Source organism: Enoplosus armatus, chromosome 9, assembly GCF_043641665.1.
Source record: "Enoplosus armatus isolate fEnoArm2 chromosome 9, fEnoArm2.hap1, whole genome shotgun sequence".
NCBI lineage: Eukaryota > Metazoa > Chordata > Actinopteri > Centrarchiformes > Enoplosidae > Enoplosus > Enoplosus armatus.
In genome coordinates, this window is record NC_092188.1 from 10160919 (window position 1) to 10298764 (window position 137846).

The following is a 137846-nucleotide window of genomic DNA, read 5'->3' on the forward strand; positions in this document are numbered from 1 at the left end:
GAAAGAGGCATATCTCACCTGATGTGAAGACAAATATAGGCCTATACTTAACTGCAAAGTCCTAATCATGCAAGCTGTAGTGGAAAATAACTGTCCTTTAATTAACTTTGATGAAAAAGCTGAGTACAGCCCAGTAACATAACAGTGTTGTTACATGCACGAGTAAGTGTGTGGTCAGGCCATTTTCACCTTGTGAAAGCTGTATTTTTACTGGTGACACTCCTTGGTCATCATCAGGTTGTTTCTTCATGACTGCCAAAGAGCAGACACCTGTTAGCTGGGCCTCTACCCGCCTGATCTGTGGCTATTATTGTTGTCAGGAAACAGATGTGAGTTCACGCACTGGAAAGAAAGTCTGTTTGTGACTGTGGTCATGTGTGTCTGCACGGTATGGCTGTGTGTGAGTGTTTGTGTGCGCGTGTGCAGGGTGTGGGCGGGTGGGTTTCGGAAAGTATGACTTGGCATTTCCTACACCCGGTTTCTGCCCCTGACTACGGGTTAAATGCAGAGCCATGTCTGGCCATACTGTACTACTCCACCACACACACACACACAGACAGTCCAAGAGAGTGGTGGTAGTGCATGTGAGCGTTCATGTGTGACTGAGATGACCTTGGTCAACTGTGGTCAAACCCAGAGAGCTGGGTGGGAAGTGGTTACATATAGTTTGGCATGTGATCAGCCTCTTGAAGTCCAGAAAAGACACATGCACACAAGATCAAATGTGCAGAGACATTAGGCTTTGTGCACCGTCAGAGTAATGCAATATGATGTGAGGTCGCCCAGAGCATGCAGACGCACATACACATGAATCACTCTAAATATTTTGGGGCACCACACAATCATAGGATATATTAGATAAATTTGTTCCAGATGATGTATAACATATAGACTGTGTTAATGACATGCTCATACAGTACAGATGGTTAACACAAGCTTGCGCACATGCACACACAGATGAACTCCAAAAACAGCCACCCTGGGAAACGGTGAATTCCCCAAACCACAGAGTGCATGAGAGGGTGAGGGGAGTCATGGGAAAGCAGGATGCCTGCATGCAGTGCCACTGAGTGAGCAGGCTGGGCCAGAGCTAAAACAGACAGAGCAAAGAAAAGACGAGAGCAAAATAATACATATCCTGATTTGGCAAGGACGGATGACAGCATCTAATGGTTCAAAGGCTTATGAGTGAGATTTATCCACACACTGTGGTCGGTCAGCTGGCTGGCCATTCAAGCACACGCGTAGGGTGAGGGAGGTCGATTACAGTTCTGCTCCCAGCCTGACACAGTTTGGGAAAACCCAGATCAGAGGACGAAGTAGGTGTCAGGGCCTCCGAGGTCTGGGAACGCCTATGGCTCCACCAAATCTTGGGGCCCCTGAGAAGGTGGGGGGACTAGCTAGGTGGAAAGGCTGAATAGCAGGAGGGGTCGATGGCGATCCCACTGTGGATCAAGGTGAGAATCTCTTGAGTATCTGGAAGTTGTTATTAAATAATCCGGGAAAAGCAAAGTGGAGGGGCCAGTGACTGGATGAGTCTTAAGTGTTTGGAAAGTTCCAGCCAGTTGGCTCAGTTTACTGACGTCTGTGAAAAACTCCCAAGGTTACAAATCACGACAAACACTCCTCCTCTCATTTGTGGTCACTCATTACTATTTTGTAAGATCTGTGTTGTGTAATCTGCCTCCCCAATAAGATTTCTTTATTGCCTTGTACCAAAAGAATGGTTCGACTTTGATCATTATGTGAGCTAATGTTAAAATGTTCAAAACTCATAAAAACCATGATGCCCTTAAAAAGAATTTGGCACATGAGTAATTCATTTATAGCTTTCATTGTTTTGCAGCAAGACAATACAATCCATCCATTTCTTTTGTTTCACGCACCCTGAACCTACTTTGAAAAATCTTTCGGTCCAACCAGAAGCTGCCTCTGTTGTATGCAGGATGTTTATGTTTAGAGGTATATGTTCTCAGTTCCCTCCCTTTAACCCCCCAACACACACACACACACACACACTTTCGCTCTTTCTCATTTACCTTCATTTATTACCCACGCCCGCCGAGAGACAAAGCAAGGCGCGTCTTTCAAAATGATTACAAAGCTAGACAGGTGAGCAAAATGGATACATTCTATTTATATGTTGTATATGTCTCTCTGTTTGACACATATTTGTACAGATTACACATGCATACTATTAAATGGGGAAAAAAAGATATTCTGTTTGTAAGAATTCTGTACCACCTTTGAGCACAACCAATTGAGATTTTAGTGTTAATGAGTGATGAACAACTGTACCAGTTTCGCTAAAAGTTGTGAAACTGAGAGTGAGTGAATGTTAGTTGTCTTCTGAGTGTCCATCACTCACATTTGGTTAACCACAGATTTTACATGACTTTAATGTGCTAATTTATTGGATTAAAACTTGAATTCATTCATGAGTCATCTGTATAATAATAAGTGAAAACAGTTTTAATTAGTTCCTTAACAGACTTTGTCACGGACTTTCCCGGTATAAAGTGACTGTCTTTGCTGAATACTACTGAGATTATCTGTCACCAAAGATGTTGCTTTACTGGATGGATCTAGTCATTAAAAGACATGTTAAATATTCTTTAGGTAAGCTGCACTGTGCCCACTGTAGTGGGTTCTCTGTTCTACCTGCACCACGTTAGCTAATAAAAAGGGCACCTCTTCTCTCTTTGTCTCAGCGTGCTTTTGCCCCGAAAAAAGTTCATCTACCATTACAAGAACATGCGCTGGGCAAGGGGCCGGTGTGAGACATACCTCTGCTTTGTAGTGAAGAGAAGAGTGGGGCCAGACTCCTTATCCTTTGACTTTGGACACCTCCGCAATCGCAATGGCTGCCATGTAGAGGTAAGTAATGTGGGTCAAGATGGGGGAAGGGCCTGTTCGGGGGAGAGGAAAAAAATAACAATTGAAAGTATAGGATGAATTTATCCCTCTTGTTTTCTCTGTTCCCCTATTCCTCCATAGCTGCTGTTCCTGCGCTACCTGGGAGCCTTGTGCCCTGGTTTGTGGGGGTGTGGAGGTACTGGAGAGAGGAGGCTCAGTTACTCCATCACCTGGTTCTGCTCCTGGTCTCCCTGTGCCAACTGCTCCATCAGACTGTGTCAGTTCCTCAGCCAGACGCCCAACCTTCGCCTCAGGATCTTCGTCTCTCGCCTTTACTTCTGTGACATGGAGGACAGCCGTGAAAGAGAGGGCCTAAGAATGCTGAAAAAAGCCGGCGTGCAGATCACAGTCATGAGTTACAAAGGTGGAGGCATAAACTGATGTACATGTGGTAGAGATATAAAGAGAGAGCAGGCTTAAGAAAGCCAAATTCCACCTAAAAGGCCATTGTTTTTCTTATCATGATTGCTCTCTGAATGTCCTCTCTCTTCAGACTTCTTCTATTGCTGGCAGACCTTTGTAGCTCGTAAGCAGAGCAAATTTAAGGCCTGGGATGAGCTGCACAGAAACTCTGTTCGCCTTGCCAGAAAACTCGACCGCATCCTCCAGGTAGAGGTTTTACCACAAGGCATGTTTTAGGTCAAACCAATAATGATTTGTTTAAAATTCTAATAATGACATGTTGTCTTCCTTTCTTTCTCAGCCCTGTGACACAGAAGATTTAAGAGATGCCTTCAAGCTTCTTGGACTGTGAAACATACCTGTGACTTCCTCTGGTGTTACCCCTAAGTCTGTCATTAAGTCTATAGAGAAATGGACATGTTGGTGTTGGTCCATCACTACAACTGCTAAACTGAGAATTAGAAAAACTGAGAAAAAAAGCTTTCAAGTTATGGCAAGGCTTGTAACGTTACGTAGCTGCTGCTTGCTGTTTCTGTAGCAATATGGTCGTGTGAAATAAAATAATATACAATGAGATATTGTCTTGTGTTGTTGATGTTAACTAATGTTATGGACTTGCAGTGATGTTAGCTCTCAAGTAGTTAGCCTAGCTTACATTACCTTTTCAAAAAATATTCAAGGACTATTGAGCTAACTACTGGTAGTAAGAGCATTTCTAAGAACTGACATTAAAGGGGACAAATTAAAGAGGTATAATCAAAGGTGATAAATGATTGCACTTTCATAAAGTTGGGGGAGAGACATTGACGTCAAAAGGGTTAGTCAAACTGCAACCCTTTTTGTTACCCTACCTGTCTGGTAGCTAAATGCTCACATTTTCCTCACACCCCAGTTTGTAATGCAGGTTTTCTGGAAATTTGTAGTCTCCGAGCTCAAGCCAAAACTACTGAAGTGATGTCACTTGAGTATTTTACTTGAAACAGGCTTAAAAGTAAACTGACCCTTGTGTGTAAAATTAGCGTAATGCCCCTTTAAGGGCATCACTGAAACGGTAGCAGTGAAGCAGGGTTGCCAGTTTGTGCGCAAATACACCGTCTATTACGGTCACGTAGCCGTTAACGCTGCACGGACACACCACTCACCGTCACCACCACCACCACCACCACCGGCGTGCACCGACCGAGTAAAAATCAAGATGGCGACCGAGGGTCAGTCCGAGTACGAGTCGGTGCTCTGTGTCAAACCTGAAGTCAACGTTTACCGAATCCCACCGAGAGCATCCAACCGGGCTATCAGGTGAGGGGGGAGAGCGGCCTGACGGCGAGTTTTCTGACAGAGCATCCACGAGCTGCAGCGGTTAGGAGCCGTTGCCTCGGCGACCTACCTACCGAGCTCATCCCCTAATCACGCAGCCTCAAGTCACAGCGGCCGTAGTTCCTGTGCTAGCTGTTTTTGCTGTGTGTTTACAAGGTCATTATGGAAGTACGCAACTAACGGTGGCGTATTTACCTGCACTGCGTTAGCCCACTTAACAGGCACTGGATGGGATTGGCTAAATACCTGCCAGTGACCGTGTGTTTATATGGCAGAAATAATGCTTACACTGCTTATAAGTCAAACTGATTTCATAGGACATCTAGCTCGGTAGTGATGCTTTATTTTGCTCCAGAGATTCTCATTTTGCTTGTCTAATCTTTTAAGTAGTAGGTAGTATTGCAGAACAGCATGCCTAGAGCTGTAAAGAAGTCAGTATCTTGCTCAAGGACACTTCAGCAGGGTGGATGCTGTTTGATGACAGGGGCTTTAACACCAGTGACCATGCAGGAGAGCTGTTGTGTTGTTAACCAGGTTGACATTGAATTGTTTACCCCATTTTTCATTGGCTGGTGCATCACAGCTGCATCTGAGTGGACATTACTCCGACCAAACAGTAGCACAGGCCTTAGTCCCATGAGACACATGATTGGTTAACCAGTGACCATATGTATAGTGAGTAAGAGTTATGATGTAATATTTCAGCCTTAGGTCTCAGTGAAATGCCCGTCTGATGCTTTAGACATGTTCTGTTCTCATAGAAAATAGCCAGCATAGAGCTGCAGTGTGTCTGAGTGTTGGACGAGTCATAACAATAACACACACTAACCGACTCATGCACACAAAACACTCTGTTGCAACATCAGTCACAATTAACTGCTGTCGCCACTTCACCTACATCACTCCCTGACTGCCTGTTTGTTTGTGTCCCAGGGCTGCCGATTGGAAGCTGGATGCTCCTGACTGGACGGGACGCATGCGCGTGACGGCTCGGGGCAAAGTGGCCTACGTGAAATTGGAAGACAAAATCTCTGGTGAGAGAGAAGCAGACATTGTTTACTGGCACTGTCGCTGTTGTAAATCATTTCACTGTGTAGTGTCCTGTTCGCCATCCCCCTCTCTGTTACTCATCTATTCCAAGGTGACCCGGCCCACGTCCAAGCAAGCAAGCAGTTTGTTTTGAAACAAACAGGCTGATAATCTCTTCTTGTCTCTATCAGTGCGTTTAATGTATTGGCCTGCTTGTTGTCCTCAAATTATATCTTACAGAGTCCTGTATTTTATATGATCTTAATACTAGAAGGTGGATCCATCTTCCATATTTTTTCTTACACATAAAAACATTTAATTTCTGTCCTATTTTAAATCTAAAGGTTCCTTAGCTGAGGTTTGGCTTAGTAAATGTGACTCTTCACGATCCAAATTGCCACTGGACCGTTTTGCCAAATACATAATGAACATATTTCTTTTGTTCTAACCTACAGGGGAGCTGTTTGCCCAAGCACCAGTGGACGAGTACCCTGGCATCACAGTGGAAACAGTTAGTGACTCAAGCCGTTACTTTGTTCTCCGCATCCAGGATGACAACGGTGGGTATACTGTTTGTTGCTAAGCCATAAATATTTTGTAAATGTGCTCAGAATTTAGGGAATAACACTTTTGAACAGGACGATCCACAGCAGAGATACACTATTTATTTTTTTTTACACTAAATCTTCTTATTGTAGTCTACAGATTATTGTGAGAAACTGTCAGGTTTAGTATGTTTTTTTGTGTGTGTGTACTACCTCACAAATCCCTTACTAAACTCTAACCCTTGTTTGTTGTGTTCATTTCTCTCATAGGCCGCAGTGCGTTCATAGGCATTGGGTTTGGAGACCGAGGCGATGCCTTTGACTTCAATGTTGCACTTCAGGACCACTTCAAGTATGCAGCTGCTTCACAATGTGTCTTGAATCATAACTACGTCAGTAGGGAATTTGTTCATTCCAGTTGAATAAACTATCTTTAACCCTTTTGCATCTCCGTCTCCCTCCCTCGTCTGCTCCAGGTGGGTGAAACAGGAAGATGAATTTACCAAGCAGGCGCAGGCTCCAGACACCACTCCTAAACTGGACCTGGGCTTCAAAGAAGGACAGACCATTACTCTCAATATTGGGGTAACCTTATTTTCATTAGATTTGATGGTTATAAGGTTGGAACATAAATGGAAGAGCAGAATTACTTTCAGAGTCTTTTGAAAGGAATGTAATGCTGTAGAGTGTTTGTAGAACTCAAGTGGGTTGAATATAGCTCTGATTGTCTGTGAAGAATTTTGCTTTTGCTTTTTCACAAATGAAAGCATGCTAAGTGACATTTGACAATTAATTCACAATTATGATTTAACTTTGAGTCTAACACCCAGGCTAACTATCTGCTTTGATACGTTTTCTCTGCAGTCTTGACAAGCAATCTGTGAACTTGCATAAACACACACACACTCACCCAGTTTTGGTTTCTGCCAATTTTACCTTTTCCAGCAATCAAAAAAGAAGGACAGGTCTCGTCCACAGAGTTCAGGTGGCTTTGGGCTTCTTCCACCTCCTCCTGGGGGCAAGTTAGCCCCACCCCCTTCGTCCAGATCTACCAATCATAACACACAACCGTCTGCAGGAGGAAGTGACACTGGTAGGTAATTGTGACCCCACAGTACGGAAAGCTGGAGAGGTCATGCACCTACTGTAATTATAGCCTGTCTTGTGTTTTGCTTTCATGTTTATCATGACCTTGACATAAGAAGCTCTGTTATCCTATAATCACAAAATAATTATTCCATGATCAGTTTGATAGGTTGTTATAACAAGATCCCACAATAATAATATATTAATGTCAAGATTACAAAAAGTAGAAAAAAAGGTTTTGTCATTATTTTGTCATCTTAAAAAACAAAATTAGGAGACAAATTGTTGTTCCTTTGGCCAATATACTGTATCTATGGGTAAGTATAGCATTGTACTCACCGCTGTTACTGTAGAGGTAGTGCTCTACTGGAAACAGGTCAGCCCAATCTCAACTAAAATATAGTTTAGAAGTCCAAACGAAGGTAAATGTTAAACATTATTAATCCAACAATCCATTGTATTGCAACCTGCAGGTTGTTCTAGATCAGTGCAGCTGTTTCATTTACAGTGGGATGTAGACTGTGAGCTGGCTATGGCACCTCAGAAAGTTCATGTGAATGGTCAATATAAAGCAGTTATTTCGTTGTTGAAAGCTTATATTTCCTTGGCCGCATTGGGGTCTGTTGTAAAGCTGTTTCCACAGTCTTTACAATGAAAGTGATGAGTGCAATGTTACGCTGACTTATAGGAACACTAGCCAAACTATGACAGATAGACTCCAGTTGTAAAATAATGAGATTTTCCTTTAAAAAGTGATTTTGTCCTGTCTGGCCCTCCTGTAGTGCTTTTACACTGCAAATCACATCAATTTATCTCACAAAACTAAAAAGTGTCTTATTTTTCCACGTACTTCTCAGTTTCAAATGTAACTTTTCGCAGCGCAAATGAATTTCCGTTCACTTCCATTGTGTTTGATTGGAGGCAGAAGTTTCAGAGTTCGATATCTCAAAACCGCAGCATGTGATATTGAAAGTATCTGCATGGTTAGGTACCACTAGGGTAGGTGGGACAATACTGTATGTTCATTTGTCATTTGGGTGAACAGACTGTTTTGCAAAATACAATTTTCACACATCATAGTAGGTGAAATGACTTATAGAGATTTTCTTGCCGTTTATTAGCAGAGTTTACAATACATTTCTTGAAATTCTGCCTAAAATTACTGAATTATTCGACTACAAAGATTACAAATAATCAATAATCAACATTTTTCAGAGGTCCATTATGTTTCTGTTTTGTTTTATTTTTTTAACCACCAGGTTGTTTGCTAGACCTGGACGCCAGTAACTCCAACTCAGCGGCTCCATTCAACCCAACCGCCACAGCCAGCTCAGACCTGTGGGGAGACTTTGACTCTGTATCCCCGAAGTGAGGAGAGATCCACTTTGTTTTTCTCCCTCTTATCTCTCTGTAAATTTATGCAGCACTTTTTGCAACTTTGTTTTTCCCGTTATGGGGTCCCGTATCTCTCCCTGCCAAGCAGGGTAGCTCCCTGTTCTAGTTTGTTTTATTTCAGCTCAGTTCCTCATGCCTTTTGTTCTTAGCCAGAGATACACCCAGACCTCACAGTCCAGTCTTAATTGGAAAGATGTAGAACTGTAGGCCATTTCCGCCAACTCGTCACACTCTCCATCCCCATCCTGCTTGGGGATCCTCTTCTCTCTCTTCTTCTATATATCCTCTCTCTCTAGTTTCCATTCTCCTGTTTGAATTCTGCCATTGCCCTTTTTCTCCTCCTTTCCTCTGTTTTATTTGCTCATTTCTACAGTAGAGTATACATAATAGAAATATAATCAAGGGAGACATCAGAACCATCTGATGATGAAATCTATTAAATATAATAATGAATGAATTTTATGTACAGAGAATATTTATTTTAAATGTATATATTGTCAGTAGTTTGTAATTATTGTCATTGGTGTTGTATGTACTGTAGCTTACTTTTCTCCAAGTCCCCAGCAGTGGGACTGACTATATGCACTGACTGGCAGTCTAGTCTGTCTATGTAGTTAGTAATGCATAAAGTCTGCATTTAACGCAGGGATTGTTCAAATCTTAGACTTAAGTTATAGTGAAGTTTACCACAAAAGGATTTTACTTGAAAGAAACCTGTTAAGCTGTAGCTGATTTACAGAATAGCAGTGCTCTCTAGCACTCTCTAGTGGGCTCTTGTGGCTCTACAGCATTATTTTGAGAGCTATGTGAAATTGAGCTGCAGCTGTTGAACACATATTTCAGTGGGGTTGGGTCCTGGGCACTGTGTGCATAGTTTTAACTATAAATCAGTACAAAGAGAAAGGGAAGTTGGATGTGATAGGGTGTTAGCAAAAGAAAGAGAAGCAACAAGTGCTTTTATCTTTGCCTCAAGGGGAAACAGATGATTTAGTCCATGTTATGTCATCTTTACTCAGGACAGCTGTTAAAGCTGTGACTGGTGAGTCATTTAGGTCATGACCTCTCTCTCTGCTCAATGAATAGGTCTGTGTTTCCGCACTGTCCCGTCTGGGGAGAGCTTCATCTCCTTAATTCTTTATGAGAAGGTGATCAAGTCGCAGCATGTCGTACTGTACAAATGAGTTTTAACTGTGAACTTCAATTCCATGTTAAGATGTAATGTTATTAATGGTATTCTGATGCAGACAAATGCAGCGTGGGACCAAGCTAGTCTGTGTTTGAAGCAGTGTTTTGTTGTGATATTGTTATATACCGAGAGATGGATTTTGTTGCACTGATATCACGTGTTGTGACAGATGACAGTGACAAGTGGTGTGATGATGGATGTTGATTGGAACACACAGAGATTGTGTGAGTGTAAAGCCCTAACAATGTTTGTCAGTGTTTGTTTACTGTTAAAATTATATGCATCTTTCCCAAATGTTACTTGTTATTCAAACTGTATATGTATATGGAAATGAATATGCAAAGAAAAACATAAAGATATCACTCAGTGACCATAACTTTCATTTGTTGTTTTTGTTCTCCTGAATAAACAGAGTGAAAAAGAACAAATCAATAAACAAATAACTCATGAACAAACATAGTTATATATATATATATTGGATACAATAGTGCACATAATACTGGATTGTCAATGAGTACCTTACAATCCACAACAGAGTGGGTCTTTCTTTGTACAATGAAATGACTCAGTGCTGCTATAGGCCCATTACTACAGTACCTTAAATGGCTCGTAAACCATGAAAGACATGATCTGTGTCCAGCAACACACATGAAATGAGCACACCTTCAGTATTCACACACAAAAGACTAATACATAAACATAGATATGACTCAGCACACTTGTGTGTATTTGTGAAAGAGACCCCCAGGTGTTGAGTGGTGGATTTATGGTGTTATGAGCTGTTTTTATGACAACGCCCCTGGTTTGCGCCTCTAAGGGGGCTCCATCCTCACCGGTGGTCACATCACCATCCTGGGCCCATCAGACCTTGTTTGCCCAGGTTTTGGGGTTGCTACGGCGATTGAGACAGCGTTTCCTATTAGATGACCTCTCAACACGCCTGGGCCACCCGGACAACTCTCTGCACAGTTCAGCTGTAATGTGCAAAAGACACAGATATTTCTGTAAAGGCATGATTACGTACCCAATATCATGCTTTTCTTCACTTACAGAGTGTCTCACCTTTCAGATACTCATCCTGTTGGCACACTGTCCTCATACAGATCTCCTTGTTGATCACATAGACACGAGGCAGGCTGCATCAGAAACAGGATAGAATTAAAAATTCCGTCTTTCTGCGACTTTATACTTTTGCTCCACCACATTTATCTGATGTCTGTAGTTGTTACTTTTACACACAAACCATTATCAGCTTTTGATGAACAGTAAATAAAGTAGTGAAAATTAGCTCCACCTAGACCAGCTACAACATTAAAACGCTGCTTACAAATTGATGCATCAGTAATATGAATCCAATAATAACACTTGCAATATCAAAACACTGACAGGGGCTATTCTGCTGCATAATGAGTACTTTTACGTATGCTAATATGCTTTGACTTAAAGGCCCCTGGAATTATTTATTCAATCAGCTTCTTGTTATGAGCAGTAGAGTCTGAAGTTTTGGTTGTTTCACATGAGAGATTTCTGTATTTCTGCTTTTGTCTCTGCTCCTCTCGCGGTTTCTAAGTGGGCGAGGGCTCAGTTGGTAAAATGTGTTGTCACATACTTTTGTGCACCAATCAGAGTTCAGCAAACGTTTGAATCAAACTGTGATGACAGTTGAGGGTTGCATACTGACGGTGACAGGCAACATTTGATCAAATCAGACTCACACAGTCCTGATGAAGCAGATTAGTGTTAAATTCTTAAGAAATAAAAACTGAGGTGTTTTTTTCTGAACTTTAACTTCCATTGTTGCTCATTTACTTTAATGCCACAGAGAAATACTTGAGATGTGAAACCAAGTTTTCAGGTACTTTAAATGAAATTATGAAGGCAGGATTTTGTGCTGTCACTACTTTTACTTTAGTAGAGGGTCTGGGTACTTATTCCACTTCTGATTTCTGCAATATGTGTGTTCAAGCAACAGTCATGGATGAGGCTATGCACTAAGACCTTCACTGCTAACTTCTAAAAGTCATCCTGCAGGCAAATAGCTAAATTAGACGATCACCTGTAGAGACAAAGACCGCCAATACATCTCCTGATGGGCCGGTGAACCGAGTACATCCTGGTGCAAGGATACATCTCCTCCCTACAGTCTGCAGAGGCAGAAGATACACAACATGCTGAAATTGTATCAATCACACACAGTTCATGGGGCCTCCTGAGAGGCAGTTCAGAGGTCATCTTCAATCTGCTGTCACTCACTGGCTGGCAAGGTGCCTCCAGGTGCCTCAGTGCTCTCTAGAAATGAGGAGAGAAAACACGATAAGATTGGGAAAACATCTTACCAGTGACCCACTGCAGTGACTCAGACTGACAGATGTCATGCAACATAACTCGTGCTGATCTAAAGTGTGACTTGTGAGGAGAAGAGCATTACCAGCCTGCTGGGTTTGGGCTACAGCTGTGAACGCTGTGGAACAGAAACCACATGAGGGGAGTGTTTCGCAGCATAAAAACAAACACACAGCGACTCAACCATAATTAAACAAGATGATTTGTGTGTTCTGTTTGGCAGCGTTACCGTGGAAACTGCAGAGGAGCAGGACCACTGGAAGGCTGCCCATTCCTTCAACTTGTAAGAGGTAAACTTTACGAGCTGGAGGAAACCGAAGAGGAAAAGAGTCAGGGTGATTTCACAGAGTGGGAACTGTTCAATATCCTCGCTCAACATTTTTGTGCTGTTTATGTTTCCTTTAATCTGCTTGCATATAAATGCTCCAGGTCACGGTAATGTTTTCCCTAAAGCTTTGCTCCAGCTAAAAACACAGTAGTGCTATGTTTTGGATAACAGACAAGTTGTCATCGTTATAGAAGAGTGGCTGATGTCATTTTGCTGTGGAACTACAGTATATTCTTGTTTACTTTGGACTACTTGTAAACATCCAGATAAAGCAGCAGTGGAGCAACTATATAAAAACAGTTTTAAACGACACTTTCTACCTTTGAAAATGTGTTTTTCCTCATCCCCTAACTCCTTTTCTTACTCTTTCTCCTTCCCTCTCTTCTCTCCCGCCCCGCATCATTCCTCTCGTGATGTGTCAGTGTAACTTTGGAGTCCAAGACGTGAGTTCTCTCAAAAGAATGTGTTTTTTTTGTGCCCTATTTGAGCACCCCTCCACCCCTCCTCTGGTACAGTCGCATTCTTTTCCAGCTTTCTTTTCATAGAGCATATCACTGCTTTCCAACTGCACGATCATCACCAGCTCCTCTGAGCATGACAGTTTTGTCACAAGTTGTGTCTTATTCTGCTCCGAGAATCCGAGAACTGCAGAGTCATACATTTGCAATTACTGAGTGAAAACTTGTCCTGGTTTTGCTCATTGCATGCCTCTGTTGATCTGTTTGTGAGAGTGACATCTTTTCCACTGCTTGTACTTACTGAACTCTGTATGCAACCACACATCACAACTATAAAATATCAATTTTGAAGTGAATCAGTTAATCAGCCAAGCATTCACTCTTTACATTTCATGTTTACATCTAATCAACAGGGAATATCCTCCCATTAATATCTTTGGATGTGAGATATAAATCAGGTGAAAAAGAAGCATAATTAACTCGTACTCACAACTTTTGCTGTCGTCCAGAACTGCTTTAGTTTTATGAATCTTTTGTCTTCTCTTCTTTCTCCTCCTTCCCTCTCCTTCTCCCTCCTCCTTCTCCTCCTCCTCCTCCTCCTCCTCCTAACCATCAGAATTTTCTTGCTTCTCACTTTGGTTTCTGCCACAATCTGGTAAGAAATTTAGCATGCGGCTACAATCTGATGTACTTCATGTGAAGGGTTTTTCCCATTGGCTCACTTCACACACACCTTTTTATTGGTCATCTTGAGCAGAAACTTTATGAGACCAATATACAGTTCCCATGTCTCAGTGTCTTATCACCACACAAAGCAAAACATTCAGACTGTCATCACCCACAAAAAGTAGGGCAGCTGCTGTTGTTCATTAAATGGGCTGCATTCAATTTGTAAAGTCACACAAGTGGCAGAGAACATTTTAAATACCCTTTTCTTCAAATAATACTCAAAGACTTTGTAAACACATATGTAAAGATAACATTAACTGTATCTATTTAAGATAATACGATCACAGATGCAGTCTCTCTCTCTATGTATAATTTCTAATCTTGTTGTAAGAGCATGTAGATTTTTCTGAGCCTCAGCAAGTCACGTTTCTCCTGGACTCCGTTTGGATTAGTTGTCATACTGAAGGAGAAAATGAAATAATTAAACTGAAAGACAGAAATGAACAGAGGCATCCAACCACAGAGGGCCTCAAATTTGACTTTTGCATTACTGAAGATAACCAGCAGGCGGCGCAGTGCACATAGAGTATGGTCTTTGGCCTCTACACACAATCAGGGGTCATTCAAAAAAAGTTACAGAAGTTAATACTACACTTAATAACTAACAGTTAATACTATCAGGGCCTGTCTTTGGTTTTCTCGTAGACTAATATGAGTTAAACAGAAGTGACTCATCACCAAAGTCATCTCTGTGGTAACAATCAGTGACAGTCTCATGTTTTAAACATGTGTTTCGCCTCCCCGAGTCACGTGTTGCACATCCTGAACATGCATGATTTTAACTCTCCACGGCAACCGCAGTTTGTTTGTTTAATTTAGTGCTGAAACCATGCGTTGATTAATCAATTAGTCGATCAATAGAAAATTCCTAAAAATGTTAATAATCTGATCAGTTTTATATCATTGTAAACTGAATATCTTTGGGTTCTGAACTGTTGGTTGGACAAAAAGAGACATTTGAAGAGGTCACATTGGGCCTGAGGACATTGTGATAGGCATGTTTTACTATTTTCTGACATTTTATGAAGTAAACAATTAAGTAGTACAAATATATTAATTGATGAAGTAAATTCTAGTTTAAACTAGTTTAACCCTTTCATGCATGAATTATGACAGCCTCAGTCAGGATTTTGACGAAGTGTTTTTATTTCTCTTTAGGCATGAAAAAAAATGTTTAACTTAATTTTTTTCAAATGTTCATTTCACACAAAGTTCTTCACATGCATGGACAGCATGCGTTTGAGTTTTCAACTGAAGAAATATGTATTTAACACACCAATGAATAAAATGGAAATTTTAACAATTGTATTACTCCTTAGTTGTTACTTGATGTTACCAAATTTTATTTACTATTTATTATAAATTATAAATTTATTTAGGGTCTCCTACTATAGAAGGATTGGCAAGGTATTCCTGAGCTGCTCAGCGTTTCTGGCCTTCCGTTGGCCATCTTGGTTTTGAGACATTTGTGTTGCGCTTACAATGGCTGGCCAGTGGGTGGCAGTGTATGGGATGACGCACTAGCGTCCACTGTGGTGGTTGATGTGCAACTACACCATTAAAACCCATGCATATACAAGAAAACAGCTTTTGAATAGCTGTCCACTGTAGTGACCACTATGCGTGAAAGGGTTAAATGTATTGCCACAGGAATAAATCTTGCTTGGTTTGCTCTCATTTTGAGATTGCATATCTCCAAGGGACTTAGTTAAAACACCATTTAAAGAAGATGAAATGTCTTTGAGGAGCCATGTCGCCCTTAACAAACTCCACTGAAAAGAGACATTCCTTTATTCTTTATTTATTCCTGTGAGTGGTTTTGGAATATTGCACATTATGATGCTTTCATTAAGATATTTGTAAAATAAGCACAAAACTAAGTTCTAACTTTACAAGTGTACATTTGTCTACAAATGCTCATCTGGCCTAATTAGAAGAAAACGGCATCAACATGTGGAGCTCAAGAAAGTTTGTCATCCATGATAAGAAGCCAAGGTATTCTGTCATCAGCTCAGTCTGCTAGCAATTACTTGCAAAATGACAACTGCACAATTTAACAAAATGATGAACCTTGTGAATATATAATATATAGGATTTTAACACATTTTGTAGACAGTTTATGCTTGCATATATGTATAATTGAAATGTGTCATCTGTTACCCACAATTCCTTAATTATCAGTTTACATAAGCTATCCTTCAAATATCCCAAGTGGTTATCTGTGTAAAGATAAAAGTGACCATCAGAGCTATAGTTCCTGACGTTTTGTCTCAGGGGCTCTTTGTGCTAAAAAGATTCTTTTCATTGGGACCATTACAGCTGCATTGGGAGGGAAACTTGACTCCGCATTGGCTTTCATGGACTTGACTCATATAAATATTGCTACACATACCTCTGAAGTCACAGACAACAAAACTCTCACTGGCTCTCACTCTATGGTAAGCCTAGTCAGTTTAAGAGGGAGACACTCATCATCCCCTTGACATATCGGGGCTACAGGGACTCCAGGGTGGGTGCCTGTGGGGTGGCCCTAACAAGGTCGACTGGGCGAGGCCGATGACAGCTTGACAGATGGAGGCAGTGTAAGCAAAAGAGAGGAGGAGTGGAGCCAAGAGGGACGCTCAATCCTTTGAACACATCAGCCTGACACTCTGCTCACGCTGCTCCAGCGTGAGGGGAAAATAGAACTGAGGGGGGCAGAGATGTAGAAAGAGAGGAAACGTAAGAGAGGAGTAGAGGAGGCAGGTGGCGGAGGAGGCAGAAAGTAACGCAGAATGGTTAAGGCAAACATGCCTGATAGTAAACACATGATAATCTGTCGACTTGTTTATTAGTTGGACGGCATTGCATGAGGCATGCCAGCTCTGTAATACATACTCTCTCACCGACCTCCTTTTCACCCCAACACACTCCTCCCTCACTCTTCTTCTCTCTTACTGTCTCTGCATTTCAACCAACTGATACATTTTCATGTACTGCTGTGTTTCCTATGCAAGAACACACACATATTTTGTCTTTCTATACTTGCGGGGGACCCTCCCTTGCCGGTCCTCGCAAAGATAGCAGTAAAAGCACACACACACACACACACACACTCAGGGCAGCAAATGAACTCCACCATTAGCACATTGCAATTCTCAGTAAATGCTCACTCAGGACATACTATAAACTCGATCCAGTGTTGCTCCTCAGTGCTTCTCGATCTCTGCGGTGATAATTTGAGGCTCTCTAGTGAATCAATATCATCACTCTCAATCCTGTTCAAGCAATTACAGTAGTTGACCCTTAACAAGCAGCCAGGTGACAGAGAAAGTTGGGGGTGCAGGTGGAAAATTAGGCCATGATGACCAAAGTGTTTTGCCTCACTGTGGGGATACATTTCAGATATTTGGCCATATGAACTCTTTATCTGCTCCACTCTGGCCATCAATCTGGCTCTTATATCGGTGTCTGTTTTTGCAGCAATCATTCTCACGACATGTGACATCTTTTATCAGAGATCTATCTAAATATCTGTTACATCTAAGATCATTTTCCAGCTGGTTGTCTCCGTATCCGTCATCCATCCGGCCTGTGGGCATCTGCGTTAAAAGATAAACATTTGTATTAAAGGACAGAAACAAGGCAATGTATGTAAGATATAAAATATAAATTTCGAAAATGCTTTATGGACAGAGAATGTGACACCATGCAGACCTTCACAAAGTTTACATTTTTGTGCAAAAGTGAGCTTCATTCAATACTGGTAGCATGAAATCTGAATCTTGCTGATATTACAAATCTTAATCCGATGTTCTTGGGTTTCTAGATTTGGAAGTGTGTTTTTCATCTTCACAAACGTTTAAAGGTCTGTCATGACATGGAAGTACAAACATGATTTAAGAAGTAAAATGAGCTGCACCTCTCTGACACATGAATAGCTGTCCTTGTTTCCCCCATTTTCATCATCCCTGCTATCTGTCCTGATGGACCTCGAAAAGATTTGCACCTCGATCAGCACCTTTGTGTTGGCACTCTATTGTTTCTGTAGTCCGCACCATGTGTTTCTATTTGTCAGGCTGTGGTCCTTCATTAACACCCAACCAGAGTGTCACATGAGCCTTGTTCCTCTGTTTCCCAGAAAATAATGCATCCCAAACAGCCATTACTAAAGGAGAAGTGTTTTAATGTAAACATACTGTACTATGGGACGCAGCAAAAGAAGCAGCTCTTGGTTCATGTTACGGGTGACCTGAGAAGAGAAAGGTCCAGGGAGGGAGTGATTGAAAGGGAGCCACCCACCAAACGTTGCACAAAGTAGTTGTGACAACAGAAGCAAAGATGAAAGGTAAAAGACAAGGCCAAGACAAGTGGCATGAGAGGAGAAACGAAAGGGAAAAGAAATCTGCAAGAGATAAAAAAGAGAGCAGCGACGAGGGACTTAACAGGAAAGATGGGTCACAGTGTTCGATCAGATTGTGCTGTTACAGGCCTGCGGGCGCCAAGGCAGCCTGACTTTTGCATTTGGAGGGCTGTAGTGTGCAGATAGTCAGAGGGAGGTGATGATGTGCATGGTGTGTAAATAGATGGGTCTGGGGTCTATTTATAAATCCATCTGGAGTGGCCCTTAGCAGGGGTTAGCACAGGCCCTACTGACATACACACACACCCGCACTGCACATTAGCAGCTTGCTACCAACAGGGATCCACTCCAAATTGAAACTGAGATATTGTGCAAACTGCAATGTGAAAGTTAAAAGTGTGCATTACATTTTCTGTGATGCATTTTTCCATTTACTTATTGCAGTGGAAGTAAACCCAACTCTATCTATTGTGAGTTAAAGTTAATTCTGAAGGTGTATTTTATTGATTTTTTGATGCTAAGTTCTTTGTATCTCTTGTGGTAGACCATTGGTAACATCATAGCATGATTCAGTGGTAGCAAACGTGTACAAAGTGGCTATAAGCGATACCAAAGCATTCTTCTGGGGGCAGTCTAACAGGAATGCAGGTGATTTTTCAACCAGTTACTGTCCTCTGTGACAGATGTAGGACAACTACCCCCACGAACAGTATGGAGGTCAACATGTGTGTAGATTTCACGTGAGGTTTGTTTCACTGTCAACTCGTCAATCAATCATGTATCCAAGTACAGCATAATATATTAAAGGACATTTTAGCTTCAAAATAATTGGCAGTGTGAATAAATATCATGCCTCTCCTGCTGCAGGTAGTATGCCTGAGGTTTGCATCACACAAACTTGGAAGAAGATCACGCTGGTATCAATATCAGGTTGTATTGTTCAGTCCAATTTTAGATGTGCTTCTTGTGCACCTGTTGCTTCACTACGTCAGAGATGTCACTTCTTTCCATAGGCATACTTTACTCTTAAAAAGGTTTCATTAGTTGAAATGATTATTTTTGTATCATTATTTACACATAACTAAGAAGTAATTATGTATTTTTTAAGTTGGATGCCTGATTTAAAGCTCACATTAAAGTTATATATGCTGATACATAATCAGTAAAGAGTCATTTGCTTTTCATGTCACAGTTTTACTCAATTAAAATAGTTTGAGTCATTGATAAATGTTTCTGGGCTGCATCGTCTGGAAGTGTTGAATAAAAACACAAAGCAGGTAATGTTGGAGGAGAACATACCGTACACCAACCAAATGTGTCTGATTTATATGTCCTTTCAAGCAAATAAATTATCAAATTAAAATTATTAAAGCATAACTCAATAATTTATTTACTCTGTTTTTTGTATGTTATTAAGTTTATTATTACATGTATTTTTAAGCTACCTCATTACTAACAATTTATAAACCCTTCATGCGTTTAGGATTTTTATTTTTCTTAAGCTTTGAACGATTGAAATGTCTCCTGATCCGCTCCCTGCTTCAGAAACACTGATATTTTAGTCAAGAAAGATCAGGGACACTGAGGTCAGGTTGGGTGGGGGCTGGAAGCAGTGGAGGGGGTGGCAGAGGGGGTTGTTCCTTACAGTACAGTGTTTTGGTATTTTTAGAAGTTCAACAATTTACTTTAAATAAAACTGACTTGACTTGATATAACACTGCATGTGTAACTCATGAACTGTATCTCATGAGAAGTTAAGGTAAACAAGGAGTTTATTTTGTTTAGACAACAATTCCAACAATAAATCCAATACAGATTTTTAAAGGCACTATGATACAGCTTGTAGTTTCAAACATCAAACTTTTCTTGTATTATTTATACACTCTTTTCATTAAGACACACATACATACACATATATACACACTCACACTGGAATATATACAACAATGACAGTGGTAACTTTAGTAATGATATTTATAAAAAAATATATGAAAAATACAGCACCTTAGAGTGTATACATTTGTATTAGATTTAAATCTATAATCATACAGAAAAATACATTGCAGAATAATGTCAAACATGTTCATTCATTGAAACAGTTTTATAAAGACAAAGCTTATCTCTCCCCTCTTCCTTCTCTCACCAGCTCTTCTGCTACCCCTCCTCCTTCTCTTATTTTTCTGGCCTCCCTCTCTGCCTCCTCTGCCTTCCTCTTCTCCTCTCTCTCCGTCTCCATCAGCCATGGCCCTCCCAGGTAGCTCAGGATCTCCTCTGGGCTCCCTCTGTGTTTGGGCTCCGGGTGGAGCAGCTCCTTGAAAAGAGTCATCACTAGTGGGCTGAGGCCCTCAAACTGGGAAGGCGGAGGGTTGTTCCTTTGGTTTTCCTTCATGATTGTGTAACTGTCTATTTCCTCCTCATCCCTCCACTCACCATCCCTGATCTTGTCCTCCTTTTCAGCCTCACGCTCAAACCACTCCTTGTATCTACGGTAGCCACGGTCGTCATGGGTGCTCTCCTCCCAGGGGAAGCAGCCAGTTAAGAGGCAGTAGACGAGTACACCGAGGGCCCAGCTGTCAATACAGGGCTCCACTGTCACCCAAATGTCCTCCATCTCCTCTTCAGTCCCTTCACACTCCCTCCTCTGCCATTCCTTCTCAGCCTCCTTGACAGGTTCCACCTCAGGAGTACAGAAGGGCGACTCGTACCAGACAGCTCGGACAGTGGAGCCGATGGCCCGGGAGAGGCCGAAGTCTCCCAGTTTGACCCAGCGACAGGAACTGTCACATAGGAAGATGTTCTCAGGTTTGATGTCACGGTGGACGAAGCCCAGGGAGTGGAGATGTGTGACGGCACCACTCAGCTGGGCCATCACCCTCTGGACACACTCTTCATCCACCCCGGCCTGAAACAGAGAGACAATATCAGAAAACATACCCTCCATAACTTACTACATTTTGTGTTAGATGAAAGGTGAAAATTAGTCTGGTTAGAACACAACATCAAAGACAAACAAAATCTGCGTCACCAAAATGGTTGGTGACGCTCTTGGCAACCCCTGCTTTATTTCATGTACTCCCACTTCATTCAGTGAGAGCAGGATGCCCTGATTCTTATCTGTACTCTATTATGTTACTGGCAGTGACACAGACACAGAAGAGGGCGAGCTGGAGGCCTTTATCAAGCATGTCTCAAAAGTACGTGGTCAGCAGTTATATATTCCATGAAATCCCTGTGAGAAAGCCACACTGCTGACATTAAATACGAGCCTTTTCAACTGTTGCAGCAGTTGCATTTGATTCAGATTGTCTTCTTGAAATTACATTTATATGCTTCTAATTTGTTTTGCTGCCTGGATTATGTTCACAGGCAACATTTTTTCCAGTGAAGGAAGTGCTATGGTTACAGTTAGGGAAAGATTGTGGTTTCGATTAAATGCTGATCAACTAAACAGGTTCCCTCTCCTCTTGGCTTTTTCAACAAAACCAAGAACACAATCTTTCCCTAACTTTAACCAAGCGCTGCGAGTGCCTGACTATAACCGTAATAAAGCTTCATCACATTTGTGTTGCTACGAGAGGATATTATATTGTGGATATTGTAGGGAAAACAAATTAAATACATTGTCAGTAAACATTTTGCAGATACACTTGGTATCAACATTTCGTGGCTTGCAAGATACTGCATTACGTGTGTTTTCTGTTCCAAATTAGTAGGATATATATGTAATTTGTAGGAGACAACTTAACATTCGTGCAAGTTTTTGTTCTGCTGAGATTAGTAAAGTAAACTGGTTACTATAGTTAGTAAGTATGTTAGGCTGGACATACCATGCAGGGTATTAACAGTACAATTCATCCCGCAAAGCAGCCAAACTGACCTCTGACACTATCACACTGTAGAGGTCACCGTATAGACCAGCTTGCTGGGCAAAGACATAGTAGGACGGCGTGGAAAAGAAGATGCCAAGGGCCCGTGTCAGAGAAGGATGGGTGCAGTAAGAAAGGGAGAGATTGTATTCTCGCAGGAAAGAGGTGAGTGAGGTAGACTGACGAGGGAAGAACTTCAGAGCCATAGGGGTTCCTGAAGGGAGTGAAGCGAGACAACATGTGTTGAATATTACAACATCTAATCAGCTTCAGTCAGATGTTGTCAATAAGCTGTCATCATTGATGGAATGTGAGTGTTGTCCATCATTGACACTGTGAACAAATATAACTTCCCCTTTGGGACGACTCTGTTACACGGCTACACCCCAGTTGCGGCAACTCTATCTCAGAGAATGTACCAAAGCACTTCATTACAGTGGCAGAAGCTCAAAAGGTTAAGTGAACACTATCAAAAGACAGATCTGTCCTCGCGTTGCTGCAGCGCTGACTCCACCTGACATGTGTAGTTTCTTCATTAGAAAGAAACCCAAGCCTGAGATAAATGTGCTGCGGTGGAGATAAACCATTTCACCCATTTCAGATTACACAGTAGGAGTTTAAAAGCATAATCAAAACTCTTAATTATATATATATTAGCATTAGGACATTAAAATGTGAATTTCATACAACGTAGATGTAGCAGTCTCAGGCTGTCATGACCTTTAACCTCGAGTCTTGCACTAACCTCTCTTTCTGTGTACGGCTAACATGACCTTTCCGTAGGATCCCTCTCCCAGGAGCTTTACCACCTGGAAGTGTTCGGATACCTTCAGACTGGGCATGGACTGCGCCGACAGGAAACATCGCTCGTCAAGTTCCTGAGCTGCTGCAGCCTGGGAACATACACACAAATCCATATTCAGTGTCACTGCATGATGCCTGCAGATGATTGGTTCAGTGTCGTCAAGAGAAAGGAGATCCACAGCTTGACCGGCATGTGTTGATGTTAGTGACAGGTAACTTCACAGAATGAAGTCTGAATCTGAGGGCGAACATTATGACGTGATACCCGAACCTGCTACTTCAAAAAGGAGGTTGCAACTTTAAATCTCATATATCCCATTAGTTGCAATACCAATATGTTACTAATACTATTCTCACAATACAAGGAGGTTTTTCTGAAAGTTCATTCATTCAAATTAGTGAAACACTTTGTGTTATGTAATCACTTGTCCTATAGGCGGAATAAACTCCACCCTGATAAGACGTCAACGTGACGTTGTATCAGAGCGATCAGAACATTTGGCGCTGTCATTCAGTTTCACTGTTTTCATGAAGTCAAATCCATAATGACTTCTTTTGAAGTAGATCCCCCACCACATACCCCAGCCAATTAGGAAGGCTGAGAACAGTTACCTCACACAGCTTAACACAAAAGATGGTAGGATAACATATTTTTACTTTTGACCTTCCACGTGTTGCGTAACTGAGCTTAGTGGGCAACAAATTAATTTTAATTAGATTACACCGGTTATGTCATTACAAACAAATGTAACATTTCTGGTGGTTATTGTGCTAATATCAGTCGATTTTTGTGATTTGGATTAAGATAATGAGCCTGATTATAATCAGTGAAATTTTCCAATAAATCTCTGATGTTGATAAGAGATGAAACGGTGCCATATGACACTTGACAAGATTTATTTTTGAGGTATGCCATGACCGCATCTTAAAAAATGGATGGGTCTCAGTTATGAATTTCTGCTTGGCAAGCAAATGCATCTGATGTGTAGCCAAAAATAAGACTGCAGGTTTCAGCCAGTCCGAGAGTGCTGCTTGGCACAGATGTTGCCAAGACAGCTCATCTCATGATGGGCTGCTTCAAGATCAATGGTGTATAGATTGATGCTTCTCTACAGGTGCACCAATAGGCTCCAGTTTGTGTCTCCAGAACGTCAACTTTTCAGACATTGATAGAACTCACAGGCTGATAAAATGATGCATTTGAGACAATTTCTAAATGCAAGTAAAGTAAAATGAAAACATCATGTTTCTACATGAAACCCTATGGTAAACAGTAATGTATAGACTTTTATGCATATAACTATAACATGGGAAAATAGAAAGATATATTGTCTGTTTATTCGTCTATGCCTTTTCACAGTTTTGAAGTCAAAGCACAGTGTTAAATTCCTGAATTCAAATCTCAGTTGGGTTCCGTTCACAGAGTTGTTAACACATGTTTGGGTTATCACATCATTACATTCTTCGGCTGCTCCTCATTCTACTAGTGCCAAAGTGGAAGGAATATAATTCATTACGTTCTGAGAATCGCTTGAGTTTTTTCCAAGTCACAGTTTGACTCTGTGATTTAGTGGCTCTGATGCATTAATCATCACAGATGCATGTAAAACATTTGTTGCATCCTGATATTTGTCCTTGTAAACTGAGGCGATTATTAATCAACCCCCTATTAGTAAATGGCGCTTGGCATAAAACGACAAGTGATCTGAGATTTTAATAAGGGCGCTGCATGAGCTAACTTCATTAACAAATTTGAAGTTCTGTGCAAGTGCTCAACATTACAAGCTGAAAATCCTCTCAATGACATTGCCTATCAACCCTTTTCAGCCTCAGAGTATTTTTGCAATAAAAAGCCAGCAATGCATTTGTACCATGCCTGCATGTCATCTCGTCATATAGTTGCAAAAACATATTTGGAATATGACATATAAAACCTCCCAATCATTTGCACATACAGGAAATAATTGCATATAATTGCAATATGCATGTTTTTGTTGCCACTGTTTTTGTTTTTTGCAGCACAATATGATGATTTCATGAATATCACTTTACTCATAAGTATGCATGTAACATTTTGGTGCTGGATTTGTCTTCACGGGAATAAAGTGCAATACTTACTGTCATTTTCTGTTCGGTTGGTTGATCTCTGTTCACTTTGTCTCGACTCTTTTCAGCATCTAAAGACTTAAACTCCTGCCAAGCTACTGTTCTCTGCTGGAGCTCAACTGTTTGTCCTCGGCTGGAGCGATAATTCAACTTGGAATTGAAGCTGAGATTTTTTGCCTTTGCTCCGTGGTTCCATGCAGTAGCTCAGCAGCTTTATAGAGGAGGCTCTTAGATGTTTACTGGAGACCTGGATATTGACTGTGTGCTTCTCCCCAGGAGACACACACACTGAACTTTCTCCCTCCCTTTTCCTACTCTTGTGCCAGCTCTCTCTCTCTCTCTCTTTGACTCCCCTCTGTAATGCTGGCAAATACGCGTGAACCAGCTACAAGGCATGTCAAACCTCTCCCTCTCTCCCTAGCCCCCCCCCCCCCCCCCCTACACAGCAGTGTTAATATTCCACTGTTTCCAATCTGTCAGTCAGCCTGACCACATTAACCCATCGCTCTACTGCCTCCCATCTCCTCAGCTGTCACTCACTTTCTGCTCAAATACACCCCCCCCCTTCTCTTTCCATGTCTCTGTCTCTTTCTCACCCTCTCAGTCAGTCTGAGTCGGTGAATTCCCCCCACAGTGTAGGATTCCACATTTAATCAACAGCTATGCTGGAATGATCGGAATAGGCCAACAAGCTGTACCCATGATCCCTGAATCTTACTGGGATTACAGGGTACAGTTAAGCATGCCACTTGTGGATCCTTATATTGACCAATATCACTGTCCTTTCTTTCTGTGCTGCCCTTCATCCATGTCTAACTCTGCAGGGGGCATACTAATATAGTTTGAAATACATAAAATCAATTTAATTTCCCCATCACTTCCTCCAACCTCTTGACTCTGAAGAACATCTTCAAGGTTTTGCTATTTTTGTCATCATCAGTCAAACGTTTCCCCCTCATCTCACTCTTCCACTCTCTTGTCATGAAACCCATCTCCGTTTATCTCTTCCCAGGTGCATATTATGGCCGACCATCACAGACTGACATAGCTAACAGCTGAAACCCTGCCTTGCAAAACACCTTCACTCTGTACTTTGCTGTCTACATGCCAGCTCTGTTTCCTACTTAGCGCCAGCTGCAGGTCAGGCCTCTTCTCCAGCTCCCATGGCCTCGACACCCTACTCCTCTTTCTGTCCACTCAGATAGATTTCCCTTGATACTACATACTACAAGACTATTATTGCCACTGGCTTGATGGCTGTTCGTTATGTAACGCAAACACTGGCTGCTATCACAACGGCTTGCTCCCTGCTCAGGTTACAACCACCGCTGTGCTGTGGACGGCCATAGACCAATGACTAATATGTACTTCCATGTTTGTGCTGGTACCATAGGGTCCTTTGTGCCTCTGCTGTGACAACCTCCGCCACTCCACCACCAAAATACATTGCTTTCACTATGTTGATGCCAAGAGAGAGTCACTTTCATTCACAAATACAGGATGTAAAACACACACACACACATGCAATGAATGTGGATCTCGCACACATGCACAAGATCACACACGCAGGACAGCTTTCTGACAGTTACTGGCAAGTTACATAATGTACGTCTTTGCTATTTGGTTACACTTCTATATTTTTGACTACTAAAAAAGGAAATTGTTTATGCTTAACCGAGAGATGAGATGGTGTTCTCTTTCAGCTCTTGCATTTTAGATATACTGCAGATATTGGTGTACAATAAACATGATATATTGACTGAGAAATGCAAGATGATTTTCTTCCCTTTTTTCTTGTTTAAAAAAGAAACATGACATACATTTGACGTAATATATGATTCCAGGAAGTCATACTTATTTGTCATTAACTAAATATATTAGTACTTTAGTTGTACAGGTCACATAATGTTTCAATTTCCTGGTACGTGTTGTGAGAATGGTGCAATGAAATAAGAAATAACAGATTTCAAAAGAGGATGAAGCATTTCACAACTCCAACAGTTTGGAAATTATGAGAAAAAAAAGACTTCAAACTATGGGAATGTGTATCAATAACTATATTCTAGTGTTTTTCTTCTTATGCATTTCATAACATAGACTAAAATGAATGTCTCCAATACAACTTCAAGGTAAATAGCAATTAGATCCAACCCACAGTCTCTCATCCTCAGTGAACATAACATCACAAAAAAGCACTCTTCTGAATAAAAAGAAAATGGAGGCACAAGGAGTATCATGTGGTGGGTGTTGTTTTAGTTTTAAGATGATAAATGAGCATAATCTTGACCAGATTTGAGAGATGAATTAGACCAAAAAAAAACCTGAAGATCGAAATGATTGAAGTAACTGACATTGATTTTCCTAGAGATTTAGAAGTTTTATTTGATATGACAATGCAAATCATTGAGTTTGTGTTCGTGTGACATCAAACGCCAACTATCCCATTTATCAAGCTTGTTTGATGCTTTTAATTACTTTTACAGCTGGCTTTTTTCAGGTTAATTGTGATACTTTCCTTGTTTTGATATTCATGAATGATATTGTCTCAAACCACTCTCTCAGTGAGCGTAAAGGAAATGCTGTATAAAGTTTCTCTGGGGACATAACAGTGGAACAACACATGTCAAAATAGCTTTAATGCTTGTTATAATCGCCTGCACTTCTTTGTTTGTCTTCATGAGATTAGTGTTTCCAAAGCAGTGCAACAGTTTGCTTGAGTCATGCTGCAATGTTTCCTCCGGTCCCCTCCTCCCTGAGAGAACGCAAAGATAAAAGGATAAAGAGATGCAGGATAAAAGGGGCGCTTGTAACGCACATGCATGCCAGCTGTTACTGTGTTGCTATGATCTATGAAGCTTACCATGTATTATTTATGGTTCTAATGACAGTCGACTCTGAGAGAAGCTGTCTGGTTTCACTTGATGCCAGAGTTAGTTCAACGATGCCTCTTTGTGGATGGTGTGTGTTATTGCATTACTGAGGAGAAACCACACACAGTGTCATGCATTACATTACATGACAAGTTTAGAGAGTGATTTTGGATTCTACATCGGCCTTACTTTAATTAAGGCTCTGCAAGCTTAAACTTAAAGGTCAAATACAAGTCTCTACATGATTTGACTTGTTGAAGACTTTTGTTTCATGAACAGTCATATTGAGAGCAAGACGAAAAGGTATTCAAATTTTGTAACCTCCATCTCCATTGCCTGGAAGGCAAACATGTATAAAAAATAGCCAATTTTCCCGTTTAGTTATTACACATTAATAGTCAATAAAGAATTAATTAAGACATCTTAATGATGTCTCTGTGTCTTCTCATCTGTCTCAATCTGCACCTTTTTTTATTTCCACATGCAAAACCAAGGTTATCATTTTAATTCTGATAGGCCTGTTGGAGGATACAAAACATTAAAAAAAATAACTAAACTAAAAATACACAGGAGCATGAAAGAGGATGTGATTTCTTCCCCTACATAGTGGGTGGTATTTTAATAAATAGGGGAATTGAGCCTAACAGCCAATCAAAAGTTACGTCCCTATCTCTCCTCGGAAGGCTTTAAACATCTATAAAACGGCGTTTTGTACATCTTTCCCTTTTGGGATTTTAATTTTGACTGTTAAAAAGTCTATTAATTATTCATGAGTCTTCCACTACCATCCCGGCAAAACAAAGCTACAGGGGGTGCGGTCTTTCCTGTAGTCGAGAACGGAAGCGGAAATTCGGCCATCTCCTCATACACTCAAGCTACAACAGGGTCAGTACACACTTGATTTGGATATTTATTGTGGTGTCTTGTCAATATTTTTTTGACATTTCGGCTTGTAATTTAAGCGTGTATATTCAACATTGTCCTGAAGCGGGACGTGCCTTTGCTAAAGCCTGTACGGTCTAGCAGTCCTGTTGCCACTTGCGAACTAACTAGCAGGAGCTAGCTAACGTTAGCTAACTGCTACCTTGCTAGCTGGCTAATCTTTCCTAGCAGCAGCAACAGAGTAGCAAGTGATTTCTTCTATCAGTCAAACTGGCAGGTAACCTTAACGTCCGTTTCTAGTCTGGTATGATTCAGTGTTGAGACGAGAGCATCACCTTTGGTTTGACGTTAGTTTGTCTGCCAGTTCGTACCCAGCTACACCCTTCTGTACCCCTGTTTATACTTTACCCAGACTTTACCCAAACCCTGATGGCAAAGTGCTAGCCAACTGTTTCGATTAGCTTAGGTGAGAATGGGGGAGTTGCTTGCTAACTGGCTAATGGAAGCTAACAGTACCAACTAGTGACAGCTAACGTTAGTTGGCTTGTTGGCTTTACTAAACCTCGTAACTTGTCTTTCGCATACAGACTTTGTCACACAGATATGCTCGTTTTTCGATACTCTTGTGAACACTGTTGTATAATGTTAGGGTACCCATTAACTGTGTCTGGACACCTTACTCTACGCGGTCCAACACCCAGTGTAAGTTAACAGTTGCTGATTAGCTAGCATAACGTCAGTAGACTGTTTGGTTGCTAAGATTACGTTGGCTAGCTGACTAACTTGGTAGGTGTGACAGGGAAAGCTGCAGTTTTCTGGATGTGTAACGATTGTTAACGTTATCTATGTGCAAGCTAAGTGGGTGGGGGTAACTTCTTCGTGGGGCTGTGCAACGTCAACTGCATGCAAGTGATAGGAGAAATAAGTTAGTTAGTTAGTTTTAATGCCAACTCTGGTAGTCTATGTAAAGCTATCTTATCGATAGAAGAAACTGTCAGTTGCTGATACTCAATCACTTGCCTACAACAGGTCATTCATATTCAGTCTTTAGCTTGTCCTAGCTAGCTGATGTATAAGGCGTCTGTCTGTCACAGTTCACGATAAAGTGATATTGTGCAACATTACTTTCTTTCTCTCAGAAGTGTCAGAGATTGTGGAGATATTTGAGACTAAAGCCTGAGATACAAAGGGCATATTATGTCTCTTATCAAAGATTTGTTGCCGTGTCTGAACTTTGGTACCGAGCCTCAGGAGTCTCTGAACTGGCTTTTGCAATAGTTGCCTTATGTTCAGTTATGTAACATGGTCTCATATTTGTCTGACCTACAAATCTAAACCCATGTGCCCCGCTGTATGTGTCAAAAGTATATAGTACAGCTGTGTCTTTAGTATAGCATGTTTGTCATATTACTGGTTTGTCAAAGTAGATTTAAAACCTGAACAGTCGTGTCCGAATTCATATATACTTTAAAATGTATTATTCTTGTCATTAAATTTTATTTCATTCTGATTGTTGAAAACAGTCCATAGACAAAGAGCAATTTAGAGTTTATTTAAGACCGTAAGATACATGTCTAAAGTACATTCTTCAAGAAAAACCTGTAAAAGTCTAAAAATAGTTTAAAATAATCTCACATTTTTCATACCTATCGGAGTACATGGTGTAGAGGTCAGTCTGTGTACTTCCTTGTCACTGTTATTAAGTCTGAGTGCAGTATGCTGGACTAGGACTGCTGGAGGCCTGGGGAATGGAGAGAGCAGCATTGTTTCTCAGTTGGTTGGAGAGAACGGTCATACAGTGGGTGGGATAAATTTATCTTCTTCTTTAGCAAAGAGACTGTGCCTTAGCTCCCTTCATTCATTAAGAGATGGCAGTTGAGGGAGTGGTCAAGCACTGTGTGAAGCTGATCTTAAATGCCCTTTGTTGAACTTGCTCAAACTTCTCTTTGCTTCAGGGTATCTAAACTCAAGCAATGATCTAATTAGGGTTCAGTCTAATTAAGAGGCAGAACTGGATAGTGACTGGGTGTTTTGTATTTTTTAAAGGAAGGGTTAGGTTTAAGTTTAGCTCTTAAAAACATTTGTGGAGTGCTTTTAAATATACCAACAACAGAATTAGGTCTTTAGTTGAATTGGTTACTTCTGATGTCAGTTTCAGAAAGTTTTTGGTTTATTGCCTACCTCAGTTGTTTTGTGACATGGGATGTCTATTTGGTGTGAAAATGCAGATTGTGGCAGTGAAAGGATGCATCTGGTCAGCAACAATGTTTTAGTCTGCTGTGTAAGCAATCAAATACAAACAATGCTCAGTAGGTACTGAGGGATCCAATATTGTGCCAAAAAATCATTCTCCGCATTCCATTACACCACCACCAGCAGCAGCAGCAGCAGCCATGATGTGTATGTCAAATACAGGCCCTGCTGTAGCTTTTATTCCCACCTGTCAGTCTTCCAGTTTTTGCTAATAACATGCTCACTATTGTTAATAGCTGACAGGAGTAAAACTTTGCATGGTTTTTCACTCCTGTATGCCATTTACTTCAAGGCTTGACAACTGTATGTTCTGAGATGCACACAGTGTCTTATTAAAGCATATAACTAATATTTTGTGTCCCTGACTGTAAGCCATGTGTGGCTCAGCAACAAACCATGTGATTTTGCTGCTGAATATCTGCTTTGTCCTTATTTTATAATGGTTACTTTGGAAATAGACCTAGCATGAAGTTTTAGATTTTAGTTAGTTTGTTGTGATTTAGCAGTAACCTATCAGTGAGTATGGTTTTATTTTTTATGTTAATCTAAATCTTGCTCCACAGTTTTCATCTCCCTACGCCTGTGGTTTTGGGACCCAATGTTGCCACAGGAAGAAACAGACAAACTGAGACATAGCACTCCGTGAATGAGTGGCTCACAAGCCAGAAAAACGAAGAGATACCAAGAGGAGAGACCCTTATTCTGCATCATTCTTGTGTAACAGGTGTGCATGAGCAGTCACATGATTTAAGATTGATCTCTGTTATAGACACCATCTTTCACACTCTGATCGTTCTTCTCAAGGTGTTCTAGTCTTTCATCCAGACTCTTGTTCTTGCATATGTCTTTTGAACTCTTTAGGTTCCTGCACTCTTTTTTTTTTTTTTTAGTATCTTTCACTTGTCGCTGTTTGTGTTGTATTAACTATATTTTACAACCCTTCTTCTCCATCTGCTGTTCAGATTGCAACAGAACTTGACGGCCAGACCGTTGCCATGTCGACCTCATCGCTACGGCGACAAGTAAAGAACATCGTCCACAACTATTCAGAGGCTGAAATCAAGGTTGTGTATCCCTCTGCTTATCTGGCTTTTCTTCTTCTCTCTTTTTTTTTTTTTTTACACCCACATTCCCCATATGTCCATGGCTCAAGTGTAGCCCATGTATCTCTGCAGCACAGATGACAGAAAGTAGCTTCTGATAATCTAATATTTCTTTGAACCAACCCCCTCACTCTTTCCCCTCGTTATACACAATATGAACTAATCTAATCATATCATCCATTCATTATTTTGCCTTGCTCCCGCTTGTGTCGTGATTGAGTTTGCATTGCTACTCAGAACACTGTGGACCATTTTAAATTGTCACACAGTATTGGCCCAAAATTATTCTTCTCACGGACTGTTAGGATAGAGGATGATTCAAGTTTATCCCTTGATGTGTTGTTGTCCAGGTTAGAGAGGCGACGTCCAATGACCCATGGGGCCCCAGCAGCTCTCTGATGTCAGAGATTGCTGATCTGACCTACAATGTTGTGGCCTTCTCGGAAATCATGAGCATGGTGTGGAAGCGCCTCAATGACCATGGCAAGAACTGGAGACATGTGTACAAGGTTTGTGTCTGTGTTGGAGTTTAGAACAATACAATATATCACAATACATATTCTTGCGATACATAATACAATGTACTTGTACAACAATACGTTGTCTAGCTATGCATTGATGCACTGGTACCAATATTACAGTATTGTGTTTGCAGTGTTGTAATGTATTCTGACAACAGGATGTGTCCAAAATCACTCCATATTTACAGTATATTGCACTACATTTATCGTCTTCCATATTCTTTCTAGAGTGTGAAAGTTGTATACTATATAATGCCTTCAAATATTCCCAGAATGGAATAAAAGTAGTGTACTTAACTTTGTACTAACAATCCCACTATGCCATTCATCTAGTTTTATAGAGGCAAAAATTACAGTTGTTGCACACTACACTTGTCAGTGATGATGCATGAATGACATGCATGTTTCAGTGTCTTAAATCTCACCACAGAGCAAACTATTGAGTGTTTATTATGTAGGAGTAGTCAATGAGAAAGCGAGGGAGTGATTTTCAGACACAGCCCAAATATAGCTGGTGTTATGTATGAATCACAGATTTTTCATTGTAATATTCATGATTTTGTAGTAATTCGTTTTTTGAGTGACTTATTTTAGTGATTCCCACTCCTAAACTACATTGCAGACAGTGTGTGTGTAGGAGAACCAATTGTGGCTTGTTATGTTGTTGTGTTTAATAATTGCTTTTCTACTGCCTCACTATCCACACCTTTTCTTCAGTTGGTCATTGGTTGTGATTTGTATTTTCACCAGGCTATGACTCTTATGGAGTACCTGATCAAGACGGGTTCAGAACGTGTTGCCCAACAGTGCCGAGAGAACATATACGCAGTCCAGACCCTCAAGGATTTTCAGTACATAGACAGGGACGGCAAAGACCAGGTACACAAACACACCCATGCCCACAAAGCCGTGTAGAAAATTGAAGTGATTAGTGAGTAAGGTCCACCTTTGTGGAATGCAGGCACACTTTGTCAAACATGCTGCTTGTGGTTCATTCAAGGACATTTTACAACAAGTTTCTGACCTCTTGTGTAAACCTACATAGCCTGTCATGAAACATTTTTATGGGTTGTTGATAAATGAAACTGTGGTAAGTTAACAAGCTGTTACACTACCAATAAGGTGTGCAGTGTCACTAGCTGCATTAGTAATTAAATTCATGTGCATTTATTTAATATTTAACATTAAACATTATACAAATAATTTGTAGCATGTCATTGTGTGCATTTTTCCAGGGGGTGAATGTGCGAGAGAAAGCCAAACAGCTGGTGACACTGCTGAAAGATGAAGAGAGACTAAGAGAGGAGAGGATTCACGCCCTCAAAACCAAAGAGAAGATGGCACAGACCTCCAGCGGTGAGGGTACTAAAAACAGTGTTTAAAATATTCAACCAATGCTGAAAGTTACAGTATTACACATTGAAAGAAGGGCGGGCTCACAACAGCATGAAGGGCCTTCAGCTCTTAAGACAAGCTCTCATGCATATGCTTATTTGTTTCTGCTCCAGCCTCCTCAGCTCCCTCAGCACCCAGCTTGGGGGGCAGCCTGTCAGTTGGCTCCCACTCTGGAGGGGCAGACCCTGAGCAGGCCTGGCCACAGAGCTCTGGAGAGGAGGATCTGCAGCTCCAGCTGGCTTTGGCCATGAGTAAAGAAGAGGCAGAGCAGGTAACACAAAGCCGCCTATTCAAGGCAGGCACAGCTATGTTACTGCTCTCTAAGCTAAGGATTAAAGCATAAGTATAACTAACTATAGCTAAGTTTGCAGTTTGAATCTGTTGTAGCAGCTGTGTTCACAGAGGGTTGTTACTGATATTATTCAACACATACACCTAGCTTTGCTCTCACCATGTAACGCCTGACCTCCCCCAGACTAGCTCGGACCCTCTGGAGGACGCAGAGCTCCGCTATGCAATCACACTCAGCAACGAGATCCAACAAAAGGTTAGGGGCAGAGAGTGTGCCCAGATGACTGGCCAGCCAGTCCTCAACTATCTGTCTTTCTGTCAATTGGAATTTCTCAAACACACATCAAGCATTGATCAATCAAGAAAATTAATTTATGCTGATATTTGTCATGTGTCATTTTCCTCAAGATACAAATTTGCATCCGACTGCAGTAATACTGTTGAGATAATTTAGTTTGCTGGACGGTGTCACATTCTGTTATAGTGCTTGCACCCATGAAACGTGTGGTGTAGTAGATGCTTTCGAAATCCCTTCAAGATGTGCTAAAACTGCATAAAAGTGAGCACCTAGAGAATTGATTAACTCTAATTTAATTGTTGAATTTGCATGGCATTGACAAATATTTATCATAATTAAACACTGAGTGGTTTGTTAGCATTGATTATTCTTTCCTCCCTGTTACCCTCTCTGATAGCATGCATTCAACTCTAGTCTTGATTTCAAATACTCTCTATTACTTTACTGTTACACATCTCCTACTGTTGTAACTTCCTTTTACTGTGCTAACTGAGTGCAAAACATGTTTGCCTGTTGTATGCAACTGGAGTCTCGCTCCTACTGTACCACTTGACTGGTGTACATGGTGGTCTATAAACTAATGCAGGGTCTTTAAAGGATCATGCCATTGTTATTGTTACTTAGTGGCATCAAGACTTGCTCAGTTCTGTAGCGGAGACCGTCTGTTTCCTCATGGATTAGTCAGTGTTCTGCTGTTTGATAGTCAGTCTTCTTTGTAATGAGGTATAATATAAGGTGGCATTAGGGAGGGATGTCTGTGGATGATCTATATCAGTGGTGATCAAGGTGTTTTTTTTAAATTGATTGGTATTGGCTATGTAAAGCCTGGTCCATTTCCTCTACTTTTTTTATTGTAATTTTTTGTGCTCCAGGTTGGCTGGATGTTAAAGAAGCGCCACTGTGCTCAGCTAAAAGACTGGTATCTTTCCCGAATACTGTTGTGAGCAAATGAACCACAAGCAGATAAAATACAGCCTGAAGTTTCTGGGGAATATTCAAAATGACAGCATGTGTCAAGAAGCAAACCAAAAGCTGTATTCTGTATATGGTGGGGACTCACATCCTATCCATGTCTAAACCTTCTTGCCACAACAGTTCTATAGTTGTAGAAGCCTTGTGACAGCAGTTCTGGATGAGCTTATTTTCCATGTGAAACGGCACTAAAATGTGCAAGCATTCGTCTGATTTGATAATGTTTTGCAGAAGTGCTGTGAGAATCAGACTAAATTGCAAACTAATGCCGGGATTGGTTGATTTGCGTTCCTTTTCTGTTAGATAATGATTAAAGGTCAGATTTCCACTCCCTCCGATTCAAACTTAAATTGTGGAATTGTAAACTGATCCTAAATCTATACCTGTGGTGTGCTTTCCGAGGTTGTGTGTCTCAGGTTGCTGACATCACAGTGTGTGTGATTGGCAGGAAGAGCGACTGCGCAGAGGTGATGACCTGAGACTGCAGATGGCCATCGAGGAGAGCAAGAGGGAGAAGGTGAAGCCCGAGGAGGTGCGTGTAAGATGTATCTGTATATCACAGTCCACACAAATAGTGCTGCAGGAATGAGTCCTAAAACCCGGAAATTAGTTAGCATTTTGACACTTCCATTTCCCTCGAAGTCAGTAGGCTTTTTTAAATGTTTTTTTGTTGTTAGATGCCTGAAATAATGTATGTGGTTTTACACAAGCTTAAGAGATTTACACGTTTTGTTCTACGACATAAAATACGTCAGTAGATACCCCACTCGTGAATTTTGAATCTTAAAAAAGGCAGTTGCTAACAAGTGGCTAAATGAGACCATGGTTGTGGCAGACATTAACGCCTTCATGCCGAACAATGAAAGTCATCTACTCGCTAGTCAACCTTTACAGGCTCGTTGTGTTTATACTCTATATATATCTATCTATATTATCTTACAACTTAAGCTTATCTAAATCCTATATATTTGTTATATTTGAAGCCACTATGCTTTTATGGGTTTATATTTGTCTTTCAGGCAGGTGTAGTCATCAGAAATATGTAGTAATGTAGCTCATCAGAAATCTTAGATTTTTCTTGATTCCAGATATGTTGATCAACATTCAGAAATGGAAGATGCCTGTAGGCTCACATTGTGTCGTTTGCAGCTGTAATTGGCATTTTATGCTGCAGATTCTTGAATGTAGTAATTGGCATGATAAACTTGCTTGCTAAATTCAACCGCGATCTGGGGCCTGAAACATCTGCAGAAATAATCTCTGTGACGATCGCAGAGGCTCTACTCTCTACTACTGACTGTAAACAGCTGTGTATATAGAACATATAAAACATTTGTATTTAGAGGAGTTACATTGACACTGCACAGACAAGGAACTAAAAATGTATGGTCAGAAGTTCAGTTTGATTTCTTTTACCATCTATTTGATGTTATTGTCTTGTCTGCAATTCTCGTCTCCTTGTTCTTCTCATCTTTGTGAATTTCCTCTTATCACAACACCATCATCTAACCTCAGCATGGGGGGGGGGGGGGGGGGGGTGAATGTGTCCTTAGGTGTCTTCCTGAATACAGCTGTAGGAACATTAATCTATGATATATTCTCTTGTACAGGCCGCTCTGATGGAGCTGAGTGCTGTGGACCCCTGGGGGGGCCCTGCTGCTGCCGCTGCCGCCACCGCCGCCGCCACCACTGGGGGCTCTGCTGGCCCCTCGCCTCCACCCACAGTTCCTGCCCCTGCTGCCTCCGGCCCGTGGGGCACAGCCTCCACAGACCCATGGGGGGTCGCATCACCCACATCTCCTACAAGCTCTGACCCCTGGGGTGGGGGAGCCCCACCCACTATAGCCCCCCCTCCAGACCCCTGGGGAGAGACGTCCAACAGAGTTAACAACGTCGACCCCTGGGGAAGCTCAGGTAAGCAGCTACAGCACTGGTCACGTAGTAACTCTGTAGCCAATCAGGTTGGAGGGAATGTACTCATCGCTGAGTATCAAAAGAGAACCGTGTCCTGCTCTGTGGGCGAAAGAGGAAGACCTCTTGACCTTTACTTCAGTCCACTTCTCCATTTCCTGTCTCACAACAGCCCTGTTACATTTCTGTCATGCCACCATGCTGTCATATCTTCTCATCCACTCACATGCTTTCAGTTTGTAATGAGGAAAGCAAGCATGCTAAATCCATTCTCCCTCCGTGTCTAAAGCAGGGATTTGTATCCTCTTGTTTCTACTCAGGACTGACTGTGGCTGTGTCTCAACCAGAGCTGTCTCGTCTCTTATCCTTTTGTGCTTTTTAATGTATGAATTAGCTTCTTATTATCTCTCCTTTACCTCCACTGAGCTTCAGATATTCAATAGGTGAAAGTAACATGGTGGACAACTACAGAAAATCTGCTTTCACCTGTCAAGTTAGTGGGACTGCAGAGGTCAAGGAGAGAAAGTGTTGGAACCCAGCCCAGCTTCCTGCTCCCTCCTTATTGTGGATTGTACCTGTAAGGTGTTGTGTTAACCCTCCCCTCCCCTGCGTCTCCTCCCCTCCCCTGTAGCTGTGACCCCCCCCAGTGCCGACCCCTGGGGCCCCTCAGTGCCACCCAGCACTTCCTCCTCGGGGGGGCCAGTAGACCCCTGGGCAAGGGACGGACCTGTCCCTGCCTCTGACCCTATCACCTCCGACATCTGGAGTGGCACCGCCAAACACACTAACGGCACAGGTACATTCACACTTAAAGCTACATGGACTCACAAACACTGAGGTACTGGTACACACTTTTAAAGGGATTTTCTTAGATTACACACAGTTTCAATTGCATGCACACAACAGTTGTCTTGTCTTACATTTCATCCTCCTCTAGTATGTATGTAGTATATGTTTCTTTATGATAATGAAAGAAATTTGTATTCTGTGTCTGATTTACTATTTCTGTTCCCCTTAGGAGACCCAGAGCGACGAGGGTCCCCAGCAACAGGCTGTGACAGCACAGGCTCTCCGGTGCCCTTTGACCTGTCATCTCTTGGTTCTTCACTTCCTGTTCGTAAGACTCCCGAGTCCTTCCTGGGCCCTAACGCAGCGCTGGTGGATCTTGATTCCCTGGTGTCATCTAAACCCAAACCCAAACAGCCGCCACCTCCTTCCATCTCTTCCTCTTCAGCGCACAACCCCTTCCTCCAGAACACAGGTTAGTTAACTCTGTATAACCTGAGAAAAGAGAAGCAACCGCACTTTCTAAGCTCCGCATCAGACATTCTCACCCTATTCCTGGGAAGTATTTTGCAGTTTTAGGTATGTTTAGGTCCATGTAGGTCCACACAAAGTATACAGTTTAAGATGCCATCCTTAGCTATCTTCATATTCGCAACAACATGCAGCCGGCAGAAAAGATTGATTAAAATACATTCTAAAAAGATACAATTAAATGTCTTGAACCACAAAGTACTACTATTAACTCACAAGTACTACTCACAGTTTGGCTGGAACAATCTTGGTTCCTCTGAACACCCCAGATCAAAAGCAGACAGTTAACCACCCTCAGCCATGTAGGAGGCTCTGTGGTATACTCATGCTTCCTAACCGGGAGAATGTAAATGCAACTATAAAGACATTATGGGAACATTAAGGAGGCTATACAAGGAACCTTTAAAAGCTTTAACAATAAATTAGTTTAAAGTTGATCCTCTAGGGAAGGAGCAATGCCTTAATATTGTTGAGGAAATTATTCAATGAAAAAGTTGACCTGTGAATCATTAACATGACATGAGTTTCCGAATGAATAACTGTTAAAAGATGGAATAAGTGGAGATACATGCATACTCATACATACATACATACATACGTGTGTGTGTGTGTGTGTGTGTGTGTGTGTGTGTGTGTGTGCTTGAGTATGTTTATATATGTCTGCTTAGTATGTATGTGTGTGTGCATAAGTGTGTATGTTTATGGAAGGCACCATACTTAAACCAAACGTTGCTACCACAAGGTGGCACACCAACCACCAGTAAACATGGTGAAACAAGTGAAGTTTTCAATTTTGGCTTAGGCGGCTTCTCATATGTATGAGTACCCCATGACAACAATTTGTTCTAGGGCTACAACCAACGATTATTTTTGTCATGGATTTAATTTTTCACAATATTCTTTTACATTTCATAGACTGTTCAGTTTCCTAAAGCCCAAGGCGACACCTTCAGAAGTCTTGTTTGGTCCAAATAACATTTTCAACTTACACTCGTAAGAGAAAAGTAGCAAATATTCACACTTTAGAAGCTGAAACCAATTAATGATTGGTATTTTTGCAAGAAAAACATGAACAAATGAAAAGAAGTATATGAAAATGTGTTGAACTTGATTGGGCAGGTATTGAAGGACTCTTGACATGATTTCGTCTGTGTTGTCTAACTGTCACCTCTGACCTTCAGGCTCATCTACTGCTCCTGGCATGGCGGTGACTCCAGGCAGCACCATTTCCAGTAGGGGGGTTTCTCCAACACCTGTCTCCTCCAACCCTTTCGGCGTGGCTCCACCCATGACCTCCATCTCACCTCAGCCCTCATCACTTGGCCTGAGCGGCCTCCGCTCCAGTCCTGTGCCTCCCAATCCCATGCTGGGCATGGTGCCACCAGGAATGGGCATGGGGCCAATGAGTGTGGGTATGGGGGCTCCAGGAATGGGCCTGGGCATGATGCAGGCCAGCCCCATGGGCATGCCCTACAGCGGGCTCTCGCCTATGGGTCCCCCGGGCTCGGCTCTGTTGGGGCCCTCTGTTGCAGCACCTCCTCAGCTGATTTTGGGTGGGCCCGCTGGAACAGGAGGAGTGATGGGGGCAGGCGGATCAGTGGGAGGCGGAGGAACGACGGGAGCGAGCACCAACCCTTTTCTTCTTTGAGGAAGTGTCACCACTACTTTGCTCACCCGTTTCAACCTCCTCTGTCGTACCTGCTGCCCCCTTCATTCACCCCCCCCTCAACACAATTTGTGTCCAAAAAGAAAAATGTGTACATCTCTATATTTAAAGAAAAACAAAAAATCAAAAATTCTGCCTATCTTTTCCTTCGAAAGCATTATTTCATTTCACATTTAGTTCCTTTCATTTCATTATGGGTTGTTTGTGGGAGGGAAATAGAGATCTATTTATTTTGTTTTAATCCTTCTGTCCTGTTATGTATCGTTCTTCATGTTTTTTGTTTTTTTTCAGTCCTGTCTTGAGATAAAGGTAAGTCTGTGAGAGCAGGAGGATTTTTCAGTAGTGTCACTCTACTCTATTCTATTATTACTGCACTGAGAGAGAGATTGAGGGAGAGGGGACATAGCCACTAACAAACTGAACAGAGAAACTGTTGTACCTGCCTCTTCCTCTTTTCTCCCTCTAGAATGAAGACAAACACTGAATCACTGAAGTGAAACCAGTGCATGAAGGATGATTTTTAATGAACTCCAGACTGAGATACGGACTGAAAAACCTGCATTAACATTTCAGGCACAATGTGGTCAAATTGTTTCAACTATTTCACTTTTAATTTAATTTAATGTTAAATGTAATTTATTTTTTTCCAATTTTTGGGAACAAATAAACAAGGAAAATCACACGATGATGCCAATTAAATCAAATGCTTATTTTTTTTTTCTCTTTTCTGATTATTGTAGAAAACTAAAGAGAGCTTTGACATCTGTGGTCTGATGGGGAGAAAATGATGGGATGTTTGTTGAATGTGTGAATGAGAATATGAATGCTCATTTGTGAGTATGCAATAGTGCAAATGCCTGTTTCTGTGTATATGTGTCTCCATTTTTCCTGTGTCCGATCTTATTTCAGTGACTCAGAAAGGAAGAAATGACATCCATTATTTTTGTTTTTAAAAATTGTCACTTGTATTAATACTATGTAATGTTGGGATTTCAAATGAGGTATTATAAGGGTCACACATTTCTCTGCCAATCTCATTTCACACTGTTTTTTTTTTTTATTAATCAGAAGCATTAGCTTTTTTCCAATCACACATTTCATATGGGATCCCTGGTGTACAGGCGTCCCAGAGCACCACTGTCCTCGTGTTTCATCCCTCTTTCCTTCGAGGAGAGAGAGATACTGATGCTTCTTTAAAAAAAAAGAGACAATTATTTCAATGAATGAAAGGAGAGAAAAAAAACAGGGACTTGACGACATGCCCCATGCTGTTCTTTTAATTTAGTTTGATGAATTTATTGTTATTTTATATCGACAAGAAAAATATCTCTTTTATCGGGTAAGGTTGACTTTTGTGTGGTGATGACTGTGAACATTCACATTTGAAAAGTAAAATGGAAAAAAAATCAAAAGGAATTTATGAAATAAAACAAAAACACAGGATGTGTGTTTGGCTTTTTCATGCTTGCTCTGTAGCAAATGTCTATATCCCATATATGTTTGTTTTTTTTAACTGCTGCAGAGCACAATAATGTGACAAAAATAAATTTACACTTTATTTTCTTTGTTTATAAATCTACAATCCAATAGAAAAAAACAACACCCTGCCAGTTACCTGCAGAAGATGAGCTAAACAAAAGTTATTACAGCATATGAATTTGAATAAAGGTGAAAAAACATACAACAATTTCACCCTCGAAAAGCTTTCAGTCATATGTGACAAACTTAATCCCAAACTTGCTCTCAGAGAAGCTTCAAGATGCACAACAGCGAGGCTGTGAAGAGTCTTGTTTCTCTGAAAAGTTCTGTCTCAGTCGTTTGTCCGCACAGACAGTGAGGCTCAAACGAGCAGAGAATCCCAGTCAAAGTCGTCCTGGATCTCCTCACTGTTGCTGTGCAGGCTCTTTAGTGGAGGACGCTGTCGTGGTGTCATAGACTGAGGCTGCATCCCAGCTGAGACAGAGAAACATGGACTATGTGAATACACAGCTGTGGTGGAGGGATAGCAAGAAAAAGAGGTACTGAAAAGTCTGTAACTTAGATACCCACCTGATTTGTCTAATTCAGACTACAGAAGCCTTAAATTTGCTTCAGCAAAACTTTTGTATGCATTTTCACACCAAAAATGCTCAGTGGATTTTGTCCCCCATCACTTACACGACCTGAAACTCTTTCAGTGTACATACGGGCATGCAAGTATTGTTTCAAAACAGGACAAAGGTGAACCCATCCTTTAAGAGTCTCCGACAAGCCACTAAGTTGCCATAAAAGTTAAAAAGAAGACTTTTTGAACACGATGTCCAGGTCTTACCGACTGTGTTTGCAGGTTGTGTTAGCTGTGGTCTTTGAAGTCCCTGTCCCTGCATGTGCAGAGCCCTCCGGGGCGGCTGAGCTCCACTGACAGGAGGAACTAAGGGAGAGTAGGGGAGGGGGGAGGGGTGAGTGAGGCTGGCAAGGGTTGGAGGTGGATTGGAGGTGAATGGTGGGACCTGTGAGGAGTGAGGTGCACCGAGGGCTAGTGGGGAGTTATTCCCAGAGGTGATCATGCCTTTCTGAGTGAAGAAGCGGTTCAGAGAGTCACAGAGGGAGGTGAAGAGCGCCGGGTCCAGGGCCCAGTCGCAGAGCTCCGCCTGACGCATGCTCTCCAGCAGGTCTGGTGACAGAAAGTGAGGGCCTTTTAGAATAAAAAGAGTTACCAAAAGAGGCAAAGTAAAGTAAAAATTTAAAAATTACAGATGATGCAGTTACTCAACATTTCTATGATGTCTCAATAATCATCATATTTATTGTTTCATTATCTGCCACTAATTAAACGTTCTGGCTTGTAAAATGTTTGTAAACGTTACATTAGCTGCAAAAGACAAACATGTTCTAAATTACTTCTGGTGGTATCTAGCCATGGAGACAATCTTGGTTTTTATATGTTGAGGTTTTGAGATATCTGTCTCTGAGATGTCTCCCTCTGACCCAACACAAGTTGGATATATAACATTTAAAATGTTTGACAGCACTGTGTCATTCCAGCCCAGGATTATTTTCATCATTCAAATAATCTGCAAATAATTTTCTCAATTAACGGATCAATCATTTTGGCTATAAAATGACAAAAACATTTTTTTGAAAAGTGCCCACTACGATTTCGGAGAGCTAATGGTGAAAGCATCGAATCTTCACATTTTAGAGGCTGGAACCAGAAAATGAGTAACACTCAGTGACAGATACCTCAAAAATATGGTATTTTGTGGTTTGGGTGAAGCGGCCCTTTAAACAGACCTGGGTGCCCAGAGAGGTCTATGTTTGCCCAGTCTAGATTGCTGGCAATGCGGAAGCTCTCCTTCAGAGAATCTGGGTTACTGAACCAGTCAGGTGGCACCGCTAAAGTGGAAGGGAGGAAGGGAACTTTAGAAAGCACTGATCACTGAGCACTTTCCTCTGTTATGTTGCTGACACTTCTGGGGTCAATAAGGTCATGTGAAACTCACTGTATTGTGCAACGCGCTCTGTCTCAGGAGGGTGTGCAGCTGCTGGAGGTGGTGCAGGTGGTGCAGGTGCAGGGTGAGGAGACATTGGTAGCAGAGTTGGAGTGTGAAGTGGGGTAGTGTCATTGCTGAGAACAACATCCGCTAGAAAGAACAAAAAACAAGTAATTCATCAAGCAGTTTATGTCCATAATGTACACTTTATAGTTATTGGACACAAAACACACCTACACACATTGTACTTACACTGTGAGCCTCCCCTCTCCCGCATGGTCTTGAAGAGAGACTTGAAAGATGCATACAAGTCGGGTAAATTCATCTCATCGAAGGTGAAACGGAGCGGAGGATCAGTGGAGGAGTTTAATGTGAAAACAGGAGGGACAGCAGATACAGAGGAGTGAGAGGGTCCTGACACGGTGCAAACAGACACAGGTGCTGCGTTAGGAGTGCAGGAGAAAGTGGAAACAGATACGGGCCCCGAGTTCACAGGAAAGGACAGAGTGGCATCAGAGAAAGAGGGAGCAGCTGGAGAAGCTGTAGACATGCTGGCAGCGGACAGAGGTGTAGCAGAGGCGGTGGGGATGGGAAAAGTGGGGCCGGGTGGATGGGGAGGTGGGAAAGAATTGATGGAGGACATGGGGGCAGCAGGTGGGAGCCCAGATGGATGGGGGATAGGGAGACTGGACACGGGGCCTGGCATGTAGGGAGACGGTTGCTGTGAAGATAGAAGACAAGACGTTAGAGAAGGTGCTGTTTGATTAAGAAAAAACATCCAGCAAACCTGGCTGTGATAAAGTGGCTCTACCTTTGGTGGGGGAGGAGAGAGGGAGGCGGACTGGGTTGAGTGTTGCTGGATGCCTCCCAGTGGCTCTGTGTTAGGAAGCTGGTGGTCCGTGTGGGAGGTTGGTTGTGGCTGATGAGGAGAGGGTCCTCTCTGTGCTTGTGTCCCCGGCACTTGAGGAACCTGCAACAGCACAGCGGCACAATCTTTAATGGTGGAAAAGGTATCAAAGGACGTTGTTCCTGAAAGACATGCTGGTGTTGAATTTTAAATGTATTATTTTTAATGCTGTGTGCACCAGGTTCATTCATCACTTTATTGTGATCGATGCAGAAATCTCACAGACACACGTATTCTCATAACCTGGACAAATGAAACCAAAACCAGTGTCTGCATTACCACCAAATGTAAAATGTGGATTTTTAGTGTCTCTGAAAGCTCATCTCTTCAGAATTTTAATTAATTAACTATCAGATGTTTTTCTTTTAAAATCTTAATTTGCCAAGACTACTAGCGATCATAGCTGTCAGATTAATGTAGGGCAGTGAAAAGTTAAATATGGGAGAATCACAATATAGGTTTGATGGTTAACAAGCGAATGAGTGAGTGAGTGATGTTCAACAACATACATCCTGCCTCTCCTCTTCCTCCTCTGGATAGGGACGTTTAGGTGCCCTCACTTGATTCACCTCTGAAGGTCCATCCATCGTCCAATAGGAACCCTGGAAATACAATTTCTAGCTTTAGGCTCTTTTAAGCAATCATCACATTCTCCATCTCACATGCTGTATATGCTTACAACGTCATAATATAAAAAGTAACTCACCTTGCCGGGGTCATTCTGTGGCCGAGGAACTTTCCTGAAGCATTTATTAAGGGACAGATTATGCCGAATGGAGTTCTGTTAAGGACACAAGGTTACATAAGAAAATAAGTCTTGTACCAGCTGGTGATGCAAATAATATTAAAATGGTTACAAATCACCAAACCAACGGCTTTCAACACGCTTTAATTTAGAGACAAAGTTATTAGTATTCATGTGGTCGTTCTACATTAAAGCTTACTTTCCATCCACGGCCAGCTCGGCTGTAGTAGGGGAAAGTGTCACTGATCCAGGTGTAGATGTCATTCAAACTCAACTTCCTCTCAGGTGCAGCTGCTATTGCCATGGCGATGAGAGTGGCATAACTGTGAGGGGGTTTCCCTTTAGAGTTAGAAAGGGAGGGGTCCGGCACAGACGGCAGGAAGTCTCCCCTCTCCCTCCCTCTGTCTTTCTTCTTATCCCTCTCCCCTCCTCCTCCTCCTCCTCCTCTCTCTCTCCCGGAGCGCAGGCTGCTGATTCCCAGCTGAGGCAGCCAGTCAATACTGGTGAGACTGGAGTCCAAGTCAGAGGACATTGTCTTCTCTTTCTCTCTGTCCAGGGTCTGAAGGATCAGCAGAGCAAGTATTGGAGCAACACGTCCTTTTACTTTATGTTTACTTTGGACACAGTAGAGCCAAACACTGAGAAAGGCTATAGTAGATTCCTTTTGCCTGTAATGTAACACTGTCAGCCGTTCTGTTCCTGTACTTCCAACCAGCGTCAGTTACAAACTACTAAGTTCAGACACAAGACACTTTGTGCTTCTCTGGAAACTATCCAGTCACAAGCAACAAGAATGTGACTTCATGTAAGGGTGCCATTTCCACCTACACTTTCTATTTTCTGAGGAAGAAGAGTGACTTGCTTACCTCTCTATAGTCACTCGAGGCCCAAGGCCTTAAAAAGTGTTAATATTTGATGTTGTCATCAGCTGTGCACAACTGCTGACAAACTGGAGTCCGTCCGTCCCTTCAGATCTCTCTCTTCAGCATGTTGATCCCCTCAAGGCCTCCAGTCACACCTTTGCTTTGTGAAAGTAACTTTGGACAAATATACACAAAACTTATCGGAGAGCTTCCTTTTTCTCTGTCTCTCCCTCCTTCTCTCCTTCCCCTCCCTTTCTGGATACACCAGAATTACGTCACTCACTCCTCCCCCTTTGTGACGTCACTCTATGAGTTGGTCCCACCTCTTGAGCTTCTCACTTCTTGAAGTAGAAGTCTCTGTAGCTGTGGGCTCACCGGCATACTGATAAAGAGGAACAACCTGTACGTTTCACCTGTAGTCGTTTCAGAAACATGAACACAAAAGCACAGCAGTACACATTTTAAGTAGCAGCATCACTTTATTGAAGCACTTTATCAGTGTGTTGGAAGCAGTGATATTCTGTGCAGTATCTTATGGAACAGAGTGACAGTGTTGGTCTCCCTACAGAGCGCTGAAGAAGGAGAGGAGGCCCGTGTCGGGGGACGGGTGGGCCAAAAGCCTCTGGATCTGTCAACGATGTTGAAAGAATATATGTTAGTCACTTTCAATGTCACCGCACCCTAGTATAAGGTCAAGTCAAGTCAAGTCCTTGACAAATTGACTTGACTTGACTAGACTAGTATAAGGTCACCTGTAACTTGTCAACTATGTCAGTGATGAAGGTTGAAGGCAGTGTATTTTTTGGCAGCTCTGAAGCTGCAGTCTGTACATTGGCAATTCATTTGCTGCACTGTTTCTGACAGCAGTCTGAAGACATGCAAATTTGTTTTCCTTTGGAGTACACAGCCAGGCTTGTATTTATGACACTTCTAAACAAACAAAAGTAACTCAGGAGTGCAACAGAGAGCAGCTGTAGTAAGCACCTCCTTGAAGTTGGGGTGTCTGGCGTCTTGAACCAGCTGCAGCAGAACAGCCTCTGTGGTGGTGAGGAAAGCTCCGCTCTGCTTCAGTCGGGACAGAGCAAACAAACGGTCCGTCTGGCTGTGGAGCGAGACACAAAAAGAGTAACATATACACTACCGTTCAAAAGTTTGGGGTCACCCAGACAATTTTGTGTTTTCCATGAAAAGTCACACTTTTATTTACCACCATGAGTTGTAAAATGAATAGAAAATATAGTCAAGACATTGAGAAGGTTAGAAATAATGATTTGTATTTGAAATAATAATTTTTTCCTTCAAACTTTGCTTTCGTCAAAGAATCCTCCATTTGCAGCAATTACAGCATTGCAGACCTTTGGCATTCTAGCTGTTAATTTGTTGAGGTAATCTGGAGAAATTTCACCCCACGCTTCTAGAAGCCCCTCCCACAAGTTGGATTGGCTGGATGGGCACTTCTTGCGTACCATACGGTCAAGCTGCTCCCACAACAGCTCAATGGGGTTTAGATCTGGTGACTGCGCTGGCCACTCCATTACAGATAGAATACCAGCTGCCTGCTTCTTCTCTAAATAGTTCTTGCACAATTTAGAGGTGTGCTTTGGGTCATTGTCCTGTTGTAGGATGAAATTGGCTCCAATCAAGCACTGTCCACAGGGCATGGCATGGCGTTGCAAAATGGAGTGATAGCCTTCCTTATTCAAAATCCCTTTTACCCTGAACAAATCTCCCACCTTACCAGCACCAAAGCAACCCCAGACCATCACGTTACCCCCACCTTGCTTGACAGATGGCGTCAGGCACTCTTCCAGCATCTTTTCAGTTGTTCTGCGTCTCACAAATGTTCTTCTGTGTGATCCAAACACCTCAAACTTCGATTCGTCCGTCCATAACATTTTTTTCCAATCTTCTTCTGTCCAATGTCTGTGTTCTTTTGCCCATATTAATCTTTTTCTTTTATTGGCCAGTCTCAGATATGGCTTTTTCTTTGCCACTCTGCCCTGAAGGCCAGCATCCCGGAGTCACCTCTTCACTGTAGATGTTGACACTGGCGTTTTGCGGGTACTATTTAATGAAGCTACCAGTTGAGGACCTGTGAGGCGTCTATTTCTCAAACTAGAGACTCTAATGTACTTATCTTCTTGCTCAGTTGTGCAGCGAGGCCTCCCACTTCTCTTTCTACTCTGGTTAGAGCCTGTTTGTGCTGTTCTCTGAAGGGAGTAGTACACACCGTTGTAGGAAATCTTCAGTTTTTTGGCAATTTCTTGCATGGAATAGCCTTCATTTCTAAGAACAAGAATAGACTGTCGAGTTTCACATGAAAGTTCTCTTTTTCTGGCCATTTTGAGCGTTTAATCGACCCCACAAATGTGATGCTCCAGATACTCAACCTGCTCAAAGGAAGGTCAGTTTTATAGCTTCTCTAACCAGCTAAACTGTTTTCAGCTGTGCTAACATGATTGCACAAGGGTTTTCTAATCATCCATTAGCCTTCTGACGCAATGAGCAAACACATTGTACCATTAGAACACTGGAGTGATAGTTGCTGGAAATGGGCCTCTATACACCTATGTAGATATTACACCAAAAACCAGACATTTGCAGCTAGAATAGTCATTTACCACATTAGCAATGTATAGAGTGTATTTCTGATTAGTTTAAAGTTATCTTCATTGAAAAAAACAGTGCTTTTCTTTCAAAAATAAGGAAATTTCTAAGTGACCCCAAACTTTTGAACGGTAGTGTATATAATATACAGTTTCCAGACACACACAGGAACAAATCTATTTTTAATGCAGGTGATAATAACAGTGCGATACAGCAAACATAGAATACACAGATACCTTCTGGATGAGACGGCATCAGCCACAATATGAACCTCCATTCCCTTTTCAAGCAGGTCAAATGTTGTGCACTGTGGAAAAAGACAAGAAGCAGAGGTCCTCGTTCATTAACGGAAACTGTGGAAGCTCTGTGGTACACATAATTACATAACTGCATTACTTAATAACAGCATAATGGCTTCATAATCATCTTCCACATCATCACCTCCCTCATTCATTTCTTTTTAACTGCAATAACTAGTACATGCAGCATAAATATAATGTAAACGCATGCATTCAGATACACTTTAAATTGTCTTTGAAATTTTGTTAGAGGCTGTTTCAGTAATCCTTTAATTTATGAGGGCCAATGATAAAAAAGGTTAAAAAATAAAAATGATGATGTCTATGAACATGGTCAGCCTTCTTTGAGAATGATAGGAAAGCTAACTGGAGAACCCAACCTGCAAATAATTATGTTTCCAGATAACTATAACTATGGTACACTAAATTTAAAATAAAGTGGGGGGAAGGGGTTCTTCAACAGAGGCACATACTGAGTAGAAGATGAACTTGACTGTGATAGATGTATTCATTACTAGCAAGCAAGAAGCTTCCAGTTGTCCTCTTTGATGAAGAATATTGTGTCATTTTAACAGCTAGAGTGCAGCAACAATGATGTGGTCTTACTGCAATACAGGCGTGTGCCTCTATCCCACACAGTATAGCCTGTTTGGGGTTCCCCAGGGCCTGCAGCTCCTTCTCCACCTCCTCTATCATCATGGTGAATGAAGTTTTAGCATGAGCGGTCAGGTCTGCTGCTCCCAGCTCTGGTACTGTGGGACCCAAGCCTTTAGGGTACTGCTCTGTCAAAATGGGGGGGATGCCCAAAACACGACTGGCCTTTGACAAGGAGAGAGCAGGCAGATCTGTTCATATAATTAATACTTACAAATTAATGTCAGAGGCTGATAAACTGATGGCTGAGTATGTCCAACCTGGAGCACTCTTGCTGCATTGCTGACAATGTTGGTGAACTGGAAGATGTTGGGTCTGAACTTCTCCTGCATGTCACACAGGAAGAGCACTGCATCCTTGGTGGAGAGTCTGCCAATGCTCGCCACTGCAAGAGCAAGGTCACAGAACACAATGAATTGTGCTCACCATCTTTAGAGAGATGCAAAGTACAGTGTTGAGGATGACAGGCCACTGAACATTAAAATAGCACTGAAGCTTTGAACAATAACACTTGGTGGACACTAGCTATGACAACAAAACTGAACTTCACAGTATGTTTTTCACATAGGAGCAATTTGTGTCTACTAAAGAGGTTCTCTTCCTTGTACGAAATATTTCCTCCATGGTGCATTGTCTTGATACCGGGCCACATTTGAGCGAACTTAAACATAAGAAAGTGAACTTACTGTTGTTGCTCGAAAGATCCGATTTTGACGAGGAGACAGAGAGGGTGACAGGTTCAACAGGACTGTGGAAAGTTCAACTGACAGGTTAAAGTATTACGGCATGTGACGCCTCCTGTGTAATTGGAAACCAACAGAAAATGTATTTTACTTGCAAGTAAAAGAGGACGAATGCATTTAATATTGACCAAATAAACAACCAAACATCTGAATTCGTTATGAAACAATTACGTTATTAACAACAAAGTCACAATAATAACCTAGCATGTAGCTAAGGAGACATACAAGTTCAACAGCCTTTCTTTGATAAACACCGCGTTCCTGAAGCGCATTGACCAATAGCATTACGTGTCTTAAAGATTGATGTTTCTTTCAGCCAATAGCAGCCGGTGTTTGTGGCGAATAGCCTTGCTAGCTTAGGTGGGTGGGAAGCATAACAACTAACCCAAAGTGGTCACCTGAAGATGTCTGACAAAGCAGAGTCCCCAACAGAAACGCAAAAAGAGGAGTCACAGCCAGCGTCAGACGACTCGACGACAAACGACGAGAAGAAGAAAAGTAAGAAAGTGTAATATATCGAAAATTCTGCTCAATTAGCGAATAATAGCCATCTGTTTACGAGGACTGTTGCTAGTGCGATAGATAACAATTCCGGGTGTATGACGTGTTAGACAATTGACAGAGATTTTGGCCAATGGGAAGGCTGTTTTTTCCTGCTAAGCCAATAAACATTTAGCTTGTGGTTCTGCCGGTTTGGGGAATGGCTAAAGCTAATGCTAATATCGATGAAAGAAACATATCTGTTTGCTCTTTTAGGATACATGTTTTTCAGAGAGGCTGTTTGTTTCCATAAGTCATCAACTATATGTTACGATAATGCCAATAACAACTGCATAACTTGTACATAAGAATAATTTATTAAGGCTAAGCTAACATGCTCCCGTTAGCTTAAAATTGTCAAACTGTCAGCCAGCCAACAGTTTGTTCAGAGTTATTTCAGAAAAACAATATTGGAGACTTTACCAAATGCCTTTATTTCATACATGCTAAAGTTTTCTGTGTTAATAACAACCCTAAGATGTAACCTTTAGATTCAAATCAGGAAGATAAAGCATAATCTTTATACAGCCACATTTCCAATTGTTATCTATTAGTATTCGTAGGTCTTAAGATTTAAAGTAAAAGTAATGATATTATAGTAAATAAGGGATGTCTGCACATTGCCTGTGCTTCATCATGTCTACTACATGAGAAGATATACTCTAGTTTAAGTAGCCCTGCATGTACAGTCATTTTGTATATTGGGGCCATTGTTCAAAACCTGAGCTCTGAGCAGCATAGGATAGAAAATTTAGATTTATAATGATTCAGTCCCTTCCTGAGGATGCAAATAGTATGCTTTGCACAGACTATTTTTATTCATTCATATTTTATAAACTCACAAGAAAAAGGTGAACAAATGGATCTAATAACCTTGTGTAAGTGTATAAAATGTTTGGGTTCACAATTGTACCAACATCCAGTTATATAGGATGTTCCCTAAGAGATCACAAAAAATGAGAATATATCAATACAGAAAGCAGGAAATTAAGATAATTGAAATACATACCAGAGAACTTTGCACGATAATAACAAAGTGTGCAAAAGCCTAAGGGATGCTTTAACAGTCCATATGGCACGGCTCATTATAAAGGCATGCAATTCTGCAGTATTCTCTCTAATTTAATGGAAGCATGTCATCATAGTTTTTGTTTTTCCACTGCAGTATAGTGGTTATGCGTCAATAGATTGAACACTTCTCCAGAAATTCCCCTGAACGGTTCATGTTTAGATTTGCGTGGCACAGTCTGGGTGGCAGCAGCAGCAGCACTTTAACTCTTTATTTTCTCCATTTTTATAGTTGATGTGTTGCTGAAGGCTGTGGGAGACACTCCTATAATGAAAACAAAGAAGTGGGCAGTGGACAGAGGGAGGACGGTACAGTCCCTGTCTCAGTTCATCTCTCGCTTCCTCAAGCTCGAAGCCAGTGAACAACTGGTAAGAATGAAGTTTGTCCACTGGCTTGTTCTTTTCCCAAAATCATGTCTTTAACAACGCTTAGAAACCATGATTCAGGTGTTTCAATTCTTTACATATAACTGCATCTTTATCTGTTTTTTATTTTTATTTTTCAGTTCATTTATGTTAACCAGTCTTTTGCCCCTTCACCGGATCAAGACGTAGGGATCCTCTTTGATGTGAGTACATATAAACACCTGTTACTGTAGTTGTTGTTGTTGTGTATTTATAGCTAATTTTTCTTAACCTAAAGCAGATCAAATAAAATACCTCTAAAAATCCCAACTCCAAAGTCCACTTTCCAGATTTTCTGAGCTTTCAACCACATCATCAACGAACAGATGTTTGATTTCCAGTTCCATTCACTGATAAAGACCATTAGGAGCTCAGCTCAGAGAAAGCTAGTAACTGGACCTTTCACACAATGTTAAACCATGTCTTCAAAAACACATGTACACACAAAAAACAAGTTTATTCATGTTTGATAGACCACTTGCCAACAACATAACTTTTAAGTCTGGTTTATTCAGTCAGTGAAGAAAATGTGCCAAGACTTCAGTGACTACAGATGAGAACTTTTCAACAATATTAAGATCCTGTTTATCTTTTAAGTCAAATTGTCTGAGACCTTAATGTATATATTTATAGGAGACATAAAGTACATGGTCTAAACTTCAGTCCAGTCAGGCTTCATCTGAGGTGGTATTTAGAACACTTAACCACAGAATAACTAAATGTCTTTACCATATTGGTATAATCTCTTAGCCTTTAATGAAATTAAATGTAATTTAATGTAATTGGCTGGCCTATGCCCCATAGGCCCATTGAAGTGAATGGGCCATGTGGAGCTTTGACCAGCAGAGGGGGCAATAAGAGGGAAGCACCAAGTTACACGTGCCAAAGTCCTTGGCCACTGATTAATGTCTTGATAAGTAACAGCAAAGACCTCAAAGTCCAGAATTCACAGTGGACATTTGATGATCCCTCCGCTCTCACTGCTCGGCAGGTCAACATCAGATGAAACTGTCATTCTTATTATTTTATTTCACATTTACCTTCATGTCTTTCTTTGTCTCTTTGTCTCTTTTCCAGTCGTTTGGCAGCGATGGCAAGCTGGTTCTACATTATTGTAAATCTCAAGCCTGGGGTTAAACTGCTTTCTTCAACTCCATTTTGGACCTCCCCCTTTTCTTAAATGCGTCCTCCAAACATGCACACAATGTTGTTTTTGCTTTTTTTTGCCATTTGTTTTCTTTCAGTTTTTCTGTACATACATATTGTAAATAAACGATTGTGACTATGGAAAGCTCTTTCCGCTGTTTTTAAGGGATCACATTTGGCACCCAAAAATAAACACTTAACTTAGTGGGCACAGGATTTGGCTTTGCACAGCACTGGTGCTGATTAGGGAGAAAAAAGGAAAAGCCCATTCATATAGATAAGGTTCACAGTTTTATCCACCCTCTTATATGTGTAATAATTGAATAAAATTCAAATTGATGAGGAGCATAGACTGGTGGTGAAGGTTTTGGGAGGTTAAGAGAACCACCTCTAAAAAGGGACAGACATAGGAAGAGAGGGAGCACTACAGTAACAGATGGACTTAGAGGGATTACATGATTCAGGATGGGTTTGTGACATAAATTCCCAAGAAAGACAGAAAAGAGAGTAGAGTGGCGTGGAGACAGACACTCAGTCGCTCCATCAGCCTTGCATCTCTGTCCGACTATTGGTCGGGGGGATTAAAGGGGGCAGTGCGGCTGGAAAGGTAAGGGTCACTGATGCTCATCCTGGAGGAGGAATACTGGTGACAGATACAGAGGGAAAATACGAAGAGGGTAGTGACACGGAGAATCCATTCAAGATGGAGCAACTAAAATCAAGTTCCTAAGGAGCTTTTTGATTGAGGATAACCGAGGATTGTAGGTTTAGAGGACTGCAAGAAGTGACAACTGAAAGTGTTTTACTCATGTTGACCTGACGTGAAGCACGACAAGGGACAAGAAAAACGTCTGTGGTAGGTACTTGTCTCATTATTTTAAAATAACTGGAGCTGAAATGATTATAGTCAATCGCCAGAAAATTAAAAAGCAACTATTTTGATAATGATTAATCATTTCAGTTATTTTTTTTACAGGGAAAATATCAGTTGCTGGTTCCAACTTCTCAAATGTGAGAATTTTATGGGGTTGTTTTTGTCCTTTATGATGGTAAACTGAATAGCTTTAAGTTTTGGACTGATAAAACAATTAATATGAAGATTTTACTTTAGGCTCCAGAAAATGATGTGTGATGATGAAGTGGCCATTGATAACTGTTTTCTGACATACTATATATAAACTAAATAATTAATCGATATAATAATTGTTACTTACAGCCTTACGAAGAACTGAGATGTATACTGCTGTTCTTGTTTAAACCTAAATGGAACTTTCTGATATATTGATAATACAGCTCTAATGAAGGCAGGTTAAATGAGGCAATTTTTTGTGTCTAGTTTGTAATCAGCTTCTTCATATTTGTCAATACAGACAAACCTGTCAATGCATCAGAAAAGAAATAACCTCGTGTTTATCCAGTTTTCTTGTAAAATTAACAAAAAGTTATATTGGTGTTCTTCATGCTACATGTCAGCAAAATCTGAATTAGCCTGCCTGCAACTTGCAAACTCATATTGGTCACACTGTACTGTAAGTTCAATGTTTTTAATTGAGAAGAAATTGTCTTGACATTGGAGGAAATAATGGTGATAATATCAGGGGATACACATGTATAGTTATCTTTAACATTTCAGAAATCCCATAAAGCAGGAATTTAGGCTGCTGTGTTTTTAAGTTTTAAATATTTTAAATATATTAGTTATTTGTAAAGATTGTACAAATCTTTTTACTGATACAATAAATAAAATCTATGTACAGATTCATACAGATTGTAGATTCAAAGTTGTTATTTAATGTATTTTTGTCACTAGTATTCAGACACCAGAAACCACCATGGGTCGGCTCCCATGTAGATTAGGGATTGTGCTGAATTCACTTGGTTTAACTGATGTTGTGTTGTATTTCAGGGGCTGTGGGAGACATTGCATGAGAGAGAGACTGAGACAGCAGACATGGTCAGAATGCACTTCACACTAAAACACACCTAACACAAACAGATTAAAGCAGATTATGAAGGATTACTAGCAGGAATTTCATTTAGATCTGTGGCGTATCCATAATTTCATCAAAAAAGTAATCTCTTGTTTTTGCTTGCTTCTGCACAGAATCCAGCAGTGGAGTTCGTAATGAGCGGCAGGGTCAGGCCTGAGTGTGTTAATCAGGAAGCAGGGAGATATTAGCCTGGCTCACAGGATAGCACACATTACTTATTCCTCCATAACCCCTTCGTATGACTCATGTGACCTCAGGTACAAGGGACTCAAGGGACATTCACCATATGCCCACCCTGGTTTTAGCCTTTGTGTGTCCCATTCAACCATTTAATTTCACTTTCTTGCCAGGTGATGAATTGCATTCTCTTAGATATACAACTCTTGATGATAAATTGTAGTATTTTTAAATTACCTTATGCTTCTTCGGTTCAGTCACACTGATCTAATAAGTGCACACAAGAGGGTCTACAGGTGCTGAGGTCAGGGGATGTATTGCCTTCACCACAGGGATCAATAGCAGGACATCACGTTAAAGCTGTCTGGCCAGCATACTGTCATGTCCCTGCATCCTACTGTTGTCTCCCAGTGTGAACCATCGTCCACCTAAATCCCCTCTTGTTCATTTTTTTTTGGTTCCATCTGTCCTTTCCCACGTGTATCAACTTCAGAGCATCTTACCCCGCTCCCTCCCCTCTCGCTCTCTTTATCTTCCTCTCTTTTAATCACGCTGACTTTACAGTATCACTTTGTCAGCTGTGTTTTGTCATCTTCTGTCTCTACTGTTACATCACGTTTATCTTTGCTTTCCGTTTCAACCTGGCAGCTCATCACCTCTTAAAACCACCCCAAAGCATCTGTCCTACCCTCTCGGCTCCATCTGTGACTGCAGTCATACCCTCCGCCCTGTTTGTCCTCTTCCCACGTGCAGTGTGCCCCCTCTTTACCTTACTCCCCCCCCGCCTCCCTCTTCTCCTGTGTGGCCATGCTGGAGGGTATGTCCCGTCGCTCTCGCTCGCTGCTCTCCCTGACCTTGACCACTCTGGCTCTGGCCCTCTCCATCCTGGCTCTCTGCACCTCTTACTGGTGTGAGGGCACTCACAAGGTGGTCAAGCCTCTCTGCCTGTCGCCTGTCAAAATGAAGAACTGCGGTCAGAACAACAGCGAGCCTTACACCACAGGTACTGAGATGTTGCATTGTCTTTCACCTCAAAATATGTTTTGTGCAGCTGTATTGTTCTTCCTGTTGCTTTATTGTTTCTGTTGCTTCTGCTGTTGTTGGCCCCTGGACACAAATTTGTGTACATAAATATATTTTAATATATAATATATATATACATTTAATATACTTTCTGAGGTGCACATCCCCATTTATGCGACCACCTCCCTCCTGATTCTGACAATGATTTGTGTATTTAAGAATGCAGGCAGAGTGGAGAAGTTCAATTACTGTTTGGCTAAACTTTAGAATGAGCAAGATGCAAAGGAAATGTTAGCAGAGAACAAAGTTGACTTATTTTTCTACTCAAGACTTTTTCTAGCTTACAAGGAAGCAACAATTATGCAAACAACAACAGTGATGCAAAGAACTATTCAGATCCTTTATTTAAGTAAAAGTAGTGATACTACAGTGTAAAAATACTCAATTTCAAGAAAAAGTCCTGCATTCAAATTAGTATTAGTATTGCTGATACATTAACGTACGCAGCATTATAAGATGGAGCTACTTCTAACTAGTTAACTAGTTAGCAACATATTTTATAAGCTGATCAATTGCATTACGTGACATTCTATATATTCCCCTCTGAAATGCAGTGAAGTTGCATAAAATGGAGGTAAAGTAAAGTACAAGTACCTCAATGTTTTCTTAAGTACAGTACTTGAGTAAATGTACTTAATAATGTTATTATCCACACTGGTGAATAGTAGTATTTCAGAACATTAAGCTTTGAGCTGGTCTAAAGCAAAAGAATTCCCTCCTGTCGGATAAGGGGAAGTGGATAAAGCCACAGTGATCACACAAACAGACAGTAACTACAAACAGTTGCCTGGTGGCTAATCCCGATATCTGTTGCAACACGTTCACGGGCATGTCACAGTGTGTTGCAAACAGCATGAGTTCATGAATTCATCCCAGCTGACGTCAACAGTCATGATGTGATGTTTTCTCTGCATTAGACTTTTGCAACAGTCGGGCATAATTTGAATGTTGAAACGTTGTGACTGACCAGGTACCACCTGTCACAGCCACAGTTTTCATCATCATCATTGCTTCAACATGCTTATTGTGCTTATAAGAAACATGACATTAGTTTCCTGATAATCCGCTATTTGTATCATTTATGTACTCCTAAAAAATCTACACTATCTCCATAATTTGACAAAACAATCCTAACTCAAGGTCTACTTACAAGCTTTTTCTAGAGCTTTCAGCGCCATCTCACGGCCTTCACCAGCAGACTCTATCGAGTACAACAGATCAAGTGCAGAGTTTGCTCACTGACTGAACTCTGTGAGACTGAAAGCTCTTTTTCTAATGGAAAAGGCTAGAAAGCAGCGAATACTAAGTGTGTATGTTATGTCAAGTATTTGTTTTAGCGTCTGTGCATATGGTCAATTTGTGTATCGCAAAAGATATAAAATGACACTGACTTTGCCAAAATTTTGGCCTTGACTGTTGAACCTGATTACACAAGTACTGAATTTTTTGATCTTTGCACCATGTCACTGCATAACACCAATACCTCGAACTAATCTGATTGGATAAACTGACAGGCTTCTCCCCGTGATAGGAAGCGATTGTCCTTGGTTTTGATGTTATTTAATCTCTTTTTGCCCATACCTTTGTCCCACGCTGAACTTAATTATGGCTTAGTATTAATCTGTGGGGTGTGAGGGGAGCTCCCAAAGGTTTATTCATCTGTGGAGGAGAGGTTTGCACCGCCTGCTGCCTGGTTTTTAATTTCTCAACTGATATGCTTAATCCACACTGAGATCAACAGCTCTTACAGCATAAAGAAATCAACTTTGATCATTACATGTACTTTGTGTACTTGTGCAGAAAGATCTACCTTTACAGTGGTGGATTTAACTCTCCTTTATGCTTCTAGACCAGATTTACAAACACACACGTGCTGACAAGCCTGCATGTGACTGCAAAACACACAGGCATGTTACTTTTGAGGCTTTGGTGTGATTAACAGACTTGCAGGTGACTTGCCGTCTCTCATTCTAAATCTCTTTCATTTCCAATTGGACTTTCTATAACTCTCCATGAACACACACACACACACACACACACAGTCTAAGAACCTATTAGATGCTGGTACCTCACAATCCTGTGTTTGTTTGATGTTTGCATGATATTGGTCCTGTGTTTGTGGGTTTCCTCCCGCACTCTAAAGAAATGCAAGTCTGGATTGGTTTGGAGAATATAGATTACCCACAGATGTGTGAAGGGCTGTGGAGAGGTGGTCCACTCAGTGCATTTTGGCCACCAACTCCATTATCCATAACAGGAGTAAGCAGGGCAGGGAATGCTCTTCTCATTGTCATCCTCTTGTGCTGTCACACAGAGAGTCCCACTCAGAACCCCTTCAACCGCACACTGTCTCCAGCCCGGAGGGACGAGCTGGCCAAGATCAGACAGAGGCAGCTGGCCAACGCGGTCCACTACATCTGGGAGACGGGAGAAGATAAATTTGCTTTTAGATACTTCCACACTGGTTTCTGGGAAAGCTGTGAGAAACACAGCGATGGTGAGATCACACATAAACTAACACACTTACACCCGGTCACATATGTAGTTATACTGTTGTATTTACATGCATCTTAAGGTTCTTTTCAGTCTCAGCTCTTCCACAAAATCCTGTCATTTGAACTCAAAGAACAATGTTTCTTCTATATTTATTTTGTTCATGTCTGTACATTTTGTTGGCAGGGGAGAAATGTCGAAGCTTTATAGAGTTAACGCCTGGAGAAACACAAGGTGAGTTGTGTATGAGCTCTGTGCCGAAATTACATTTTTTTTATATGTATGTTTGTCAATTGTGTTGATGTATTTTCACATGTTGCAGGTGTGCTCTGGCTGTCAGTTATTTCAGAGTTTACATACATCGGTCTGCTGGGGATGGGCTTCTTACTGATGTGGCTGGAAGTCTTGTGTTCCCATAAAGAGATGCACTCGCTAAAAATCAACGCCTATGCAGCTATCTGTACTGTGTTATCAGGTGAGACTCAGTGTATCCTTCAATTGTGCATTATTTCCTTTAACTAACTTTATAACAACCTCCTCCTCCATATATCATTATCTGCATGGTCATCTTTGTTTTCTAGACTCAATTATCAGATTTGTTCTGTCTGGTTTTTGTTTGTTTCATCCCCAATCTAGGTCTTCTTGGGATGGTGGCCCATATGATGTACACCACAGTATTTCAGATGACGGTCATTGTGGGCCCCAAAGACTGGAGGCCTCAGTCCTGGGACTACGGCTGGTCATTTGCGTAGGTGGCTGCTCTTTAGAGATGGCATGCAAGCCTGTATTACTCAAGCATGTACATGAAATACTTGTTATTTACGATGATGTTTCTCTTCTCTCTTTAACTATTCTAAATCCCCTCTGCTCCTAGTCTTGCCTGGGTGTCCTTCAGTTGCTGTATGGGGGCCGCTGTGGTGACGCTCAACTCCTACACAAAGACCATCATCGAGCTCCGTCGCAAGCAGAGGCTCCGTTTGGAGGAAGCAAGAGCCGCCACTCACGCTCCTTCCTATGACGAGGTCGTTCCAGGTGGCGGGCTCTACTCTGTCAGTGGCCTATTGCAGTGTCCAGACGGCATGATTGACGTAGCGTGGGCCCCGAATGGCAGTGTGGTTGGCAATGGGGACGTACCGACGCTGGTTTTAGTTGGAGGCTGTGGGCCAGAGGGGTGTGAAGACTGTGAGAGAGAGATGGATGAGATGGAGGACGCCGTGGACCGAGTTGATTCGCCTTGTTAGGGGATCATTTATATCCATCAACTAAAAGGGCTGTAAAACCTGACAGAGGAAAGACACTGTCACCGTGCTGGAGGAGGATCAATGTGAGCAAACTTTGACTTTCGATGAAGCTGGGACACGCTAATTGCGCTTGAAGGCCAGTAAAATCAATACATATCAAAATGTACAGACCACACTGTATGTATAGGTCACACTGACATGCAAGACTGCATGTTTTCTGGGTATTTCTCAGTGCCTCATGGTAGGAAAGTAAATGCATGTCTCTATATTTAAATGCATATAAATCTTTATATTATTTTATTGTTTATATATTAACATGCAATGTATCAGGACAATGCGACCATTTCATTGCATAGACGGGATGGATGTGTCTTCTCCTGTTGATACATAAACAGAACATCCTGTCCTTTAGAGTAAATATACAATATGTTCTCATTTATCTGAGTGGGACATTCAACATTTTTCAAGCTCTTCTCTCTCTCTTGTGACAAACTTTGGACACTCATACAGCATTTTTGATGCAATGCATGTATACCAGAAGCTACAACAAACACAGTCTCTGTGCAGATACACAGACAAACCCATAAGATAGACACATAGAGATAGAAAGATTACAGAGATTTTGAAAAGTCTGCTCTCTGATGTTGAACAGAAGATTATGTGTAAACCAGTAATCCCGAGTTGGATGGAAAGGAGGAGGAATAGAGTGAGGAGAGATGGTAGGCATGTGAAGGGATGGAGATGGAGAGGGGCGGAGGGGGGAGAGGGTTGTGGGGGGTCAGAGTGAAAGTTAGAAAGAAACGCAGGCATGCACACCCACAGACTACACACACACACACACACACACACTTAAACAACATGTACCACGAAAACATCACACTTTCAGGGAAATAATTGTTTTTAACTGTGTTTAACGTAGAATTATATACAAAACAATTTCTAAAGCGAAATACATTTACCTACATTTACCTTAAATGTCTGTGGGTTATACATTTGGGATAATCCTGGATTTACTCTCTGGGATAAATACAATTGAAAACTTAAGACCTAAAGCGCCATTTTTGTCAACTGCCAGCATTATATTATTCAGTATGTTTCTAGGTCATAGGAGAATTTATTAGGTTTTTTTTGTGTGTGTGTGTGTGTGTGTGTGTGTGTGGGGGGGGGGGGGGGGGGGGTTGAATAAATTGATTTTCAAAGCACAGATGTATGAGAAAACCTTTAATTTATTGTACAGTGAATAAAGTACAACACTTGAGACCTACGACTTCTATTAAGACATTTCCAGTTCTGTAAAAAAGATTTAACCTCCTAAGACCTGGCATCCACATGCGTGGACATCACATTTTGGGTTATACCATAATACTTAATTCTGCTTATATGGAAATTCAAAATTGTCCCCGTATGTGGAACCACATCATGTCAACAGATGATGCTTAGTTTTTATACTTATCAGGTCCCAATAAGCCCAAATGGCAAAGAGAAATTAAGATAGAGCTTGGGTCTTAGGAGGTTAATGAGCTAACAGTCAGGTATGATACTTATATAATTGTCATTACCATTAATTTCTCCAGAGCCAAGATTCTTCAGGACAATAGTTATCATACACATTCTTTATATATATATTATATCGCATCAGTCACCATAACTCTTCGTTTTTAGCTGTACACACGTTTTAAAACACTATGCCATACTTTTCCTCTTTTAGCCCCTATGTGATATAAATTCATTGACAAACATTAGTAAACTTACTTACTGAGAAGTTAGTTGCACCAAGACACTGCTGAAAAGAGTATTTACACAGAGGGGTGGAGTTGACTAAAGAGGAGGGAGGAGAAGAGGAAACAATAAAAGAAAGGAAAGAGTCTAATGCGAGAAAGGAGAGGGGATGAATAGGAATTACTTTATTGTTTGATTGGTTCATAGTGGATGAGACGCATTGCATTCTCATTTTCAATCACTCCTTTGATGAACTCTCCTTCAGCCAGCCGCTCTATGAGGGAAAAAAGACAATAAGAGATGTTACAGTGGGAGGAAAACGGTAAACAAGGTATACAGCATGGAGTGTGAGGTTGAATAATGACTCTTATCTAAGAAATCCGGTCTTATCTCCTGTGTGTTTGTGTGTGTGTGTGACAGTAGCATGCAATGCAGCGGAGTCATTTAAGGTTTCATGGCTGCTACAAACATAATAAAGCTTGCATGACACAAGTGATGCTGTAACTGGGGGTGTGCCCCCAGGTGGATTTATTGTTTGTATTATTATCAAGCCAAACAGCTGATTGTGAAATGTAATCTCCGCGACAGGATGCAAGAACAGCTGCTGGGGAAAGGTAGTAACAGCTTACACGTTGACTTTATCTCCCTCTAACTAAGTACTAGTACTAAGTTCTAAGTACATATTGAGACCACACTGACCTGTCATGCACCCGGGGGCACAACGTATATACACGTGTGTTGCGTGTGTGTTTTTTCCCTCACCGTTGTCTTTCTTTTCGAAGTAAGACCACAGCTTGTTGGCTCTCTTCTCGGGTGTGTTCTCATCCTCTGGTAGCTTGCTCTGCTCCTCCTTGGGGATCAGCTTAAATATGGCCTGAGAGGGGGTTGGGTATAAGATTGGTGATAATGTTGCATCATTTCTCTCACACAAATAACTATGGAACGTCAACACAGCACATAAAACAAATCTGTGCAAGCCAAGAAGCATGTAGCCTGTAGGACAAGTGAGTAAGCGCACAGCCCTCCTCAGTTAATCAGTGTTTTGTGGTGGTTTATTAAGCTTCTGATGCAAAACAACTTGACATTTAGAGAAAAGCTACAAGCCAGTACTTTCTCCTCATGATTGTCTCATGTCTAGTCCCTGATTACTGTCATTGTATACTCTGTGCAATTTGGCTGAATACGACCAAATCAGTAGCCTACAATTACATCTTACACAAACTGCAGCCTGCAATCCCTACACGACAACTGATCTGCCTACAAAATGCAGCTTGATGAGCAATCCTGGAGGGCTAGACCATCCCAATTTACATGTAGACTGTGTATACAAGTTAAAAATCCACTGGCTATACTGGCAAAATTAATAATGGAGCAGCCCATGGCAGCACAGTGCCTGTGTGTCATTTTTCAGAGATAGTTAATCTGCAATGGGCCACTTGGAATCCAGCAGATTGTAAATGTCTAAATGACTGTGCACTTTAGGTTCAGGCCTTTAAGTGTGTGTCCCACTTAGAGAGGAAGCACTCATCTCCCACATTTAAGACACCTAGATTAACATGGATTAGTGCCAAGACTCAGGCCACAGGCCAAACACCAAGATGTCAGTCTCTTTTCTCCCTGGACTGTCCCTCCATCTTGCCCCTCTGATGTTGTGGTCTGTATAGGTCACACTGTGGGCTTGTAGATGACAAATAGCCACTGGTCAGTTATAAAAAAATAAAACCAGATCTGTATCATGCTGTCGCATACAAATGTGGATACCCTCAAAGACACACTGTATTTACACCCTCTCTTAACTAGTATAGCATGTGATTGACATATAGCAGATCTGTTTTTGCCTACCTCTCCCCAGAGTCTAATTTTGTCGTAGGCTGTTTAAATTAAGTGAAAATGTAACTATTTTGTGCAGTGGTTGTACACATGATGCATATGGGACTCAGGCCAGTTGGCCAGGAATTCAATCCCATTACAATGCCAGCTGGATCCTCGGCTGATCTGTCTAAACCTCTTACAATACCATATCATATATATGTCTGAAAACAGAGGATAAGAAACTTTACTTTACAGTTTTGAATATGTGCAAGCAATGGCTAACAGGTATTACACAGTAATGAGCATAAATAAGTCCAACAGTCCAAAGTGGCAGCCTCATGAATAAAAGAAACATGGATTATACTCAGGGATGAAGAGCAGTCCCTCTATTGACAGCAATACAAGACTAGCCTTGCTTAACAGTAGGACTGCCTACATTGTCTGAGAGCTAAACCTGTAATCACAGAGATTATCAGGAGTTTGAGGCTCAAATAGGCTGGCTAATTGGGCCTGCAATTAGTACTGAGACCTACATACCATGAGAGCGATGGTCACTTTCCAATGAATAGCAACTAATTTTACATGGACCTTAAAGGGAATAGGCAAAAACCACGAAAACCTGACAATATGATGCAGTCCAACAATGATTCTCCAAAACTACTGTCTCAAAAATTACCATAGAATTAAACCAACACCTCACTGACATGGAATCAAGAAAATGTAACATTATGAATTTAAAAAGTAGTATTTACTGCAGGACTATTGTATTGGATTGCATGTCACGTAATCCTTTTATTTTGTCTTTCTGTTGTAGCTTTGACAACTTAGAATAAAACCTTTCCCTGAAGACTACGAGCAACAGAGCAGCTTGAATTTCTGTTGTTTATAGCAGCAATGAAGATGAACATTGAGGTAAAATAAAATAGCATTTCTGTCTAGTCAACATAGATAAGACGAGATGAATGTTTAGAAATTAATCTGTAACTGAAGATATATCATCACACTGTAGAAAAAGTGGCTACCATTAACTGCTGTCACACTAGAACCATGATTAAAGCGTATCATTATCACCACTGTCTTACACATCACTGCATGTATATTGCCTCACCTGGCAGATCTCCGTCACTTCTGTCTTATTGATGTATCCGTTCTTGTCTACATCAAACAGCGAGAAGGCCCACTCCAGTTTTCGGGTCGTTTTCCCAGTGGAGGTCATGTGCAGTGCAATGATGTACTCCTTGAAGTCCAAAGTGCCATCATCGTTGGTGTCAAAGGAGCGAAACACATGCCGAGCGTAGCTCTTGGCATCACTCTCAGGAAAGAAGCGGGTGTAAATCTGCTCAAACTCTTCTGGTGTTATGCGTCCCGTCGGGCACTGCTTCTGAAAGTTCTCGTACCACAGGCTGATCTCATTTTCAGTGAATTTGGTGCTGAGCTTCAGGTCCTCCAGGATCTCCTTTGATAATGCGCTACTGGTGGAATTTCCCATGGTAGTTGCTGTCAGTGTCTTAGTGATGTGTCACTTCTGACGAGAGTTTTTCTTCTCCTGTGCCACCTGAACTTCTCCTTTGTTCAAAATATGTTTTCATTCACTGGCTTGATGTCTCCTGTTGATGTTAAGAGGTTGAAGAGAATCCTGCAAGGGATTTAAAAAAGAAAGAAAGATTTACACATATGGTACAGTTTACTTATGATATCTTAAATTTGTTGATACTACTCAGTAAATCACATTGTCAGGATGTAGGAAAATGTAGGAAAAGCTTACCTGTGTGTTGACAATGGCTGGAGAGTGTCTGTCCGTCTCCACAGTAAGAAGTGAGAGATAAGGAGGGCAGGGGGAAACACACTCTTACCATGAACGACTGGGTTAATTCTGCTAATGCGGGATTTAAGGTGGATGAGCTTTTGACTAAAATGAACCCCCGAATACTAATTTTCTCTATTGGGTCTGGAAGTTTAGAAATATCTACAATATATGCAGGGTGGAGCTCATTCCTCTGTTAAATGATTTTTATTAACAGCAGGAATTCTGAGTTATGCTTTGTGATAGTGTGTCCAAGAGAACAATTGTCTTACTTAATAACTCAACATTTATCAATTAACAGCGCTTCAGTGCATTTCACTGTATCCTTGCAGTTACAACCCCTTCATGAAATTCTGAATTTGAGTGCTACAGAATCATAAAAACTATTATACACTGGCCAACAGATTAGCAGACATGTTATTCTGTTAACATGGCTCCAGGTGGGTTTTCAAAGCTAGCTTTAGGTTCTCCAGCAGTGTCTCTGCTATTTCAGTAGTGGCCTTTCAATGGATTTAGTTGACCACTGACATCTAATTCTAGACTACCATCTGTCCAGGCAGTTTAACCCCCCTCCCACTCACCTCTACGTCCAATCCCACCTACACCCCTCACATCATCGCCACTGCCGGCCTTCTGTGTGCACGACCTCCTTCCTGTCCTACGTGAGCTACGATGTTGCCCTTTTTTCACTGACTTTTCTGTCACTAGCCTGGGTTTGTTTTACACATCTAAAAGTTTTCCCCTCTTTCCATACTCTGCAAAATTATGTTTTTGTTGTTGGGCTGCTAAACTACTACTTTTCTATCCAGTCCCAGTCCATGGGCCTTTCTCTGGTCTCCATCTTTATTGTCACAGTAATCAGCACATCTAACTCACTTCATGACACTTTGGCTGACACATTTACATCATCAGTATGTTTTCTTTTGATTAGACTGGAAGTATTATCTTGATTGTCTTACTGTTGTTCCAGATTAAGTTAGCATGGAGGAGGGGGCATATAGTTTATGATGAATTTATGTTACAGATTTGCACAAGGGTGTGTATATTTAAACGCAAAGGTTGACAGCAGTAGTAGCACTTCTGTTCTTTACGCTGCATGATTATCATTCATGTCTTATTTTTGCAGAAGGATTTTCTTTGCTCCATAAATATGTTCAGTGAGTCCATCTATTGGATTACTAAAGCCCCGCCCCGGCCCACCCAATCCAACACTTAGCCAATTACTATCATCATCATCCTGTGAGTGCCATGGCCAATAGAGTTACCCCCTCCTCTCCACAAAACAATCCCTGACATCCGACCTATACCCTAGACTCCACTAATTGCTGGAGCTAGAGCATGCAAGGATTTGTGGTCCCTTTTGAAATGTCTTTTCTGCTTGTAGAGGAGGTGAAGATACTGTGATGTGGATGTCTAAGCACAATCTATAGTATTTACAAGCACAATAATGACACAATAATTACATGATTTCTTTATAGCAGCTTCTACATCACTTTGCAACAGGAAATAGGATATATTTTTATTCTGCAGGCAGTAACATATAATAGACATAAAAAACTAGAGCAATAACAGGTGAAAGTTTGTTGATAGTAGAAGTCAACACATCTAAAAATATCTGCAATTAGGCCAGGGACTTACCACTGGCAACATCCCAGTTGGCTGGTCAGCATTATAGCCAATTAACTAGCAGTATCAAGCTTCACCTGTGTTGCAGCATCGACCTGGGAGCAAGTTTAACGTCAGCACTGACATATATACTGCAAATCTTCCACACTCGGTGTCAACACGCCAGGTCAGGCCCTTTAATTCATTTATTTCTTGCACTTGGTAACAGAACCGAGCAAATGAGGAATTTGTTTGCAATTAAAGTTTGTTAAATTTGTGTGTGATTATTGGTTATTTCCCAAATGATGACAGCGTGAATTTTCAACATTTCCTCTATAACAGTAGAAAACTCTCAATAATATTTCAAGATAGTCACAAGGTTAAATAGTACACCTCACGTCTCAAACTTTTAGAGGTAAGAACACTGATGAAAAAATATGCACTCCACAGGAGAAATGGGAATGTTGAACAGGAAAATGCTCATTCTCAGCCCAAACAATGCCTTGGTGTGACACAACTCAAATCTTAAGACTGAAAGAGAGAGGAAAAGAGGAAGGGAGTTGTTCCTAGATAAATATCTGGTAATGGGTTATAATGACGCTTAATGACGGACAAGAACTTCCTACTGAACACAAGGGAAGAGAGGAACAAACAAACGTTGACAACAATCTTGACAACTGTGTCCACCATCTTGCGAGGCCTCAGGTTGTGACGTATATGATAAAGGTAACAGCACTTGGGCCCCCTGCTCCCATTTCTACACCCATTGTCCAGACAGAAAATCAGTAGCACTTTTAGGCTGTCACTGAAATCAGCCGGAAAGAAATCTAAGAATTTAAAGGATCTTCACTTCACTGACATCTAAGTTCCTGATTCAACACTGAGGTAAGCAATTTGACAACCTACATATAAAATACAACATTTTAGTTGTTCTAAAGTTATAAATAAAATAGTGGCTTGATTGTGCAATTACTTACCAATCGTACTTCCCAAGTATCCTATTCTTTCATATTCTACTCTATTCAACGATTTAAAAAGTAAAGATATGTATGCATCTATGGGAAACTTGTGATCTTGATTTCTATTTAGAAACTAGACCTGTTAAGGACCCATTGGGTATGTTAAGGCTTATTGCAGTTTGCTAAACTGAAGGCATTTTAGTTATCACGCAGTCTCCAGGCTCTGTTGGTTGAGAGAGGCCAAAGAAAAAGGATTTCACCTGTATTTTATCTGACAATTAATTAAATTGATTTGTATCTAAACTCATTTCAGTAGAAATGCTTGGAGCTATTATCATTATTATTATTTAATTCCTTAACCCAAGCCACCAGTGGGTCATTACATACACATGCCGTGCAGCCAAACCTTGTTCACACCCACAGACCATTATTTTAAATTGTAGTGGAGATCCAAAAGTTCCCAAAAAAACGTGTGTAAATGATGCACAAGATATACTTGATGAAATGGTGTAGCCATATAATGACATGGATTCTTAGGTTTGTTTCACTAAGTGTAAACATTATATAGCTTCAATGGAGCGTTAGAACTAGGTATAAGATGATCCAATCTTAAAGCTACATGGGGGGATATAAAAAGGGGAAACTGGATGTTAGGTTTTTGATCAGGACTATGTGTCATGTTGTAGGAGTAAGAAAGAAGAAGAAGCTGCATGCTAAATCACTTTGGCCACCTGACAAAGGAATTTAAACCAACCATGACAGACAAGATGGAAACGCTTGATCCTTCAACTCTATCAGATGTCCTTTCTACTGTCACCTACAACCCTAAATCTGAGACAGTGACCTTACCAGGAGGGGTCGTCTCAGTGGCGGGCATCACCGTGGTGACCGGGGGCGCTGAGCTGTCCTGTGGATCCTGTATGCTGGCCTTTGGTTTTTGGGTAACTCTCATCGGCTTCAGTTGTGTCGCTGTGGGGCTGTGGGACCACCTGAACCAGTCTAAAGGAGGAACCTCTCACTTACTGGTACTGGGATTGGTGATTCTGGCCCTCAGTTTAGGGGTGGTGGGAAGTGTGGTGGCATTTTACCTCCTGACGAAGAAGAAGAGAGAGATGACACGAGAGGAGAGAGAGGATGGAAAACAAGTTCTTGTAGAGAGTGAGAGGGTAATTAAAAAAGTCACAGTGTAAAAAAAGAATAATGAGAGATATTGTAGAGAAATTATCTGCACAGATTTCTGAATGGACTGTTCTTACTGGGCAGGAAAAACAATTCCCCTTGTGCCTCTTTTATAAAACAAGTTCACTCCATGTCAGTCCCACTCTATACCTCCTGCTATTCGCTTTATCTTTCAATCTAAATTATGTAGAAATGCAACTGTTTTCCAGGGAAACACAACATATTCCCTCCATTTTATGCTACTTTCTACTTGTACTTCACTGGATTTTAAGGGAACTTTTGTACTTTTTCCTGCACTATATCTTATCAACAGCTGGAGTTACTTTGATGATCAACATTTTACATATAAAACATATGAGGAGCTTACATGTTGTGTTTTATATGCTATGAGTATGATTTGTTGCATTATTATAAATTAAACAAAGTAAAATTAGAAAAAGTATATAAAGTAGTTAAAATCAGCTTAGCCTCATCCAAATTTCTTTTTACAAATCAATGCATCAGCAATAATAATCCCGTATAATATAATACTCTGAAAGGGTGCTGCTGCCTGATGAATACTTTATTTTTAATACTCTAGGTACATCCTGCTGATAGTACTTCTGTAATTCTATCTACATACAATTACGACTTGTAGTGCTTTTATATTAAGGTATTGCTACTTCTACTTTTTAAAGTAACGCTTCATCCACCACTGCCTACCACTGTTGTTGCCTGTTTTTTCTTTCGTTCTCACGACTAGTAATATTTCATGTACTATGTAGACAGACCATATAGAGTGTGTAATAAATGGACTATATGTAATGTCTCAGTTCTATTCAAGTGTCTCAGTAATTGACAGTGTGATAGTGAAATGCTAAAAGGAATATAGCCATCATTAATTCTATTATTTACACCTGTGTTTTTCCTAAAGTGACATGTCAAAATGTCTTCTGTGAAAAAGGCCTATTGTTTACATTTTCCCATATGCTGGTAAAAACACCAAAGTATCACCAGTGAAAGAAGACAAAAAGTCCCAATAGAAAGTACAAATACATAGTGTTGACAATAGTAAAAGTAAAAAGAGTAAAACAAATAAAGGTTAGCCCAACAATAAATTAACCTAGAAACACATTTACCTCAGATAGAGCCAGTATAATAGCTAGCTTGGTTAGTACTAAACTGATCACACAAAACTAATTTAATATCTCAAATTGCAAACAACAGTCACAAAATAACAGAAAGAATTGTATTACCGACAGATAATGGTCTAACAAGGGCAGTCAGGGGGTGCTTGTCAATATTTGCTTGGTGAAAGATCATACAAAACATCTATGTAGCTAACGCAACAATGTCAGTTAGCTAAACTGTAACTGCTGTAGAACTGTAGTGGTTGCTACTAGCAACAGAATGTTCAACTGAAACCAACTGCTGGTGGAAGAATAACCTCTGCACATAATATGGATGGCTCCTATTTTTGGAGTAAGTAAAAAATAGTTGTTGTTTTTTTTAACTTAACTATAAATGTGTTATTTTTTGTATGTGGAATATGTATGTAGTATGTTAATATGCTTTGTAATGAATACAACGCAGAGAGGTATGAAGAGGTAGTCTAGTTAGTTTACATATCAACAGGCGATAGATCAATATTCTTAAAATTTAATAAATAATTAAAATTAATCATTGTATCATAAATAATTTATATATTGAGACCCAATCAGCATAACAGACAGATGACCACTGGTGAGGAAAAGGTATCAGCTAGTATCTAATAAGTGTGTCTTAAAGTGCAACTGAGGGCAGGTCAACAGAACAGAAACTAACAACATCAACAGAAATCAAAAGGGAGAAGAAAGAAGAAGGAAAGGATCAAGGGGGAGGGGGGTGTTAGTACCTCCATCTGCTGGAATTAAAACGAACTGTACTTCATCCAATGACGTTCCTCGCCATGATTTACAGTTAATGTTGTTTCCCACTGTACCTCATATGTCTGAAATAGTAACTCCGCCCTTTATCTAAGCTGTTTTCATATTGATTATTCAAAGTACATTTTTATGTAATAAAGACAGCGGGTTCAGCAAAGGTGCCTCTATAAAAAGGCATTTGGCTGAGGCTGCCTTTTGATTTAACTTGACACCTGAATAACTTTATCTACAAGCACCGTTCATAATGCAAACATTGTTAACTTTATGATACTACTCTGATCACTTACTGTGACATGGGAAAATAGACTACCTAATTCTCAGGTATGTCAGGTTTTTCAACAGGTATCACACTTAGAAGTGCATAACTCAGATCACCTGACAGCCCGCCTCAGCCTCCTTGGTCACGTGTCATCGTTCAAGTTTCAGGAAACTTTTTTTTCTCCTTCTGAAAACAAACTGCCCACGCCCCGCCTCCTCTGCCCACCTATTGGTTAATGACGACAATTGCAGCGCTCTGATTGGCCAGACTGAGGACATGTCTGCGTACGTCAGAATCAAACAACACCCCCTTCTTAAGACTCGTTTGTGTGTAATTGATATCTCCCCAGAAGAGAAAAACGGCTGGAATTTCAGTATTTTGGGGCAGTGAAATGAAAGTTACGAAGGAGTCAGCTGTTAAGGTGAGTTTGTAAAACGACAGCCTAACAGCGCGACGGCTCGGTTTGTTTTCTGGTCAGGTTACAACTTTGTAAACTTGTTGCCAAATATCTCTCAAGGTGTCCACTGTCAGTCAGGTTACTTATTTATGCAGTATGTCGATTCAAGTGTGTCATTTTCAAAAGGTTTGAAGTCGTTTTAGCTAAACAAGAAGGCTAATTTGCCTCGACGTATAACGTTATAACCTGTCGCTGTTTTTAGGCTGTCATGTTCGTTTACATTTAACCGTTTGAATTTCTGTGTTATTCGTAGTGCTGTTACTCGCACACACTCATACACACACACACACACACACACACACACACACACACACACACACAGGCGCTCGTTTGGGTTGTCTCCGTGCTACACGTTACATAATCCTTATTAGAGAAACATAAATATTTAACAGAAAGATCCATCTTCTCTCTCATATGTAGGTTAGGTCAAATGTCAACGGGTCTTTAAAATACATAAGCGAGACTAAAACTAACATGCATGCAACTTTGGAGCTACACCCTTTCATTATAGGCCTTGCCAAATATGTACTTAAGACTGCAACAAAGTATTATTTTCATTATCATTAAACCTGCTGTTTTGATTAATCGATCCATTATTTTGTCTACAAGATGTCAGGAAATAGTGAAGAATTCCCATCACAATTTCCTGAGGCTCAAAGTCACATGTTAAGATTGCTTTTTTGGTTAAAAAAGTCTACTACTTTAGTTTACTTTAGTTGCCAAATGATTTTATGTCAAGTGACTGATTGACTTTAAAGAGAAATCCATCCTGGCATGAGTGTAATCTGAACTGTATTTTTACATTTGTCGGTAAGCCTGATCACTAACAAGTTACTCATCTTAAATCAATGTCTTCTTAGTGTATACCCTGATATAAAACCAACCATTGGAATTAACATTTCATCCTTACTGAGCAGATGCTTTTTTTTGTTGGCTGTTAAACAAACCATATGACCATATTCAGCCAATTATAAGCTAAAGGTAATTAGTTGGAAAAAGAAAAAAATGCATGTCTAAGCTTGAATATTGCGCAGAACTGTTGACTGGAGTTAGACTTAGCTGCAGTGTAGACGAGATTGATTATCATTTTATATCATTATATTGTCTTCTTTTCTTTCCCAGGATGGACTCTAAAACGCCCCCTGACATCAGATAAGCTTCACAGTGCAGAAACGGCTACTTGAGTGCAGTCTAAGAGGATGCTGCCCCTGTCAAGACCCGATGGAACATTAAGATGTGGAGAATGGGTGGTGCTGGTGTTAGCAGAAATGTTAGAAAGCTTGATAAACTAGTTGTATTAGTTGGTGAGGAAGTGTAGTCAGGAGGGCAACTTTTGTTTATAAGAATTGACTAATTGAGTTGTAAAATCATTTACCTTTTGGCGTTGAGTTGGGGGAAACCATTTTGACAGTTAATACAGCAGGTAAAGATAATTGGCTGATGGAGTGCAGTGAGAGAGTGCTGTGTGGGACAGGGGAGGTGGAGCTGGACCCCAACATTGTGAGTGAAGAGGCTGGAAAATTGTATTCAGAACTGCAGGTAAAGCAGCTCCTCAATTTATTTTTTCCTTTCTATAGCATCATTGTTTTCAGGAAAATAATATGATGTGTTTTTCTGAATCTGGAATAAATATGTTGATATGGTTACACCTACTGCACCTGGTTTCTCACTCTGCTGCTTTGCCATATCACAGACAATTATTGAGACCCATGGTGAAGGTGTGGTGGAGTCGCTGGTGCCCATATTTGTGTGGGTCCTGGAGGGGCTGGCCAGCTGCAAAGCCCAGCTGAGAGACAGGGAGGAGGAGGGGGAGAGGGAGAAAGCTGAGCGAGAGGAGCTGCTGGAGAGATACCAAGCAGAGAGAGCACTCAGGAAAGAAAGTCAAGAGGTGGGGATTGATGGAGTTTTGAAAGTGTTGTTTTTAAAAGCTGTGAACGTAGGTGGTTGTCTGTGCTCAGCTGTTAAAGCATTTTGTTTTCTGTAGAGGTATCTGGAGCTGGATGACCAAATTGAACAAGAGAGGAGAGCCATGAGGGGGAGGGAAAAGGAGAGGGAACGGCGAGAGAGAGAGCTAGAGAAGAAAGCAAGAGAGCAAGCAGATCAGTGTGAGTATTTGAATATTAACTGCGACAAATTTCATATCAGCCTATATTTTTCTCCTTCCAGTTTAATTCTTCTCTCTTGTGCATGTCATGATTAGATACATTTTAAGTCTTGCTGAGGAAGAGTTTCAGTTTATAAAGTCTTCAGTGATACTGAATCCGATGCCTTTGCTAGAGAGTAATGCTGAAGCTACATGTTGTGTTTTCTTGCAGTGGTGGCCTTGGAGGAGCAGAAGGCAAATCTGGGTAGAGAACTGAGCACACTGAGGCATACTCACAACAAGGTCAGATACTGCTGTTTAGTCTAAAACCTTATGTTATTCAATATTTAGCTGTTTCCTTTGTCATTTTTCTAATTCTTACATATCACTGATTTTCGCTCCTTTAGTTGGCTCACACATACCGGGAACTTGTGGAAAGGAGAAAGGACTCTGAAAGAGATTCTCCTTTAAGGTTGTTCTTACCCTTTGAGCTTTTGTCTGAAAAATGGTATTTAGTGGTAACTTTCAAAATAAAACAATAGTTATTGGTAGGTGTTCATCACAAGTCATAAGTTATAATTCAGTAATGGTAAGAGTGCTGCGAGTGGTGGAAAGCACAAACCGATACTGTTCATTCAGATGACTTTACTATGTAATATCGCATGTTGCGTTTAGGAATCACGTGCGTCCCAAGAATGCTGAATTTCCATCCAACCGAGTCTTGTCAGAATCCAGTGAAAAGGTAAACATATTCTCATTTTACACACCAAAATTTCGAACAAATTTGATACAAGATTGTGGCTGTTGTTGAAGTTGCTGTTGTTTCCTGCTCTTTTTTTTGGCAGATGATTCAAAGACCACATTCAAATTCTGGTCCCCCCTGTTTGGACGATCTAGGAGCCAAGGAAGAAAAGGCGATTGACATTGCAGTAAAGGCAGATCAGTTTATCAATGACATCATAAGCTCCACTCCTGAGCTGAGGCAGTTTCATGGCTGTGTGGGTGCAAGGTAATTATCTGAAACTATAAGATAATTTCTGTTGGAGATTTCAGTGAAAAGTTCTTACTCTTTGCATCATCATCAGCACCCCAGCTAGACCTGACAGCAAAGAGCCACCGAAAGATGAGTCGGGGACCAGCTTGGAAGATGAGATGGGGGAGGTGGATCAGAAGGAGGGAGAGATGGAGCGCAAAGTAAAAGAGGAGCAGGGAGGAGAGAGGCAGGAAAAAGACGAGGAGGAAGAGGTGGAGGAAGATGATAGTATGGAGTGGGAGCTGCGTAACACTGACTCTGTGTTCTCTGAACTGTCTGAGCTGAGTCGGGATTATGTGGAGAGTGTAGACCAAGGGGCCAGTGTCAGAGGTAAAGTCATCAAGAAAACACATTTATAGACCTTTTTCACAAACATGGTTGATGTACTTGCTCTTCATCTTAACCCTCAATCGGATAGTTTTGCGTTCACCTGACAGCAGAAACAAACAGATATCTCAATAACGCTGCCTGTCTTGTGTTGTTTGCAGCACAAATTATGTGATCACAGACATCAGAGGTGGCAGGAGGTTAGTTTCTAAAAATAATGTGGCAATGGTGAGAAACTATTTATACCCTGCTGACATGAAGTGCAAGTACATCAGTGAAAAAGGTCTCTTACTGTCTGTTTCATAAAACTTTACTTACTTTTTTACCATTTTGCACCATTCCATGTAATCATTTTTCTTGGATATGAATGAAGAGATAATAGTAATACCAGTTAAAACCTTCTCTCAGTGTTCTGTGTGTTCAAGCTGTTTTAATACTATTTTTCTGTGTAGGCAGTGCAGACCAGTTTGAGGAGATTCTTTCTCAGTATGAGGAACTGAAAGTCACCCAGTGAGTCCTATATTTAATGTCTCTGACCTTGTTATGACTAGTCCAGTGTGAGCGTACAGGGGATTTTCCAAACACTTGGGTTTCTTGCTTCAGTACACACAAATCAGTAAGAGGAGTAAATATTATAGTCACAAATGTGTTGTAAAGGTTTACTCTCTTTACCAAAGTGATTGGGGATTTCTTCATCTTGTGCCCTGTTTTCTATTTTTCAGTGAGTTAATAGAAGCTGCCCGTAAGGCTTTGATATCTCGGGTAGTAGAGCTGACTGATGACCGTTCAGCTCTTAAAATGGAAGTGTCCTCTCTTCAAGAAACAGTCTCACGATTAGAAGGGCGGATGAAGGAGAAGGAGGAGGAAACCAAGAGGTGTAAAAGATTGTTCTAGATATTTTCTTGACTTTGACTTTTTGGAAAAAAATATTGCATTGTGTGTAGTACAACAATATACTTTTTTTTTTATAGACTTCGGAAACAACTGGAAGAGTGCCAATCTGAGGATCCTGATGTAAGGAGCCATTGTTATTTTCAGCTTTTATCTACTGTATCAGGAAGATGTAATGCAACAGTAGCACTGCATTGGAGAAGATTTTTTAAGATCCAGTAACTGCTCAGTGTTAATTGCGATTTATGAAACTGATGCATGCCCCCCATTAAATAGCATAAATCTTTCCATTCAGGCCTCTCTACCCACGTCCATGCGCCACTTCTCTCGTTCTGAAATGGCTCGCGTAGTCATGGAGAAGAACCAATATAAACAGCGTCTGTTTGAGCTCCAGGAGGCAGTAAGACGTAGTCAGACACTCAGGTAACTTTGATACAGAACCAACATAGTTGTATATATGTTTTTTAAAGATTTAAAAAGTTTTTTTTTAAGTTGATGAGTTAAACAGTTGTGTTTCAAATTTCTGTCTCCAACCTCATTCAGTGTTTTTTTGTTTTTTTACAGAGCAACACAGGCGGAGAGGTTTACGGAGGACAAAACATCAAGTGTTTGGAGAAAGTAAGTGTTTATCTTCTCTCTCATAAATAAATAAATAGCAACATTTGACATTATACTACTCATCCTCTTGTCTATTAAAACTGCAGTGAAGTTAATGTCCTCATAACACACAAAAAGTTGGCTGGTGCAGCTTCGTTCCTCAGAACAACAGATGTAGTCTGGTCCTGTACCTGTGCCAGAGGATAAAGCAGGCAATAAAGCTACGGATTACCTTAAAGCAACCCAATAACGTATGAAACAATATGCCCTATAAAACAATTGGGAAAATTGTAATACCAAGATGTGACGTTCAGCAGGTTGCCTTGATCTTCAACCTGTAGTTCGTAAACACATTAAAATATCAATTACAAAACCAGTGGGAATGTTGCTTCGTAGCACTTGCTTTTTGAAATAGTCACCAAAATAACTACCATTTCAGGGCCCATTTGTTTAGAAGCACTTGAATATGCAGATATAGGAGCTTAGGAGAGTTACATGAAGGCAAAAAGACTTCTCCTTAAGATTGCTGTAAGGCAACCTGAGCATTACGAGTGTTTGAATAGGTAAACGATGTCAGCTGGGAGAGGGAAGAATCTTTGCTGTTTTTGGATTCATATAGAATCTGTCACTCGACATCACATGGACACGACACAGAATGATTGACATACACAAGTAATTGCACATTTGGTGATGTGCTTATGTTTTATGGTCTGTATAAAATATTGATAATTGTTTTTCATTAAAGGTTCAACCGCTTTTTTGGCCTGTCCAAGGATCCCTTAATCCCACCATCTGCTTCTGCATTCGGCCTGCCAACTTCTCCATCACTCACCCGCTCTCCTCTGGGGCCTCCACAACTACCGGCTGTCAGTCAAACTCATGCAGAGTAAGCTAGTGTTTCTGGCCATGTTACTCTTGCATATGCTCTTCTATTTACATCGTTATTTGCAAAAAAGTTGGATAATTATAAAAGGCACAGTCAAGCTGATTAACGCCAGAAGCATTCTCTCTAGATCTGCTTCTCCTGCTGCTCTCTCCCCTCGCGTCAGGAGGAGAGAACTTTACAGAGACATTCGCACACACATTTGGGGATCACTTGGAAAGCGGCAGCTACATGGCTGGAGCATACCACTGGCAAACACACAGGTAGACGAAACACACACACGGGTACACAGAAGCGCAGCAATCAGAGAGGGAATGTAGGAGACTACATAATTAAAAATGGGCCTAAAGCTTCCCTGGCTGATATATGAGTCTTAATTGAGTATTTTTGTTACCTGACCTAAACCAATGAAAAAGAAATCTTGCCTTCCATCCATCCCACTACATTGGATGAGACTTACCACAGAGAGAGTTTAACATACCCAGACGTGTACATTTCCACAATCCTAACAATATCCTGGTGATTAACTGTCATTATTGTAGGAATCTCATGAATCTGTCCCAGAGCCTAAAGATGTGCCTGTTCTAGTGCAGCTCAGACTGTTGGATCAGAGAGACTCCACAGCGAAGGTAGATATTTTCACTGCAAAACACGCACACCAAGCAGCCTTTACATCATACCTCTGGTGAATTTAAACGTGGTTCCTAACTTATTTTTCTCTTCAGCTGAACTGTGCAGTCGCCGTCACACCTGAGATCTCAGGAGAGGCCACAGTAAGTCTGTCATTATCCCGGTTAAATAGCAACTGGAGTCATACTCTAATCACCATGTACTGTGCCACCCAACCATAACTAACACTTCCCAGGGACAAGTTGTTTCACGCCACTCATCTTGCCACTCCATATCCGTCCTTCTCTGCCAGTGTTCTGTGTGGGTAGTTTCTGGCCCTGCCTCCTGCAGTGATATTACAGTGATTGATCCAGCACGGTCCAACACAGTACTGGATCAGTTCAGCCTCCCTCCCACAGCTCCTGCTCTCTGCATCTGTGCTGTGCCTCCCATAGGTCAGTGCCAGTACAATGGGCTGCAGCAGCTGCCTACAGACAACTTGTCTCATATTTTGTACTGTACTTGTATTATCCCCTCATACCATACTGATAATCAACTGGAAACATTTGAAAACACCAACACTGCTTACTTTGCCTTTCCTTTTACACAATCTTTCCGGTCTTGTTATGTCAGGTGACACTGCAGGAACTGTGTGGATTGGAACTCAGGAAGGAAGGTAATGTCTGCTGAATAAGCAGCTCATTTCAATGAACAACACTCTCTGAGTAAAATACTTGTTGGCAAAGCACTCTGACCGGCTCTCGCTGTCTTTCTTTCCCCCCTCTTCTTCTTTCTCCCACTGTCTCACAGTTTACTGGTACACTCGGCCTCTGCTGGCAGGAGGCGCTGTCTGCAGTCTGTTTCCCTCTCAGAGGGCATTCATTCGCTCACGTGAGTTCTATCAGCTCTGTGTTTGAAGCATATGCAAGTATTTAAGTCTGCTTCCACGTGACACTGAGTTATCTTCAAGTCCTCAGAAATCTTTGAAAATAAGCTACTTTATGTTGAATCTGACAGGTATTCCCAGGGTCAAGTCATGGCTGGTTTAGCTGATGGGACATTAGCATTTTTCTCGCACAGTTCAGGTAATGGTTTCCTCTTATAGTAATATCTGACTGTCTCAGTTAATCTATCTCTCCATTTTGCATGCTTAATGTTTATGGAGTCAATAGTAATGAGTGCTGTGATTGGCAGGTGGCTGGAATCTACAGTCAAACTCGGTGATGCCTCTTGGAGCAAACCCTTTGCAGCCCATTCGCTGCTGCCTTGCAAAAGGCAGCCGCTTGTGGGTGGGATATTGGAACAGAGTCCATGTGGTTGACATTGACTGCAAGAAGGTTGAGGTAAGAAACAGAGGACGTACCTACATTGTTTGTGTCTCTCATGTTCACACTGTCTTTGAACTTACCATCGTTATTCCTTATCTGACCTTACAGCAAACATTCTCAGTCTCTGAACGCAGCGAGCAGCAGGTTCGTTTCCTGTGTGCGGGTGGAAGTGGTGTTTGGACATCCTGCCGACTTGACCCAATCCTCAGACTGTTTAACTGGTCCACAGGACGGCCGCTACAGGAAGTCGATTTTACTGCTTTGGTCACTAAAACATTAGGTGCTTAAACAGTGTTTTTTTTTTTCTTTCATTACGAATCTATTTTAAATGTAAAAGTTGGTGTCTATTTACCTCTGGAACTTACAGTTTCACAGTATGTTTCAGCATAGTGTAGTTATTTCCTACAAAGTTATCAAGCACAGTTAAAGCTCATAAGGGCACTACTCACACCAATGTTTGTGATTAGCTGGACACATTGATGGAACTCAATCCTTTTGTTGATACTACTACTTTTGTTTCCCTGTTCTCAATGTTTTTATTGAGAGAAGAAATTTAAACCTGTGGTATTTTGTGAATCACGTTCAGCAGCACCTTTTGGTCTACCTGTTAAAGATTTTAAAAAAGAACACTAATTGTTAGAGCCAAAGGAATAAAAAATCAGTTAACGGACTTTACATTTTTTTTGTTTTGTGTCAGGCACTTTTAAGAGTTTCAACTCTTTCCTGCAGCTCAGCTAATGTGTCTGTTTCCCTCTTTAGGCCAAGCCTTCCTGACACTCTCACCTCTCCAGATATCGTCTCTCGCAGTCGTCTCTGGCCGCCTATGGATAGGCACAGGAGGTGGTGCCATTTTCTCCATCCCATTATCCATAAGTGAGTTTAATTCAGACTGAGAGTAAAGGTGCTTGAATTTTACATTGTCAGAAATGTGCTCTATTTAGTATTAACTATATTAATGACCGTCTACAGCATCAGAGGATGTTTCCATCCCATATTGCCCCATTGCCTCAGCCCAGCTGTGTTACCACGGACACAGACAAGCTGTCCGGTTCATTATTTCTGCACCTGGTAAGAATCTGATTAACCTAACAATAACTTGGTAATTCAGGGAGATCATTCAGAGTGCACTTGCATGTTGTATTTGTTTTTTAGTGACCATGTAATCATCTTTGCTGCACAGGTTGTTTGATGACCTCTCCTGGCAGCAGCACTGTGACTACCTCTCAGCTTATCCTCAGTGGAGGAGAGGGCTACATCAACTTCCGAATTGGTGAGTTGAAGGGAAATACCATTGTGGTGTCCAATTGTTTAAACCTGTCTGATGTGTTGGATCAGCATTACATTAATTTATCAAATGCCTAACTGAACCGTCCACTTGTTCAGGAGACGATGCCAGTGATGGATCAGTTGAGTTGTCCCAAGCTACACCTCAGCGCTCTGAACGCAGTCACATGATCATCTGGCAGAACCCCACCCCCTCTGTGCCCAGCCCCGCCCTCTGACATTCCTCATCTCCTTGTTTTGCCCCTTTCGGAATGAGATAAAGATGGAGCAGACGTATACTGTACACCAGCAGGCCTAGAGACAACACTGATCATGGAACTAAATGAACCAACGTCTCAATATGGCAGCAATAGAAGTATCCTCTAAAAAATATATGTGATACATACTGTTTCTTCCTTTTTTACCTCATTCATTTTGTACATCTGTCTTTTGACTGGATTATCCTAATGCTTTACTGTGTGCCTTCATCTCATCATTTCTGTTGAATTGGTCAGTAATTCAGCTGCCTGATTGTTAATGTAATAAGCTCATTTTTACCTTTTGCACTAACGATGCATTCACTTTCCCTGACGTACAGCTCTCTGTTGATGTTTTTTGTTGTCGAAGAACATGAGTTGTCATTCACATCTTCATTCCACCAAGAGGGCACCAGGTCTTTCTGTCACATCTTGTGTTTAAGTTTAACTTAATAATGTGGCTGTTCTTGAGGCTGCTGTGTACAAACTTTTTGTGAACTGTGAACTGGAAACAGGTATTGGTCTTGAGATTGAGGATATCTTCTTTTGATTTTGATGTGTGTGTTTCTTTTCAAATTCTTCCCCTCCACATTGTATGTGATATAATTACAAATAACTGCACATTTTAAATGTGTCTGTCTGTATACAAATATGTGATATCTCATCTTTTAAATGAAAAATTTCAGTGCTTGTCCTTAGAAATTATTTATTTTCTCAATCAGGTCTTTGCTCATTGTCTTTAGATGTCTTCATTTGTTTTGTTTTAATTCGTTTTTTTTGTAAATTAAGGGAGAGAAATTCTTTCAAGTGGCCTATGCAGTATTTATGTGCAATTACAAGTTTGTGCACACAAGTTGATGTCATAGTAGCTCCTTATCCGTCTTGGAAAGACAATGACTTAATAATTAGTTCTGACTCAACCTTGTGCAAACATGATTGTCATTAAAAATGTCTTCAATGGTTTTTTTATTCTGAGTAGTGTTTCTGTCACAGTCAATAGTAATGAGTGCTGTGTAACGGTCAACAGATGAATGAATAACTCCGATAACCGCAGATTTATCTTTTTGATCGATAGTCGTGCCTATTATATTACAATCCTGAGTGTAGTTCACATACAACTTCTAAAGCAGAGAGGATACAAATTCTCCAAAATGGATGACACAGTTTTCTCCATATGAATGAGGTGAAATCCACAAGAGCAGCGTTTGTGAAGAGAATGACAATCAGCAATGACACTCCTATGCCTCAGGCAGTTTGGTTAAGGACAGCCCTTCATGTTGCAAGTCCATCAGTTAGTCATTGGTATCTTTAGGCCCCACCTCCTATGTTGGGCTGCTGTGAGTTCTGGGGATCCGTATCCTGCGGCTCAGGGAGCGGGCAAGGCGGTCCACAGCTCCACCCCCTCCCCCAAACTCCTTTTTGGTGGTCAGACCCTCAATATTGCCACTGTACCACATGACCCAGCCTCCCAGTGACATTAGCACCAGCAGGGCTCCTGTGTACACCAGCAGATCCCCAAAGTCTCTGCCTTGGATCTCTAGCTCAGCAAAGACGCCCAGCAGCAGGGATATCACACCCAACAGGTCCATCAGCACAGCAAATACCAGGGCCAGCTTACAGTGGGACAAGCCGTCATATTTGGGTGCCATGGCTGCACTGAAAAAGAGAGGGTAGGATGTGATATGGAAATGTGGCCTTCACAGTTCATATCAAATGTCTTTTGACTAAAAAGTATATATAGCATTATTAATATTATAAACTAATTCATGATATTTACAAACTAATCATCTACATAAGCCAGATGTTTCTATAGCTAAAACGAAAAATAACATGATATATAAAAAAAAGTTTAAAACAACCTAGCAATTTGAAAAAGTACATTTACAATGTATAATACTGGCTTCAGTTTTCTTACACACGTTTTACACTGGTCTGCAATTACAGTCAAAACAGGTGCCACACCTGTCAGGTGCGTTTCTGGAGACTTCTCTTATATGCAGACCAATTACACAGCAGCAAAGTCTACATTATTACGAAAAACAAAATCCCAAACACTTACCGGTACGTTACCAGTTTGCTGAGTATTTAAAAGTCAAACGTGCTTAAAACAGGACATCCTGCGTTTTGACTCTCAGGATCGACTCTGGAGTCACCAGTCAACACTGAAACCTGACACCTCGTCACCTGCTCTACCTGTCCTGCAGTTTCAGCGCTAACAATTAATTACGCCAAAGATAAAAGTGGAAGATGTTGGTGCACATTTTGTCGGAGAATTCTAATAAGTATTTATCATCAGCGAATTGTTGCTGAATATCTAACTTTACTGCATACTAAATTATTTTTATACTCATATATTATTTATATACATATATATATATATTTTTTTTTTCTTTTTTTTTTTTTTTACTCGACGCTTTAAACACTGTCATAAGCTTAAATAAACTTTACAAACAAAGCCTTTGCAGTACTTATTTTTCTGTCAGTACCGCTTACTAAGGACGATCGTTAATTTCATTACATCCGGAAATGACGCAGAGACAAAAATTGAAAAAATAAAAGAGCGATAATTGTTATTGTTAGCTTGTTAGCTAGCAGACGAACGCGTGAATGGAGATATGACAGAGTTATAACATCTTATTACATGTGCACGATTAAGTTATTACAAACGTAAAGTGGTATGTACCAATTTCTGCACAATATGTTGGTAGCATGGAGATTATAGTAATGTCCGAATGACGGAAATAAACACTGACGTGTACAGAAAGGGTGGAATTGTAATTTTATATTCTAGCTAAATTCTTGCTAACGTTATACGAGGCTAACATAGTGCGAAGCTAATGTTAACTCGCTTCCATATTGTGAACACGTTACCAGGCCGCTACAAACTTATATTTGAGTAACACATTAAGTTTTTAGTATTTCAGTTTATACGTGCATGACCAGAGAGGTTTATAATAAAATTAGCTTTGGTTTGCTGGCTGTCTGAGCTTGCATAAAATATGACGGACCATATAATGAAAGCTTTCCGGGGTACTGTCCCTTCTGTAAATAAATGTAATTATAAGCACTATATTTATGTAACGAAGTCGTGTGCATTTGTGTGAAGTGCCCCAGCGAGTTCTTTAGCATAACTCGGCGACATCTTTAAACCCCTAAACTAATAAACATTCTCCACGTTGTCTGGTGTATGAGATGGAGGACGGAAACAGGACTGATGCTGCTTCTACATCCAAGAGCCACTCAGGCTCACTCCACCTGCAGAGTAAGCTTTTAAAAGCTGCAAATACGTATGATTTTCTGCCTTTAAGTCTGGCATTATAATTAATCCTGTGCACATGTTCTCCTGCTCAGCTCCAAAAAATGAGGACACCTATGAAATTGCCATCCCCTATGAAGAGAACAACTTTGAGCAGCAAGGATTTTTCAACCAGAATGATCAGAATTTTGATGGTGAATGTCAGAATCAACGCTATAAAATTCACTTTTATCTGTACAAGTTTCCTGATATACAATATTATGATTTCCAAAACTATCCTGTCTGTCCTCCTCAGAGTCCCCCCAATCCGCTGGCCCGTCTCCTGTCAACAACTCATACATGGTGATCACCAACCTGCGGACCCAGCTGCAGATCTCCCTGGAGAAAAACTCTTGGCTGCAGAAAAGAATTGAGGACTTGGAAGAGGAGAGGGACTTCCTCCGTTGCCAGCTGGACCGCTTCATCTTTTCCACTAAAAGCCAGGGTCAGGAGCAGAGTCAGAGCCAGTATAGTAACGGTGAGGACAGGGAACAGGTGTGGGATGATAACTGACAAGGATTTGAGTATAAGCTGATTAGAAACAGAACTTTTCTAAGAATGGAAAACTCATTTTTACCTTTTGGTATTTGTGTCTCTGTAGGATATGAATCTAGACGATTCAACTGGAGGGTGAGAAGAGAGGAAGATCGTCCCGCTGGTAAAAACAAAGATTTATGTACTTAACTATTGAATTAAAAAAGCAGTCATGGTTAGATATAGTGGTGCTTAAGTATAGTATGTTCATGCTTTACTGTATTACTTATATTTATTTCATCTTAGATCGCAGATTCTCAGTTATTATGGCTTTCTTCTCTTCATAGAGCAACAGAAGACAGACTCACAGCATTTCTCCTCACGACCGTTTATCCAACGCAGGCCTGGTCCTCCAACCATGGTGGCTTCCAAAAACCATGTCTCCAGTCCACTAACTAATCAGCTTGCCTCTATTAATGCTTTATTCAACTCTACACAATCCCAGGCCCTCTTGCAAGGCCATAGCCACAGTACTCCCAGTACCACAGCCAGTGGCAGCAGCTGCAACAGCAACAGCGCTACAAGGTCATCCATGAATGACATGAGTGGACATAGCAACGTAGGTCCAGGTAATACAAATGGCCCAAAGCTTTCCATCACATTAATTCATCTAATACTTGGGAGGGAAAAGAAATTGGAAAGAAATGTTGCCTGTGGCTTTTATCTAGTGGGTTTTACTGAGGAAATGTTTTATGTTCTCATCAGATTCACTTTCACTCTTGGGAGAATCTGATGAGTACTTGGAGCAGGACAGCTACCTCGACGAGGAGGAAATGATATCAGGAGAAGATGTTATGTCAGAGGCCATTAACGGCAACAGACACCAACTGAAGAGAAGGAGGGTCTTCCGACCACCTAGAGAGCGGCAGAGAGGTAAGGGAAGGAGAAAGATCCTGCAAGGCTCAACATTTCAGTTTTATTACTAACCTTATGACACAAACTGTCATAAGGCTGCTATTTCTAATGCTCTTTTACATTCTTGTTCTTCAGTGAAAGATGCTGCTGGAGTGCTGTTTCGCTACAAGAAGATCCTACTTACATACCAGCGTCTGAAAAATATGTCCAAAGCCTTCCAAATCCACGGTGTGGACCGCAACACGGTGGCTTCCACCACACCCATTGCTGAGCTGCTACTAGTGGCCCCAGAGAAGGTGGCAGAGGTGGGCGAGTTTGACCCATCCAAGGAGAAGCTGCTGGACTATGCCCGGCGCTGCTACACTGCCCTGGATGAGGAGACACTCAGCAGGGTGCAGGCCCTGAAGAAGAATAACCTGCTCCTGCCCATCTCCTACAGGTTCAGACACTGAGGGGAGAAAGACAGTGGAGTTGTTGGTTAAGTGAGGAGAGAAGAGGCAGTTGGGTTCTGCTGCAGCAGGCCAGCTCACCTCTGAGGCACAGAGATGTCCAGAGGCATGAGGATTTATTTTGCTATCTCAGAGTTCTGGATATGGCCATGTAAACTGCGGCTGACACCTTTGCTTTTCAGACAAATAGGCGTTTCACCTCTCACTTTTATTATCAGTATGTTGTACAGGAATGTCAGTTTCTTCGACAAATCCTCACCATCGTTCCAGTAATATTGAAGACGTGGGAGTTTCTGCTGAGACAGGGAAGGGAAAAAACATGGTTCTCATTGCTGAAAGAGCAAAATGGCATGTCTGTGTGAACAAAAATGTGTCTTTACTGTTATAGAGGGGATTGCTTTTCTTCAGTACTTAAATGAGTGCAATCATTCATGTTTCCACTTGAGGTTTGCAGAGACACACAGACCTTTTCTTTCCTGCACAGCTGGATCATCTCGAGGCCAGTAGTTCATTAATTGATTGTCTGAATCATTTCAGTTGACAGTTGAAAATTATTTATAAACATAGCAATTTGTATCACTTTATTTGTGTACAATCTTAAAAATATGGTAGTTTTCAATCGTAATGTCTGTTTATGTTAAAATTATGCTGCACTCCATAGATTTTGTGGAATCATTTTAATAATCATTTCCTCTTTTTTATATTGCTCTGTGTGTCTTTGTTGTATTATTATTGATATTGTCATTATATCTAGAACAATTTTCACTTGCCTTAATGCAATTTTTGTGATTTCCTCACATGAGACATGCAATAGTTTTAGGTCACTTTCACTCCCTGATCACCCACTGTATTAGAATCTTGGGAGTCATTTTCCATTCACTTTTCCTTTCTCTTAAAGAGAAGGAAACGCAAGTGATCTTTACTGACAGTAATATACTTCTGTCAACGGGAGCCACTTGTCTTTAGTTAAAAATCAAAGACACAAATATGTTGGTGATATTGTGTGTGTTTGACTCATAATAATAACACCAGTTGGTCTTGGGCCCAGTTTTAACAACAATACTGCTGCATTACTCTGTTGTTCCAGGGGTGGTATGAGCCCTTTTTGTAAATGATCTGCACTAAAATACAGTAAATGTCACTTCTTATGCTTCTGGTATTGAGGCTCTTGTAATGCTTTGGTGACAATAATACCTTTTGTAAAATGCGGTACGTAGCATTTACTATACTAGCTATTTGTAACATTGTATAATTTTTGGTTCTGTGTGAAAAATTGTGGACATTTATCACACAAACAATTTTACAGTGTGAGTTAAAGCATCAGCAAAAGCAGCTAGCTTGTACACACGGAGGATCTGTTATTGCTTCCCAACGCTCCACTACAAATGCATGTGTGACTATATTGTATGACAAGGTGTGGTGTTTATACCGGTACAGTAAAATGATAAGATCTCTTATATTAAAACAGATTAGGTTATGGTTACGGTGGAATACAGTGACGCTTAAATTTTCATATCTCAATAACCTTTTTCCTAAAAATAAACAGAGATAGGTACTCCAATGAGTCGATGTTATGCCATTTTCAATGTCTGATTGTTTTTATGGCTAAAAAGCAAGCAGTATAAGGTACAGTGCAACCTTGCAAAATCATACCAAGGTGCAGTGTTTTAAAAAAAACAATTATCTGTTTGTTTCATTTTTATGTCTCATTTTATGTGTTTTTAGTGAAACGTGTATCTCACTGAAACAATGCCTATCATTCACCAAATGTATAGTAAGACTGAAATGTCATCAAGGTGGTTGATTTCTTACAAAAATTAAGATTTATTAATCTGTAAAATCCAACATCACCACACCGCAAAATGCTTATGATTAGGGTCTTCAGTGTGACAGGTGTTTGTAGTACATTGTAGCCTGTCTGTGGGAAAGTGTGCATACATAAAATTATGTGCAAAACGGATCTTTCAGCTAAAAGAAAATGTGGCTTTACTTTGAGCACTTTATTTCCTAATTTCCAATTTCTCCACTTGAAACAACGTAGTCAGAACTAACCTTGGAGGAAAACACTGAATATGATCTTTATGACATAAAGAGTTTGTGAATATTTTTTGTTAATTTGATAAAACCCAGTTTGTGTAACATTTTGGAATTTCAATAAATCTGAATAATGGCGATGACTTTGACTTTGAAGCACTGTGTGTTCTTTCTAGCGTCTTTTTCACTCACCGGAAACCTGTCCTTCATCAACTTCCGGTGTCACGGGGTACCTGGGAGACGGAGCAAAAAAGCGGGCATACCGAAATCTTTATTGTTTTCACTTGGCTTAAAACATTTGAAAGCGTGTACAATTGACTTATAAAGTCAAACAACTGCGCCTTGCGGGCCAGTGACACCGTGGGATTTCGATTTGGCTTTGAAAAGAGTCTCATTCATTCGGTTTTCGTTCTAGCTAGCTAGCTAGCTAACTGGCTAACGAGCTTCCACACCAGTGTCTGGAGCAGCAGGCCCATTCTTCTGGACTTTGCTACAAGCTAGTTAGCTAACATTAGCAGGCTAACCCATGCGAACACGTTTTCTTTCTTAATGACTTTGACTGTTAAGTTGTAAATAAATACCACACCGCTAATGTGTGTGCTGGTTAACAAAGTTTGGTAGTTCGGCTGTTAAGTAGGCTGCTAGTTGAAGCAAACCTAATTGAGCTACATCAGCGAGGCACTTGTTTTTTTTTTTAAGTGTTGTTCACTTTGTTGCTAGCTTAAGCTAGCCTCCGTCAACTGAACAACGCAGTCACCGAAAGCGTAGTAGCCTTCAACTCACAGAAATGTCGGACTTCGACGAATTCGAAAGACAGCTCTCTGAAAACAAACAAGGTAAGTGAACCATTTCCACATCAGCGATTGAAAATGTTACTGGTATTTTCGATTGGAATTGCCGCCATAATTATAGCCAACCGTGGATATGTCTATTTGCTGGAACATTGTAAGCTAAATTATTAGCCCACTGTCTTTGACTCATTTGAGACGCGATTTAGTTGTAATGTACTGGTGCTCGTCAGACAATGTGGTCGGGCCTAATATGACTTACGTTAAATAATATTAGACTTCTGTAGTATCCTAATGTCGGCAGCTAGGTACCTAGCATTGTTTCTGTAAGGCAGGGCCAGTCTATATCATGGTGGTCCTCCTGCCTGAACCAGCTGACTGAATGACTCGGACAGCTCGCATTCATTTTTTGCAGCTGTTGCGCCCAGTAAACATTTCCAGTGCATTTTACCTATTATTGTGACACCCAGCCCGCAATACCATAGCTACTACCTTCATCCAACATTAAGCCCCCTTTAACCTTTATTTACTCTCAGTACACTGCATCTAGGTAGTAGATTAACCATTGTGGCACGTTGCACAAAAAGTTCAAACTACATACATCCTTTTTTTGTCCAGAATGGATGCATTGCATTGATTTGTAACTTCAACATACCACTACTATAGAAGCTGTGGCTGCCTTATAAAATTGTTACCATATACCAGTTTTAGTCTTACCATATGAACTAAAGTGTGTTGGACAAATACTCTTCATCTCTCTAATTTTAGATGGAAGCTGTGAGTATTTTTCCCTCGACAATTATCATCATCTATGAATTGCTATGTTTTCATTTTTCCACCGGTCAGCTAAATAAAGATAGATAAATACTGTTCTGTGAGTTAATATGCTCTCTATTCCTGCAGCTGAACGGGACAAAGAGAACCGCCACCACCGCCGGTCCTCCTCCCGCAGCCGTAGCAGAGAGAGGAAAAGGAGGAGCAGAGACAGGGATAGACGCAGCCGGGACCGTCGCGGGGACAGTAAGGAGCGCAGACACAGACGCAGGTTAGTACCTTTTATACAACTACAGCTGGACAAATGAGCTGTGAAAACTAATGTGTCACATCATCCTTCCCTACTGGCCTTGCACTTCATGTAATACATCATCATTTACCATTGGGTAAAATGAAGTGTTTCAGTCAAGCAAATGCCAAGGCTACAAATGGTTTTGACCATATTACTTTTACATTTCACTGTTAGTTTAGCAAATGGGGTCACACAAATGTACACAAGCATGCACACACTTTTTCGAGTTTGGCATCACTCTGAGTGTGCACACATACATGTTTTTTTTTTTTTTTGCCACACCACAATGTCTTCTCTACATCCTCAACTTGGTCTTGGCTTTTAATCAGTCACTTAATGTAATGTAGGTGGCTGTAAATTCCAAATACCAGCAAATCCACATTGAAAATTCATTAACATTGACTTAAAAACGATGTAAAAACGTAAGCCCTAATGACACTTAACAATGACAATGAGACTTAACTTAGTTTGGAAAAGAATAAGGAATGGGCAATGGTGGAAACTTGACTTTTCTTCTGTGTGACTTTGTAGCGCCTTTTTCATTCACCATCATTCATTCATAAACTTCAAGTGTCACAGGGTACCTGGGAGATGGAGCAAAAAAGCGGGTATACCGAAATCTTTATTGTTTTCTTGGCTTTTAATCAATCACTTAATGTATTGTAGGCTGTAAATTCCAAATTTCAGCAAATCCAAATTGAAAATGCATTAGCATTGACTTAAAAACAACGTAAAAACGTAAGCCCTGTCCTTCCAAGCCCACTCTTGTCCTTTTGGGGGTTGACCATGTCATGGTAACATTGGCAAATGCCATTCTGGGCAACAGTGCAAATTCACAAAGCTTGACAGGTGTCTGCAGGAAGGTGGGACTGTAGCCATAGATCACAGTGATTTATTTGGACTAACTTGAGATGAGCTAGTTGGGCTCCATGAATTAAGCCAATGAAAAATGCCTGCACTTTAGAAAGAAAGAAATATTATTCTGAATGAATAAGAATATTATTTCACTAATAAATTGACTTTCATATAGTCTATTTTGGATGATGTTATTTTTATGTTCTCTGTCCCTAAGCCCTCTATCACAGATGCTAATGACATTGTAGTAATTTTGCCTCAAGCGTACGGGACAAACTTTTTAATACACAAAGCATCAGCTGCTGCAACCCCTGTTATATTCTTGTTAATTTAACACAAAATTCAAAGTCAAGACTTAAGTAACAATAAATGGTTCTACAAAGAATTCAGAGCCATCCTATAATCCAAAAAATTCACAGACTGGTATTAATAGAACTCCTGCGAGAATAAGTGCTTTGTCTTTTTAGATTTCTCGCATATTCACTCTGGTGTCGCATTACATCAGATGTCTTTGACCCATGCAGTATGTGTGTGACCGTCTCATGATGAGCTGCACTGTTTGATAGAATCTCTTTAGGGGGAACATTTTGATACAGGTGAACGTTCTTCCCAGAACACTGCCAACACTGTTGATAACCACCTACAAAGGTGAAAAGCCGGTCTGTTGTCAGGGAAACATGCCCGCTTTTGTACCCATAACACCAGTACATCTTTTTGGACATGATTAGAAGTTTTGAGGATGTTCTCTTCTGAAAAATATGCTTTTCAGTTAATCTGGTGTTGATAGTCAAATCTATGGATTACATTTGTAGCCACACATCTCCTTAGTGACTGTTTGAATACATTATTTCTAACATGGACTTTTGTAAAGCTTGTCAATTCTCTACTTATTGCCTGACTGTTGTTCCTCGTCTCTCAGTGCTAATTTAAAACAAGTCACTGGTGGTCACTTAGTGTGAGCACTTGGTCAGAAGATGTAAAATTCAGTACCTGTGTTTTTGAGGATATCCTTTCTGCTTTCATTGCATCATTAGTTGTTCACAACTGGTATTGCATGTCAGCCGTGAGGGTCACTGAATGCTGGTTTGTCATCTGAACTTGAAAGGATTTTGCGCTTCTAGAAATGCACAAATTGACAAGGCTCCCGATAGCTTTTTGTATTTGGTGAGATTTAGGTTCTAATTTTGTGAATTGGTATTATTGGTGACTGTCATGGTTGATTTGAGAGAAATGTGAAACCCTTCCAATGTCATTTCAGCTCACCAACCAGCTACCCCCAGGACAATGCTGGAAGGTAATACAGCAAACTAACACAAAGCCGGTTTGTGCATTATTGCAACAACTGCAATTTAATGACCTGCCTCTGATTCTATGTTCTATTGACTCATTGTGTAAATGTCTGCCTGGATGGGGTTTTCTGTCCTTTCTATTCCCCTTTTACCATCATTTGCACACTTTTACAAAGTTTTGATTGATGCAATCCCCCCAAAAGTTACTAGATGTTATAGTATAGTTTTTGAAGACATGAGCCATCATCGGATCATGTAGTTTACTATTTAGTCAATCGGTTACATGTTGATTGTTCTACTTTTATTTCACATGTCTTCTATTCCTCCAACAGCCGTTCTCCACACCGTGAGAAGAAGAAGAAGGTGAAGAAGTACTGGGATGTTCCTCCACCTGGTTTTGAACACATCACTCCCATGCAGTACAAAGCCATGCAAGGTAACATCTCAGTGTTCTTCTCTTATTTGATTCGCTTTTAATTGGCTTCAGAGTTGAAAATTACTTTTGTTGTTACCTTCATTCTGTACTACAATAGGTAGTGCAACCTTACCTTACTGCAGCACATCAGTAATCTGCACATCAAGCTAAGATATAGATAACATACAGTAAAAAAGAAAAAATATATAATTAGATTGTTCACTGTTTCCTGTCTTTGGCTTTTCTCTCCAGCTGCAGGCCAGATCCCGGCCACAGCCCTCCTGCCGACCATGACGCCAGATGGCCTGGCTGTTACTCCCACCCCTGTACCTGTGGTGGGCAGCCAGATGACCAGGCAGGCCCGTCGACTCTACGTGGGCAACATCCCCTTTGGTATCACAGAGGTGAGGAACAGGATAACATTTTGCTTTTGAGCAAAAATTAGATTACGTAATGTGACTTTAATCATTTCACTATTAATTAAAGTAACGAGGTTCCTTAATTACCTCCCTCTCTTCTGTGTAGGAGTCCATGATGGATTTCTTCAATGCCCAGATGCGTTTGGGTGGTCTTACTCAGGCCCCTGGAAACCCTGTTCTTGCAGTACAGATCAACCAGGATAAGAATTTTGCCTTCCTTGAGGTGATATAATACCCCCATAAGCATGTCATGTGTTATCCCTGTTAAGCCATGTTTGAAGAGCAGTTATGAATTTGATCAAGTGTAATTTTGTTTCTGCGTAGTTCCGTTCAGTGGATGAAACGACACAGGCCATGGCCTTTGATGGCATTATCTTTCAAGGCCAGAGTCTCAAGATTCGTCGTCCCCACGATTACCAGCCTCTGCCCGGCATGAGCGAGAACCCCAGTGTCTATGTGCCTGGTACACAGACAATTAATGGTTTTTAACTCTAAGTACTTGTGGCATAATTCATAAGTCATCATTAATTCATCTACAGGGGCTTGCTCCCTGTGCTTTTCTGTTGATGTGTGTTACTGTCATCTTTGTGTCTCTTATAGGTGTGGTGTCCACGGTGGTTCCTGACTCGGCTCATAAGCTCTTCATCGGCGGCTTGCCCAACTACCTGAATGATGACCAGGTCTGTATTCCTGCAACACATGTATTTTCCATTCTAAAATAGTATTAACTACCCTAACCATAGCAATTACTATTGGTATATTTTACCATATTGCACTTTGAGTTCTGTATTGACCACTGGTCAGGTAATTTGAGGTTCCTTGCGTACTGCATCCTCTTTGAACTCTCATTGACTCTTGTCGTATGTGTCTCAGGTGAAGGAACTGTTGACGTCTTTTGGCCCCCTGAAGGCCTTCAACCTGGTGAAGGACAGCGCCACAGGCTTATCTAAAGGATACGCCTTTTGTGAATATGTTGACGTCAACCTTAATGATCAGGTAACCAATGCAACAGGAAAAAAGATGTTTACAGGACATGTTCCCTTTTTATCAGTCAATTTTACATAGACTCAGTTGTATGGGTTTTTGAAAGAATAATTTGAAACATTTATCGTTGCAGGCTATTGCTGGGCTGAACGGCATGCAGCTGGGAGACAAGAAGCTCCTGGTGCAGAGAGCTAGTGTGGGATCCAAGAACGCCACTCTGGTGAGTGTCCAAAGGCTGGACAGATGACAGCAGGGTGGTGGGAGGCTGGATGCTCTTTTAGAGTCGCTAAAATGGATAAAGACACAATGCTGATTATTAAATCTAGGGTAGCAATTTGTCTGCTACACTCACAGGCACAAATAAGTGCTCATTTAAAACGTTCCCTGTTCAGTAAACCTATGTTTGCAAAGTAGTCCAAGAAAATATTCTGCATACGCATCAGCTATGGGCTACTACAAAACTCAATCTTATTATTTATTTGTTCTTCTCAGCAAGAAAAGACAATATCAGTAAATGACGAACTACCGCTGGATATAAAATCAGTTATTAAAAGCTGTTTTGAAAAAGTGAGTTTGAAACATTCTCACTTTTAGTGGTAAATAAAAGCAAAACTATCTACAGGTAATTGTAATTTATGGGAATCGATACTTGGCAGCAGCACTGAAGGCCCTGTCTTCTTTTTCACCACTGTTTTGGCCGATAATGTCTATGTTGAATGTCATTGTGGATATCTTGCAGCTAGTCATAATACTTGGAGCAAGTTATGTAAAATACCGTTCACCCTGATCTAACTGTTTTGTCTGTCCTTCCAGACAAGTATAAACCAGACCCCAGTGACGCTGCAGGTGCCAGGTCTGAACAGCTCAGTGACTCAGATGGGTGGCCTGCCCACTGAGGTGCTGTGTCTGATGAATATGGTGGCCCCAGAGGAGCTGCTGGATGATGATGAGTATGAGGAGATCGTGGAGGACGTCAGGGACGAGTGCAGCAAGTACGGCCAAGTTAAGAGCATTGAGATACCTCGACCTGTGGACGGCCTGGAGGTGCCCGGGACTGGCAAGGTAGGAACCGTTACATGTCATTCAGTCATTAATTCATAATTTTGAATTTGTCGTGGAAAGTGATGTTATGATATATTCTTCAGTCATCATTTTAATGGTTGTTTTTCACTCTCTTGTAGATCTTTGTGGAGTTCATGTCAGTTTTTGACTCCCAGAAGGCCATGCAGGGGCTGACGGGAAGGAAGTTTGCCAACAGGGTGGTGGTGACCAAATACTGCGATCCAGACGCTTATCACCGCCGGGACTTCTGGTAGAGGAGGCATGAAGAGAAGAGGGGTTGGGGTGGGAGGGAGGGAACGTGTACTGTCCATTTCCAAATCAGCCCCCTGATCGATTTGGTAGAGCAACATTTCAGGTAGATCTGAGAGTATTAATCATTTGACAGATGGCTTTGGTGATGTCCAATTTACCATTTTAAGATCTACGTGAAATGTCCAGCAGTTAAAACATATTTGGAATTGGAAAAGGAGAAAAAAGCTGGAGGGTTTATATTCAGTCCATAACAGAGGGGGCTAGGTTTGGGTGGCGAGGGTGTAGCTGTGTGGGAGGGGGGGTCAAAGATTTTTGAGAAATGTGTGTAATAATAGGTCCAGGGTGGGGTCAACAATTTTTATACTTTGTGAGACAGGGATGTCATTCTGGGTGGGAGGGGGGTACCACACTTTAAGGTTTGTATTTAAATGGAGGTAGCCTGTTTTAAGTACATTAGGAAGGAGTTGCAGTAGGAAACTAACTGGACTATTGTGATGGAGGAAAACAGGAGTGTTTATTTGTGAAAGGCAGATGTGGGGGAGATGGAGAGGAAGATGAGGGCATTTTTGTTTGACCATCTAATGTAGATACACAGTAGCTGTAACATCCACTTCAGTTTTGCCACCATCATTAGAAAGGCGAGAGGAGAGTCCTCATTTCTGATTTCTTTGTGTTTTTTTTGTTTGGACTCGATCATTTCTTCCTGTTCCTTCATTTTCATCTGACTACTGCCCCCCTCAGGACGATTGTTAGAGAATCTGTTGTCTAATTGGACTCTATCTGAATGTTAACTGTATTTGTTCCAATACTGTGTGTAGCTTCACTGATTTGAGCTGTAATATCACCTTGTATTCAGGCCGCAGAATAACATGAACAGCAGGACAGAACGTTTTCAGTTATGCTAGTTTGATTTTCTTTTCTTTTTTTTTTCTATTTTCTGTAACCTTTTCACGTCCATCTTTTGTGTACAGCTTTTAACAGGTGAGATTGTTTTGTCTCAGCAGTTCAGTCCTGATTTAATTCAAGAGGAAATAAACAAAAGGAAGATGGGGAGAGGCAAAGATTGGCATTTAATGGGGGATTGATCTCTTCCTTACCAAAAAGCCTTAATGTTATTACATGTCAATTCGCTAGGAAAAGAAATTCGGCTTGCCACTCTATCACTGATGTCTGTATGTTCATAGATGTCACTATCTTGTACTTTTTTTCATTTCTCCTTGTTTCCCAGCAGATATGGGATGTAAGGTGTTTTGGACCCGGTTGTTTTTTTGTGCAACGTCTCACCTCTTTGACAAGACCAAATAAACACGTGACTAATACCCACGACTCATGTTGTACTGCAGAGTGAAACCAAAACCACACAACTCTCTGTTTTTGTTACAAAAAAATAGATAAATTGATAGAAATGTCTTGTCCCCACTATAGAATTAAAAACTAAACCTATACTGCAATGGCTCATTTGGGCTCTCGAGACATTAATGAATACATTAAAGCCTGCAGACGACGAATTACTATCATACACCAACTAAATTTCAACAAACAAATACAACCTTTTCGCATTTTAGTGTTCAGCTTTCATGATTTTATGGTGTTACTGTTCAGCTGTTGGGGGATTTTCACTAAAAAAAGAAAACTGTCCGTATGTACAAAATCTGTGTTCTCTCATCTCCCTCATCTTCTGCCCTTGATTCTCTGAGGACCACATGTTCACACTGTACGGGCTTGAGACCGCTTTCGTTTGATACCTTAGGTTGCTTAAAAACACTGAAGAGAGATTGTGTCAGTGATAACACTTATGAGATGTTACTCCTTACTTTCTGAAAACCTGCTTTCTCAGTGTCACTGTCATTTAATTTCTTTTTTTTCTTTCCCTCTGGAAAAAATGTGATTTCTTAAATGATTTAAAACCTAAAAAACCACATCTAGTTTATAAACGCAAAAACAGTCTTTCATTTGTCCAATTTGTTTTCAAATGTTGATTAAAAACTGAATTTACATGATGTCGTTTTTCTTTACGCTTTCTCTATTATGCACGCCCACCCCACTGCAGCACAGCTTTATTCAACCATCGAGTGATGATATTCACAGTTAATTATGGAGATGGAGTAGACTGGAGCCATGTCCAGTCACTTTCATTCAGTCGATGGCATAATTTATCAAGCCCTGTAGTTAATGATAATGTCCAAACGATGGAGCTATTTCACAGTCACAATATACTCCAGTAGACTTTTTATGTAATATAACATCTATATATTACATATTACTTCTCAAACTGCAACTTAATGTGGGTGTGAGTACATTTTACACAATTCTTCATACATTTTTATAGCATTTCAACCCACTCAACTTACTTAAAATATATGATATTCTTTTCCAAGTATGTACTTCTATGTCTTTCAGAAAATTATCACAGATTCTTCTCAACTCGACAGCCGTCTAATCCTCTTGACAAACATCTCACAAGCAGAAGTCTGTTTCTAATCAGATACAGGCATCCTAACTTGAACTCCTTTTCTCATTTGGTTAAAATTATATCTTCCTTAAAGTTAAACAAAACTCTTAGATTTTTATTCTTATGTCTTGCATGTATATTTTTAACAGTGGATTAAAAAAAATATATTTAGGTTTAACTAATCTATGAGCTCCTTTAGGCTTTTTTCTCTTTCCCTGCACATACATTTTCATTATTATTTGTGTATAATTTGTTTGATTTCAACCTGTGCAATATAATCATGAATTTCTTGGGAATAGTATCTTGCTCTTCCTTGAGTTGGAGCAGCATCTGTGCCTGCGGTGTCCACATCCACAGAAATCATGTGACGTTGTTTTATCCGGTCTTTCCCTTTATATTTAAGTCCACATGAGTACACGGTCTTGGTCAGCAGCAATGAATGCCATAAACTGTGTCCACCTGGGACTTATTCAACAGGGAGTTCCTGTAAAAACAGTTGCAGGAAAGCAACAAATCTCTGACATGAAATAATGCCCTGTGTCAGCTCTATACTGCCCATCTCCATCTGCATCGCTGCACCCCACTGCACAAAACCCAGCAGCAGGGCCACTGATGCAACACTCTCTACCCTGTTGTTCCCGGAGGCCACAGATAAAAGAGCTGCTGAAGCCAAATCCACCAGAGGGAACATGTCAAACTGACCCTGCCTCTCTGATACATCAGGACATTCAGGCTGCCTAACATGAGACCTATTAAATGTTATCAGCAGCCCCCCCCAGGCCTGATGCTGCAGTGGAGATTGTAAATACATTATCTCCCTCTAGTGGCGAATGTAAAACTCTGGTGATGGTCATTGTCATTCTGGGCAGTGCCTCCCCATTGATCCTCATTCAGAAAGATAGAACACTGCAGCAGTGGGAGAGTGCAACACTGGAGTAGGATGGATGCAGTACTCTGTGTACGTATGCCAGTTTGCATTCAGGGTATGGGGGTTAAAAGAATGTAAACATCCCATGGAAAAGGACCGGTACAGAGATGACAGGCTGAATGTAAAAAGGCCTTTTTCACAGCAGACATTTTGACATGTCACAGGTGTAGATAATGAAATGAATGATGGCTGAATTCCGTATAGCTGCGTCAAGTTTCAAGGTCCTGGTATTGTGCATGCTGGCTCACTGTCACACTTACCGGGACACTTAACGGGACAATATAATGGTGCCATCATTAATGTTATCAGCGACACCTGCCGTTTTTCCACTATGACAGGTCAAAATGTCTGCTGTTGAAAAACAGCTGTTTACATAAGATAATTTACTGAAACAGCTGGGCACTGTAGTTTTTAGCAAACATCACCTAAACAGGAGTAAATAGCGTATTTGTTGGGGACTATTTTCAGCTGCGGATTTGGTGCGCTAGTTTGTAATTACGACACAAGAATCATGCATGTGGGATTGATTGACAATAAACTACAGTGCCCGTGTTGTCCAGTGTGGCTAATTGATGTACTTTTAATAGTTTTTGGAGAACTTTGACACAGAGGAATAAGCTGAACCTGATTCTTTGGTCTTTTCCTGCAATTTGGTGACGAAAAGAAAAATGTAAGATATCACCAGATTCATGCTTTAATCTGGCAAATATTCTCAGTCAGCATTACGTTGTAACGTCAAAGTAAGAAATGGCTGCAGCTGTAATGTGCACAAGTGTGGTCAGTGTGCGCCTGGCTGCATACATGAACATGCATGTGTGCACTTCAGTGTGTTCAAGCATAAATTAGTGCTGCTGACAGGGCCACTTGAGTGATGTGGAGACAAGATTATTCACATCAGCATACTGTAGATTATTGATGGCCTCACACTGTCTGTGGACACTTTCCATCAATCTCGTATGATGGAGGAGCAGAGATAGTTGCATAATTAGAAGCAAAGTCATTTTAAAGAATAGACACACATATGTGCATTAACACAGATAGCTGTCCTCCAGATGAATCAATCTATCATGGCTGTCATGTGCTCAACATCTTTCTCTCTCTCTGAGAAAGTCCATCTGCAAGCTGCACTGTGGCGTCACAACGATCTCTCCTACAAAGGAACAGGGCTCGATTGTTTTGGACATCGTAGGTGTTTATTTTCCTGTCACAGCCTACAGCCTGTTTCGTCCCTTTATTCTGACTCTCTCCTGTTCTGTCTCTCTGTCCCCGACTCACTCTCAGTTTGTATCCCCCCTCTGCCCCCCCCCCCCTGCCCTCTCTGAGCGTGGCTGGCCGCTGGGGTTGGCCTCTCTCTCGCTGTGCCACGTATGTAACCTAAACTGTGGAGGAGCCAAGCAGGGCTGGGCCACGAGAAAAGCTTTCCATAAGACCAGGCTGAGTCTCTGAAATCTCTCTGGACCTTGTTCAGTGAGGAATGAAATGGGACTGCACACTCTCATTTTCTTCTCTAAGCCGCTTCATTTTCAGCCAGTCTAGTGCACATCTGCATCCACCTCAGACATTAGTGTTCTTTTACCTTTTTATCCCTCTTTCATCTCCTTCTCCCACCCTGTCCTTTCTTACGCTTAATTTTTTTCCATCTCCATATGTGTCCCTCTCTGCTGCTCTTCTCGTCTCCCCGTTTCACTTTCACTCTCTGTCTCTGTGTCAGATTTTTACTTACCTCACAGTGTATTGTGTTGCTGTAAAACGCTATCCTGGCCCCTATCATATAAACACAGGCTCCTCCTTCACCCTTACTTAATGTCATTAACAGGTGGCTGTCTAAAATAGATCAGTCACACACACACACACACACACGCACGCACACACACACACACACACACACATACACACACACACACACACACACACACACACACACACACACAAGCAGCCAGGCCGTCACAGACACAGACATGTTTTTAATCAGGGCTGTCGTAATGTGAGCAGACCACCCTGCAGCACCTTTGCTCATTGATTTAAGATTTCAAACATGTGTGTATGAACAGGGTGCTGGTGAGATAGAGCAGGCGTTGCAGGTGCAGTCTTAGGGGCAAACAGCAGCGCAAACACACACATTTAATCATCATCAGTGTTAACCAACCAGGCTGCAACCCCCTCCCTTGTTACACTCACTTTCCATAACCCTTATGTACCTCCCTCCCACCCCTTTCCCTCTCTCTCTCACTAACTCTCCCATCACCACTCTCCCCCTCTATTAAGTTTCAAGTGTCTCTTACTCCTGAACTGAACAACACACACCAAACAGGTCAGACTTATTCTTCTTTTCACTCAAGTGCATTAGCTAGTTGTTGCTTTCTTAAGCCCACGTGTCACACAGGTGGCCGTGGCTGTCTTTGGCGACACGGTAGAGAAAGTTCCTTGTTGTCACAACATAAAATGCAACCGTGTGTACGAGCCTGTCATCTGCTCAGCTGCTGTAGAACGTAGGTCAGAGCACCAAAGTTTTTGTTGCACCATCAGCCTCAAAAACATGCATGTATACACTGCTGAGAATAATCTTTTAGAACAAGGTGAACATTTGTCTGTGTTATCCCTCCAGTAGAGTAGCATGGCATGCTCTGACCCCTCCGATCACCCTGTGGTTAATATGGATGTAATGTGATCAAGGTTTGTAATTCTATGACTACTAACATGGCTGTCAGCAGCTGCAGTCTTGATAGTCTTTATTACAGTTAATGTTTGGAGGAGTATTCTAATGCACGGGTGCTATTCCAAACCTTTGGTTCATTAGAGACATGCATGGATTTGCTTTTTGTTAGCTCTTGATTTTGGAAGATTATATCCCTTTAGAGGGCTTCCTGTGAGTAAGGATCGGGTGATAAATTGATATTGTTTAGTTACTTTTGGTAGAATATCATGATGATATAATCTTATCATGTTATCGTTCTACAGATTCCTGTTCAACAAATTTGAGGTCCAAATCTAACTCAGTTAGTTCTCAAAACAATCTCACCACAAGGTCTGTTGTGTAGCTGTCCTGGAGCTTTCATGATCTTCCTCAGAAAATGGTGTTTACTCTTTCAGAAGCTCAACTAACATTTTTAGTTATTTAAGTTTTTGTTTAACATGCGAAGTTTGGTGACATGTAATATATATTACAGCGAAACACAGTTTATTGCTTTTGTTAAATGTGATTTTGCACACATTTGCTGTATCGTAAGGAAAAATCTGTACCAGAAATGGTTCTTGAATATCATGATAATGACTATCAATTAATCCACCAATTATTTTCTCAGTTAATCGATCAATTGTTTAATCTCTAAAATGTCACAAAAAAAGTAAAAAAGGCTGCTCACAAGTTCATAAAGCAAAAGGTGACATCTTCAAATGTCCTGTTTTGTCAGACTAACGTTACAATATAAAACAGAGAAAAGCAACAAAAACCGTCACACTGGAAAAACTGCAACTAGAGGATGGTTGCAGTTTTTTATTGATTATTATCAATTACTTAAACGAATAATCAAGTATCAAGACAGTTTGGTCCTAATAAGCAACTAATTGTTTCAGACCTTAATGATTTGAACCATACCCCTGCTGACAGTGACAAGAGTTCTGTTCTGGTTGTTTATACGTAAATGTCTTACTATCAGCCATTTTGATAATATTACCCAGAATTTATATACTGCAAAACTCTAAATTTAAATGTACATACTGCATACTGCTTTTTATATTTCTATACTGCCAAATATTGTACACAAAAGACTTGCACTTAGTGGGCTCATGTAGTGTGTTGCCTATATAAAACCTCTGATGCTGTCAGCGCAAAGCTCTGAATTAAGTGATCCACCAACTGCTGGTGCTGCCTTCCTAACTGGCCAGGCCTCTTGCCTCCACTATGTGACCTGTTGGACTCCACAGCAGAGTTAATTACTGCAGCCCCCTCTCTGTCAGAGGGTTCAGGCATGAATTATCACCTCTCATGCACTCTGCGTGGAGCGGCGACACCGGTGTGCCCCGTCACTCATGTTGTTTAAACTGCTCCAAAGGCCCTTCGCTCACAGTTTGGAATAACAGAAACAGCTCTATAAGCCTGGACCCCCCTACAGTGCATGTGCCTCACACTGAAACACACACACACACACACACACCCACATGCACGCTCAGAAAAGACAGTCATGGCTGCAGATTCCAAGTGTTTGCTGGTACACGTAATGCAGGATGGGAGGTATTTGTGGCAACCCATTATCCCCTCAGATCAAAGGGGATCTGTGTCTAAGCCAGAGATAGTGTACCTGCTCGGGGAAGAGCTCTGTTGTCAACTCCTACGGGAAAATAGAAGATGGGTGGTGCGGTCTGGCACTGTGGCGTTATCTCTCACCTTGACCCCACACCAACCGACTCCACTAGCTCATCCAGCCCAATTGTTTCTTCATCTGAAGCAAAATCTGCCTTTCAGGGAAACGCCATATGGCTTATCTATTGTTGGCTGAGAGCATGTCATATGGCTTTTAGGGAGGGATAACTGTAGATGCTGATAAAGCTGTTGGAAATTAAATATTACGCTGGTGATGAAAGGATTTTGCTCTTGTGAAGCATATGCTGGCTGCTCTTTCATCTTTCTGTTTCATCTCTCTATTTCACAGGACTGGACGGAAAACAGACACCGGCTCTCCTGGTCCTCGCCTCCGTCTCCTCCCATTTTATCATTTCCTTACCTTCATCCGCCCCCTAATTCATTGCAGCTCTATTCATATCTCTTTCTGTCTAATTTCATTGTTCAGCCCACTTATTTTTACTTGATCCTTTGTTCACTCTGGCTGCTTTTGCTCAATTTATCCATCCATCACAGGATAGTTGGTAGCTGTGTTTCTTGTTTTTTAACATATTGTTTTTAAAACTTCCAAACCTGCCCCCTCTTCTCTCTTAACCTCTCCCCATTTCTTCGTACTAGACCACCCGTCCATCCATCTATTATTTGCTCCTCTAATCTTTAACCTAAGTGCCCTGTTCTTTCCCCTGGTCTTCCTCGGGCCTGGCCAGTTGAGATCAGTATGTGGTCCAACTTTTTTGTACAGCAGGATGAGGATGGTCGCATTGGGGTGGCAGGGGCTGGACAAGGGGGGGGTTTGGGTGGGATTAAAGGTGGAAGGGGCCAGAGGAGGACCCACAAGATGAGTGACAGCCAGGAGGGGAAGATCAAGCTGGCCTTCTTTGTGTCTATCATTGGCGTGACCCTGACGGTGTTGGGCATGGGGACAGAGTTTTGGGTGGAGCTGGCCCAACCAAAGAATTTCAGCGGCAACCAGACCTGCCAGATGGCCCATTATGGCCTGTGGAAGGGCTGCATCCGCACCCTATGGGTGGCTGACATAGACCCAGAGAGGACAAGCTGTGGCCCCGCTGAACTACCTGGAGGTGAGACCTCTGGCTGGCGTGTGTCTGTGTGAGTTTGTGTTCGTCTGTCTGTCTGTTCTCTGTGCTGTCTAGGAGGTGAGCAGGTGAGCTTTCTGGGGGGCATGTGTCTGTTTTGTTTCTCCGACTGTCTGCTCGTGTCTGCTTCTCTGCAAACTGAATTGCCCGGCCATGCAAGTCTACCTCGAGGCGGCCTCCACGGTAGAGTGTGCGCCTCAGTATGAAAGTGAATTAATAGAAAAGGGTCAAAAGATGTTTCCGAGAGGTTGCGAGTTGTTGACATCATTGAGGAGAAAACGTGTACTCTTAATCGCCACGATTTTTCTTTGCCATCACCACTGATGTGAAAACAGAGGGAGCAGGCATAGCTAATATGATGCATGCCCTCTGGGAATATGCCTGCATCTGTAGGTCTTTTATCTGAGCCCATAAGGGACTGAGCTATGCCAACACTTCATTTTGATAAAAATAATTTTCATCTCACACATAAGCTTCAGATTTCTAAACGGATTTATGATTTTTGATATACATTTAAAGACATTTTCCCTGTGTATACATGTATATCCACTGTAACCTTGCGAGGGGATAGAGAGAGGATAGTTGTGTATGTGAAGCTGCCTGCATACATATGTATCTAGGTCATCCTACAGATAATGTGCAAATTGAATCATTAAAGAAATACGATGCTCGGAAACAGAGCAGGACAGTAAAGTTGTTTTCACAACACAAAGCAGCATGTAGGTGCATGTAGCATTATACAATATCATCTTTGTGATTCACAGCATTGTCAGTGTAATGAAGCATTCAAGTTTTTCCCTTGACTGGGTACCTAATCATCGTTGTACACACAGTGCAGACAGGTGATATGGGGCAGACCACAGGTTTACTGTGTTGACGAACATCCATGTTTAGAGTTGTGACGGCTCCTTTCTAAAAGCACTCTATTCAACTGAACATGGTTAGGTCCTCCAGAGTGCGTTGATTATCTGCACAATGACCCATTTCTGTCTGAAAAGCTAGTCTAGAGATGCAGGTTTCAAGAGGAGCTGCTCCTGGAATCACTGCCTATCTGAGGGAATCTGCTGAGACACAGCGGAGCTCTGAGGAAACCAAAAAATCTCTTCATCCAGCAGAGATACACGTGGATCACATACATACATGAATGCTATAACAGCATCTCTGTGAGGTGTCACAACATTGTTTTTCTATCCAGTCGTCAAGGACTAATTCATCTAACCTGTCAAAATGTCCTGCATCTCTGGCTGCTTCCAGCCAGATAGATATATATCTGTGCCTCCGAGATGGTCTGTTGGTGTGCGAGAGCAGCCAGTATGCTTCTGACAATCTTTCTCACACGTCCTAACACTGTTGGTCCACGCTGCCTGTCAAAGATGGCCGTGGGCTTGTCATGTTTGGAGGAAAACAACTGTTTTTGCCATCTCTGCCTCTCCGTTTCACATCCCTGTTTGCATGCCTCTGGCTCCCGTCCCGAGCAAAGTGCGGCCCGCTGATGCCGCGCCTGTCATCTCAAGACCAGCTATCCGTCTTCGCTGCCTGCTGGAGAGGGAACATGACAGCTCAATAATTATAGCCTCAGCAGGGGTAGCGAGAGCAAAAACCAGTTGACTGTGATAGCATAATGTGTTAAAAAATCTGATACATGGTGTGTCTGCTTCAATGATAAAAAAAAAAATGTTTGCAAATGTGCTCAGGCACAAACATATTTGTGTGTGAAAGAAATGTGTGATTATGTGTGTGTATGCAAGCATGTGGTCATCTTGGACCACATAATATTCAGTGGGTGAAAGTCATCACTATGCGCTTGTGAAGCCAAGTGGAATCTGACTACTTCACAGTTTTTGTCTAAATATAGAGAGGGGGAAACGAGGATGAGGGACAGACAGGGACTGAGGGAGAGTGTATGTCTAATGCAGTATTAACCAACCCCTCTGTGTTTCCTCCCCCTCTTGACATCTCCTGCTCCCCTCACCTCCTTCTCCATCTGTGGCTTCCCTCTCTCTTCATCTTCACTCACCACCCCTCCATCTGCCCCCAACTCAGTCCTTCTTCTTTCTCGCTATCTCATCCTCTGAGCCTCTATCCATATTTCCTGCACCCCCCTCTCACCCCACATATCCTCTTCCCTTCACTCCTTCTTCTTCTTCTTCTGCAGCCCCGCCTCTTCATTTCTATCCTCCATCTGCCCCTTCTCTCTGTCTACCTCTCTTTCTCCCCTCTGCCATCCACCCTCAGTGTTTTGCCGTCTCTCACCCTCTCTGGCGGCACCATATGCGCGGTGCTGGGCAGTGTGTGTGTGTGTGTGGAGCGGTGTGTATGTCTCTGGGTATTCCAGCTAATGCTCGACACTTGGATATAAATAGGAATGATGCCTGGAAGGACAGGGTGCATGGATGCATAGGAGGCGCATAACAGAAGACCAGCAGCCATCCATAGGAGTGTGTGTGTGTGTGTGTGCGTGTATACATGTACATGTACGTGTGTCTGATCTGATCTTTTTCCTTTATTCACAGAATCCAACTGCACCTACTTCAAATTCTTCACCTCCGGCGAGAATGCAGTCATATTCAAGAAGACAACTAACAAGAGTGAGACGTTTCATTTTCCCCTGCAATTTCTGCTATACATACAGATACACACTGCAGTTACACTGCAGCTACTATCAATAAAGATGTTCACTGGGGGTGCTCAGAGGACCATGCTGGTGGTTTTTGCATGTTTCAGCTCATTAACTTCTGCTGCCACCCATTTTCCAAAGCAAATCATAAGCTATCAGGCTGATTAATGTGTTTACCTTACTGTCCAGGCAGCTGCAGTTTGGAGATCAGCTGGCTGAGACTTGATACTTACATCACAGTGAGCACAAAGTCAACTTTATCTTTTAGTCAAAAGTTTTGACCAGGGACTGTTTCGTAAACTTCCTTGATGCATTCAAAGAAGCTCAGACACTGATGTAGTCACATGGATGGGATGCAGTTTTTAGGATAGGATTTTATGGATAGCAATGTCAGTCTGTTGGTCGGTGAACCAGTTGAACACGTCCAAACTTGAATATATCAACAACTATTGGATTGATTGCCTGTACATTTTGTACAGATGGTCATGCTTCATACATGATGTATCCTAATGACTTTGGTGACCCCTGACTTTTCCTCTAGCGCCACCATGAGGTTGACATTTGTGGTTTTGAGTGAAATATCTCTTAACTGCTGGATGGATTGTTGTACAATTTGGTACTGATATTCATGTTCCCCTCTGGATAAATAGTAATCACTTTAGTGATGCCTTGATATCTCATATAGCGCCATCATCAGTTCAAAATTTAAATTTGTTCAATACTTTCGTTTATGACCAAATACCTGTAAAATTATGACATTGTGTTTAGTGCTAATTAGCTAATGTTATCATGCTAACATGCTAAACTAAGATGGTGTACATGCTAAACATTATACCTGCTAAACATCAGCTTTGTCATTGTGAGCATGTTAGCATGTGTGTGTGTATGTGTGTGCAGCCTCACAGACTTGCCTTTAGACTCAGTCCTGTTTTCCTAAAAGTGGCGGCTGTTTTGGCAGCCAGCTCGTAGATGTCTGAAATTCCACCAGGCACCAACAAGAAAGACTTGTCAAAATACTCTGTGGTGCCAACTGCATTAACAAAATAACAAAACTCTGACAAACCACAAAGTGTTCACTGTGATGACTGATTCTGAGTCTCTGCAGGTTCATTTTAAAATCTTACGCTACACTTACACTAATGGCTGCCATGGATGATGAATGCATTAATCAAACTGTAACTGGGCAAAGCTGCTGATATTCTTTATCCCTTTTTTGGCTTCTTCTCCCTCCAAATAACAAAACCCATTCCTAAAGCTTGTATCTGTTTTGTTTTTTTTAATTGATAAAATAATAATGATAATAATATGTGTGGTGGAGTGTCAAAAAACACAAAACTGGCACTGGCTCTTCTGAAAAGTTGATCAGCTTTTTGGGTTGCACCTGTTCAGGTTTACAATGCCAATAAAATCTGTTTTAAACAGAGCCAGTCTGGGATGTGGCACAATTCAATTTCACACCATGTTTGTATTTCCACATTTCAGTAATCAAGTACAATCAACTATAAGCCCAGTAGAATCAAACTTTGTGAGGTGGTGCGATGTCTGATTCTCCTGAACGACCAGTTTCCACACAGCATTTCATGATTATGATACCTCTGCTAGATTTCTTGCTGCATAAAGTTATGAATTTCCACTTTAACTTCACGTATTTTCACAAATTCTCGCATACACTTACACTCTATTCCCTTTCCTCTTTTAATTTCTTTCTGCTGCACAGATCTGAATCTAGCAGCAGCTATCTTGGCCCTTTTGAGTCTGACCATGATGGTAATGGGCTCCATCTGTATCGCCATGTCCCTCAGCAAAGGAGTGCCCTTCTTTCTCAAGCCAGCCTCCTTCTGTTTCATCCTATCAGGTGGGACTTTGCTGTGCTGTGTTACCTATTTACATTCAAGTATAGCAATATTTACTTGGTCTTTATGATCAGTTGTTAGTAGACATTTTTATTACGTTATGTTCTAAGGTGATTTTATTTTATTGTCTCTCTCCCTCTGTGCAGGTGTACTGGTGCTCCTCTCTGTGCTGATATTCCACCAGTCCGTGCTGGCCTTGCTGTCCAGTGACCACTCCGTACCTTTACACCATGAGCTGTCCTGGTCTGTGGCCTGCGTGGGCTCAGCGGGAGCCATTCTCATTCTCGGAGGCTTCCTCTTCATCATCCTCTCCCTTCCTTTCAGCCCCTGGCAGAAATGCTTGCCACACAAGAATAGCGCCACCTAGCATTTGAATATGCATACAGTATTCTTGATGTCTTGTTTGAGAGCAAGTGGAAAAGTCCTTTTCCAGAGGGCTGTGACTTTGCTTGCTCTTGGCATTTCATTTGTCGGAGAAGTCATACTAGGTCTTAATCATATGTATGAAGAGAAGTTGGCAACACATTAGTAAGGCCTCCAAAAGTGTTGTTTTAGTGTATTTTAGAAAATAGATGGAGGCAGCAACAGGGCTACTGCTGACTGTTTAATTTTTAGCTCTGTGTTGTGTTAGCCTGCCTGTAGCTGTACAGCCACGCATACAGTAAATCTAGTCTTTCTGCTAGCATGAGGAGAGTGAATAAAAACTTTTTAAATGCTCAGACACTTCTCTATTTAAAAGCTGTTGTAGTCTGTTCAATAGGGAAGCCCCTTTCTGCCAAAACAACATGAAGTTAGCAACAAGTCGCCCAAATTAAACATGTAAATGTTGTTGTTTGTCGATGCGCTCTCGAACATGTTTTCTGATCTGACGCTCCTGTCAGCAGGACGACATCATTTCTCTGTGTCTTTCAAAACCGTTTCAAAACCAAAACTGTTGAAGAATAAACCAGTTTTATGATGTGACAACGTTATGGTTGAGGTTTGCTTAGGCTTAGGCACATAGACGAGTTGGTTAGGCTTAGGGAAAGATCATGGTTTGGATTAAAATGACTGCTTCTTTAAGGTTAGGGGCCCTTCATGGTCATGGTTACAATAATAAACATGTGTTTAAGGATAGGTAGCGATCATGGTCATGCTTAAAAAAAACAACATCGACTGTCGGTTAGAAAAGAACAGCTGTCTCTTTTGTCCAATGTTATGTTGACCTATCCGTCCATCCCGACCTCCTCCCTACAAGGACTTTGTCGCTCTAAGTCTTCGTCTCTATCGTCCACTGACTTCCTCCTTTGCTCTCGCCACATTTACCACGGCTGTTTGAGGGCTTCGTCACTTCAGCGTCGGCTGAAATGACTGATCGTCATGTCGTTTCTCTTGGGAGGACAGTCTCAAAGTTAGACATGATACAAAATTATGAGATTGTAAATCAAACTTTTGACTTACCAAGCCAAAATGATGGATACCAAGTCAGAAAGTTTGACTTACCATCTCATAATTATGACTTTTCATGAGTGTTTAATTAACTTTTCATCTATTTCTTTCAGGCAGAAATGGGCTTCCATAGTTTAAAATTCCTAAAGCACCGTCAGAAAGTATCTCCATCAGAGGAGGAGGTCCTGATTACTTTCAAAGACTTTACTTGTCACACCTGCTACATGTTGCCTTATGAATAGAGTCAATGAGTATCCTTAATATTCTAGCCTATGAAGCTTTTTAACACTTAATACTTGATAAACTAGAGGCTTTAGGTGACATTATTTATTACTTATGTGTGTTTTACAACTATTGGGTGAATGCTGCTTCAAGTATACCAGATGAATGTGTGTTGAATGAAATCAACTGTGAGAAGCGATTAAAATACCATTTTGTATATCAGAGAATTGTATGGACTCACTTTATAAGCTCAACTTTGTACATAAACTGAATGAATGTGTTTATATTGTATGAATGGTCACTGTTTGTAGTGTTGTCTCCAGTCACTTTATTTTCAACATCTATGCCGTAAATACACTTTATTTTTGTCATAGGATGCTCACCTTATCTCTCTACCAGGAAATGCTATTTTACAAAACATATGCTCATTTCTACTCATGTATATGTACAGTATGTGGCGCCAGTTTTGCTTATCATTAAAGGGATTTGACATAAAATAACTGCCTCCCTTTTGTTTGCTGACGTTACACCCTGTCTGCTCTCAAACGTGACATTCACCCATTTTCACCCCTTAACAGTGTGACTCCTACCCCCCACCACTCCCCCCCTCCCCCCAAACCAGCTCCTCTATAATTAGGCCAGAGCTCATCGTAATGCATTTCACTGCAGAGGTTGGGAAACCTTATCCTTGAATTTCAACTATGTCCCCCCCCGGCCTATCCTCATACCTCTGTGCCCTCTCTGCTCCTCCTCCACCCCTGACCTCAGTGCGTCACTTTCCCTGCTGTCTCCAGGGAGCCCAGCTCCTCCACCCCACCTGCAACACCCTCCACCCTGCACACTCAGACAACTGACCAAACAGATCAGAGATGTCCCAATAACTACTCAACTACCCGGCCCTCTGGGGAGTGAGTGGCATCCAGACAGTCACCTGCACACACACACACACTCTCACACATGCTTTTAACTCCCAGAGGGCAGAAACTGAATCCACATGACACACTATCCTGGTTGTATATATAGATGTTAATAGTCCTACTGAGACAGTGTGACAAGTGGTGCACGACCACTAGCTGCATGTTTGGAAATGGAAAAGGGCTTCCAAGAATTCTTGATGAGGACCTGTGGATTGAAAGTGGAATCTCCCAGAAAGGGAAAAAAAGATTATGATATTGCCGAAATATGAACATCCATATATTTTAAGCTGTATTCCCCTCAACTGTGATAAGTAATGGTGCCCGTGTAGTAGATGGCATGAGTTTGCTTTGGCAGTGTCTCATCCTTCCTTGAATCTCTCATCGCTGCATCACTGTGGCTGTAACTAGACTGCAGTAGGTATGATAATAGCTGGGGAAGGCGCTCCCGATAGCTAATCCTCAGAGTCCAGCAGCACTGCGAGGAATCTCAGGCCCCTTGTCAAGGATGTGACACTGCTTCCCTCTGCCTTGATGCATCTGAAGTATCATCTCTTGTCTCCTCCAGCTTGATCCTCACTGGAAGTATTCCCACTGTCCTCCCTATCAGTGATCACCCCTCTAAGGTCAAGCAGAACCTGCCCAGTGGGCCTGAAGGGACCAAAGCAGACCTTGACAGTATTTTATAATTGTTCATGCAAAAACATGCATGAGGCACCAGATGGGCCCGTCAGAAAAAAAAGATGATGTGCTCAGGTGGGGCAGTGGACACAGTAAAGTTTACTGAGGTAACTTTCAGTTGCTTTTCTCATTATCCTATTTTGTAAATACCTCCCATCTGGCGCTACCCATTTATTTGCAAATATTATGAGCCTCAGGTCTGACAGGGAAGGTCGAAGTCTTTTTAGGATCACAGCGCACCAAAGATTGGCTGAGAGACCTTGAGCTTGAGTAACTACTAAGAGCAATGTTTGCTCACTAATGACGAACAGTGTGTGCATTTACTCAAGTACTGTACACATTACATCTACTAGTTCTCCTTCAGTGACAAATCCAGAATATATGAATATGCAAATATTGTTCATTTCAAATGTTGAACTACTTGACACAAGTAGTCTCCTACTTCACTGTACTGTAAATGTCCACATCACACTTGTTTTAGTTGCATTTGCCGAGCACAATGCTATGAGAGCGGTGAGAGTGAACTAAAAAGTAAAGTTGCTGGCCAGACATTTAAACAATGAGCTGAAGTTCACTATAAAGCACCGTAAATCTGAGGGGACCTGCAGATTCAGGGGATAATTCTTTGTAGGTTCAAGCGACCCCTTGAGGGATACTCAAACACAGGTACATGCTCACTCTGCATTTCAGAAGAGACCCCACTCATCTTTCTTAGCAAAAAAGAAACAAAAGACAGCAGTCTGTGAATATGTCTGTTATTGTTTTTTTTTTATAAACTTCGTGCAATACAGTGTTTAAGTTTATCACACATTTAGATAAACCATAATCATTTGTCTAGATATATCTATTCTCAACTACATACTATTCATATTGCCCAAATAAATGCTATCTGTGCGCAGTTTTATCACATTATTCTTTTTCTCAAATGAAATCAAAGAAATGAAAATGTATAGAAGTATAGAATCTGGAAGCGTCTGGTTGTTTTGTTTTGTTTCTTCGTTATATCATGTTGCGGTGTGTCCATGGTTTCAACCCAGATCTGGAGTCATTCGGGACAGTTTAGAAGAGAGAGTGGGGGGGGGGGGGGGGGGTTCAGATGTGTTTACATTCTCATCAACATAAACAGATCAGGTTCAGAGTTCAGACTCCGGAGTCGGCAGCCACAGGGGAAGCACAGTGAGAAGAATCTTTGGGGAGGTTAAGATATTGTCTCTGTGGTGAATCTGTTATTGGTCATGTGATAAATTAGGGGAACGCTAATCATATGACCAAGGGGCAGCAAGTATGGAGGCGCAGGGATGAAACCACCCAACAAGAGTCCAGGGAGGGCACCGGGAACAAAACACGCCAAAATCGCCCAAAATGCATACCCAGTTTGAACAGTGGTCCCGAAAAACATATCTATAGACTTTACAAATATATGTATGCGTAATTTACAATGTACATGTATCTTTTCAAAAGTTTTTCTCTCTGTAGTGTTTTTTAAACCCTCTTGACCCACATATACATATTGTATTTTTTTTGCCACTGAAAATGATGAGTTGCATGTCTCACTTTGGGACTCTTCATAGAAAAAAATGATTAGGTTTTTTTTGTTTTTCTACTCAGGCAGTAACCTTTACCTGAATCTGTACAAATGTATTATTCTATGTCTCTTTTTTCTGCTTCCTCCAGTCAGAGGTTTCTGTTAATGCCCAAGAACAAACATCTTCAACACGACTATAGCTACAAGTACTACTGTTAACACTGATTAGAATGGAAATAAGACTAACAGAGGCCCATAGAAAACTCAGACTCATAATAACAATGAAGTTGGACGGTTGTCTCAGTCACGCACATTATTGTTGCATTTCTGTCAGTATCAATATTGGAAGACAATTTACAGTATTCAAATCTGACTTCATGTTATAAATGAAAATTATATAATATGGGGGTTAAAAATAATAATAATACAGGCCCTCATTCTCCCACATATTGTGCACACTCATGCTTGACACTTTGACACAGTAACACACAGCTCACTGACAGTCCCAGTGGCTCTGCATGGAAGAAATTCACAGTAAAAGTCGTTGAGATCTAAAATTAGAGTGAAAAAAACCCAAACAAACATGAAAATTAAATCTTCATTCCAAACTATAGTGTTTGCAAATACGGCTAGCCTGTAATAACGCTAAGAATAATCACAACAACAATTTTACATTAATGATGATCTGGTTAAATTAGCGGTAATATTGCACAAAAAATATGTGAAACATTTTCATAATAGCCCAAGGTTAATTGCGTTTTGATCATTAACAAAATAAATCATTTCTAGCACATTAAAATATCAAAATAGTTTTATTGTGAGAGTTCATTGTTGTTGTTATTATCACTCTGTTATTACTCATCTTCTTTTTGTTCTCAGTGAGATTGAGTAGACTAAGTAACAGTGAACATGGAGGGAGAGATTTAGCATTTCACCGCTCTGCATGTCTTTCTATCTATTTCCTGTTGAGCCACACAAACACAGCGCTCCTCTCTATCTTTCCTTTCACATTACTACCCATCCTCCTTCTCTCCCTTCCCCCTCGCCTCCCCCTCTTACACCCTCTCTCTACACAGGCGTTGTCTTCCTATTGAGGGTGTTAGAGTTGCTCTCCCTGTCTCCCTTCAGCCTGTCCAGAGTCCCCATCCCTCGCTCCCGGTCCACTGTGGACGAGGTGAAGGGTGGGGGGCCGGAGCCCACTGAGTTGGGCATCGGCGCGTTGGAGTTGGAAGAATTGGAAGGGTTGTGGGACTTAAGCGAGGGAAGTGTACCACTCATCATCACTCCCCCTCCACCTCCACCTCCATCCTTTGGGAAGCAGTTGTGGAGCTGGTAGAGCGTGGCCCTGTCCACCGTTCCATACATGGGCGGCAAACCCCCCAGTTTGGGGTCGCGGGACAACGTGTAGAGGGAGATGTCGCCTCCAGCCAGGGCCGTGTGGGAGCGAGAATGGGGGTTTGGTAAAGTGGACACTGAGATGGGGCCCTGGGAAAGCAGCGCAGAGGGAGGCAGGCCGAAGTTCTTGCCCCCACCTCCCCCTACAGGTGAGGGGTCTCGGGAGCGGGAGGGGTCGGTGGAGCGGGACGAGGAACGGGAGCGGCGGCGGAAGCGGTAGCTGGGCAGACGGAGCATGGCGTGCGTGGTGCTCTTGAAAATGTCGGTGCGCGAGCGACAGCGCAGCTCCTTGTTCTTCTCAATGTAGATGTTGACAGCCAGCACCCCCACCATCTCGGCCATGATGAAGGACAGGCCTCCAAAGTAAAAGGACCAACCGTAGGAGTACTGCCACTTCTTATCCTCGTCCTTCTTAGGAGAGATGTCCCCCAGTGCAGCCGAGATGTACACGATCACACCAATTATGTTACTCAGACCTGAGAGAGCACAGAAAGGTGGTATTTACAAAGGAGCTAAATAAACTCAGACAGACCAGCTTACAGTACTAATAAACAAATTTGTTTGACGTGATGATTTGTGACATTCTTAATAAAGACAACTGGCAAGATGAGGGCTGAATGTAAAAACCTCTATTAAACTGACATAATAGAATAAGCACAACTAGACATTCCCAAACAAAGAATAAAAACTGTGAGGGCAAGTAATATTCTCCAGAGCACCACACACACACACGCAGACAGACCTGTATACAATCACATATACAGTATATACACACAGATGCACATACAGTATTCGTAAGCTACCTGCAGCCACAAAGAGAATTCCTGCCCCCAGGATGATGTTCCTTTTGCTCTTGTAGAAACGACTAGCAGCGATGCAAACCCCTCCCATCAGCAGCAGGATGGCACTGAGGATTGGGAAGATGTTGGAAGCCCTGACTACCCCTAAACAGAGGAGAGAACAACGGTAAACAGCAAAAACTGGAAAGGAGAGGGAGTATTAATATGTGTGAAATGACTTGTGGCTTCTTTGACAATATCTGTCTTACAGATATAATACGATTTTTATGAAATCAAACCCAGTTTTTTTATACAATTAATTTGGCAATAGCCATTCCATGTATTTTCTGTAATTACCACTCTAAATAGTAGTTTTCATAGTTAGTGGCAGAGTCCGCCATTCCCAAACTGGATTCAAATTGCCTTACTACACACGAGGGATTCACAGGAAACGATGTATGCATGTAATCCAGTGTTACTGTGTTTAATTTTATCTCACTGATCTCAGCCTCACTGTTTACTGTTGACTCCTACAGTCACAACAGAGCTGCAGATGTTAGAAGAAATCATCACAGGAAATGCAATGTATTTGTAGCTGATCGTCATCATTCATCAAAAATGCATCTACAAAACAAGTCTTGCTGTTACCACGGTAACCACGGGTGTCACAAAATCAGCCAGGAATGAAATATTAAGGATTACAACTTTAAGAAAACTGGTGCTTTACTCCAAGTAGAGTAAAACAGCTAACAAACACAATATTGCTAACTAATGCTACTTAACCCAGGTTTGGACAATGCAAGGAGGACGTAGAATAAAAGTCACAAAGAAAATAAAAACACTTAAAGCTGCTCCATTTAAAATACACACATAATACTTTGTGAGGAAATGAATTACTCAATTCTAGAGACACGATTGAATCAAACCCTTCCCATGTGGCCTTCAGTGCTTTCAAGAGGTCTGCCAACCATGCACACACACACACACACACACACACACACACACACACACACACACATACACACGCACATGCACATTAACACTCCTCTCTCATCTAGGACAACTAGGCCACGGGAGAGGAAATGCCACCTAAATGCCAGCAAAATGCCTCTGCAACATTGTAAACAGAACACAAGCTTTTCTCTATGTATGCACGGGCACACATGTAGCGTATCATAGAGCAGATATCACTGCGGGGCACTGAGCACGAACTAGGGCACCCCATCTCCCCTGATTTTCTGTACACATTGTCACGTTTATTTCTTGCAAAGAGAATCTTCTGTGGAACGAGCAAATAAAAACACCAGGTTTAAAAAGCAATGGTAATTTTACACTTTCTTATTCATAACCAGGCTTCTCTCTCATTCAGCATCCATTGCTAGTAACGCTGGCATTGACTTACGTAGGACGTACTCTGCCCCATCATGGTCAAAGTCTGCATCTTCTGGGAAGTGGTTGATCTGAGAACACACTCCTCTCTTTACTCCTGAGATTTGAGAGAAGAAACAGGGGTGACCAGACACAACAAAAGACGGGAACTCATAACTGCAGCCTGAAGAAACAATAACAATAAATACCCTCCTGAGGGACAGACTGACACCTGAACACACTCATATCTTTGTTAGAAAATCTCTTTTTTTGAATCCAAGCATATGTGCTGGATGATAAACTTCAACATACTGGTTCTTCTAGATGCAAGTTAGTAACATGACATACATATAGTACACACGCACGCATGTAAATACATACAAGTATGTAGACACATAGGCAGGCGGATAACTACCCGCCGGGGTCTTGCATGTAGACAGACAGACGGACGGAGGGATGCACGCACGATGATGACAGCACACCACTGTTGCTGATGGATGGATTGTAAGAAAGATGGATGGAGGTGATGGAATGAAGAGACACAGACGGAGGGAGAGACGGACAGATGTGGGGTGAGCTGGTCTCTTTGTCACAGCTCTTATATTTCCACAGGTCGGTCTGTAAAAAGACGGAGGTACAAAGGGGCGGGACGTCAGTTGAGCCACACGGATCGGCGTTATCATCTTCAGACACAGGCTCGACAGACATCAGGTGCCGTTCATACATTCAAGGCTTTTCATTTTAAACCTCAGACACTAGTGTAAGTTGGCATTTTTGGCAGATTTCCTCCAGTTTCAAAAGCACATGTTCGCTGGAGGACAGATCACTGATTCCCTGCATGGCTTACTGCACCTAAAACATCTAATCTCTACCAGCTCCTCAATACAGGACATACAATTCCACAAGTGTGTGTGGGGGGGGTTACTTCCTTATGATTTTGAGTGACTCATTAATAGAAAAAATAGTAATTAAGATTTAATAAATAAATCTAAAAACACAACCCACATATTGAGTAAGCTTTAACACACAAACACCACATGTTGCAATTGAGAGTGTGTGAAAAGTAGTTTACAAGCAAGCAGAGAAATAAAAACTGTTAGCTGCAAGTAATGATACAATGCTTGAAAGCAATGGATAAACAATTTGAATAGTTGGATAAAGTATAAATAGATAAATAGCTAAAACAAATTTATAAATTGTTAGATAGCTAAAAGTGACATAAATCTACAAGTGGTCGTAATACAAATGTGAGCTTAACCACACTGACCTCAACATTAAGAGTTCAGTTGAATGAAAAATGTATTGTAATAATATCCACTTTTATATATTGATGCTTAATACAATTCAATTGACACATTCATGATGGAGGTAGGTGTGACAAAAAAGCTCCACAGTGCTATATGAAAAAAAGAATCCTACAAATAAAATAAAGCTTTCATTGACAGGTAATTTGGTGCAACCGCAACTTCAGTAAACCTGCAGAAGAGCTAGAGAGGACAGGACACATCTCCATCCACAGCATAATGTGCCACCCACGGGCATAAATCTTTTAGAGCTAGCATGTCCTGCATTTCCACTCCAGCTACACCTCACTGCATCACTGCTCGACTACTGAGCATCTATCTTGGCTGAATACTCCACAGACATCAAGGATACTTGACCTCTAAGCCATGCCAAGACACTGTCAGCTTTACTGCACCACAATGTGAGAGAAAAGACTGAAAGAGAGAAAAGACTGAAAGAGAGGAAAGGATGGGAAGACGGAGAGGAACCAGTGAAAGATTAAATATAATGTTTGGGGGAGTGAGACAGAGGGATAGCAAGTGGAGAAACTGAAAGAGTGAGGCAATGGAGGGAGTGGGTGGGGGTGCACTGCAGCAGTGCTGCAAGGGCTAGAGCTTATCTCTAATTGGCTGCTTTGCTATCAGGAAGCTTAGAGATGAGGACAAATTAGCTTTGTACAATGACCAAGCCCAGGATGGGCCCGGGGATGCTTTATAAGGAGAGCCAAGAGGTTTTCCTGGAGACAGAAGTCTGTATGTGAGCAAAGGCACAGATCGCTAACTCACACCACCCCTTTGGCTGTAGCTGCTTCACTGTTAACTCCATCCCAGCCTTTACTGTTGAGTGTCAGCCAGGCAGCGTAATGTATAATGAATTAGCAGCTTGTGTTGCAGTGACAAACTGAAGATTGAGAGATGGCCACTGCCAGTTTCTGTAGCTCCTGCTACAGTGTGAGTAGCAGGAGTCGACCCTTTTGTTTCAGCGCTTGAATTAAATTACTGCAGCCTGAATCAAACACAATGATTAATGGATTATTTTGAGTGAGGGTTACGCTTCAGTATCATGTAATTATACTGCAATTATGCAAAATTGTTTCCTTGCCACTATAGCACAGTCTAACAAATACAAATGGGACGTGTATGTGTTGATGCTAATAATGATTACTGATATTACAGCAATGCTGCAGCTTTCTAAACAAAGTGTCCTAAACTCCTAAACTCAAGACTGAAACTGCTGAACTTCAGTGTTTGTGTTCGGCATGTTTACACTGATCCCGCTTTGCAGAGTAAACAACACAGTCAATAAAAACCCCACACACATGTTGACTGACAGAAAATATGTTTCCAGTTAAAAGCTTTGACGTAGCCAAGTGATACAAGGTTTTCATTTCATGGTGATGAGTTAAGTTGATAAGTTAAGTTGGAATGATCACTACCTCCAGTGTCCAGTGCCACCCACTTGATTTTGGTGAGTGTTAAATTGTCAAATCACAACGGAGGCAAAAAGACAAGAGTTTGTGATTACAACAAAGATTAAACACAAAAATCTCTACATTAATGTGTGCTTAATCTATCTATCTAATATTCTGTAGGGAAAATATCTCTCTTATATCTCCCTCTTACCTGACAGGAAAATTAAGACTGGAAAGAACATTTAAAGGAATTGTTTGACATTTTGGGAAATAACTATTCACTTTCTTGCTGAGAATTAGAAGATGATGATACCATGCTCATATCTGTACTGTAAATATGAAGCTACATCTTGTCGGTTAGCTTAGCTTAGCACAAAGACTGGAAACAGAGGGAGCAGTTTGCCTGACTGAACTGAACTTAAGAGGTGCTGGTGGGTGCAATTTGTTTACCTTTGGACAGAGCCAGGCTAGCTTTTTCGAATCGTTATGCTAAGCTAAGCTAACTGGCTGCTGGCTTTAGCTTCATATTTATGGTATCAATCTTGACTCTGTTTTATTTTTCTTCAGGTCCCTACAAGTCCTGAAAACCAGAACGTCCCCCAAACTTGTCCCCGCCTTGTTCCCACCCATAGACCCAAAATGTCTCCCAGAACTTCTTTACCTTCCAGGCAGCATATCCTCCACAGTCCAGAGTGGGTGAGCGCCCCAGGGTCCTTCTTGTCCTTGTTATGGGGGTCATCCTGGGTGACATTGGCTGTGCTGTTGCAGATGAGGGCACGGGAGTACAGCCAGTAGTCCGTCCCTATCGCCACCGTCATCAGGCCGAAGGCAGCGAATGCCCCCACGGTGGTGAGAAGGATCTGGATCCCCTTCTCACACACCATGCCTTCAGAGAGAAAAGATAGGAGGACGAGGAGGAGGAAGGGAGGGAGAAGAGGAAAAGGACGGACATTAGGAGTGAGGAAAAAAACAAACATCTAGCGTGGCTTTGAGAATAAGAGAAGAATGGAATAACCAAGCAGAAGTGTGTTTACAATCATATGCAATGTGCAGTTTATTGAAAAAGACAGCCAACATTCAGGTGAGATGATGAGGGGCAAGAGGAGGTGAGGGGCACCGGTGGGAGGCAGAGAGGGAGGCGATGAGAGAAGACGAGAGCGAGGAGGAGGCGGATGTGGGAGGTGCATAAGTGGCTGTATGATGTGTCCTTGGAGGAGAGTTGGATGACTCTGCTGACTCCGCTTAACAAGACAGAATTGATGTGAAACACAACAGATCACACCCTCCCAATCTCAGCACACTCCATATTCATGACCCTGACACCGTTCTCCCCCTCAGAATCAGAATCAGAGCTGGAGATGAATACACAAACACACACACACACACACACACACACACACACACACACACACACACACACACTCACACACACACACACACACACACTCACACAGCAGATCTAACATGAGATCACCTTGTACCTGTTAGTCTTTATTAGGAAGGGAATGCGGGTACATCCTTCACACACCAACATGCATGTATGCTCTCACACAAACAGCATCATATGATTCATGTACAGCTCGTCCCGTTGACCCACGCATGTGTGAGATGCAATGAAGTTGCCTCAGTGGCCTATACCTGCTACTGTGGACCTCTACGCCTTAAGACTTACCTGACGGCGAGTTTCTATCCTTCGACTCAATTTTGAAATCTTTCTTTTCCTCGTCAGTGAAGAACGTGCTGTCCCCTCAATCCGGACAGCATCCATCGACTGTTTTCACCCGCTCCCCTCTCTCCTTCTTGCACTCGTTTTCCCTCTTTTGCCTCTTTCTCTTGCTCTCTCTCTCTCTCTGTCTTTCTTTCTCACTGGAAAGCTGTTGCTGGTGGAGGTTGTGGCTTGGACGGTTGTCCCGCTCTCCGTCCGTCCTCTGTTAGCAGAAAACTTGCACCATGGTCACCACTCTGCTCTGCTGCTGCACAAAAGACAGGAGAATCTTGCATTATTTTAGTTTATTTAGTGCCATGAATTTACTGATGAAAAGTGACAAAATATTAATGACAAAAACAAGAAAAACATGTTCAAAAATTTCAATTAACTTCATGATTACTTTACTCCATATTGTTACCCTTTCTCAATTTTATCCTCATCCTTTGTTTGCAGTTTTGTAAGTTTTAAAGCTGAAACAATTAGTCAATAAATTGGTTTATCGACAGGAAATTACTCAGCAACTTAATTGATTAATTGTGTATGTCATTTTTTAATAGCAAACACCAAACATTATCTAGTTCCAGCATCTCAGTTGTTAGGATTTTCTGCTTTTCTTTGTCATATGTGACAGTAAATTGAAAATCTTTAGGTTTTGGACTGTTAGTCGGAAAAAAACAAGCAATTTCAAGACATCACCTCAGTCTTTATGTAATTATAATTGACATTTTTCACCATTGTCTGACATTTTATAGACCAAATGACTAATTGATTAATTGAGAACAAAATCAGCAGACTAATTGATAATGAAAATAATTGTTAGTTGCAGCCCTTGTAAGTTTTCATGCTTTTATTGTCCTCTGTACGCAGGACGCCAATGCAAAAGAGAGCAACCCGCTCTCATTGGACCACCCTGTATAAATAAAGCCATGGTAGCAGCATGGCTCAATGTCGATCTATCAAACATCAGAAATATCTCAACAATATTGGCTGGATTGCCATGAAATGTTGTGCAGACATTCATGATTTTCAGAGGCTTAATTCTGATGACTTTGGTGATCCCCTGACTTTTCTGGCTTTTAGTGAAATATCTCAAACACTATTGGATGAAATTTACTACAGACATTCATGTCCCCTCAGGATGAATTGTAATTACTTTGGTGATCTTCTGACTTTTCAACTCGCACCATCATCAGGTCATCTTAGACTCTGGTTTTGAGCCAATACCTGTAAAACTAATGTCATACCCATCAGCCGCGGCTGTACATTGTGTTTTCTGCTAATTAGCAAACGTTAACATGGTAACACGCTAAACTAAGATGTGAACACACTAAACATTATACCTGCTTAAAATCATAATGTTAGCATTGTCAGTGTCAGCAATTTTAGCGTTCTGATATTAGCGTTTAGCTCAATACACCACTGTACCTAACTGCAGCCTCACAGAGCTGCTAGCCTGACTGTTGACTCTCAGTCTTGTTGCTTGAAAAATGACTTAAATGATTGATTTATTATGAAAATAGTTGCAGATTAATTTACTGTCGATTGATTCAACTAATCAGCTCTACATTCAATACCACAGATGCTTTATTTAAATCTTGTAGAACCATATTGGAACGGTGTTAATACAGATTAGAGTAATTATACAAGTGACAGTATTACAGGCTAAAGACAGAACGACTCCAGAGCGAGTTGTACTGCATCTAGCCTGAATAAGAGGAGCAAGAGGGGGAGGCAGAGAGGACCAACCCGACATTGTTACCATAGCAACATTGAATTCCAAAGTCTGGATCAGCATAGAGCGAGGGGGGGAGGAGAGGGGCAGGCAAGAGATAGAGGGAGAAAGAGGCAGAGAGGGCAAAGCAGAGAGAGGGCAGAGAAGAGAGAAAACAGAGACGGAGAGAAAGCGGCAGAAATGAGGGGGAATATTTCAAATCTCTAGCGTGAGTGTTGACTCTGAAACCCAGACAGACAGACAGACCAGTGCGCTAATGCTCTATCAATAGATTTGTGTGTGTGTGTGACCACGGCGACACAGATGCTCCCAGATACACACACACACACACATGCACGTGCACTCACACATGAATAAAGACAACACGCCATCAGTTACTGAAGGGAGAGAATGAGGAGTATCCCCTCGGTCTGTGTCGTTTCTTGGTGAATTAAGAATAAATACGAGGATATTATGATAAAGCAGCACACATTATTCAACAAACATTATTTAGCAGACATAATGCAGTGCAGTCAAGTCTGTTAATATTTGATGATGCAATATGGCACCGTGATCAAAATAGGTTACATCCTGTTTGCATTGTGAGACCCAAAACAGAGCTGCCTCAGAGACAGAAGGAGAGAGATGGAAGGAGAGACGGTGTGTTGTATGTGTGTATTTTTTTTTTAGATGTGTGCACACATTTCCTCTCCAGTGCATCTGAGGATGGGTCTAGTCCAATCTTATTGAATCCCAGTAATGTTCCCCTCAGCTCCCCTCAGTTAGACAGTTAGCCTCGTATCTCTGCGTTCAGGCTCCTTATTATGTAAACTGTCAAATGACACCACCACTGTGTGGCTTATTTATACATTGTGGGTTCACATGTGCAAGCAAACAAGTGTGTGTTTGTGTGTGTGTGTGTGTGTGTGTGTGTGTGTGTGTGTGTAGTATGACCTTCCAACCCTATCAACATACTGCCTCTCCCTGAGGAAAACACATGTCCAGAAGGGAATACACTATCTCCAAGGCCTAAAAATGCAGTATCTAATGTCTGTGTGTGTGTGTGTGTGTGTGTGTATATGTGTGTGGTCTTTGACTCCAGTATTTAATGAATGACCTTAACAATAACCTACTAAGTTATTCCCCTTAGCCAAAACTCCCCCGTGTAGGAGATCATAATTGTCATTTAATTATCTGTAATTTCTATTTTCCACCAATAATTAAGAAAGAGGGGAATGAGGGGAATGAGAGCGTGAAAGAAGTGGGCAAGAAAAAATAAAGAAAGCGTGAGAGTTTAACTAAATGGGTTAGAGTATGGGGCTGTACAAAAAGTATTGGGGGGGGGGGGGGTCAGAAAGGGGGGGAAGTGTATTGTAATTATTTTTTTGGCTGAAGGGAGTGTAGTCTCCTTTTTCCTCTCTCTCTTTTCTTCTTCTTTTTCTTTGCAATATAATTAATGGTTACATCAAAAAGACCATAAAGGTGCACTTTGCCATATACAGAGGATAACCGATAACTGTCTCTGTATCAGGGTTTCGTTAATGTGAACATTGGTGGCACACAATAAAAGTTGCTTTAACATATTAAAGTTTAAATTGGGGTACAAGATTAAACAAGTTGTATCAATTAATCAGTTATTTTATTATTTTGACACGTTGCGGCGTTGCTAGAGAGAGTCAAGAGTACGGTTCAAAGAAAACATTAAAGGGGAATTCCACCGATTGTACACATCAAAGTCTGTTTACAGGTCTTGGGGAGTACAAGTTTGAAAATGAAAAAAGTCTTTTGCCATGGAGTTAGAAAGCTTACCAGACCTCTGTAGCTCCTCAAATCTGCTTGAGGCTAGCGGCTCGAAGCTACATTAGCAGCTACTAGCATAACGCAATCTCTGACCAAACTGTTGAGGGACACATTGCTTTATGGGTAATGTAGGCGCCAGGTTTCCATGTAGTGGCTCTGCTGCATCGATTTTGATATACATTTTCACAACATGAGTCCAACAATATAGTATAGTATAGTTACAGGAGTGTAATGCTAAGAACTCAGTACTGTTTTTACAACCCTGGGGAGGGGCTTGCTTTAACCCAAGTTAAACATAAGGTTCAGAATATGGTTCAGGCTTAGGATATGGGTGGATTTAAGAAATATAAGTACATGTTTGCCTTTTCCATAATTCTGAATTTCCGAGAGCTAACTCACCCTTGCAGTGATGCTTTTATAGTATGTTTGCAACACTCATAGCACTCTGGGCCAGCCAGAGGCCAATTAGCTGCAGCAGGATGTACTGCAGCAACAAAGGCCGAGAGCTTTGCTTTGGGAGCTAGCTGCTACAGGAACCATTATGGGACTAGGCCCTCACTTGTCAGAAAACTTCAGATGTAATCAGATCTACCTGTGTGACTCATTCCCAGCATGACAGAATACTTCGTATAAAATATAAGCACACCCAATGAGTTGTGGCTCCAATAATGCAGCCATAAATCACACAGGAGATTTGAATTTTGTAGCAGCTGCTCCATTAGCTATTCATTGCATAAATCAACTACCAAACTGCTTGTTGAATAAATGATGACATCTGTAATACGTTTTCCCACACATGTGAAAGGCAATGGTCCTGTGTGGGCATGTGGGAATATTTTCAGTGTAAATACACAACACAGATTCAACAGTGAGTCACACTACATTGACTGCTGCATGTCCAGGAGCGGAAAGATAACCAGGATTGTAGTTAGTGAAAATGACATAAGCCAATGCTGATTGCTTGACCACAGGAAAAAATGCACTGGGCCTACTTATGATGACAGCTCTAAAAATACATGCAGCGTATTCTATTCTGAGTGCTTGATGGCAGCAGTGAACATTAAGAAAACATGCCTAAATATCCAGAGCAGTGACTCTTGGTAGCGGAGATGATTTCTCTCCTTAATCATGAGAAAAACCTACACACCTGAGCTCAATGGTGAGATCTCACAGCTGGCACACACACATTTACATCTCCACACACTCACATGCATGCCAGCACAGACACACACGCAGGTGCACAGAAAAAAAGATCAACACGCAAACAAACCCTTGGCATGCAAGCACATATGCAGCCTCAAACCCCCACAACTGTCAAAATGATGACAATAAAATCATAAAATAGGTCATCTTTAAAAGGCACTTCAAAGCGTAGCAGAATTGCCATTAAGCCCATGTGAAGAGTCCACCAAGATCCTCAGACTGCATGTGACCAAGTCTCTGCCTGTCTGAGCAGAACAGCCTGAGGAGGCAGTGACAGTAACACCTTGGTCTAAGAGGCTCCCAAAATAAAGTGTCTCTGGATGACCTGACGCTCATGAACCCATGAACATATGCTTAAACACATGCGCACGTGCAACCATCCGCATGCATCAAGACACCAACATTCACAGAGTAAAGTACTCTCTGACAGCAGATCTAACTCAAGATGGCCCTTTAAATGTATGTTAAATGTATGTTTTTATACAGAAAGAAGTGTGAGTTTATCATCCTGTCATATAAGTGCAGCAGAGGAGAAATGAATTAACTAGGGAAAGAGCTGAATATATGCAGAGCTACTCAAAAAAAGACAGTAGTCCTCAATACAGATAGTATGGCTACAAACAAATGATTATTTTCATTCGTGAATAATAAGATGTCATAAAATTCAGAAAAAAACCATCACAGTTTAAGAGAGTCCAAGGTGATGTCCTCAAATTGCTTGTTTTGTAAGACCAACAGTCAAAAACCCCAACATATTCAATTTACAATGATATACAACTGAGAAAAACAGCCGGAAATGAGATATAACGTGTTAATTAGTGAGCTTTAGAGTAGCTGGTAGGTGGATATTGTTGAGCTTGGCTAGTTGTTTCCTCCTGTTTTCATTCATTCATGCTAAGCTAAGCTAAGCTAATCGACTCCAGGCTCTATCTTCATATTTAGCGTACCGACATGAGAGTGGTATCAATCATCCAACTCTCAGCAAGAAGGTGTGTTTCCGTAATTATCAAACTATTCCTTCAACTCAAGGTGCACTTACTAGTTTTTTCAACCCTCATTTCCTGGTCTTCATTAGTGAATAGGTTTCATGACAAAACTGAGCAAGCTCCTTCTGCTGAGGAAGAAATGTGGTTAAAAGCTTATAGTAAGAGGACTTTAAATCAAGATTTTTTTTTTTTGTCAAATCAAAATTGTTGTCAATGAGCTTCGTGCTATTCAACTAACCGATTAATCAACTAATCTCTTCAGTTGACAGGGAGGTCGTTCATTTCCTTATATCATTCATATTTATCTATTCGTTAGCTAAATATTAAAGTGATGCACATGACCTTCTCTGTGCTCAAACTCAGTCACATAAGTCATTGAAATGGTAAAAATGCTGATGAATTTGTCTGATGAATTTTATTTTTTAATGCTGTATACATAACTGACACACACACACACACACACACACACACACACACACACACCTACAGCCTGTTGAGTGTGATGTAATGAGCCAGTAATGAGTGAAGAGGCTTCGGTCACAGGTCCCATGTTGCTCCAGTGAGTACACTTGCCTGTCAGACATGCTAACATTGTGTCTGCTGTATCTTTACGCTGCATGCCTCTGCACAGACAGGTTGCCCACCATATATCACTGACACGCTACGGTTCAATCACAGGCTCTTACAACCCTGCTCTCGGAGGCTGCGCTAACTTGAGCGAAGCACTTAAAAACACCAAAGCTGGAGGTTAATTGATGCATGGGTCACAGCCATTGAGACAGAAGTCAATTAGAAAGCTTTGGATAAAAGCCTCACTGGAATTATAAGCAATGTTGTGTTCTAAATCAGCAAATACAGGAAGCATGTGTTTGGTACAATCACAGTTTCAAATTTGCTTCTCTTACCAATATGTATGAGTTTGTTTTACTGACGTCGGTGTAGAGATCAGAAGTTACATAGTTATGACTGAACAGCGGTATTTTGATCATATTTAAATTGAGGTATCTGTGTCTGTTCCTCTCATAAAATGCTGGGTTTCCTCCTGAGCCCTCGTCTCAAGAGAGGAAGGAACACTGAAACCTTACTGTAGACCATCGAGAAAATTGCAGCAAAGGCATTGATCCTCTGAACAATAGCTACATGACAGATGTGATGATCGTTGCAGAATTACTTCTCCTCGGAGAGAAACACAGAAGGAGATGAGCGGACCTGACTGCCCAACCAGCTATGAAATTACAGTGAAATAGCAAAGCAAAACAAGCGGAAACACTCAGAAGTTACAGACACTTCTTTCTGATTGTTCTGGACCGCTCGAGCATTAGATGATTATGATTTGGCCGGCGCTAAAAAAAACAACTACAGCCTGTGTGGTCCACGCACCAGTATTGACTGCAATGAGTCACCTTACAGCGTAAACAGCAGATCTTAGAGCCGGCTGAGGGGTTTTGAAAGTAATCCAAAATCCAGAGAGACGATCATCAAGGCCACGCACACATCACACACATAGTACAGACGGTGTTTAGCACGTGGGAGACGGAGGGACGGAGGGGGCGTGACCAACAGACGGCGGGGCCAACCACACCTCAATGAAATATTCACTGATCATTGATGAAGACGTGAGCGGTCAACGGCAGCACCATGATGCAAAAAATTACACTTTCTCATCAGTGTTTGGAAAATGTTTGATGCATCACTGCAGGTAACTTAGCCGTACATGCCCTTTAGGGTGCAACAATGTGTAAGCATTAAACTTACAATTTACGCTGTCATAAAAAGTCATAATCCTGCAGTCATTTTGCAAACTAAAGTTTAAATGATTTATGTGAACACCACATGTTTTACGATGCATCTACTGAATGTACAGAAAGGCAATGAATTAAGTTCTCATCCACAATTAGCAATTTACGAATCACATGTAATTATAATGAAATGAAACAAAAACTACTATTTAACTATCAATCAACATCCGCATATTGACACCAGCATGATAAGTTTGATGATATGAAAAGTTCCACTTTATCACTGCGACACTGCCCACACCAAGTGAGAAGTTGGCTCTGCATTACAACCGTAAAGGAGCAGGTGCTGATGGACACTTGTGCTGCTTTAAAAAGGGAAGGCCGGCCCGCTGAAGAGAAGCAGCACCTAAATCAAAAGCTCGGCTCTGAAGGGGAAAAGCTTGTGCTATAGTCACTGAAGTGTTTGGTTATTTCACACCAGCTGATTATAATGTCTGAGAAACCTGTCATGGGCTGCAGCCCCAGCAGAGACATGTATAACTCACCACCTTGTTTTCTGACAGTGCTCAGTAACTCCTGAATGCTGCAGTGCACACTCCAGTAGCATTTCCAATTCAAGACATTTCATTCCACCTTTAGCCCAGATGTGAGCTGAGCTGTGATGAAAAATGAATGATTGATAGGGTGCCAGATGTTTGGTGCCCTTTACCTCTGGATCTGTCAGAACACAGAGCACCAGGTTGGCCAGTGAGAGGAGACAGTGGGCTGAATAGAAAATGAATCTCATAACGCATCAGACAACATGATGTGGCCCAGGTCCAACATGAAGCTAAGATGCTGGCCCTGAACAGTGAGGAGTCCAGCAGCAGAGGCTGTGCAGACCACTGATTAGACAGATACGAGCTCAGAGCTACGGGGCTGGGAGCGTGCAAAGCTCAAGTATAGTGATGCGGACTGCGGTGCATTCATTAATAGAGTAAGCTACACACATCACCCTGCCTGCATAGGCTACACGGTGGAAAATGGACGCCTAGCATCAAGCGGCCGGTACAGAGAAAACTCAATGCACTGGGACACAAATCACACATGAAGACACAGACATACCTCCTGACGGTGGGACAAGTCGCCGGTCATTTCTGCACATACAACAGATATTTTAGTCCCAACACCTGCGGTGCGGATGCAGAGAGAGCTTCAAACGAGCTATTATAAGGGTTGCATTTGCATAATAGACGTTGCAGTCGCTAATTATAGGCCCACGGAAATAGGTGGGAAAATGATCATTCAGTATTTAAACACAGAGGTGGCAGAAGTCTGACAATAATTATGCCCCCCCCCCCCCCTGTATATTCCGTAGTCTACACTGTCAGGAGTGGGCTAAGTTGCAGGCAACGTGAAACAAATCAATGTGGCGTGTAAATTACACTGCATGAACAGTGATCCGTTAAGCTGCAAAGTAAAGAACAAAATAAACAACAGTGACACAGTGTGATTATAATCATTCAAAGAAGCTCGGAGAGGTCTTACCTGCAGGCTTTTATTTTTATTTCAGAGATTCGCAGCGCGTCGCACTCCCAGAGAGAAGGAGATGGAGGGAAAAAAGAAGACAGGGGGTGGACGGTGGATGGGCTGAATAACGGGTCGATCGAGGCACAAAATAAATAAATAGAAAGGGATGGTTAAGAGTTGATGGCTGTAAGAAGCACGCGAGGGAGCGGATTCTAAATTCCTGATAAAAATGTAAATCAGCCAGTGGTGGAAAAGGCTTGAACATGCATAGAAAAAAGGGCTAATACAAAACACGTCACTGAACACGGATTTGTCTACAGAGGATGTGGCCGCTGCTTGTGTGTACTCGGGGAGAATGCGTCTCCCCCCCTCCCCTCCGGTTTGGACGAGCGCTCGCCCGCCTGTCTGCTCCTCTATCTCTTTCTCCCACACTGAGCCCGACGCAAGCAACTTGTCGCATCCCACCAAAACTCCTCAGTGATGTTAACGCTGACGGATAATGTCAGAATCGACACAAGATGAAATCTACTACAGTATGTTGTGCTGCAAGACCACGGCGAAGGTTTAACCCCCCCTCTCCTCCTCCTCCTCCTCCTCCCTCTCTCTCTTCTCTCTCATATTGAGGGAATTGGTCTGGATGTGCTTATTGGAGCGTGTGCCGCGCGCGCAGGGCTGTGCGTTTGTAAGTAGCCTATTAAGCCATGACCAGGTTACATATATGTGTGTGTGTGTGTGTGTGTGTGTGTGTGCGTGTGTGTGCGTGCGTGCGTGTGTTATTGATGTCGATATATATATTTTTTGCTGGAGAGCGACTCGATGGAGCGCCAGTGGGACACTTTTCCTCTGTGGTGATGATGATGAGGATGAGGGCCGCGCTGGTAGTTCTGGGAAATGCAGCACGAGCGCAGCCCTGCAGAGAGAGAGAGAGAGAGAGAGAGAGAGAGATGTTAAATCATGGAGTCAAATATCTACAGGTCAATATTTATGTATCAATATAGACTGAAATGCAGCAGGGGCTGTGTAATAATTGTGATAATTGACTATTATTGTAATTATTAAGACCAATGACTTTAGTGATGAAGGACCTCGCTGTTTGTGATATAGACTAAATTATGTCATCCACAGATCTATAAAAATGGAGCCAGTGGATGAGCTGCTGGTCGCACACAGCAGCCAGGATGCACAAAACTGAGCGGACAATGACCTTCAATAGCTTTAAAATGGCTTTGCTGCCCAGTTCACCCCTTTCTCTCTCTCTCTCTCTCTCTCTCTCTCTCACACACACAAACACGTACACAAAAAGGGGCGAGGGAGAGCTGGAGAGAGCTAATACAGAGTGACAGGTCTTTCATGCAGTAATGGTGATGGTGAAAAGAGAGATCCACTCAACCCACACACACGTATAAACACACGCATACACGGGCAAACAAAAGAAAGAAACAGACAGAGGCAAATACACGTGCACACACACACACACACACACACACACACACACACACACAGTAAAAACAACATTATTACAGAAAAGTGGCAACAACCACAAGTCACAATTTAATCTCAATTGTTTACACCAGCAGTCAGGCTTCATTCATCAGGAGAGGCGCTCACACATATGCACGCACACACACACACACACACACACACACACACACACACAGGAAACTCTCAGTCCTGGAAGTCAGACAGCAGAGTGCTCACGCTTTTTAGTTTTATTGACCTGTGGATGTTTGATGTTGGACAAATGTAACACCTCTCACTCTAACTCTCTTTCTCTTACACACACAGACACACACACACACACACACACGTTATTATTATTAACTATTTGCATCTTTGGCATTAAAATTCCATTTATTTCTGGATTAAATTTCAGAGAGGAATCATAGTTTTGTAAAAAGTTTAATTTCAGATTGTATTGTCTCTGTTTAATTTTCCCCTTGTTGCCGGCTGTTGCTCCACATGTATTATTAGTTCACCTACATGACTCACTCCTTCACTCTACTCTCTTTGTGACCTTCACCAAAAGCAGGAACTTATTTTTACAGAAATTGTGTAATACCTGAAGATATTTATATAACACAGACCAGACTTTAGAGTTTGACTTCCCTTTAAGTGAAATTACTTTGCATTACAATTTAATCTAATATCTCGGATGCCTATTTTTGAGTCTCAGGCTGGTTATGATAAACAACTACTAACCTTCATGCATACGCAAACACATATGCCAGCCAACGCAGTCACGCACAAACGCATACACATATACAACACTCTGATCAATTGTTGCCCTCAGGCTGTGGTGGCTTGCCGTGACTGAGGAGGAAGCCTGGTTAACACCCAGTCGTTCACTGCAGTGCAGTGTGCATTCACTTACAATGGCTCCCTACATCACAGAGACCAGCCAGAAAAACACTCTTTATGTATCATATTATGTGCATCAAGTGCATGCTGGGCTCATATCGCTACAGTTAACCCTTATAATGCAAACTCTTTAGAAATTAAATTGAAAAGATATTGAAGCATTCAATAACAAAAATGATAGAGGGTGTAAATTCAAACGCAGATAAACAGAGAGGGCAAACCGGGTGAAATGAACCCATGTTGAAAGTTTTATTCATGTTAAGAGGAAAGCCAGTGACAGATGTCAACACTTTCAAAAACAGTGATCTTATCACAATCGCTATTGAATTATATAACTCATGATTATACAGCATCAGTTCCATTGGAGCATTGAAAAGCATTTGTTTTACCCATTTTTTTCTTTACAAAGATGGTCATGTGCAAGAAGTCTAGGCCTTACGCAGAAGCAAGCACAGCTACACCCTTTTATGTAATCATGTAGAGGCAAAGAAAAAAAAAAGCTGGGGGTAGAGAGGGAAAAACAAAGAGGTACAGAGATGAAAAAGAAAAGAACTGCCACAGTTTAGGAGGCACTGAATGATTATCGAATGGTTCTACAAACTAAAAAAGGAAATTAATTATGTAAAGAAGAAGGAGTGCTGCTCAGCTGTCCACAGTCACAAAGGTCACGATGGGGTCAGCAGTAGTCTAAAGCTTAGAGAGGTGGATTATAACCAGACTGGTTGGGGAAATCTAGAAAGGGAAATACTTCAACAGCTACTGCTGAGGTGCCCTTGAGCAAGGCACTTAACCCCCTAACATGTAACAGCAGAACCAACAACAGCAGGCTGCATTACACGGGGCTTCACCCCAATATGAATGTGTGCAGCTGCACTGAACAAAAAGCAGGGTGGCGTTGAAAAACCACATGCTTGCTCAACAAAACCCTGCATAAAGGCGACGATACAATGATATCTCCATGATCTCACTTTAAGTCTTTATCATCCCACACATCGTCTGTAGGACATCAGTGTGTTTCCCTCTCTCCAGCATCACAGTGATAATGAAAACCAGCCATTACACAATGACACGGTGGTTTAATTCTCATTACAGAGATGTACCATATCCCTGTGCATGATGTGCCTTAAAAACAAACAAACAAAATAAGCTATTCTAAATTAAAATACGACTGTTTCTGATACACAGGTCTTCAGAAGAATTCATACTCAAGATTACTATTCTGCATCTTTGAAATACTGCACAGCATTTAAGATCAACTTGATCAGAGCATTCAGGTTCTAGAGCATCTGAAAATATGTTAGTTACTATAAAAAAAACACAATATAACCTTGTTTGGTTAAAGTGCGCGGCAAAGTAGGCTAAAACACCCTACAATGTCCTGTGCAGCCTGCTACATTGTGATGTCGAAGGAAGTGCTACTCTGATCCATGTGGGATCGTCCGGAAGTCCCGATACCTGCTGAAACATGCACGATTTTATCAGAAGGAATAACTTTTCATCTTTGAGATACTGTTCAGTATCCAACATGCCTTTTTCTGTACAGAGAAGTTAACATATTTAGATCTGAAAAAGTAGTTGATCAATCAATTAGTCCAGCAACAAAAAGCACTGTTTTTGATCATTTTAGTCATTTTCCAAGCAAAATGCAAGCAAACACTTGCTGGTTCTAGCTTCTCAAATATGAGGATGTGATGCCTTTCTTTGTCATATATGGTAGAAAACTGAATATATTTTGAGTTTTGGACAGTTGGTTGAATAAAACAAGCAATTTTGAATACACCACCTTGAGCTGTGGGACATTACAATGGGCATTTTCCACTATCTTTTGACATTTGATGGACAAAACGATAAATCGAGAAAATAATCAGCAGATTAACTGATACTAACAATCATCATTAGTTGCAGCCCTGAACACAAGATATCAAAACATCATTTTTCAGATAGTCTAGAAACCTTTGCACTGTCACAAAAAATATTGGAATAAATCAGTGGCCTCTACTTTGTCTATGTAATGTCAAAAACAGAGGACCTGCATTTCACAAATAGTGGTATTGTCCTTTGAGCAGTAAGTGCAAATATAATTAATACTTTCATCATGTGAGTTTTCCAGATATATAAACAGCATTGAAGCTTTAAAAAATACTTCTAACAAAGTCTTTAAAGCATGTAAGCATATATCTTCATCCATGTACAGTTCAAAATGTCTCGTTCCTGCTGACAGCCACCACAACTCCACCTCTGCATGGACAACAGCTTCAGTCCAACTCATTGGTGCTGCACCTTCCACTGAGGAAGGAGGAGTACATGGGAAAGTTGTGAACTGTCGGGCCCATGGGCTGGTCCAGGGTCAGTGCAGATCAGTGGCCAGTAGAGGGCATCAGACCCCTGCATCAGTGTCGGGTGGTTCCTTCTCCAAACCAGCGTGCGCTGCATCCAGAGGGTGTTGTTGGTTGTACTACGCCTGTTGCAGAGTCTTCATCCAAAGCAGAATGAGTCAGACATTTTCTTGATGTGACTTGTGCCAAAGCTTCATTCATAATTTACAACAGCTATATAGAAGTCCTCATGTGCAAGTTTATGTACAAGAAGTTAGAAATTTGTATCTTAAACAAATATGTAAAACGTAAAGTTGATTTCACCTGACGATATTTCAGAATATCATCCACTTCTGTCTGTATTTTTCTTTTTTACAAAGGTCAACAACATTCACATACAGTGTTTTTTTTTCCAGAATGACTCTATTGTTAACTAATCATTTTTAATTAATATTATTAATAATATTTTGACATTGTGAGTTATGAAACTGGATTGATGATGTAAGAAATTCAGAGAAGACAAGAATATATTTTACCACATTTACCTTTTGGTAAAAAGGAACATAGTCCATGTATTGGCATGAATTATGTATGTATAAAACGATGTGCATCCTCAGTCTGTGTGATCAGTGTTTTGCATTGCACATTTCCAAGTGCATACAAATTTCCTGCAGCACTGCAGTATCTTCGTATTATACCGCAGCCCCTCGCTCTCCCTGCCTTTCTCTCCCTCCCCTATATCTCCTCTGTCACTCAACCTAACCTCTAAAGTCTTTCTAGGAAACACTTTTTCCCTCTTTCCATCATGACAAACTGAATTCCTCTTTCTCTACTCCTGTTTTTATTTTTCTCTGTCCATCACAGTTTCCATAAATTCTCCACAATCTTGTTAAATCTATCCCCAAAACCTCCATCGTCCTCAGTTCATATTGTTCCAAAGCTACATCTTTTATGTTTGATCACCTCTCCCTCCACTTCATCTCACGTGATCTGTGCTCCAAGCTCAGCATTTACTCTCGTCCATCATCTAAATGTACTGTATACATGGTTATGAGGAGTCAGTGTCTCTCCTTCCCTCCCTCTTCCTAACAGGGGGAGGCACTCATGTGCATGTGTGTGTGATAGTGAGGTGGAGGTACGGGCGATGGAGGCATGGCCATGGGAAGAGCCTGCCCTTGGGGGTGTGAGGAGTGCGACCTGGGCAGGGTGTGCGTGGAGGGGTAGCCAGCAGACTGAGGGGGCATTTGGTAGCTCCCTGCGGAGGAGGACCCAGAGGGCGGGCTGCCCTGGCCGCTCGTTTGGAGGTTGCTTTTGGGTGGCGCTGGGGGTGCCTGGTTGAGCTGGATGGAGATGTCGCTGGAGGCTATGGAGGTGCTGCGGCCTCGCTTCGGCGGAGGCCAAGAAGATTCTGGGTGGAGGTACTGGCCGCTGTAGTCGCTGCTCTCTGACAGGCGGGGGCGGTAGAGCGCAGGGTGGGGGCGGTACATCTCCTCCTCGGCGTAACGCTTCATAAACAGATAGACTGACATCACCCCGGCCCCCTGAGACAGTGAGTGAGAAGAGGAAGAGATGAGCGGGAGATAAGATGCGACAGGGAGAGAGGGACTTTGTTACCTAAATAAATTGAGTTCAGAGATAAATACATTTTCAAAGAAATAGTAACAAGTGATAGTTGGGGAATATTAGATTAAAAATGACTGATAGGCAAGAAGTGTTAAAGGAAAGGCGGCGAGTTGAAAGTATGTGCTTTGATTACTAAGGATTTAGAAAGATGAAGATATGCTTTAACGTCTTTTAAGCTCATATAAAACAGATGGAAAGGGAAAGAAAGGCAAAAGAAGAAGGCAAGGAGAAGGCAAGGCGAGGATAGAGGAGGTAAGTTCACACTGAACTGTCTACTGCAGCACATTAAGAGCAGTGCTGCTGATGATGGGAAAGAGGCAGAAGGAGTGGGGGGGGGGAGGGGGGCAGAAGATTCACATAAAATTGCAGCATGCATGGAATGCACGCATGAACACACACACACAGACACACACAAACCCTGCAGTTCTGCATCATAACCATTGATACCTCATCATCTTCATACATACTCCACAAACAGACACACATGTACTCATTCTCTCACTCTTTGTCACATATTTTATTTTCACACACACAGAAAGCCCGGACTGACCTCTTTGAGCAAGAAGGAAGAG

At 41.4% G+C, this 137846-nt stretch overlaps 17 protein-coding genes across 30 annotated transcripts in view; 10 read left to right on the forward strand and 7 right to left on the reverse strand.

The window, feature by feature from the left end:
• Positions 1 to 2092: 2092 nt before the first annotated feature.
• Positions 2093 to 3861, forward strand: aicda (activation-induced cytidine deaminase). The gene is made up of 5 exons (XM_070911735.1): positions 2093 to 2112; positions 2712 to 2877; positions 2998 to 3280; positions 3410 to 3525; positions 3620 to 3861. The coding sequence occupies exons 1-5, from the start codon at positions 2093 to 2095 to the stop codon at positions 3668 to 3670; spliced, it is 636 nt and encodes a 211-aa protein (XP_070767836.1). The 3' UTR covers positions 3671 to 3861.
• Positions 3862 to 4513: 652 nt separating this feature from the next.
• Positions 4514 to 12503, forward strand: LOC139289946 (adaptin ear-binding coat-associated protein 1-like). The gene is made up of 8 exons (XM_070911618.1): positions 4514 to 4614; positions 5566 to 5666; positions 6117 to 6221; positions 6477 to 6558; positions 6683 to 6791; positions 7152 to 7299; positions 8552 to 8660; positions 12440 to 12503. Exons 1-8 carry the CDS (start codon positions 4514 to 4516, stop codon positions 12501 to 12503), a joined length of 819 nt encoding a protein of 272 aa, XP_070767719.1.
• mfap5 (microfibril associated protein 5) lies at positions 10331 to 12105 on the reverse strand. The gene is made up of 3 exons (XM_070911718.1): positions 11930 to 12105; positions 10936 to 11009; positions 10331 to 10847 (listed from the first exon to the last, which is right to left on the reverse strand). Exons 1-3 carry the CDS (start codon positions 12103 to 12105, stop codon positions 10735 to 10737), a joined length of 363 nt encoding a protein of 120 aa, XP_070767819.1. The 3' UTR covers positions 10331 to 10734.
• Positions 12504 to 20189: 7686 nt separating the features above from the next.
• Positions 20190 to 24949, reverse strand: sbk3 (SH3 domain binding kinase family, member 3). The gene is made up of 4 exons (XM_070912617.1): positions 24862 to 24949; positions 22685 to 22832; positions 21951 to 22153; positions 20190 to 20975 (listed from the first exon to the last, which is right to left on the reverse strand). The coding sequence occupies exons 1-4, from the start codon at positions 24865 to 24867 to the stop codon at positions 20190 to 20192; spliced, it is 1143 nt and encodes a 380-aa protein (XP_070768718.1). The 5' UTR covers positions 24868 to 24949.
• Positions 24950 to 31467: 6518 nt separating this feature from the next.
• On the forward strand, positions 31468 to 41813 carry epn1a (epsin 1a). 3 transcript variants are annotated; one of them, XM_070912171.1, is made up of 12 exons: positions 31468 to 31578; positions 31817 to 31918; positions 32308 to 32466; positions 33229 to 33357; positions 33714 to 33840; positions 33987 to 34144; positions 34349 to 34420; positions 35883 to 35966; positions 37045 to 37348; positions 37977 to 38141; positions 38364 to 38606; positions 39844 to 41813. In XM_070912171.1, exons 2-12 carry the CDS (start codon positions 31850 to 31852, stop codon positions 40308 to 40310), a joined length of 1977 nt encoding a protein of 658 aa, XP_070768272.1. In that variant the 5' UTR covers positions 31468 to 31578; positions 31817 to 31849; the 3' UTR covers positions 40311 to 41813. The 3 variants fall into 3 exon arrangements, with proteins under 3 accessions (XP_070768272.1, XP_070768273.1, XP_070768274.1); XM_070912172.1 differs by having other exon boundaries at positions 33714 to 33834; XM_070912173.1 differs by lacking the exon at positions 34349 to 34420 and having other exon boundaries at positions 33714 to 33834.
• Positions 41600 to 46551, reverse strand: foxj2 (forkhead box J2). 3 transcript variants are annotated; one of them, XM_070912175.1, is made up of 10 exons: positions 46320 to 46551; positions 45653 to 46012; positions 45415 to 45489; positions 45218 to 45310; positions 44613 to 44771; positions 44054 to 44522; positions 43811 to 43951; positions 43602 to 43703; positions 42640 to 42981; positions 41600 to 42281 (listed from the first exon to the last, which is right to left on the reverse strand). In XM_070912175.1, exons 2-10 carry the CDS (start codon positions 45983 to 45985, stop codon positions 42169 to 42171), a joined length of 1827 nt encoding a protein of 608 aa, XP_070768276.1. In that variant the 5' UTR covers positions 45986 to 46012; positions 46320 to 46551; the 3' UTR covers positions 41600 to 42168. The 3 variants fall into 3 exon arrangements, with proteins under 3 accessions (XP_070768276.1, XP_070768275.1, XP_070768277.1); XM_070912174.1 differs by having other exon boundaries at positions 42640 to 43002; XM_070912176.1 differs by lacking the exon at positions 43602 to 43703.
• A 224-nt stretch (positions 46552 to 46775) lies between these two features.
• Positions 46776 to 51074, reverse strand: isoc2 (isochorismatase domain containing 2). Of its 6 annotated transcripts, none has more exons than XM_070911691.1 (7): positions 51018 to 51074; positions 50563 to 50624; positions 50137 to 50261; positions 49829 to 50041; positions 49160 to 49230; positions 47301 to 47418; positions 46776 to 46944 (listed from the first exon to the last, which is right to left on the reverse strand). In XM_070911691.1, coding segments are annotated over exons 2-7 (594 nt in total). In that variant the 5' UTR covers positions 50564 to 50624; positions 51018 to 51074; the 3' UTR covers positions 46776 to 46878. The 6 variants fall into 6 exon arrangements, with proteins under 6 accessions (XP_070767792.1, XP_070767789.1, XP_070767787.1 ...); XM_070911688.1 differs by having other exon boundaries at positions 50563 to 50674; positions 51018 to 51061; XM_070911686.1 differs by lacking the exon at positions 51018 to 51074 and adding an exon at positions 50845 to 50881 and having other exon boundaries at positions 50563 to 50674.
• On the forward strand, positions 50990 to 53908 carry atg12 (ATG12 autophagy related 12 homolog (S. cerevisiae)). The gene is made up of 4 exons (XM_070911692.1): positions 50990 to 51117; positions 52460 to 52596; positions 52734 to 52796; positions 53710 to 53908. The coding sequence occupies exons 1-4, from the start codon at positions 51024 to 51026 to the stop codon at positions 53767 to 53769; spliced, it is 354 nt and encodes a 117-aa protein (XP_070767793.1). The 5' UTR covers positions 50990 to 51023; the 3' UTR covers positions 53770 to 53908.
• A 2845-nt stretch (positions 53909 to 56753) lies between these two features.
• LOC139290371 (germ cell-specific gene 1-like protein) lies at positions 56754 to 60763 on the forward strand. The gene is made up of 6 exons (XM_070912133.1): positions 56754 to 56949; positions 59344 to 59526; positions 59709 to 59756; positions 59845 to 59997; positions 60159 to 60270; positions 60397 to 60763. The coding sequence occupies exons 1-6, from the start codon at positions 56754 to 56756 to the stop codon at positions 60761 to 60763; spliced, it is 1059 nt and encodes a 352-aa protein (XP_070768234.1).
• A 1232-nt stretch (positions 60764 to 61995) lies between these two features.
• Positions 61996 to 65783, reverse strand: rcvrn2 (recoverin 2). The gene is made up of 3 exons (XM_070911684.1): positions 65403 to 65783; positions 63245 to 63356; positions 61996 to 62756 (listed from the first exon to the last, which is right to left on the reverse strand). Exons 1-3 carry the CDS (start codon positions 65781 to 65783, stop codon positions 62668 to 62670), a joined length of 582 nt encoding a protein of 193 aa, XP_070767785.1. The 3' UTR covers positions 61996 to 62667.
• A 2689-nt stretch (positions 65784 to 68472) lies between these two features.
• LOC139290295 (transmembrane protein 100) lies at positions 68473 to 70722 on the forward strand. Its single transcript, XM_070912029.1, has 2 exons — positions 68473 to 68588; positions 69349 to 70722. Exon 2 carries the CDS (start codon positions 69373 to 69375, stop codon positions 69850 to 69852), a length of 480 nt encoding a protein of 159 aa, XP_070768130.1. The 5' UTR covers positions 68473 to 68588; positions 69349 to 69372; the 3' UTR covers positions 69853 to 70722.
• Positions 70723 to 72323: 1601 nt separating this feature from the next.
• LOC139289965 (C-Jun-amino-terminal kinase-interacting protein 4) lies at positions 72324 to 82695 on the forward strand. Its single transcript, XM_070911639.1, has 28 exons — positions 72324 to 72425; positions 73584 to 74000; positions 74155 to 74349; positions 74446 to 74566; positions 74777 to 74847; positions 74952 to 75016; positions 75220 to 75286; positions 75390 to 75553; positions 75630 to 75907; positions 76357 to 76414; positions 76627 to 76779; positions 76876 to 76918; positions 77091 to 77218; positions 77360 to 77413; positions 78138 to 78278; positions 78406 to 78538; positions 78818 to 78904; positions 79001 to 79048; positions 79198 to 79339; positions 79518 to 79560; positions 79695 to 79775; positions 79902 to 79969; positions 80079 to 80227; positions 80321 to 80492; positions 80972 to 81085; positions 81182 to 81280; positions 81393 to 81482; positions 81596 to 82695. The coding sequence occupies exons 2-28, from the start codon at positions 73902 to 73904 to the stop codon at positions 81712 to 81714; spliced, it is 2982 nt and encodes a 993-aa protein (XP_070767740.1). The 5' UTR covers positions 72324 to 72425; positions 73584 to 73901; the 3' UTR covers positions 81715 to 82695.
• Positions 82696 to 84924: 2229 nt separating this feature from the next.
• Positions 84925 to 86868, forward strand: ccdc106a (coiled-coil domain containing 106a). Its single transcript, XM_070912576.1, has 7 exons — positions 84925 to 84994; positions 85084 to 85182; positions 85284 to 85505; positions 85629 to 85685; positions 85849 to 86130; positions 86267 to 86434; positions 86552 to 86868. Exons 1-7 carry the CDS (start codon positions 84925 to 84927, stop codon positions 86866 to 86868), a joined length of 1215 nt encoding a protein of 404 aa, XP_070768677.1.
• Positions 86869 to 89465: 2597 nt separating this feature from the next.
• u2af2a (U2 small nuclear RNA auxiliary factor 2a) lies at positions 89466 to 96047 on the forward strand. 4 transcript variants are annotated; one of them, XM_070911954.1, is made up of 12 exons: positions 89466 to 89735; positions 90591 to 90732; positions 92867 to 92902; positions 93230 to 93333; positions 93565 to 93716; positions 93838 to 93954; positions 94056 to 94212; positions 94332 to 94411; positions 94605 to 94727; positions 94849 to 94935; positions 95529 to 95777; positions 95897 to 96047. In XM_070911954.1, exons 1-12 carry the CDS (start codon positions 89687 to 89689, stop codon positions 96029 to 96031), a joined length of 1431 nt encoding a protein of 476 aa, XP_070768055.1. In that variant the 5' UTR covers positions 89466 to 89686; the 3' UTR covers positions 96032 to 96047. The 4 variants fall into 4 exon arrangements, with proteins under 4 accessions (XP_070768055.1, XP_070768056.1, XP_070768057.1 ...); XM_070911955.1 differs by having other exon boundaries at positions 94056 to 94194; XM_070911956.1 differs by lacking the exon at positions 92867 to 92902.
• An 8419-nt stretch (positions 96048 to 104466) lies between these two features.
• Positions 104467 to 109682, forward strand: cacng6b (calcium channel, voltage-dependent, gamma subunit 6b). The gene is made up of 4 exons (XM_070912583.1): positions 104467 to 104830; positions 107359 to 107433; positions 109180 to 109317; positions 109462 to 109682. Exons 1-4 carry the CDS (start codon positions 104467 to 104469, stop codon positions 109680 to 109682), a joined length of 798 nt encoding a protein of 265 aa, XP_070768684.1.
• Positions 109683 to 115153: 5471 nt separating this feature from the next.
• On the reverse strand, positions 115154 to 122019 carry cacng8b (calcium channel, voltage-dependent, gamma subunit 8b). The gene is made up of 5 exons (XM_070911597.1): positions 121995 to 122019; positions 120984 to 121208; positions 117662 to 117745; positions 116284 to 116424; positions 115154 to 115956 (listed from the first exon to the last, which is right to left on the reverse strand). The coding sequence occupies exons 2-5, from the start codon at positions 121204 to 121206 to the stop codon at positions 115154 to 115156; spliced, it is 1251 nt and encodes a 416-aa protein (XP_070767698.1). The 5' UTR covers positions 121207 to 121208; positions 121995 to 122019.
• Positions 122020 to 136736: 14717 nt separating this feature from the next.
• cacng7b (calcium channel, voltage-dependent, gamma subunit 7b) overlaps positions 136737 to 137846 on the reverse strand; it is a 6002-nt gene continuing 4892 nt past the window's right edge. The window contains exons 4-6 of one of the 2 annotated variants that reach the window (XM_070912282.1): positions 137825 to 137846; positions 136961 to 137192; positions 136737 to 136795 (exon numbers count right to left, since the gene is read on the reverse strand). The exon at positions 137825 to 137846 is cut by the window's right edge and continues 124 nt beyond it. In XM_070912282.1, the coding sequence (XP_070768383.1) occupies positions 136737 to 136795; positions 136961 to 137192; positions 137825 to 137846 (313 nt within the window). Of the gene's footprint in view, positions 137193 to 137824 lie in introns of both variants that reach the window. The other variant, XM_070912281.1, reaches the window with a different exon arrangement.

What these genes read in the sequence shown, in the direction of transcription:
- LOC139290295 (XM_070912029.1), top strand. Translation starts at nt 69,373, where the DNA reads ATGCTAAATCACTTTGGCCACCTGACAAAGGAATTTAAACCAACCATG.
- sbk3 (XM_070912617.1), bottom strand. An exon ending in AGCCGTACACAGAAAGAGAG is followed by an intron (nt 22,154 to 22,684) that starts GTTAGTGCAAGA and finishes CACTCCCTTCAG; the next exon opens with GAACCCCTATGGCTCTGAAG. An exon ending in ACAGTGTGATAGTGTCAGAG is followed by an intron (nt 20,976 to 21,950) that starts GTCAGTTTGGCT and finishes TCTCTGTTTCAG; the next exon opens with GCCGGGGTGGATGAAGAGTG.
- epn1a (XM_070912171.1), top strand. Translation starts at nt 31,850, where the DNA reads ATGTCGACCTCATCGCTACGGCGACAAGTAAAGAACATCGTCCACAAC. An exon ending in ATTCAGAGGCTGAAATCAAG is followed by an intron (nt 31,919 to 32,307) that starts GTTGTGTATCCC and finishes GTTGTTGTCCAG; the next exon opens with GTTAGAGAGGCGACGTCCAA. An exon ending in GCAACGAGATCCAACAAAAG is followed by an intron (nt 34,421 to 35,882) that starts GTTAGGGGCAGA and finishes TGTGATTGGCAG; the next exon opens with GAAGAGCGACTGCGCAGAGG.
- rcvrn2 (XM_070911684.1), bottom strand. Translation starts at nt 65,783, where the DNA reads ATGGGAAATTCCACCAGTAGCGCATTATCAAAGGAGATCCTGGAGGAC. An exon ending in AAGTGACGGAGATCTGCCAG is followed by an intron (nt 63,357 to 65,402) that starts GTGAGGCAATAT and finishes ACCCCCTCTCAG; the next exon opens with GCCATATTTAAGCTGATCCC. An exon ending in CTTCGAAAAGAAAGACAACG is followed by an intron (nt 62,757 to 63,244) that starts GTGAGGGAAAAA and finishes TTTCCCTCATAG; the next exon opens with AGCGGCTGGCTGAAGGAGAG.
- atg12 (XM_070911692.1), top strand. Translation starts at nt 51,024, where the DNA reads ATGTCTGACAAAGCAGAGTCCCCAACAGAAACGCAAAAAGAGGAGTCA. An exon ending in AAACGACGAGAAGAAGAAAA is followed by an intron (nt 51,118 to 52,459) that starts GTAAGAAAGTGT and finishes CCATTTTTATAG; the next exon opens with TTGATGTGTTGCTGAAGGCT. An exon ending in ACGTAGGGATCCTCTTTGAT is followed by an intron (nt 52,797 to 53,709) that starts GTGAGTACATAT and finishes TCTCTTTTCCAG; the next exon opens with TCGTTTGGCAGCGATGGCAA.
- LOC139289946 (XM_070911618.1), top strand. Translation starts at nt 4,514, where the DNA reads ATGGCGACCGAGGGTCAGTCCGAGTACGAGTCGGTGCTCTGTGTCAAA. An exon ending in ATTGGAAGACAAAATCTCTG is followed by an intron (nt 5,667 to 6,116) that starts GTGAGAGAGAAG and finishes TCTAACCTACAG; the next exon opens with GGGAGCTGTTTGCCCAAGCA. An exon ending in CCATTACTCTCAATATTGGG is followed by an intron (nt 6,792 to 7,151) that starts GTAACCTTATTT and finishes TACCTTTTCCAG; the next exon opens with CAATCAAAAAAGAAGGACAG.
- u2af2a (XM_070911954.1), top strand. Translation starts at nt 89,687, where the DNA reads ATGTCGGACTTCGACGAATTCGAAAGACAGCTCTCTGAAAACAAACAA. An exon ending in AGAATTTTGCCTTCCTTGAG is followed by an intron (nt 93,955 to 94,055) that starts GTGATATAATAC and finishes GTTTCTGCGTAG; the next exon opens with TTCCGTTCAGTGGATGAAAC. An exon ending in GATCCAAGAACGCCACTCTG is followed by an intron (nt 94,936 to 95,528) that starts GTGAGTGTCCAA and finishes CTGTCCTTCCAG; the next exon opens with ACAAGTATAAACCAGACCCC.
- cacng6b (XM_070912583.1), top strand. Translation starts at nt 104,467, where the DNA reads ATGTGGTCCAACTTTTTTGTACAGCAGGATGAGGATGGTCGCATTGGG. An exon ending in CCCCGCTGAACTACCTGGAG is followed by an intron (nt 104,831 to 107,358) that starts GTGAGACCTCTG and finishes CTTTATTCACAG; the next exon opens with AATCCAACTGCACCTACTTC. An exon ending in CTTCTGTTTCATCCTATCAG is followed by an intron (nt 109,318 to 109,461) that starts GTGGGACTTTGC and finishes CCCTCTGTGCAG; the next exon opens with GTGTACTGGTGCTCCTCTCT.
- foxj2 (XM_070912174.1), bottom strand. Translation starts at nt 45,985, where the DNA reads ATGTCCTCTGACTTGGACTCCAGTCTCACCAGTATTGACTGGCTGCCT. An exon ending in AGAGCGCGTTGCACAATACA is followed by an intron (nt 43,704 to 43,810) that starts GTGAGTTTCACA and finishes CTTCCACTTTAG; the next exon opens with CGGTGCCACCTGACTGGTTC. An exon ending in AGACCTCTCTGGGCACCCAG is followed by an intron (nt 43,003 to 43,601) that starts GTCTGTTTAAAG and finishes TTATTCTAAAAG; the next exon opens with GCCCTCACTTTCTGTCACCA.
- ccdc106a (XM_070912576.1), top strand. Translation starts at nt 84,925, where the DNA reads ATGGAGGACGGAAACAGGACTGATGCTGCTTCTACATCCAAGAGCCAC. An exon ending in GAATGATCAGAATTTTGATG is followed by an intron (nt 85,183 to 85,283) that starts GTGAATGTCAGA and finishes TGTCCTCCTCAG; the next exon opens with AGTCCCCCCAATCCGCTGGC. An exon ending in ACCTAGAGAGCGGCAGAGAG is followed by an intron (nt 86,435 to 86,551) that starts GTAAGGGAAGGA and finishes CTTGTTCTTCAG; the next exon opens with TGAAAGATGCTGCTGGAGTG.
- LOC139290371 (XM_070912133.1), top strand. Translation starts at nt 56,754, where the DNA reads ATGCTGGAGGGTATGTCCCGTCGCTCTCGCTCGCTGCTCTCCCTGACC. An exon ending in CAGCGAGCCTTACACCACAG is followed by an intron (nt 56,950 to 59,343) that starts GTACTGAGATGT and finishes GCTGTCACACAG; the next exon opens with AGAGTCCCACTCAGAACCCC. An exon ending in AACGCCTGGAGAAACACAAG is followed by an intron (nt 59,757 to 59,844) that starts GTGAGTTGTGTA and finishes CACATGTTGCAG; the next exon opens with GTGTGCTCTGGCTGTCAGTT.
- isoc2 (XM_070911691.1), bottom strand. An exon ending in ATGCAGCAAGAGTGCTCCAG is followed by an intron (nt 50,042 to 50,136) that starts GTTGGACATACT and finishes TCCTTGTCAAAG; the next exon opens with GCCAGTCGTGTTTTGGGCAT. An exon ending in AGGCACACGCCTGTATTGCA is followed by an intron (nt 49,231 to 49,828) that starts GTAAGACCACAT and finishes CTTTTTCCACAG; the next exon opens with TGCACAACATTTGACCTGCT.
- mfap5 (XM_070911718.1), bottom strand. Translation starts at nt 12,105, where the DNA reads ATGACCTCTGAACTGCCTCTCAGGAGGCCCCATGAACTGTGTGTGATT. An exon ending in GGCGGTCTTTGTCTCTACAG is followed by an intron (nt 11,010 to 11,929) that starts GTGATCGTCTAA and finishes TTTCTGATGCAG; the next exon opens with CCTGCCTCGTGTCTATGTGA. An exon ending in ACAGGATGAGTATCTGAAAG is followed by an intron (nt 10,848 to 10,935) that starts GTGAGACACTCT and finishes TGCACATTACAG; the next exon opens with CTGAACTGTGCAGAGAGTTG.
- LOC139289965 (XM_070911639.1), top strand. Translation starts at nt 73,902, where the DNA reads ATGGAGTGCAGTGAGAGAGTGCTGTGTGGGACAGGGGAGGTGGAGCTG. An exon ending in ATTGGAACTCAGGAAGGAAG is followed by an intron (nt 79,561 to 79,694) that starts GTAATGTCTGCT and finishes ACTGTCTCACAG; the next exon opens with TTTACTGGTACACTCGGCCT. An exon ending in ATTTTTCTCGCACAGTTCAG is followed by an intron (nt 79,970 to 80,078) that starts GTAATGGTTTCC and finishes TGTGATTGGCAG; the next exon opens with GTGGCTGGAATCTACAGTCA.
- aicda (XM_070911735.1), top strand. Translation starts at nt 2,093, where the DNA reads ATGATTACAAAGCTAGACAG. An exon ending in ATGATTACAAAGCTAGACAG is followed by an intron (nt 2,113 to 2,711) that starts GTGAGCAAAATG and finishes TCTTTGTCTCAG; the next exon opens with CGTGCTTTTGCCCCGAAAAA. An exon ending in CACAGTCATGAGTTACAAAG is followed by an intron (nt 3,281 to 3,409) that starts GTGGAGGCATAA and finishes CTCTCTCTTCAG; the next exon opens with ACTTCTTCTATTGCTGGCAG.
- cacng8b (XM_070911597.1), bottom strand. Translation starts at nt 121,206, where the DNA reads ATGGTGTGTGAGAAGGGGATCCAGATCCTTCTCACCACCGTGGGGGCA. An exon ending in GAGGATATGCTGCCTGGAAG is followed by an intron (nt 117,746 to 120,983) that starts GTAAAGAAGTTC and finishes CTCAAATCTCAG; the next exon opens with GAGTAAAGAGAGGAGTGTGT. An exon ending in TGGGGCAGAGTACGTCCTAC is followed by an intron (nt 116,425 to 117,661) that starts GTAAGTCAATGC and finishes TCCTCTGTTTAG; the next exon opens with GGGTAGTCAGGGCTTCCAAC.